This window comes from Mustelus asterias, chromosome 15 (assembly GCF_964213995.1).
Source record: "Mustelus asterias chromosome 15, sMusAst1.hap1.1, whole genome shotgun sequence".
Taxonomy (NCBI): domain Eukaryota; kingdom Metazoa; phylum Chordata; class Chondrichthyes; order Carcharhiniformes; family Triakidae; genus Mustelus; species Mustelus asterias.
The window spans coordinates 44,105,959-44,250,137 of record NC_135815.1 but is presented as its reverse complement, the minus strand read 5'-3'; the positions used below and the strand labels follow the sequence as shown (position 1 = coordinate 44,250,137).

The following is a 144,179-nucleotide window of genomic DNA, read 5'->3' as shown; positions in this document are numbered from 1 at the left end:
CTTGTATCCATGTTGCTACTGTTCGCTTCATTCCATGAACTTTGTCCAAAGTGTGTTGTGTGGCACTTTATCATATGCCGTTTAGGAAACCCATGTGACCATATGGGCGGCACAGTGGTTAGCACTGCTGCCTCACAGCGGCAGGGACCAGTGTTCAATTCCAGCCTTGGATCACTGTCTGTGTGGAGTCTGCACGCTCTCCCCATGTCTGCGTGGGTTTCCTCTAGGTGCTCTGGTTTCCTCCCACAGTCCAAAGATGTGCAGGTTAGGTTGATTGGCCATGCTAAAATTGACCCTAGCGTCAGGGGATTCGCAGGGTAAATATGTGGGGTTACGGGAATAGGGCCGAGTGGGATCGTGGTCGGTGCAGGCTCGATGGATCGAATGGCTTCCTTCTGCACTGGATGGATTCTATGATTCTATGACATCAACAGCATTATCCTCATCAACCTCCACTGTCACCTCATCAAAAAACACCAGCAAGACAGTTAAACATGATTTTCACTTAACAAATCCATGCTGGCTTTCTGTCATTGTATTTGTCTAAGTGACAATTAATTTTGTCCCAAATTATAGTTTCTCGAAGCTTTCCTAGATGGCACATTTTCCTGGGGCACTTACCCATTGCCTGGAGCAAAGGTATTATCATCCTGACTCCTGCCTCCCTGACCAAATATTGCATTGACACATTCATTCTGTCAAAAAAAGAATAGTTGAACCATGGAATGGGTTAAAAGGGTTCACCAGCACTTGGATTATTGAGTCTGCAGCAGCCACAAGAATGGAGAAGAGGCCTGAGAAGGCTGCTCTCTCGATCTCTCAATCTTGCCTTGAGACCCTGCTGTGCGATTTGAGGGGCTGCATTGACGTGAGCTCATCCAAGGATGGAAAGAACAGGACATTTTCTTCAACCAAGTGGGCATGGTTGGAAGTAGCCAAGGAAATCAGCAGCAGAAGTATGGAGACAGTGCACCAAGAGGACCCCAGGACAAGGAAGTGGCATAACGATTTCAGATACCAAATCTCCAAATTCTACATTTCCTCGTATTTTCCTGTACAAACATTCCTCACACCATTACACATTGCAGCTCCACTCATTCCTCTCTCTTCAGGGCCCTCACAACCCCATCTGAAAAGACAACACTCACACTCACCCTCAGTTCATTGTTCCCCACGGCCATGCCTCACAGTCACTCTCATCAAAAGGCCAGAAGAGGTACTGCAGCACTCTGCCTGGAACTAAGACCCGGGACTGTTCAATCTGAAGAGACCTTCATCTCTACGTTTCCCAACCTACTCGTACCCATTTCCGCCAGCCTAAAAATTGAGGCTGGGGGGGGGATGGCCCTTAAGTGGCCATTAAGTTGGTGGCACGGTGGTACAGTGCTTAGCACTGCTGCCACACAGCGCCAGAGACCCAAATTCAATTACAGCCTCAGGTGACTGTCTGTCTGTGTGGAGTTTGCATGTTCTCCCCATGTCTGTGTGGGTTTCATCTGGCTGCTCCAGTTTCCTCCCACAGTCCAAAGGTGTGCGGGTTAGGTTGATTGGCCATGCTCAATTGTCCCTTAGTGTCAGGGAGATTAGCAGTGTAAATAATTGGAGTTATGGGGATAGGCCCGGATGGGATTGTCAGGCTTGATAGGCCAAATGGCCTCTTTCTGCACTGTAGGGATTCTATGATTCTATGATTTACAGTTAGCAACAGCTATCTAGTAACTGATATTGATTTTGAGAAATACAAATAAACACATTGGTGCTAAAATAGCAAAACATGCATATCAATAAATACTTTTAACTGAAGGAACTTCGGCAAGAAAATATTTGAGTTGATAATTGGCTAAACTTATCACCACCCAAAGTGATAGCAAATAAAATTTAAAGATTCTCCAGGTATATTCAGAGAAAAGTCGAAGGAAATAAACTTTAAAGATTTGTTGCCACAACACCAGAATATCAGGTATATTTAACCAAAGGCATAAAGCCAATAAAAAAAATCTCAGGATTTGATAATGCATCTTAAATCAATGAACTGTAAGAGACAAAAGGAGAAATATCTTCTCATTGAGCAAGTGGGATATTGGAAGGTACATCATTCCAACTAGATTTGATGTATTGTGCCAAAACTTGTAGTGCAGATATACTACCACTTTCTCATCAATGTTGAGGACTTTTGGACATATATTGATGCAAATGTTGGCGGTGTAACTTGAGAGTCAAGTTTGTAATCAGAAGCCCAGGGGTGTTATATCACATTCTGGAGGTTGTCCACCTTGCACAGGAGGCAATAGAATTCAAACCTGGGGGACATGGCTATAAATTAAGAAAACCTGAAGATAGTTGTGACACAGTTATCTGGGTTGAGCAACCCCACCTCAAAGTTGCAAAGAGGGCACATTGACAATGACTGAAATGAGTAGTGCTGCTAGTCCATTACATTGTAGGAGACATCCTCATTCCCTTTGTGTTCAGTCACTATAAACTCCTCCATCCAGCCTTTCAAATTGAGCAATATACCAGACATCCCTTTCTGATTTTCCTGAGTTTGCCTTTGAACTCCAGCAACTGAGATGTGACCAAGTCCAGAGACTCATCATGTGACTAGGACTCAGCAGATTCCTAGCCTCCAGCAATCCTCCAAATGTCAACACCATGGGACGTTCCCTACCTCTGCCTGCTGTGGATCTGAAAGTATGATGTGCTTACCAGATTGTGACCCTGGGGGCTACTCAAGAACTAGGACCTGTCCCACCAAGGTGTGTGTCACTGTGCTGGTGCAGGGTGTGGGTCAGCGCCATAATGACTCTTCTACTTCTGGATCCGTGACTTCTTTCCTAACGGTACTTTGAGTGTACCTAGCACACATGGACTGCAGAGTTCGAGAAGGCGGCTCAACACCACCTTCTCAAGGGCAATTAGAGTTGGGCAATAAATACTGGCCTAGCCAGCGAATCTTACATCCTGTGAAATAATTTTAAAAGTGTTTGCTGTTTTACTGACAGAGGAACAGCATCAGTGGTCCCAAGAGACATGAACTAACTTTGCAAAGGGTATAACGGTCAGCTTAAAAGGGCTTCTCTGCTTGTGAAGGCAACATTTTTCAAGAATGGAAATATTTTGAACACAGCATTATCCACAAAAGGATTTTGAGGACTATATGAATGGCAGTTTCAGAAATCATTATAGAGATTGTTGGTGAAGGCCATGTTTGTTGGTAGACTGCAAAGCCATGGAGACAATTCTAGTCTTCAGAATTGTGGCAATATCATTTGACTTTGAGAATGTCTGTACATGATAATAAGGATTACATTCTATGTCAACCTCATAGATGCTGCACATTAAACTTCCACATTCGTTTGACATTGAATCTTCTACAGAGTGAGCTGATCTCTGCTGGCAGAGCAGTCGGAGTACTGGCCTAATACCTCCAGCGAGGGAGTGGGATATTGTCATTCTTTTAAATATGCAATTAGCTCTAAAGAATGATGTATTCATCGTGTTCTTCATTGGTTATTTCACAGTTTTACTTTTTGTACTATTTTCTATTGAAAAATGGGTCAAATGATGCTTCAATTAATTAGGATCAGTAACTGCACTGACAATTGTGAGTAAATTAGAAAATTAGTGCATTTAATATTGTTTCAATACCCTGTTGGAAATTAAAATTAGGAGGTACGTATAGCAGGCAGTGGAATGGATATCACCCATTTTACATTATCACTGAAACTGAATTAGGAAAAAAAAGCCTTCTTTTCCTCTTTATATAATTGTTTCTATTTCCAAGAAAATAAACCAGCTTTGTATGTGTAGCAAAAAGCAGCTGAAAGCCGTTTTAAAACATTGAGCTGTTGTTATCTTGTGTTCAGCGGAGGGTCAGTGTCGACAGCTGCTAACGCATGAGGTTGGATTTTAGGTGAGGTGGGGGTCCCACCCACCAACTGTAACACCTATTTCTGTCAGAGCAGGAGACCACGACTGGATTTTAAATGTTATTCTTTCTCTCAAAGTTACAAAGTCAATGTGCAGAGTGGACAGGGCAAGCCTTTCATCCATCTCCTTGCTTGCTCCAAAAATCAATTCAAATCCAAAACAATTCATGGTTTCCCGCAAAAGACTCATACTTGATCCAAGCTGACACGAACAGTCATTGCACATGATCACAAGCATGATCCTACACTTGATCTTAGCCAAAGGGCGAGAAGCCTTCCTGACCATTGTCTCAGGTAATTAGCTGTTGGAACTTTACACCCCCAGATCGGGGGGTTTCTCGCCTTCAAGCAATGCCAACCAATCAGAGGACCAACAGCAGCATTGTTCACTGTTGGGACTGCTATCAGTCTCTGATGTGAAATCATCCAGGAGGGCATCATGGAAGATAACACACAAACATATGAACTAGGAGCAGGAGCCCTTCGTGTCTGCTTTGCGGGTGAGGTGCGGTGAAGTAAGGTGACTGCACTGGAGCCCGTTACTCAGGCTTTAACTGGGGCAAGGGAGGGATAATTAAAAAGCTGGGTGCAGGGGGCTTCAATAAAGAGTGGCTCTTTCCACTGGGGGTGACCAAACAGAAGGAATCCCCTTCCTTGAGTCACAACCAGGTCACCAGGGCTAATCTGACGGCCTTGCCAAGTGGCATGGGCACTCCTGTAAAATAGCAGCGGCAGCAGGCAGGGGCTTCTAATTGGACCTTAATTGGCCCAAAGACACGTGAGTCAACTAACACCTACCCTGCCACTGGTAAAATGCTAGTGAAGATGGATAGGCATCAGGCAAAGTGCTCCCTCACCATCCTACTCAATTCTGCACCTTCTCAGCCAGCCAGCTTGCTCCTGGGGGCTTGTAAAATTCCAGCCATGGCTTCATTTTACTTGTGGTTGCTCCAAAGTAAAGTTTCTTGATTTGTTAAAACCATCCACCAGAAAGTCTAATACAACTTGCCTTCCTAGGACATCATTTTAGCAGATGTGAGGAGTTTGTTTTGGGGTTACCACAATCTCCTCAAGACCTACCATTCAGGAGGCATTGGTATTTGTCATTTTGTATGAGCCCTGCATTACAATGTTGTTCAGCAGCTCTTGTCAGTCTGGATATATACTTAAGGTAAATTTGAACTCTGAAACCCATCATACATTATTCTCAGTTTTGCACACCCCCAGGGGAAGGATCTGAGGACACAGTCTCAGAATAAAGGGATGACTCTTTAGAACCAAGATGAGGAGGAATTTCTTCAGCCAGAGGGTGGTGAATCTATGGAATTCATTGCCACAGAAGGCTGGTCATTGTGTGTATTTAAAACAGATAGATAGTTCTTGAATGGTAAGGGGATCAAAAGCTATGGGAAAAAGGCAGGAAAATGAGGTTGAGAAAATTATCAGACATGTTTGAATGGTGGAGCAGACTCGATGGGCCAATTGGCCTAATTCTGCTCCTCTATCTTGTGGTGATTTGGTTCCTTTTTCACCCTATTTTGTTCCTTTTGAAATCAAAATAATAGGAAATGCTTTCACTGTGCTCTACATGTAAATAAAACCATAAGGTCAACTTATTAATGGATATATGATATTTAATAAATTCAGTTGGAAAATATTTTCCCCTTAATCATCTGATTTCACCAACGATGACTCATCAATATGACACTTTGTCTTACACTTTGTTGCAGGTCATTTTCAAGTACAAAGAGATCTTCTCACTCGTATTGATGGGAAATTAGTGCAGTCACTGTGATCAAATTAGCACCAATCAAAGAGCATTGTGACATTGTGAAAAGCTACTAAGTTGCAAGTCATCAACATTTCTAGACAAACACTGGGTGATAATGATTATTCTCAACATCCTTACTGAGTGAAATATTAAGACTTCCAATTTTATTATGCTGTATTAGGCATGTACAAAATCTTTGCATTGAAATCTGTTTCAGTTTAGTTTGGACTAAAAAGACTTAGGGCGCGATCTTACCGGCCATTAACGCCACGATCCCACAGCAGCGAGGTCGGAGAATTTGGCAGCCAGCCAAATCTCCGTTCACTGCTCTGGGATGGAAAACCCCCTGCCAATGTGAATGGCCGTAGGATTCCAGCCTTATTCTCTGACTGTGAAATTTGCAGCAATGAATTGTGAAATAGGAACATTCATCAGCATCCTTTATCCCTTTTCAAAAAAGTAGAATTATAATCCTTTGTGTTTCTATACATGACAATTGTTAATTGCACAATGCAAATATAAATGTCCAGCTCTTCATTTTTATTCAGGATTTCAATAGCAGCTAACAATTTATCCATTACTGATCTCCAGGTCGATCATTTATAGAGATTTTTGAGCAATTAAGGTCGTGGAGTTGTTATCATTTTAATTTCAACTGATCACTCGCAATTGAACTGCACTTAATGGAGGTGACAAGCAAAAAACCTTGGAATGAAGAGGAGGTTATGAGTTAAATATTCAAACTCACCACATAGTGAAAATCTAGGGGAGCTGACTGCTTACTCCTGACTGTTTATTCATTCCAATTCACACAGATGACTCATTTCACCAGGTGAGTGTGTGTGGTGAGATTTACTTCTATGGCCTAAATTTTTCCCTCTCTCACCAATGGGTTTAGAGGTGGGGGCTGAGTGTGAAATGTCGCCAATGGGCTTCCCTTTGGGTTCCCACCCACCCTAACCTCTCAGCAATTTTATGCTGAGGCAGGTGAGGCCTCGGGTGAACTGACTGCCCATGCCCCAATCAAGGACCTTAAGTGACCAATTATTGTCCACTTAAGTGGTACTTCAGTCACAAACAATAAAAGAACTAACTTCAGAGAGTAAATGAAATAAAAAGGTATAATAAAGAAACTTAATTTCTTCAACACTTGGGGCCACACCCTGGGCCATACACATTCCCCACAATTCCCATCTGCTTCTTATTTATACTGGGTCAACTGACCACCGCATCATTTTGTCATTGGTTAGATTGTCTACCGGTCAGCTGACCCTCACAGCATTGATACCATTGGTTACATTATAACAGATTCCACTTTTTGCTTTTTTCAAATTAATTTAAGGTAACCATCCTCCAGTATTCTTAACAACTTTCCAGTAACTGCACCCCTTTTAGTAAAATGGTCGAATAACTGTAGATTTACACCAACCCAGTTGAGATTTGAAACCTCTTTGCTTTCCAGAATTTGTTTGATGCTGGCCAAATCAATTCTCAGTCACTTTTCTGTTACTCTTTTTGTCGAGTAAACATTGTCCCATAAAGACCAATTGTCTACATAACACTCAATGGGTACTTTCTTTCCTGACATTGCCATGAAAAATAACTGTTACTGTGTCAGACAAATATATCCCCATATCTACCGCATCCACTAACGCTGGCATTTCAGCCGCCAATGTACTTTTGACTACCCTTTTTATTTTCTTTGCTTCCCAGGCCAAGGGACAACATTTTCCTTCTTTACCTGCCAAGAATATGATGAATTCGGCACCGCTCGAATGTCCATCTGGTAGATTGGCATGTGAGGCATCACTAAACACAACTAACTTCATGTCTTCCAGTTCTCCCAGTGCTGGGAATTTAATTACACATTCCTCTAATTTTAGCATTTTTAGAGTTTTATTTGCCTGAAAGATCTCTCGGACTGAAGTGTGTCTCAACATATTACTAAGTTCTAGGACATTATAACTCCTATCCGGTCTTGTCTATGTGCATAGCCAATTTAACTGTTCTATCAGGAATAACTGTTCTATAATAGCAAATTGGATTATTATCTAAATGGAAAGAAATTACAACATGCTGCTGTGCAGAGGGACCTGGGGGTCCTTGTGCATGAGACGCAAAAACCCAGTCTGCAGGTGGAACAGGTGATCAAGAAGGCAAATGGGATGTTGACCTATATCGCAAGGGGGACAGAATATAAAAGCAGAGATGTCTTGCTGCATCTGTACAGGGCATTGGTGAGGCCGCAGCTGGAATACTGTGTGCAGTATTGGTCCCCTTATTTGCAGAAGGATATATTGGCCTTGGAGGGAGTGCAGAGAAGGTTCACCAGGTTGATACCAGAGATGAGGGGTGTTGATTATGAGGAGAGACTGAGCAGATTGGGTTTGTATTCGTTGGAATTTAGAAGGCTGAGGGGTGATCTTATAGAGACCTATAAGATAATGAAGGGACTGGATAGGGTAGAGAGGGAGAGATTCTTTCCACTTAGAAAGGAAACTAGAACTAGAGGGCACAGCCTCAAAATAAAGGGGGGTCGGTTTAGGATGGAGTTGAGGAGGACCTTCTTCTCTCAGAGGGTGGTGAATCTCTGGAATTCTTTGCCCACTGAAGTGGTGGAGGCTACCTCGTTGAATATGTTTAAATCACGGATAGATGGATTCCTGATCGGTAAGGGAATTAGGGGTTATAGGGATCAGGCGGGTAAGTGGAACTGATCCACTTCAGATCAGCCATGATCTTATTGAATGGCGGGGCAGGCTCGAGGGGCTAGATGGCCTACTCCTGCTCCTATTTCTTATGTTCTATCACACTCCTCAACAATTATGTTTCTTTTTCGCTGGCCAGTTCCTCTTTCTTCATCAACCTTTCTCTGATTATGAGAGGAGAATCAATGCTGTTTAGATATCCCTGTTGATTCATCGTTACCCCAGATTTGCTTTGTCAGATTCAAAAAACACCAGCTGCTTGACTCCTTACTTTAAATTCTGTCTTTAGCCTATTAATGGCCTCTTTCCAAACTCTACTGTGGTACCTCATAGGAATCATCAACAGCATCACGAAAATTCCAGCCAATTTTCCTTTAGACTTCCAAAGAACATTGCAGGATCTGCTTTTAACTGGACACAGCCAGTTTTCAGCAATACAGATTGTAGAGAAAAATACCGAACCCTTGATCCGTATGTGCACTTGCTCAATTTCCACAACTGTCCCTGTGTATTAACTGCTTCTTTGGGTGGCTTCAAAAAAACTTTTCCTTGAAATGTTTCGTCCTGCAGAAATGTTGCTTTGATATCTAGCAACTTACATTCCCAATTATTAGATGCTAGGACAGCGGAAAAAAAATTCAATGTCACTTTCCCTGCTATGGGTAAATCAACCCTAATGTCTCTCCCCTCCAAGTGTTCCTCATACCCACGGGCTACTAATCTGGCTTTTGCTTTGTAAGTCCCATATTGCAAAACCTTTTCTGTGCAAACCCACTGATGGGACAGAGCAGGCTGCTCTTTGTCTGGTACCTCGGTGTACACCCCAAACTCTTTCCAACTGTTCAGTTCTCTTTGTTTAGCTATTCTTATTTCCATGAGCCCTATTTTATTGGCAGCCACCAACACTTCCCTATCATGGGGACTTCTACTCCTATCACTGTCATTGGTTTGATTCCTAGCCTTCTTCATTGAACTCTACTGCCATGTCTTTGTCAGGGATGCTACTCTCAGACCGCAGTTCTCTGTTAACACAACTTTGGTCACAGATTCATAACTTTTCCCTGGGTTCACGAATGCTCACTGTCTCATCCTCAGATCTTAAATCTCGCTTTTTTGGCTTCCATCTTTCCACCCCATTTTCCCACTTCAGGCCTTATAAAACAAACATCAAGCTCTGATGGGTTTTTCTCTGCTACCAATGTTTATCCGGCAGAAGGGGGTACTCCAGCCGCAAGCAATAAAAGAACTAACTTCAGAGAGTAAATCGAAGAAAAATGTTTAATAAAGAAACCTCATTACTCCAACATTTGGGGTCATACAGGCTCCCCACAATTCCCATCTGCTTCTTATTTATACTGGGTCAGCTGGTCAGCTGACTACTACATCATTTTGTCATTGGTTACATTGTCTACTGAGTCAGCTGACCCTCACAGTATGTTACTATTGGTTACATTATAACAGATCCAATGTTATCATTGGTTAAATTATAACATTAAGGGCCATTTCCTGCCCATCCTCAATCTTTAGGCTTGTGGGAAGTGTTCCCGTTTATGGGGGAAGCCCAAAATTAATAGGGTTAAGGCCTTGGGTGGCTCCGTCAAGAGCCCCCTTTTAACCTCAGGCCCCCAACCTTCACTTAAGATTTAGTAACTGCAGGACCTCCCTCCCCCTCCAGCCTTTTCCCCAACACCCCAATCCCCAACTTCCATCCCCACTGACAAATGTCACAATTTTCACACAATGGGACATGCAGAATACTCTACCTCATAGCCAAAAGAAATATCTGGCAATGACCCGCAGTTACTGTTTACTGTTAAAACTCTATTTATCATTTATAATTGCTACCCAGCACGACATTTTGGGTATATTTTCAGCTGCACCACATGGGTGATAATTTGAAGGGTCAGATTAGCCATTTGTTTTCGAATTTGCTTGATTGTCGCTGTAATTATTTTAACCAGAATATTATCTATTCAGCAAAGTAAAAAATGAATGCTAGAAAAACTTTGTACCTCACAGCAAAGTTCGCCTTCCTTCAAGTAACCCCACTGGAAATTTAACACAAAAACAGGTTTCACAGAAAGTTTTGTGTCTTTGCAGAAAACTGCAATCTTCAACCGAATACTTCTGCAACATTTCACTCAACACTTGCCTCTCATGAATTAAACTATAAATATTTATTGCTCATTTAGCAGAGTGAATCACAACGTTGGAAAGTTTATAGCACACATTAGCTCAGTGAGACAATTGCAACATGATCAAAACCCTGCCTTTGCCTTTTTGAGAATTGTAATCATGTTCTCCCTGCATTTCTGCTTAAAAGTTTTGAACTCTGCTTTTTTTAAATTTATATCCAATCAAAAACCAAAATGGTCCAATCAAAGTCCCTGCAAAAGGGACATCACAGATCCAAGCTGTCAGGACTGGGCCCATTCCTCCTATCTTGGACTCGATCAACAAGATCCAAGCTGATAGGAGCAGGCATTACACCCCCTCCAGTGCTTAATCTGAGCTTCATCTTAGCCAAAAGGCCCAGATGGCATTTTAAAAAATTGCTTCAAATGAAGCCTCAGTGTAACCTCATTAACTTCTATCAAGTGTATTTCATCGAATCCCGACAGTGCAGAAGGAGGCCATTCGGCCCATCAGATCTGCACCAACAATGATCCCACTCAGGCCCTATCCCCGTAAGCCCACATATTTACCCCACTAATCTGTCTACCTACGCATCCCAGGACACTAAGGGGGAACTGAGCATGGCCAATCAACCTAACTCACACATCTTTGGACTGTGGGAGGAAACCCACACAAACACAGGGAGAATGTGCAAATTTCACACAGACAATGACCCAAACCGAGAATCGAACCCAGGCCCTGGAGCTCTGAGGCAGCAGTGCTAACCACTGTGCTACGTAGGACCAGGTACTACATTTGATCTTAGCCAGGTACAACTCTGTTACATGTTAACTCCATCTGAAATTCAGGCAGAGGGTAATGCATCAACTACAACTGGATCAAAAACAATTATTTAATTTGTTGTTTGGCTTTCACTTAAATGGATGTGGATTTAGTTCATTTTTGTAAAATATATCATCCAAAGAATGATGGAATGAATAGGTTGAACTAATCAGAGCAGCCGTTATTAAAATGTATCATTGTAAGGTACTTTAGTTACTTCCTTTTCTCCTCCCCATTATTGATTTGCATTGTTTTCTGTATTGCTCTCCAAAGTCTTTCTCCAAGCAACGAAGGAAGGGGAAGGACATGTTTCCAGCAGTCTGCTAATTCTGATATTGAGCTAATTACCTAAAGTGGGGGGGTGGGGTACAGTGGTGGGGAGGGGGGAGTGGAATGAGAAGAGCCAAGGCTGGAGTTAGCGGGTCCCCAAGAAGAGCCAAGACCAGAGGACGGGGGGTGGTCTTAAACAATACCATAGTGAGATGTGACCTCCAATTCGCTCCCTATCCTCATAACCTGATGGTACAGCTGTGTTCCAGATGCTGAACAGCTGGGGCCTAACCCAGATATCATGCATCGGCCTCGATATTTATGGGTGAGTCGGGGAGATATGGGTGAGGCTATAAAAAAACAATTAACCCAGTCTCCAAAACCCAATCCCTGAGCTTGCCCTGAAACGGAAAAAAAACTGAGAATCATGGCTTTTAAACTGAGCTCAGAGAAGGCGGAAGCCAGGATTTGACAAATTCATGACTTAAAGTAAAATGCTGAGAAAGAGAAGTCCATGGGCAATTGATCCAGGCAGCCAATGTTGATGTTTTTGAAGGTGAGCGCGATCATTATTGTAGCACAGCCCTCCAAAACCAGCAAGCGTGGAAAACCCCTTTGACTCAAAGTGAACAGAGATGCCATCTTGAAATTCAGAAAGCTCTTCAAGCACAAAGAGAACAAAGAAAATTACAGCACAGGAACAGGCCCTTCGGCCCTCCAAGCCTGCACCGACCATTAGAACTGCACTTTTAAAAATGTAACCACGGATCAGAATTCCATTCATCCGTAACAATTTGGTTTTATTCCAGGGCCAATCTTAATGGAAAATTTGGGGTCCTTGATAAGAGAATTTCTAAGCTACCTGAGTATATCACGTCAAAGTAGAAAGTCTGAAAAAAGCCAGATTAATACCTTTTCAAACTGGTTTGGTGAACCCACTGCATGGAGGCACAGTGGTTAGTACTGCTGCCTCACAGTACCAGGGACCCAGCTTCGATTCCAGCCTTGAGTGACTGTGTGCCTGGTGTTTGCACATTCTCCCCATGTCTGCATGGATTCCCTCCTGATGCTCCTGTTTCCTCCCACAGTCCAAAGATGTGCAGGTTAGGTCGATTGGCTATACTAAATTGCCCCTTAGTGCCCAAGATGGTTAGGGGGATTAGCGGGACAAATATGACCTGGGTAAGAGGTTCTGTTGGAGAGTCGGTGCAGACTCAATAGGCCGAATGGTCTCTTTCTTCACTGTAGGGATTCTATGAAGTAATCCTCATGCAATGTATTGATGAATTTTCAACCAGCTTCAATGAAATATTAAAAGCCTTTGATGAATATTTTAATCTTCAACTTGTGGAATTGCTTCAGCTCCCATTTTCCTGCCTTTGCCCCATAACCTTTGATCTCTTTACAAATCAAGAACCTAGACATTACACAAGCAAACTACACGATGGTGCTCAAGAGGCAAAACATTTTTTTGGGAGTCCCAAAAGTTGGGGATTTGGAAACCCCAAAACATTGCCAACACTGCAACAGCAAGCAGGTGACAGTTTGGTGTGAGCAGTTTATTATGAATGAAGCAAAGATATCCACTGAAGTCCAAAATACACAAACCCTGCAAAAGGAAAATGAAATAAGGTTGGAAAATATTTGCATAAAAGCTGTATTGAAAGATTTGAAACAGAAAATTCAAGCTGAGGATATACCTTTGAAAACATAAGATAAAGTCTTCAATGAACCAACGTGTTCGGGAACTGAACAAACACTTTTCTAAATCATCACAAAACGAGAAAGAATTGCTGACGCAGCAAAACAGTTGCTTGGAAGCAGAATTAACAACTAAAACTGATAAACTTAATGAACTCCGGTGAATCTGAACAACATGGAGGGCGGAATTTTCCGGTCGTGTACATCCCAAGGCTGGAAAATCCTGCCTGAGGTCAATGGACCTTTGTACGGTCCGTATCCCACATGCTACAATTCCCGTGGCAGGTGGGACGGGAGAATTCCACCCAAAGTTTGAGATACATAATATGGAATGGTCTAGGTTCTTGATTTGTGAAGGGATCAAAGGTTACGGGGAAAAGGCAGGAGAACGGGGTTGAGAAACTTATCAGCCATGATTGAATGGCGGAGCGGATTCGATGGGCTGAATGGCATGATTCTGCTACTATATCTTATGGTCTTGTTGAAGATTAAAATATTCATCAAAGGCTTTTGATATTTCATTAAAACTGGTTGAAAGCAGATAGGAGAAATTCAATAAAATAGATTGATCTAATGAGTGAATTGAAAGACTCCAAGGAGCAGTCAGTGACAAGGGAAAAAAGATTCTGAAAAGAACTGAATGCTCAGGTGAATTTGTCAAATGTCTCTAAGAGTTTTAAAGATAGCTCTGAAACATAGACACCCACTGTCATTAATCATAGACAATACAAGTTCCCAAGCGCTCAAACAAAAGAAGAATATCCTGGCTGAGGCTTCAGCTCTCAATTGTCTTCTATCTTTGTGGAACTGGTTTGTCCATTCTCATTGCAGGCGCTGGAAAACCTTCAATGGTTAGACAAGCCAACCACCAAAGAGGTAGCTGTGATGCCTCCACTGGAGGATGGAAAAGGAGTGACCAGCAGTCTGATGAGCCTCAACCTCTGGCTCCAACAATGGTAAACACAGTAAGAAATTTGACAACACCAGGTTAAAGTCCAACCTAACCTGGTGTTGTCAAACTTCTTACTGTGTTTACCCCAGTCCAACGCCGGCATCTCCACATCATGTCCAACAATGGTATAGCAGGTCAACACTTCAATCACTGAACATATGCTGCAAATCCCATCCAGTGTACCAAAGGCACACGAGATGCTGGAACCTGATCTTAGCCGTCCATTACCGACAGTGAAATGCAGAGGTGAATGTACCACTAAACCTCATTTTAGTCACAGGAATGCTCCTCCTCTGCCACAATATTGGCACGGCACATGCGATGACTGAAGAAGTGAAAGAAACCCATGAAAAATGAGTTAGGATAGCAACCACTGACCAGCTGAACTGACCAAGTGCAGTTCAACGTGAAAGAATGGAAGAAAAGGATGAAAACATACACAGATGCCAGAACAACTTCAAGATCTGGAAGAACCAACATGACAGAATCTATCACTCCTCTGCAAACAAGTTCTGGAAGGTCCTCCAGAATGCCTGAACCATTGAATTCAAGGATTTGAAGGGGGCAGATGAATAGTGATAATGCAGTAATGACAATGTAAATGTATGATGATAATCACAATGTAAGACATAAGGTAAACAATGATCATTTAAAATACATTGCATAAAGATTTGGGTGTAGCTGCAGTATAAAGGTCAGGCACATGTAGGGTTAATAACTAGAGTATCATCCACACAGTGATATAAGAGAGCACATGACCCACACTCAGAGTCAGTCTAGCATTGGACAATCATGGAGATAGCTCCTAGCTTGTACCCTTTAGTGTAAATGATTCCAAGAGCCAATGAAGGCTTACAGTTAACCTAAGTATGACTTCTTCACATCTACCAAACAGTAACTAGCACCCAATAACATATACAACCATCTGAATGATCAGTCCAGCATTGGTGGTAGGTCTTCCAGTATGACTCCTTTCTGGCTTGAGTGCAGGTTGTCCTTTTTCAATATCTTTTACGGCCTTCTCCAAGTGTGGGCCTAAAAAAATTGCATTTCTACAGCATCTTTCACAACTTTGGGACATCTCAAAGTGCTTTGCAAACAAACAAGGTACATTTCAGGTAAAGTCATTGTTGTAATGCTGAGGACAAGAAATCCCTGGGAGCTGCTTCTGTTCTGGTAACATCTCTTTGCTGGAAATGCATATTCTAAACGATCTTTCCAATGTGACTTAACACAAGGATACAGGGACATCTCGAAGTAATTTCCTGGCCTCAATGTACCTGCAATATTCGCTTTCTTATTGCTTCTTTGACCCCTCTAGAACTAGGATGGTCAAGAGGTTTACTTACCCTATTTGTTCTTGTATTGGATATTCTGGAATTTGCAACAATCAGTTTTAAAGGGTATCACTCAGTTGATACCTGTACCATAATCCCTTTTTGTGATTGAATGTTGCTGCAATCTCTTGCCAACTGCAGGCCCATAGATATCAGTGTGTTATAAATGCACCGGGATGTAGATTCAATCCTTTTTCCTCTACCAGCTGTGACAATGATGGAGTGATACTTGCCTAGTGCACGTTTCTCTGCGTGAGTCTCAGGAGCCATTCTTCAATTGTTTGGAGATCACGGATCTTGTGCCATGAAGTTAAGTCGATAAAGCACAGGCTATGCTCATGTTTGCCTCTTAAGATAGGCCCACAAATTAATTTGTACACCCTTTGGACATGTAAAATTAACTTCTATATAAATTGGTCAAAAATCCAAATCCTTTCTCCCCCACCCCCAATTTACTTCACTTTAATTTTACATTATTCATACCTTTAAATGTAAGTTTTATTCTACTGTATAGCTATATCCTTGACATCATTTAACAGAATAAGGTCACTAACTCAGAGATCCTGGAGCATGCTAATTCCATCAGCATGCACTCATTGCTCAGCCAACTATGTCTGCACTGACTTGGCCATTTTAACTAGATAGATGGCAGTCCTATACCCAAAGACCTCCCATATGGTGATCTGGCCACTGGGTTACAACATCCTGGGCGTTCATACCTCTGCAACAAGGACACCTGTAGGTGAATTAGGAAGATTGCGAACATCAGTACTGATAACAGGGAGACAGTCACTGATGACCATGACTTCTGAGGCTGACTATTTGGAAGAGCATTAGAAGGAATAGTCTTTCTTGGAGTGAAATTGGATACTTGGTGGGTGGGTAATTAAAATTGTTCAGCTTAATTATGGTCAGGAAAACCACTGAGATCTCAATATCTCAAATTTTAATCTACTTTACTGAGCTGGCACCAAGGATAAATACCTAAAGCTGACTTGTAAATGCATGCCAGAAGCTGACAACATCAACAGGCTCTGAATGGAATTTTGATTGGGGCTTGAGCGGGGAAGCCATCAGGGTGAAGGTCACCAAGGCCAGCCATAAGTTGGCACGGTGGCACAGTGGTTAGCACTGCTGCCTCACAGAGCCAGGGTCCCAGGTTCAACTCCAGCCTTGGGTCACTATCTGTGTGGAGTTTGCATGTTCTCCCTGTGTTTGCATGGATTTCCTCCGGGTGCTCCGATTTCCTCCTACAGTCCAAAGGTATGCAGGTTAGGTGGATTGGCCATGCTAAATTGCCCCTTAGTGACTCAAGATGTGTGGGTTAGAATAATTAGCCATGGTAAATGTGTGAGGTTACGGAGATACAGCCCGGGTATGATATTCTGTCAGAGAGTCTCTACAGAACCAATGGGCCAAATAGCCTCCTTCTGCAATGTAGGGATTCTATGATTCGATAAGAAGAGGCTAGAAAAGGAGTTGGTATGTTGCTCCAGGTCCCACAAGTAAAGTCTCTCTTGCACTGATAACCCACCCCACCTCAAACTTGGGAGCATGACCCAGAAAGTTTATCTCACCAACTATATTGCTTCAATGAGTAGCCATTGAGATTTGTAATTTTCTGTCACTTTTGAATAGGAAAGCAGTTGATGAATTTTAAGGAAAGCCTTGAAGCTAACATTTCTGGACAATGGGTAACAGCTGCTTCCGCGGAGTGACATTATTGCTGCAGATCAAGAGCAGTGCCAAGGTAATATCTCCAAGGTTGTGCAAGCACTTGAAGCTGGATATAGAGAAATTGTTGCTGCATCTATCTATGAAGTGACTGACTCCATAAATTTGGCTCCCCTTGAGTTTGCAATGCTCTGATTTTATTAACACATTCATTTATATATTTAATTATTCCTTCATTTTTATGTTCTATTCTTTGAAATCTTTATAATCTAAGTGTTTGCAAAAAAAAGGAGGGGAAATTAGATTTTCTAGAACACAATATTAACTTGGGTCACAAACTGAGAAATTTATATCCTCTTCCAAACAATCTGTGCTCTTTTATTGTTTCATCATCCCGGTGAATGGATTCATAGCTGGAAGCTCAGCTTAACCAAAAACCCTTTCATTTACTCATAATGAATGTTTGATACCTTTCTTTATTTTATTGACATTTGCGCTTTGTTATTTTACACCTCTGTGGTTTTAATATTGAGAACTCACACTCAGGTTAACTTTCAAGTGCATGTCAAGGTCAAGTCATAGGTCCCAGTTGCGAATTTAGTGATTGGTCTATGTTATATCCCCTGGTGCAGCCTGATAACATGGTCTAGGATGTATACTTTATAATATAATATTTTCCAGCAAATAGGAGAGTTATAAAATACAGCCGAGCACTGAAACCGCTGGTACAAGAAATGTGATATCAGGACAGTCTATCAAGCTTTAAAAGTATTCTGTGATTTTACAATTATATGCAACTGTGATTACCTGAAATTGTTTATGTGCAACCATTTGCTCAAAAGCAGATTCCAGATTTATTACGTACAGTACAAAAGCACGGATGGTGTCTAAGAGATTTATTTAAATATCATGTCTGCATATACGAGGTGTTTGGATGAGCTATGTTGCAGCTTTGTCTTTTAATACTGACTTCTGAGGTTTGTTAAGCAAGTCAGCCGCTCCTTATAGTTGTAAAGATTGGTATTAACAGACAACTAAACCACCATAAACTCCTGTGAACCAATGAATGTGTCATTCATTCTTGAAAATTCTATGAATGTTCTTCTACCACTGGTCTATTCCCATCTTGTGGCATGTGTGATGTAAAGACCGAGAAGGATTATACAGGATTAAAGGATGAGGAGGTAACTGAACCAAGCTGGGGCAAGAGCAAGAGGCAGATGAGTGGAGGAAGGAGAAAATAAAGCAGGAAGAGAAATGTGGATGAGAAGAAACAAGACAAGAGAGGAGAGACTGGAGAGAAGTGAATATGGGAGGCAGAATTATGCCATTGGCAAGCTGATCCTGATGGCAACACCAAAGGTGTGCGCCACTTCCGCTCTCTTGCTTATTCCTGTTTCCCACACCATTACATTTAGAACTTTAAGTGCTGGTGGCTTGCAGGAGAAACATGTGCTTTCACGGTGGTAGATGCTTTTCGGTGCTGAAACCTGCCATTAATTGATAATGTTGCAGCTCTATAAAAAGCCTCCTGGTCAAACAGGAAGGCTCTACATCATAGCCAAAACCTTCCTGCCCAACCCCATTAATATTAACATAAGACTTGCTGAGAGAGAGCACAAAGGTGGTATGGGTTTTTTTTATATTTCAATTCCACTTGTAAATATTTCACATGACATTTGTTTCACTGTATTCATATTGGCATCATCATTATTTGTTGAGACTAGCTCAGTCAGAGAGCTAAATGCACTGACACACCTTCTAGTTGGCACACATTGATGGTTACAGGAGAGTTGGGACATTTCTTTATTGTGGAAGAATCAATGTTATGTTTCATGGTTCACTCTATATTGAATATTCATGTTGGTATCCAGTGTTGTACTCACCATTCGGTGGGATATGGCTGAACTTGCAGGCTCAGCTGGTCCTCCCTTCTATACATTGTAAGGGACATTGTCTGAGATCACTCTAAGCAGGGATTATTGAAATGTTGTAGGTGAATTCAAATCCCTGCCAACATCCTGAGATAGACACACATTTGGAAAAGTACTGACACCAGGCCCTTCACTTTCTTATTTAAGTGACTGTCCCCACCACCCCCAGGACTCCAGGCCTTTCCCACTTCACTCCTCCATACCCCTGACTCCACCCTCTATATTCCCTCAGATCCATCTTCCACTCCACCATGCTCCTGACCCCACTGCACACTCCACGCCTTCACCACTGACTCATCCTTGCTGGTCCTGAGCCTTCATATGCAAGCTCCCATTCTCCATTGTGCTATAGAGTTCAAAAAGGAAAACTGACCTGAGACACAACTTCACAAAGCCAAATGGCTCATCCACAGTTCCCTTCCTGCTTTGTTTTCTCCTTCCTCCACTCACCTGCCTCTTCCTCTTGCCCCAGGACACGCCACCTTTGGACAAGCATGAAGTGGATACAATGAGATTCTCATGAGCTGCTTTCTTGATCTTAAAGCATGATTATTGCCAACATCAAGGATCTAAAAGACACAAGAATACAAAGCACCTCATGTGCCCTGGCTTCTGTAGCTAGCTGGCCAGGCTCATTCTCTACAACAGTGCATGCAGCTCACCCCATTACATCCTCTTTTGCCAGGACCTCTCCTCTCTGGAACACCAGGTTGTGTATGGTGCAGCAGACCATGACCATGAGTGATACAAGAGCAAGAAGATATTGCAAAATGCCATCTTCATGACCCAAGCATCATCTAACTCTCATTCTGAACACCCTAATAGTCTCTTGATGACCTGGTGGATGCATGGTTCTCGATGTATCGCATTTCAGCCTTTGTACACAGAAGTCGCATTGGGTCATGAGCCAACTCTTGAGTGAGTATCCCTTGTCTCCCAGAAGACAGCCTTCCAAAAGTTCAGGTGGGCACAATGTCCCTGGCACCTAGGAGTGCCTAAGCTTTTAGGAGTCATGACTTCTCCCAGGATAGCTGGCAAACACCTGAACAATCCTCTATTGATGGTCACCTAAAGCTCAACATTGATTGAATGGAACACTTTTCTCTTGACAAAGGCCACTGGCTGTTTGACAGTGTTTTAATGGCACCTGGATGTAATCTGTGTGACTCCTTGCACTTTGGAGAATACAGCAAGGCTTGCAAAGCCTCTGGCTCTCTTGGCTTGACGGGATCTGTCTGTGCTGAATGTGATGAATTGACCAGTGCTTTGGAAAATTGCACCTGTCACAAGCTTGAGAAATTGATGTGCTGCTAACTGTGAGATGCCACAATGTTCTCTGGCTAATGCCTGCAAGAACCCAGATACAAAAAAAATTCAAAGCCACTGTTACCTTCAAAGCAAGAAGCAAATCGTGCTAACCAATGTAATTTGAGGCAATCCCTCATGCCGACATGTTACACAGTCTTATGGTCTTCAAAGACATTGGCATTCTGACATCTGCATCTATGGCACCCTTGCCCTGGAATCTCTGTTGGCAGGACAGGGTCATCTCCTACCTCTGGGTGGCTGCTCCAGTCGCATCTCCTGTGCAGACAGTTGCGCAGTATCAAGTCCCTCGGTTCCTGCACAGCTGCACTCCTCTGTCTCCTCCTCCTTTCTGGAGGAAGACTCTCTTTGAGACTGCACAATGCCCATGAGGGACAGCGCGCTTTGGGTAATATACTGGCGTCCTCACAGATCACAGTAGCCCTGTCTTAAGGGCCTCTTCTTTCCTTATGAAAGGCTCAGAGAAATGAATCTATGAAGGAAAAACATTCCCATCTTCACTGGCAGACTCACTTACTAAACTCAACCATCTTCCCGCTTGCAGCCTTTTTATATCCACCCTCCTGCTGCCTCTTCTTACCTGCCGTGATTCACTCCCAATGGTTTCCCACTGTGCCTATCAAAAAATAGAATAGGTCACGTAAAATCCCAGTTGATTGCCTTGATCATAAAGTCAATTGCTTGATAATTCGTTTTCCAAAAATGGCAGGCGGGCTGTTGATTCCGGCACCTGTACACCTTGTGTAATACCTGAGGCTGGCATCAGGACGTCAGGCTGGCAACCTGACATTATCGTGCCAGGTTTTCCGTCAGAGCGGAGAAAGGGGCAGTGGAATATACAGGTCCATATCTGCATACTCAAAAATAGTAGATTCTATTCACATCACAGAAACTTATTTACTGATTAAAATTGATGCACACCAACTCATAGCTTGAGCTATGGGACATTCTGGAGCCTACTTTCATATTTGCTGCTTGGGTAGAAAGCTGGTGGAGTGGATCATGAATCGAACTTGCCCAATTTTTATCCACTAGATTGCAAAGGAATGGAAATCCGGCAGATTCTATGTGGGTAGGTAATCCGTCCACTTGATGATAGCCCACGCAGCAAAGCTGAAAACTGCCCCCTGGGTATCAAAGAAGGAGTAGCCAACATGTCAGAACAGAAGACACGTGCATGAAGAAAGTGATGGTAATTGTTAACCTGAGATGACTCCTTTATATATTCATAAGCATATGTTATGTGATATGTTTTGCTTCCCCCCATGGTTCAAAAGTAAATGCACAATGCAATGTGGAGCTGAGCCGCACAAACCAGAAAGAATGCGGATTTGATTGTCTGCAGATGTGATGAGAACTGACCTCAGTCAATGTCACAGTACACTGTGGGCAGCACGGTGGCACAGTGGTTAGCATTGCTGCCTCACAGCGCCAGGGACCCGGGTTCCATTTTGACCTCGGGTCACTGTCTGCGTGGAGTTTGCACATTCTCCCCATGTCTGTGTGGGTTTCCTCCGGGTGCTCCGGTTTCCTCCCACACTCCAAACATTTGCAGGTTAGGTTGACTGGCCATGCTAAATTAGCCCGAATGGCCTCCTTCTGCACTGTAGGGACTCTATGATTCTATGACAAGGACAGCCTGGGCTCAGATGTCCCCCCCTCCCCAGGCAGTTTGTGAAAACTCACTATTCATTAGAAACCTATATTAAAGCAAGGTAACTGCAGATGATGCAATCCCATTGAAAAACGCAGTCAAACAAAAATCAGCACTTCCACAAGGAGGGGAGAAAATTGGAGGGATCAAAACAAAAGAATTGTCTTTTATATTGTGTGTACCCTTTACGATTGGGTTTCCAATGAGTTTCAGTGGTTGGATTTAGATTGCTTGTATAAATGCAAAAAACAGATACAAGAAAAATGCACTAAACAACTCGAAGTGTTGGTAATTCTCCCATTTTCAGTGATGTGAAAGTGCACCAGGTTAGTGACAGGATAATATCAGCAGCAGATTTGGCTCTGCTACTGCTGCAGGAGCACCCAGATTAATGCACTTCATAGAAATCACAGGTTGCAGTTGATGGAAGTTGGTAGGAGGAGTGGACATGCAAGGAACAGGGCAGAGGAAGGGCGATAGTGGAAGAAGAAGAGGAATTCAGATCAGCAAGGGGAGGGCTAGCGAAGCAGTGAATAGCCAGTCATCAGGGATGGTAAAGGGGGTTGGTTAGTCCTGTGGATAGGAAATGCAGTCAGCACAGTGATTACTGTAAATGGGAAAGGTTGAAGGTAAGTTGGGAAATGCAATTGTTGGAGGGGGAAGAGAGACTTGCTGCCAGTGAGCAGGTTGGAGCAGGATCTCCAGCCAGCTGCGGGAGGAAGAGAGGGAAATTCTCCTCCCTGGGGAGGGAGGTGTTGCTGAAATCATGTTGGGTCATATCAATATTCTGTATCCTGATGATTGAATGTTAAAAGCTGTGCCATTACTCATTGAGATCGAGTACTAGGAATCATAATCTTGCTGAATAAGGCAATGAAACTTTTTTTGGGAGGAATGAGGATTGAAAACTTGTTGCATTTGTCAGTGACAGCACTGGAGGCCTTGATGCAGGAGCTTGGCAGGACGAAAGATATCATCTATCCCAAAGGGGCCAGGAAGCCCTTCAGACAAACACCAAATGGGGAATGATAGCAGATGGTTACGCAAGTCAATGCTAGTGCTATAACCATGACGACCTGGAGGCAGCACCGAAAGAAGTTCACTGACCCTACATGAGTGGTCAAGGTCGGTGAATTCATCTTCAAATGTCCCATTTCAACAGCTGCACTGCTAGCCTCAAGCACTTACTCCAACTTTCACCGACCAATAAACTCTACCAATCCTGACTCATATTCAGCATTCTATGTCTGATCTATGGTGCAGGAGGGTGAACCTTGAAGAGAATGATGATGAGACACCATCTCTTGCTCTCACATTCACATCCATCAGCTCAGGTAAGTACACAACATGTAATTTAGATGATTCCTGTGAGGTTAGGATCTATACATTGTGAATCACCAGGCATGAGCAGCCCACAACCGAGAAAGGGGGAAGCGCAGATGCCAGCTTGCCAGAGGCAAGGTCGCAGACATGTTCGGCTACAGCAGACTCAGATAAAAACCTTGATGGGCAGCATTCAGGAAAGCATGCTCACAGATATGCTTTGTGCATGGGCAGTTTTGCCAAAATGTCTGCAGTCGTTGCCAAGAACTATTGAGGAGTCTGGCACTAATTTGGACTTTAACCTGGTGTTGTTAAAACTCTTACTGTATTTACCCCAGTCCAACGCCGGCATCTCCACATCATGACTAATTTGGCACAGAGATTTGTGTGGAGCTAGGAACCCATCCTTTCCAGTGTGGAAGTGGTGGCAACTGTATGAGAACACTTGTGGACCCAACTATGATCCAGCTTCTAATTTCTGCGTAGTCAATGGCACTCTGTAACATGGGTAATCCTTCAGCTGGTGGAGCTACATGCATCCTCCCCCAGCTCCTCTCTAGAAAGAGAGAATAGAACACATTCCCCTTTGCTGCAATGCGTCAGTCACCTTCATGATAGAACAGTGGATGGCAAACTACAAGGTTAACGATGTCGCCTGCTCTAGCCTGGAACAATCCTGGTACAGTTACATAGCTCTGGTCACCTTTGCAGCCATGAGCATTGCCATCCTCACTTTGTTCGGAGGCTACAGATTTGTCTACAGGAGTTGCCAGATTTTAGTGAGAATCTGTTTCATAAAACAAGGACATTATGTGCACAGTTCATTGCTGAGGCTGAGATGAGAAAATTGCACCTTGATCACCCTGGGTATTTCTGGGTTCCTGCTGATAGCCTTTCTCGGCACCCCCCACCACCGCCCCCCCCCCCCCCCCCCGCCACACATCGCCCCCCCATTTTCTGACCATTGGACATCTCAAAGTCTTTTCTAGCCAATGCAGTGTAGTGTATGAAACAGGCGATTTGCACCCACGAAGAGTAATGTGATGATGAGCAGGTAATCTGTTTTATTTGTGGTGCTGATTGGGGGATAAATATTGTCTAGGACAGTGGGGGATAACAGCCATGTTCTTCATTGAAACAGCACCCTGGAATCTTTTACTGAGAGGACAGATGGGGCCTCAGTTTAATGTCTCACTTTAAAGACAATCTAGCAGTGCAGTACTCCCTCAGGTACTACACTGAAGTGTCAGCCTTGATTCTTTTACCTAAGACTTGAAGTGGAATTTGAACCTTGAAATTTCTGAATCAGAAGTAAAAGCACAATGCAGTGAGTCACAGCTTAACAATACTACACTTATAATTTGTGAAAAAGTGTTGTGAGCAGAATCTGAAAGTAGTTGATAATCTCTTTAAATAGCTTTGGTGAAGAGTCCTTCCTGCTACTGAATGCATGGTCAGATGTGTAATGTTCAGAAACATCACTGAGTTCCAGAATGGTGGTGCTGCAATCAAGTCAGCATTACATGGTTTCACAATTCTCCATATGTTGACACAAGCTCTGATGATGCCTGTGCAGAGGTTACAGAGTGCAGCAGACAGAAGATACAATGAGATTGGGCGGCACGGTGACACAGTGGTTAGCACTGTTGCCTCACAGTGCCAGGGGCCCGGGTTCGATTCCTGGCCTCGGGTCATTGTCTGTGCGGAGTTTGCACGTTCTCCCCGTGTCTGCATAGGTTTCCTCCGGGTGCTCCGGTTTCCTCCCACAGTCCAAAGATGTGCGGGTTAGGTGGATTGGCCATGCTAAATTGCCCCTTACTGTCCCGGGATGCATAGGTTAAAGGTATTAGTGGGGTAAATATGTGGAGTTACGGGGATAGGGCCTGGGTAGGGTTGTTGTCAGTGCAGACTCGATGGGCCTAATGGCCTCTTTCCGCACTGTAGGGATTCTATAGGTTCAAGCTGCAACTCACACTTTGGTGGAGCAGACCATAGGGATGCTGAAAATGGAGTTCTGGTACCAGGACCGGTCTGGTGGAGTCCTGCAGTACAATCCAGGAGGGTGTTGCACATCTTCATCATCTGCTGCACCCTTAGCAATCTGACACTACCACGGAGGGCGGAACTGCCTAAGGAGGAGATGAAGGAGTGGCATGTTTCCTCTGATGAGGAGGATGTCACCGAAGATGAGGGTGACAAGATCCTCGAAGGTTATGATGTAGGCAATGAGATCATGGCGGTGTCCAGATGAGGCAGATATGCTCGGGCCATACACATTGCTGCTAGATTCATGGAGGATGATGAAAACATGCAGTGAGAACACCTCATAATCATCATGTAGCTTCTTTGGGAATTGGATTCACGTCTCACTGATGACAGTGACATACCCTTTGTGATACGGCTGTTGTCAAGGAGATACAGCGGATATCTATATTCCAGGAGACGATGACTACTTGCAGCGAGGATATTCCATAGACCCTCACAGAGTTGATGTGGAGGTCTGGCTGATGGCAGCTCGCTTGTGTTCAATGAATAGGGTCATATCATGGGGATACAGTGGGGAAATTTTAACTTCTCCTCATACACCGGCAGCCTTCCTGAGCTGAACCCTTCAGGACCACTGTGTTACCGGAGGCACAAGCTGATGAGATGGGGGAGGGGTGGATTTGAATCTCAAAGATGCTGAGAGCACACCGGGAGATTAATGGAAATCTGTGATGCCAGCCCAGGATATTGGCAGATATTATAATTCCCACTGAGTTACAGGCATGACTGTTGTGTCCAGTGGCTGTGAAAGCGCGCCTTCAGTATGCTGGGAGGATTGCACGTAGCACAGGGAGGAGGCCCTGAATTGAGATATCTGCCTTTATCTTGTGCAGAAACCAACCTTTAACTTCAGACTAAAAGGAGCACTGCTCATCATAACAGGGAGCTGGAGACAGGATTAAATTAGGGGGAGATTATTTACACTAGTTAATATTGTGTAAAAGTGATTAACAAATGTGCAACTACATCTTCTTGACCTTTCTAATCCTGTCACTACATCTAGGTGCATCCCAACCTCCACAGTGGGGGTAGAAGCATTCTGCTGTCTGCCACGCCCTATTGTCTGTGATGACATTGGCCGTCATCCTTTGGAAAGCAGAGACCTGGATGGCCCCGGCCTGCTTTTGAGGTCCTGCTATGGCAGTGCCACCCTCCTTGGCCTGTGGTGTTGGAGCTGATGTGGTCACAGGAAGAGGAGATTTGATTGTGCCTGGCACACCCGGAGACACCTGGGTGGATGAGCCTGGTGTATGAAGAAAGAAAAACAAAGCTTGCATTTATACATAGCACCTTTCACAATTTCAGAATGCCCTAACACGCTTTACAACCAATGAAATATTCATTTGAAGTGAAGTCACTATCATGATTCAAGAAAATGCAACAGTCACCTTGCACAGTTAGGCCCCACAAACAACAATGAGATAAATGGACAGATAATATGTATCAATAATGTCTCTTGGGGAACATCAGGAGAACTTCACTGATGGTTTTTCAGAAAGTGCCATTGGACATTTTATGTCCACCTTAAAAGGCAGATGAAGGTCTTGATTTAACATTTCACTTCAATGCGGCCCTGTACTGAAGTGTCAGCCTCGATTCTGTGTTCAAATATGAAGAAGGTCGTTTGGGTCATGAAGGTCTGGCTGTTTTGATGACTTAGTCGGCAGTCACTCACACTGAAGGCATGTACTTCAATTTCACAATGTAATCTGCTTTTGGTAACACTCAAAGGAAGAAGTTCAGATTAGGCGGGTAAGAACGAGAGGAAAGTAGCTCAATCAAATTATTGATTGGAAAGAGGTAAGGGACTGTGGAGATAAGGGCCTTTCATTAGCTTGCAAGGTTGGTATGGCATGTCAATTTTGTTCACATCATACTGTGGGTTTCTGTTGGGCTCACTTCACTACTGATAAGAAGAGCTTCATGCTTTTCCTTATCAAAAAATGAAAAAAATAACACGTTTTCTTATTCCCATCTACAATTTCTATTTCTGTTCTAATCTATGGAAACAAGTAGATACCATTCAAAACATGTTTGATAAACAAGTACACAAAAATATTTCTACCAGATAGGCATGTTAAATTGTTCAACTGTGTAGCAATTCAACACATAATGAATAATACCCTTCAGTACTGACATTTCATAAAAATTATTTCAGTCAAGAAATCGATCACAGAAATTGAGCTCAGTTTCATTTATAATAAACCTTTCATAAGGGGAATGCAGCCCTGTTGGTGTATAATTACAATAAAGTGAGTTTATATGCTCCAATTTTAAAATTGTACATCTCAGTGTTCATGGAAATTCTTAAACGGAATAATTTTATTGGATACAGTCTAAAGCTAAAGGTTGTCAATTATCTGATTTAAATGCTGCAGGATTATTCAAGATATTAATTTGTGAAATTTAAAGTTAGGCAAATGAAGGAGTTGTTTCAAAAATTTTTAACTTCATGAATGTAACATTAAACAAACAATGGGAAGGCAGTGGAATTTCCATCTGCTGATGACTCATTTTTCAATTTAAAATTAAATGCCCCACTGACACCGAAAACTCACGTGATCCAATTTTATATGGGTCTTGTAATGTGTGAGCACGCAACTTTTTTTTCTCGATCTTCAAAGATGTGGGCATTTCTGACAAGGGCAACATTTATGCCAATCCCTAATTGCCCTTAGGATAGTGCTGAGGAGCCACCTTCTTGAACCATTGTGAGCCATGTGGTGTAGGTACGGCCACAGTATTGTTAAGGGAAGGGTTCTAGATTTCTGAGTCATTAATGGTGAAGGGATGATAGTATGGTTCCGAATCAGGATCATTTGTGGCTTGGAGGGGAACCTTGCAGATGCTGGTGTTCTCATGATTCGGCTGCCCTTGTTTTCCGAGGTGATAGAGATCACAAATTTGGAAAGTGGTGTCAAAGGAGACTCGGCAACTTGTTACAGTGCATCTTGTATATGGTACACACCACTGCGACTGTGCCCTAGTGGTGGCGGGAATGAATGTTTAAGGGGGTCGATGGAGTGCCGATCAAACGGGCTTTGTCCTGGATGGTGTCGATTTCTTTCTGTTGAAGCTGCAGCCAGCCAGGGAAGTGGACCGTATTCCATCACATGGTGAACAGGCTTTGGGGAGTTTGGAGGTGAGTTACTCCCCACAGAATTCCCAGTCTCCAACTTGATCTTGCAGTCACAGTACCTGTATCATTGGCCCAGTTCAGTTTCTGGTCAATTGTAACACATGGGGGATGGGGGCGATTTTCCCATTTTTATTCTAAGTGCTGGGTGGACTTGAAACTGGGAGAGTTTCAGATCCATCCTTTGTGCGTGTTTTCAGCCCCATCCCCCTCCACCCCCCCGCCATACGCACTCTGCCTGCTAAATTCTGACCGAGCCTGTTGCTTGCTGCAGAAGCCTGTGGGCGGGGCTTAACGTACTGCCCAAGGGGCACCCACCCCCTTGCCCTCAACCTCCCCTTGGGGGCCTCCGCTTCCACCAGCGAGGCTAAGTCGACTGCTCCCCATTCATGGGGACCATGTCCATTCCTCGCCCATAAGAACCTTTCCTGGCAAGGTCCCATAGAGGGGGCGAGCCCAGATGATTGCGTGCCAGGCTCGCTAAGCAGATGTTAAACAGCATTTAAATAAACTTAAATACGTTAACCTGCCTCTTGGCCATTTCCAGCGAGAGGCTGACCGCGGCGGAAATCGGCGCTTGTGAAATGGCACCGGTCATGAAAACCGGCGCTAATCGCTTTCCACACCATTTTACGACTGCATTGCGCCCGTTGGTAAAATCGCCTCCAGGATGTTGATGGGAGACTGAGTTAGGGTAATGCCAGTGAATGTCAAGAGGAGATGATTAGATTCTCTCTTGTTGGAGATGGCCATTGCGTGGCACTGTCGAGTTGTGAATGGTGCTGAACATTGTGTAGTCATCAGCCTACATCCCCACTTCTGACCTTATGATGAAAGGGTGATCATTGATGAAGTGGCTGAAGATGATTTGACACAGAACAGTACCCTGAAAAACTCCTGCAGCAATGTCCTAGGGCTGAGATGATTGGCCTCCAATCACCATAAGCATTTTTCCTTGTGCTGGATATGACTCGAACCAGTGGAGAGTTTTCCCCTCATTCCCATTGACTTCAATTTTGTTCGACCTCCTTGATGCTTCACTCTGTCAAATACTGAAACAACTACATGATGACATCAGCAAGTTCCATCCCACCATCAAACTTACCATGGACTACTCTCCAGAATCGGTTGCATTCTTGGACATATGCATCTCCAGCAAGGACTGTCACCTCAGCACTTCACTGTACCGCAAGTTCACGGATAACCTCACGGTGCTCCACTTCTCCAGCTTCCATCCTAAACACATTAAAGAAGCCATCCCCTATGGGACAAACCCTCCGTATACATAGGATCTGCTCAGATGAGGAGGATCGCAATAGCCACCTACAGTTGCTGAAAGATGCCCTCGTAAAAACAGGATATGGCGCTCGACTCGTCAATCGACAGTTCCGACGCGCCATAGCGAAAAACCGCACTGATCTCCTCAGAAGACAAACACAGGACATGGCAGACAGAGTACCCTTCGTCACGTCCAGTACTTCGGAGTGGAGAAGCTATCTTCTCCGGAGCCTTCAACATGTCGTCAATGAAGACAAACATCTCCAAACCCATACTTGCCTTCAAACAACCGCGCAACCTCAAATAGACCATTGCACGCAGCAAACTACTCAGCCTTCAGGAAAACAGTGACCACAACACCACACAACCCTGCCACAGCAACCTCTGTAAGACATGCCGGATCATCGACACAGATGCCATCATCTCACATGAGAACACCATCCACCAGGTACATGGTACATACTCTTGCGACTCGGCCAACATTGTCTACCTGATACACTACAGGAAAGGATGTCCCGAGGCATGGTACATTGGTGACAACGAATGAATGCACACCGCTCGACCATCACCAGGCAGGAGTGTTCCATTCCTGTAGGGCATTCAGCCTCTGATCTTTGGGTAAGCGTTCTCCAAGGCGGCCTTCAAGACACACAACAATGCAGAATCACTGAGCAGAAACTGATAGCCAAGTTCCGCACACATGAGGACGGCCTCAACCAGGATTTTGGGTTCATGTCACACTTTCTGTAACCCCACGGGACTTGCAAAATCTCACTAACTTTCCTGACTTGAGACAATTCACACCTCTTTAACCTGTACTTAGCCCTCTCTCCACTCGCATTGTCTGTATCTGTAAAGACTTGATTACCCGTTAAGATTCGAATTCCAATCATTATCTTGTAATTGAGTTTGTGTCTATATATGCCCTGTTTGTGAACCCAACTCCCACTCACCTGACAAACGAGCAGCGCTCTGAAAGCTCATGCTACCAAATAAACCTGTTGGACTTTAACCGGGTGTTGTGAGACTTCTTACTCTGTCAAATACTACCTTGATGTCACTGTCACCTCATCTCTGAAATTTAGCTCTTTCATCCATGTTTGGATAAAAACTGTAATGGAGTCTGGAGTCGGGTAACCCTGGCAAGACACAAACTAAACATCAATGGCAGGTTGTTGCTGTGTAAGTGTTGCTTGAAATCATTTGGAATGAACTGATGGGGCGTTAATTGCCAGATTGGATTTGTCCTGCTTCTTGTGTACAGGACATGCCTGGGCATTTTTCCACATTGGTGAGTAGGTGCCAGTAATGTAGCTGTTCTTGAACATCCTGGCTTGGGGCATGGCTAGTTCTGGAGCACAAATCATCAGTATTACAGCCGGCCTGTTTTCTGTATCAATGTCTTCAGCCGCTCCTTGGTATCATGTGGAGTGATTTAAATTGAATATGTAATTGGGGCCCTGCACTGGTTGTAAAACTGTTTCTAATTTCAAATATAGATGGGCAAAGCATTGTACAAACTCTGCCCAGTTAGTATTTTGATGAAGAGCAGTCTAACCAGCATATTTTAAACAAAACTGCTGGTGGCCGTTCAATCTAAGGTCAAGAATCTTTGGAGCAGGGGCGCTTCTGTTGGCTTTACTAGAATAGGCTGAACTGTTGCTGGCCTGTTCTGAGCCCAGTTTGGGATCATCTTGCTCCTCCTCACAGGCCCAATCAAATTCACCATGGAAACTGGATGATTTTCTCTTCTCTCACAACTGGCGCTGCAGCCTGACACCCATTTGACACTTGCCACTTACTACTAGCATTCAAATGAGGTTCAAACTCGTTTAGGCCTCCCAATGCCAGTGTGGCCGTTCTACTGACTTCTGCCTATTTAAAATGGATGTAAAATTTTGCCTCCACAATAGGTAATATTAAATTATTTCGAAGGGTGAAAGGAAACAAATAATTTTTATTTTTAGCAATATATCATTGGGTAAGATAACAATTTACTTTTCTCCTCTATTGTCCTGATTTCCACGGGTCCAGCAACCTCCACTATCTTGTGAGCAAACTTAATGCTCAAAATCATACAATGGAATGTAGAAAAGGTATTTGGCTGTGGGGAATAAAACACAGTAAGAAGTTTAACAACACCAGGTTAAAGTCCAACAGGTTTATTTGGTAGCAAAAGCCACACAAGCTTTCGGAGCTCTAAGCCCCTTCTTCAGGTGAGTGGGAATTCTGTTCACAAACAGAGCTTATAAAGACACAGACTCAATTTACATGAATAATGGTTGGAATGCGAATACTTACAACTAATCAAGTCTTTAAGAAACAAAACAATGTGAGTGGAGAGAGCATCAAGACAGGCTAAAAAGATGTGTATTATCTCCAGACAAGACAGCCAGTGAAACTCTGCAGGTCCACGCAACTGTGGGAGTTACAAATAGTGTGACATGAACCACCATCCCACCATCAGACTCACCATAGACTACTCTCCGGAATCGGTTGCATTCTTGGACACACGCATCTCCATTAAGGACGGTCACCTCAGCACCTCACTGTACCGCAAGCCCACGAATAACCTCACGATGCTCCACTTCTCCAGCTTCCACCCTAAACACGTTAAAGAAGCCATCCCCTACGGACAAGCCCTCCGTATACACAGGATCTGCTCGGATGAGGAGGATCGCAACAGACACCTCCAGACGCTGAAAGATGCCCTCATAAGAACAGGATATGGCGCTCGACTCATTGATCAACAGTTCCAACGCGCCACAGCGAAAAACCGCACCGACCTCCTCAGAAGACAAACACGGGACACAGTGGACAGAGTACCCTTCGTTGTCCAGTACTTCCCCGGAGCGGAGAAGCTACGGCATCTCCTCCGGAGCCTTCAACATGTCATTGATGAAGACGAACATCTCGCCAAGGCCATCCCCACACCCCCCACTTCTTGCCTTCAAACAACCGCACAACCTCAAACAGACCATTGTCCGCAGCAAACTACCCAGCCTTCAGGAGAACAGTGACCATGACACCACACAACTCTGCCACAGCAACCTCTGCAAGACATGCCGGATCATCGACACAGATGCCATCATCTCACGTGAGAACACCATCCACCAGGTACACGGTACATACTCTTGCAATTCGGCCAACGTTGTCTACCTGATACGCTGCAGGAAAGGATGTCCCGAGGCATGGTACATTGGGGAAACTATGCAGACGCTGCGACAACGGATGAATGAACACCACTCGACAATCACCAGGCAAGACTGTTCTCTTCCTGTTGGGGAGCACTTCAGCGGTCACGGGCATTCGGCCTCTGATATTCGGGTAAGCGTTCTCCAAGGCGGCCTTCGCGACACACGACAGCGCAGAGTCGCTGAGCAGAAACTGATAGCCAAGTTCCGCACACATGAGGACGGCCTCAACCGGGATATTGGGTTCATGTCACACTATTTGTAACTCCCACAGTTGCGTGGACCTGCAGAGTTTCACTGGCTGTCTTGTCTGGAGACAATACACATCTTTTTAGCCTGTCTTGATGCTCTCTCCACTCACATTGTTTTGTTTCTTAAAGACTTGATTAGTTGTAAATATTCGCATTCCAACCATTATTCATGTAAATTGAGTCTGTGTCTTTATAAGCTCTGTTTGTGAACAGAATTCCCACTCACCTGAAGAAGGGGCTTAGAGCTCCGAAAGCTTGTGTGGCTTTTGCTACCAAATAAACCTGTTGGACTTTAACCTGGTGTTGTTAAACTTCTTACTGTGTTTACCCCAGTCCAACGCCGGCATCTCCACATCGGGAATAAAACAATCAAACCTGATCCTGTCTTCACCCAGTGGTCACACACACTGCAGTGGGAGTCACTCCCTTCAATAAGCCAGGAATACTGATGTTAATTGTAATATCTCACTACAGCCTTGAGAGATTAACTAATTTAACAAACTTCAGGATTGAATCCCAGAACTACTGGTCCAAATAGTTCATGTCAGAAAGCAGTGTTAGTTGTTACGATCTATAATTGTATTGTTAACAATTAGAAATAAGGTATACATTTAGGTGGGCCTGGGTGAGATGCTGAGATGATGCAGACACAACGCGCAGAATGGCCTCCTGCACTGGAGGGATTCTATAATTACTTGCATGTTTATAGTGTAGTAAAGCCATTTTAAACACTGTTCAAATGTGGAAAAGTGATGAGCATTGCCAGAGATTGCAGAAATTTAACAGACTCAAAAAATGCACATTAGCTCAGTCTGTGCTTGTAAAGAGAGATGCCATGAAATTTCAAGTGTGTGCATCAGAAATGAAGCCTCGGGATGGAAGGAGGGTGGGGCGGTGGGGGTGGGTGGGGGGGGGGGGGGGGGGGTGGTGTTCTCCAGGGCCTGCTAGCTCATGGTGAGAATCACGATGGTCCAGAGATTTGGGCGTTGACTGGACACGCAGGTTTTTCACTTTTTGCAATCATCATTGAGGGGTCCACTGTGAAGGTCAATTAAATGCTGGAATACATCTCAACAGCATTTGATTACACATCAAAGCAGTCATTTTAATCCCATGTATTTCTACCAGGAAAAAATATATTTGAAATATTGAATGCAAATTCTGGCACATTGCCTTCAAAATGAAAATGATGTATTAAATGTGGCTGGGTGGTCAATAGCAACAGTGACAATGAGAGTCAAGCAATTGTGGTCAAGTTATAATTAAACACTGATGCAGGTCAGAAAGGCTGCAGCAAATCATGACCTGCCCTGTGAGGTGTGACTGACACTTCCTGTGTTGACCAAATAATGATGGTTGTTTGGGTTGTACTAGACTGCCCAGAGCCATACTTACCATATATGGTGAGGCTATGTAATTTATATGCAGCTTGGTATAAACATTTGGGAGTTGTTTAACACCATTGGCTATAATCAAACATTGGGCCCGATTTTACCATTTTGATTCTAAGTGCTGAATCTGGGCGCAATTCAGATCCGACTTGGAAAATTGTTCTCAGGCGCCTCCATACACACTCAGCCTAAAATAAAAAAGTCACGAGTCTGAATCGCGCTGTGGGCAGGGATTATTGCACCCGAAACGCTGCTGCTCCGATCGGAGCTTTGAACTGCGCATGCGCAGTGAAAAAAATTTGAAAAACGCTCCCCTGCCACATCGCTCCCAGGCCACAAAAAGCGGATAATGCGGCCCGGGAGCAAAAAGCGGGAGCGATGGCCCTCACAGACATTGCCCCACCCCCACAAAATAACTGTCCCCCTTATCCATCCATCCCCCTCCACTTCCCAGACCGATCGTGACCCTCTGCCCCCCTTCCCCCACACCGACCGCCCGTAGAGTGGCAGCGGTCCCCCCAGCCTTCCCCACCAGAGATCCATCTGGCCTCCCTCCCCCCACCAGAGAGCGCTTGGGCCTCCCTCCTGCCTCCCCCCCATCAGAGAGCAATCGGACCTCTCTCCTCCCTCCCCCCCCCCACCAGAGAGCAATCGGGCCTCCCTCCCCTCCACCAGATAGCAATTGGGCCTCCCTCCCCCCCAACCAGAGAGCGATCGGGCCTCTCTCCTCCCTCCCCCCCATCAGAGAGCGATCGGGCCTCCCTCCCCCCCACCAGAGAATGATCTGGCCTCCCTCCTCCCTCCCTCACCAAAAAACCATCTGGCCTCCCTCTCCCCGCCTCACCAGAGAATGATCGGGCCTACCTCCTCCCCTCCCCCCCCCCCCCCCCACCCACAGATACATCTGACCCACCTCCTCCTCCCCCTGCCCCACCCCCCCACCCACCCCCACCAGAGAACGATCTGGCCCACCTCCCTCCCCTGCCCCCCCACCACCGATCTGAGTTAGAGAGCCGCTGGAAGTTCTGAACCTACCTCCTCAGAAGCTGGAGCACCCAAAACAGACCTTTGCTGAGCATGTCTGTTTTGCACCGAATCTGGATGGGCCAACGCGATGGTAAAGGAGGAAATGCTGGTAAAGTTGGGTGGGCAGCCCATTAATTCAATTTAAATGCATGCACATTTCGGGCGCGGTTCGGATCGCGGCCATTTTCGGGCCTCGGTAAAATGGGCATCTACACGGACGCGGGCGCGGATCGCGCTAGTCACCTCATGCCTGACTTTACCAAGTTTTTGCGCCATAAAACGGATGCAACGCAATGGTAAAATCAGGCCCATTGTGTTCACTTTCCAGTGACATGATTGGTTGGGTGTCAGAGAACTTTCTGGAAGAATGTGAGAAGATATAAGATGTGCTTTGAGTCTTTGTTTTCAGCGAAAACCGGAAACTCGCATTCACAATGTTTGCCCTGAAGGTTTTCTTCAGAGAAAGGTAAAGAAACCACAAAGGAAGTTCCTCCTGGCCTGGCCTGGCCTGGCCAGTTCACTCCAGCGGGTAGTATTTGTTTCAGCCAAAAAGCTTAAATTAGAGTTAGAGTTAAAAGTTAAATAAGTCAAAGTGTCACAACTGATGTCGAATATTGGTGCCTGAAGTATTGAACAAAGACAAAGGTTTTGTTTAAGTTAAATTTGAGTCAACTCCCTGTCCTTTGATTTGTCACACACATGGGGAAAATATCTGGGGAAAAGGTTTAAGTTTACGATCGGATTACATAAATAAGGTGAGCAAAAATGATAATCCTGTACTTAAAATATTATATTATGACAAAATACAGTTGAACCAGCTATTTGTGGAGGATAGAATATAGATAGTGAATGAAAATCAGACCTTGCTGGGTAACAGACAGAGGCAATAGATAACATGAACACAATAATTACTTTACTTGAAACTGAGATCTCAAAACTGAAGAATAAAGGTTACAAACTGAATCCAGCTGCAATTGGTTTTATAGCAAAAAGCTCTAATTATCTGATGCTGGCTTCTGCACCCAAGGACATCAGAAATATTTCCTGCACTTTGGCAGCTGCGCAGAACAGAAATTAGTTAGCGTGGGGTAAGACACATGCTGGGCCGACCCTGCTCAGTTTATTCATGGTCACCTAACAAGCAGTGCTTAAAAAGATCACTTAGGATAGCCACCAAAAAAAGTAAACTTGCTCTTCAGCCAGTGGAGCAGTAGTGACACCCCTGGCTCCAAAGCACCACTGCAGGTCATTGCTGATCCGGTCCTCCTGATATCTTTTTCCCCACAGGACTTACCTAAGGCCTGCTGCCAGTGAAGCCAGTTGGCCAACATCAAATCAGTACCTGCTCATTTGAAATCCGGGTCTTCCTGAAAATATTCTGATGAGATCCAAAGTCCAATGAGGGGGCTGATAGTTTTCAAATATTTACCCTGAGTCCTCATCCATTTCAGGCCTGAAAATGTGTTTAAACCAAGATTTACCCCTAGAATTTTAAAATTGGTAGACCTTAAATGAGTCTTACCTCACAGGGCATGTGGGGTAGACTTCCATAAAAATCATCTAACTTACATTATATAACTTTTCAAGAATTTTCAGGAACATTGGGTTAAGATCATTGATTTTTTAAAAATTCATTTGTGGGACATGGGCATCGCTGGCTGGCCAGCATTTATTGCCCATCCGTAGTTGCCCTTGTTCACAGGGCAGCTGTGAAGCCACATTGCTATGGCTCTAGGGTCACATATAGGCCAGACCAGGTAAGGACAGCAGATTTCCTTCCCTAAAAGACAGTAGTGAACCAGATAAGTTTTTCTGACAATCAACAATGGTTTCAGGGCCATTGGTAGATTCTTAATTCCAGATATATTTTATTGAATTCAAATTCCACTATCTGCCGTGGTGGGATTTGAACCCGGGTCCTCAGAACATCAGCTGAGTTTCTGGATTCATTGTCATGAAGCCATTACCTCCTCATGTAGGAATAGGAAGTTCAAATAATTAAATAATGTACAGAAGATTTATTTTAATCCTGTTAGAATCACAGGAATGTTTCCTTTTGAATGTGATTGATTGGACATACACTGCAGTGTTAGTTTGAGGTTCTGGCCTATGGAGAAGTTTCAGCATTGAATCATGCTAGAACATTTGCCATGGCTACACACCCCTTGCAGAGAATCAGACACAAAAATATCCCATCACAAACTGTCCAAGGGCTGTCAAAATTAGCAAGCATGATGGACCTAGCTATCTTTCCCATCCTATACTTGTCTTTCAAACAGTATCCCTGCAATAATTGCTCGGGAACGAAATCTCAAGGGTACAATTAATGTCCTGAACTAAAATGATGAGAAATAAAGAATAGTTGTTCGATGTTTAAACATCTTAGCAAACTTTTTATTCCAAAGCAATTAATTTGAGCTTGGAAGGGCCAGTTTTTCAAGCAGCACGAGAATTCTTAAGGTTGCAACATGACATCTGAGGTGTGCGTCCACACTTATGTTGTGAAGTGCAACAAATAACATATTGGTAAAGAGACTAGCAAGCAAACACCTAATGCCCACTGGTGCCTTGGGGAGTGGGCAATTTTGATTTGATACCTGTGCTACCATTTTGAAGCTTCATACTCCAGGCAATGTCCTATATTAACCTCCCACAGCTGAACACAGATTCAACGACATGTCGGACCCCCACCAGTTACTCAAAGGGATCCTCAACTACTTACGGGTTAGCACAGTAAGAAGTCTCACAACACCAGGTTAAAGTCCAACAGGTTTATTTGGAATCACGAGTTTTCGGAGCATTGTTCTGAGTCCTCATCCATTTCAGGCTTGAAAATGTGTTTAAACCAATATTTACCCCTCGAAATATAAAATTGGTAAGCCTTAAATGAGACTACAGATTACATTTAACTTACCTCAGAGGGCAATAGGCATGTGGAGTAGACGTCCATCAAAATCATCTAACTTATATTATATAACTTTTCAAGAATTTTCGGGAACATCCAGTTAAGATCATTGAGTGAGTCACCTGATGAAGGAGCAGTGCTCCGAAAGCTTGTGATTCCAAATAAACCTGTTGGACTTTAACCTGGTGTTGTGAGACTTCTTACTATGCCCACTCTAATACAATGCCGGCATCTCCACATCATGACATTAGGGTTAGATGTTGGTTTATTTCTTCTGGATGTTGCTGTAATTTTATGTGATTTCTATAGTTGCTTCAAGTTTCAAAAATTTACATGGAGTGATTTGACAAGTACTGATGCATATTTCTGCTGATTTTAAGACTTCTACACAAAACAGTAACTCCCAGACCTGAGTGGACCAGTAGGCCCTCCTTTTAGCATTGAGCACGACTGTGAGAATTAACAGAGGTCTCACTGAGCAGGACAAGCTGTGGGTAGGAGGAGGGATTAAAGGGATCTCAGTAGGGGGTTCCATCTGCCCAGGGTCTTTAGGGAGCAATTTGTCCAATTGAACATCAGCAAAAACCAATGTTTGAAATGTCTATGCTTCACTGATGCGCGTTATCAAACACGAGGCTAGATGCTCGGGAAATAAAGGCTTTTATTTACTGTAATGAAGCAGCCAATAATTATATACACGATCCCAGACTGAGGGGTCCCAGCCAGAGCAGGGACTTTTATACCTCTCCCAGGAGGCGGAGCCCGACTGGGATGTACCACAACACTACAGTACAAAGGTGTAACAACCCCACCCTAACCCCAACAGCAACAAGTAGCACAACCCAACAGTAACATATGTACATCCTTGTAGTACTGGCCAGACCCTGGCTCAGTACTATCCAGTGGGAACCAACGATGGTTCACCACATTCACCCCTCCTTTGAGAACAAAGGCCGGCGGGGTACAAAAAACAGAATAAAGTGTCATCAGTCTATAAGTTCAGACGGTCAGGGGGACCGCACCATCGTTGTGACCTCCTCAATACCGGCGGTGACACCGGAGTAGGCACTTGCGGTGGCGTTCTCCCCAAGGCGGCGTCCAGCTGTTCTTCCACGGACTCACAGGCCGGTTGACCCTGAGGTGACGGTAGTCCATGGGGTCCTGACACGCCCTGCAGTGGCGACCATCCTCTGGACTCAGGCAAGCTGTACACGGGAGTAAAAGGGTTAAGCAATGGTCCCGATGCTGCCCGCGCCGTGTCCGGGGGAGAAACAAGAGTTAAGGGGTTTGTAACAAGGGTATGGGAGCGACAGGAGTTGCTACGTCCCCTGCTGGCGCCAGGTCTCGGATCGAGACCGTGTCCTCTCGCCCGTCAAGGTATGCCACATAGGCATACTGAGGGTTGGCGTGGAGGAGATGGACCTGTTCGACCAATGGGTCGGACTTGCGGGCCCTTACATGTCGCCGCAGGAGGACGGGTCCTGAGTTTGTCAACCAAGACGGTAATGAGGTCCCCGAGGAAGACTTCCGAGGGAATGAAAACATCCTCTCATGGGGAGTAACATTGGTTGTCGTACACAGGAGGGAACGAATGGAATGGAGCGCATCAGGGAGCACCTCTTGCCAACGGGAGACTGGAAGACTTTTTGACTTCAACGCCAGTAAGACGGCCTTCCAGACTGTAGCATTCTCACGTTCCACCTGTCCGTTACCCCTAGGGTTGTAGCTCGTGGTCCTACTAGAGGCAATCCCGTATGAGGGCAGGAATTGCCTCAAGTCATCGTTCATGAACGACGAGCCCCTGTCGCTATGGATGTAGCCGGGGTACCCGAACAGGGTAAAGAGATCACGGAATGCCTTGATAACCGTGGCAGCGGATGTATCAGAGCAGGGAACAACAAAATGGAACCTAGAGTACTCGTCAATGATATTGAGGAAGTACATATTCCAATCTGTTGAGGGAAGGGGGGCCCTTAAAATCGACACTCAGTCTCTCGAAGGGATGAGTGGCCTTGACTAAATGTGCCTGGTCAGGTCGGTAAAAGTGCGGTTTGCATTCCGCGCAAACCTGACAGCTTTTTGATATGGACCTGACGTCCTCCACCGAGTAGGGCAGGTTGCGGGCTTTTATAAAGTGGTAGAGCCGAGTGACCCCAGGATGGCATAGGTCATTATGGAGAGCCTGCAAACTGTCCTCCTGTATACTGGCACATGTTCCACGCGAGAGGGCATCCGAGGGCTCATTGAGTTTCCCTGGACGGTACATGATGTCATAGTTATAGGTGGAGAGTTCAATTCTCCACCGCAAGATCTTGTCATTCTTGATCTTGCCCCTCAGCGTGTTATTAAACATGAACGCCACGGACCGCTGGTCCGTGATCAGGGTGAACCGTTTTCCCGCCAAGTAATGGCGCCAGTGCCTGACGGCCTCCACAATGGCCTGGGCCTCCTTTTCCACCGCTGAATGCCGAATTTCGGGGCCTTGGAGGGTGCGGGAAAAAAATGCGACGGGCCTGCCCGCCTGGTTAAGTGTGGCGGCCAGGGCGAAATCAGATGTATCGCTCTCCACCTGAAAGGGGATGGACTCGTCAACAGCGTGCATCGTGGCTTTCGTGATGTCGGCTTTTAATTTATCGAAGGCAAACCGGGCCTCTGGCGTTAGGGGAAAAGTCGTGGACTTAATGAGCGGACGGGCTTTGTCCGCGTAATTGGGAACCCACTGCGCATAATAAGAGAAGAAGCCTAAGCATCTTCTCAGTGCTTTTGCACTAGCAGGCAGGGGAAGTTCAGAAAGGGGGCGCATACGGTCTGGATCAGGGCCAATGACCCCGTTTTCCACCACGTATCCTAGGATGGCTAAACGGCGCGTACGAAACACACACTTCTCCCTGTTGTAGGTCAAGTTCAGGCGAGATGCAGTGCGTAGGAAATTCAGGAGATTCGTGTCGTGGTCCTGCTGGTCATGGCCGCAGATGGTGACATTATCCAGGTACGGGAAGGTAGCCCGCAGCCCGTTCTGGTCCACCATTCGGTCCATAGCACGCTGGAAAACCGAGACCCCATTGGTGACACCAAAGGGAACCCTGAGAAAGTGATACAATCGACCATCCGCCTCAAAAGCCGTGTATTGTCGGTCCTCTGGGCGAATGGGGAGTTGGTGGTAGGCAGACTTGAGGTCTATGGTGGAGAACACCCGGTACTGCGCAATCTGATTGACCATATCAGATATGCGCGGGAGAGGATACGCATCCAGCTGCGTATATCGATTAATGGTCTGACTATAGTCAATGACCATCCGGGGTTTGTTCCCGCTCTTGACCACCACGACCTGCGCCCTCCACGGACTAGCGCTGGGTTGTATGATCCTTTCTTTGAGGAGCCGCTGAACCTCAGATCTAATGAAGATCTGATCCTCAGCGCTGTAACGCCTACTTTTAGTCGCGATGGGCTTGCAGCCTGGCACAAGATTCTGGAACAGGGAAGGTGTGGTGATCTTCAGCGTCGAGAGGCTACAGGCGGGGCGCGTTGGGCAATTTGGAGGCTGCTGCTGTTCTCCCACTGACAGTGAAGGGAGTGGCCCACTGTACTGTAGGGTTACACTCCTCAAGTGGACCATGAAGTTTAGTCCGAGAAGTATTGGCGCGCAAAGGTACGGCAACACTAGGAGCTTGAAACGCTTGTAAACTGTGCCTTGCACCGTCAAAGTTACCACGCAACTCCCTCGCACAGTGACAGACCGGGACTTCGATGCCATAGAGATTGTCTGTTTGGCAGGTTGAATCTGGAGTCCACACCGCTTCACAATGTCTGGGTGGATAAAGCTCTCTGTGCTCCCGCTGTCAAACAGACAATAAATCACGTGGTCATTTACCTGGATATTCATCATAGATTTGTCAAGTCTATGAGGCTTGGCCTGGTCCAGGATGATCGACGCCACCGTTGGTTCCTGAGCGCCACTGCAGGCAGCTGAAATCGACGAGGAGGACCCCTACTGGTCGTTCGCGGTTGGTGCCGACCAACATGGCCGCTCCCATAAGTCGCACGTGGGTGATGGCGCCAAACTCAGCGACCCCTGGTGGTCACACACCTCCGACTCCGTTGACCGTAATGGCGTCGCCCTGGCCTCGCACGTGGATGAACCCCTCGATGATTTCGACGACGAAGAGCCGAGCTCTGAAGAATCGCAGGCCGCACTGCCGTTCCTAGATTTAGATCGGCACACTTTCGAATAGTGCCCTTTCTTACCACAGGCGGAGCACAACACAGCTTTAGCGGGACACCGTTGCCGAGTATGCTTCGCTCCCCCACAGAAGTAACACCGCGGGCCGCCCGGAGCTGCTGCCGTCGTCTGGCCCGAGTGTGAGCACGCCATTACGCAGCATTTCGAACCCGAGGGACAAGGAGGGATTGGCAACTGCTCCTGCCACGTTGTCTCCACGTGGTCTTCCGGATACAATACTAAGCTTTTGGAGGCTGTCTCCAGCATCTTTGCTCACTCGATTGCCTGGGTAAGGTCAAGGTTACCTTTCTCCAATAGTTTAAGTCGAATGTACGACGATCCGACTCCCGCCACAAACGCATCTCGGGCGAGGTCGTTCATGCTCTGCTCAGCCGACACAGCTTGGCAGTTACAGCCCCTGGCTAGCTGTAGGAGCTCGTTCGCATATTCCTCCATCGTTTCGCCAGACTGCCGTCGTCGAGTGGCTAAGAGGTAACGAGCATGTATTTCATTGGGCGGTTTGATATAACACTTCTTCAGAAGCTCGAGGGCCTTTGTATAATCGGTGGCTGCACGGATCGCGAGGTAGACAGTGTCGCTTACCCTCGCATGGAGGACCCGGAGTCTGTCATCATCTGTGGTGACCGCTGCGGAGGCTGCCAGGTAGTCTTCGAAGCAATTCAGCCAGTGGTCGAAGGTGTTAGAGGCGCCCACCGCACGTGGATCTAATGTAAGGCGTTCCGGCTTCAGGATCTGCTCCATACTCTCTTTTTTTTTTCCGACGAGAGTTTAACAACAGTAAATAAAATTGATGCGCGTTATCAAACACGAGGCTAGATGCTCGGGAAATAAAGGCTTTTATTTACTGTAATGAAGCAGCCAATAATTATATACACGATCCCAGACTGAGGGGTCCCAGCCAGAGCAGGGACTTTTATACCTCTCCCAGGAGGCGGAGCCCGACTGGGATGTACCACAACACTACAGTACAAAGGTGTAACAACCCCACCCTAACCCCAACAGCAACAAGTAGCACAACCCAACAGTAACATATGTATATCCTTGTAGTACTGGCCAGACCCTGGCTCAGTACTATCCAGTGGGAACCAATGATGGTTCACCACATTCACTAAAGATGTCATCCCACTAAAATATGCCAACTGCTGCGGGATCAGAGCGGGATAAAGCGGCATTGCCAGTGACTGCGAAGGTGACCATGGCAATGAACTTTTATGCTTCCTTCCAGGTTATTGCTGCGAAAAGCAGCCAGTATATTCAAGGACCCCACGCACCCCGGACATTCTCTCTTCCACCTTCTTCCTTTGGGAAAAAGGTACAAAAGTCTGAGGACACGTACCAACCGACTCAAGAACAGCTTCTTCCCTGCTGCCATCAGACTTTTGAATGGACCTACCTCGCATTAAGTTGATCTTTCACTATACCTTAGTTATGACTGTAACACTACATTCTGTGCTCTCTCCTTTCCTTCCCTATGTATGGTATGCTTTGTCTGTTTAGCGTGCAAGAAACAATACTTTTTACTGTGTATTGATACATGTGACAATAATAAATCAAATCAAATCAAAAGGAATTACGAGCAGCATCTTGCAGTTGGCAATGTATTGCTGCCTTAGGGCAGTAACTGAGGCTCTTCATTCAAAGACAACTTCACCTCATTTCTTCTTGCAGACAATGTGGGAGCACCAGCTCTTTCAAAGATTGCAAGTTTCCCCATGTACCTGAACCAAATCCGATTCCAGTTCTTCAACATGCTGCTGGTGTGTGACCAGAGGCAGTGTATCAGGCAGGTCAATATCCAGTATTCTGGCAGCAGAGACAATGCATTCATCCTGCGGCAGGTTCAGCATCTGCAGTATTCCGACAATTGTTACAAACAAAAGGCCTCTGGGTCACAAAGGCTTTCTACTGGCAGCACAGATTATGGCTGGTTCACAACCCCATGCACCGATGCACAATGGGCTCTTGAGAGCCATTCTGCCACACGAAATCTGACAAGAGCACAAGGAGAAGGCCGAGATGGAGGAAGAAGAGGAAAGGGTAATGCAACCTAGATAGCTGTACATTGACAAACAATTCATGAATGGTAGCAACCTCAACCCCAATTACCTATTCACTAACAGTCCCATGGTCCTTTGCTTCCAACTGGCACTTACCATCATAGTGTCCTGTTGACTGCCATGCTAAAAATAAAAGCCAACATACAATGGGCATTCCAATCTCTATTTGTGGCTGGAATTTTACAGTTTTCCTCCAGTGGGTTTGAAGGTGGGGGGGGGGGGGGGGGGGTGGGGGGTTTGCTGGTAAAATGCAGCCCATGACCTGCCCATCACCTGCCTCCAACCTGTCGCCTATTTTACAGGGTATGGTGGAGGCATCAGGCAGCGGCCAACCCTTTGACCTATTGACCCCTTGGGTGGACAATTAGTGGCCATCATCCAGCCACCGTCACTGTTTTACCCACAGTAAGATGAGGCCTTCACCGAGCAGGAAGCCCAGCAGCTTTTACTGGGCAGGCTGGTATCAGGGAAGGCAGGAGGAGGTAACCTGTGCCTATCATGGGCATGCCCCCCCTAACGTCATACCCCCTTTTAAACATTCCAGCCAACCTCTCAAACCTGGCACCCTCATCCCTTTACCCCCACTTGTTGAGGCCTGCCAGACAGTTCTCGCTGAGAGCTCAGACTTACCTTCAGTCCAGCTTCCATGAGCTCTTCTTCTTCAGGGTCTGGCTGTAGTTCCAGCAGTGGCCACCACTCGAACATGGTGCTGCTAGGACAACTGAGCTGCTGGCAATCTGATTGGCTAGCAGCTCTCCAAAAGGGGACTTCCTCCCAGATGGAGATTGAAGTCTTGTTAAATGACTGCGGGACAGTGAGTATTAGCAGGGAGGTGTTTCTCGCTGAGCAGGAAACGCTGCAATGCAAAAACTCCTGTCCTATATATTAAGCAATGCCAAATGCAGAGCAAAGATGTGCAGGTTAGGTGGATTGGCCATGCTAAATTGCCCCTTAGTATCAGGGGAACTAGCTGGAGTAAATACATGGGGTTATGGGATGGGGCCTGGGTGGGATTGTGGTCGGTGCAGACCCGATGGGCCGAATGGACTCCTTCTGCACTGTAGGATTCCATGATTCTATAATTCTATGATATGCCAGACAAAAATAATCACCTTCTAGGTGCTCTTCCATCTGCCTTTGTCTTAGTGCTCCTATGCAGTGCTACCCTGGTAGTTGCCACATGCTCTTAATGTCTATGTTAAAAAGTGCATTTGTATAGTGCTTAATTACATTGATTCTTTGGGGACAGTTTGAGGTAGGCCGGTATTTGCATAGCGTCCAACATTGATATGCAAGATAAAGCTGCTTATGGCCAACACATGGAAGTGGTGTTGTCATCCGCTAATGCCACCAAAATTAGGCAACACAGGTGCTGGCACTACTTGCTTTATCCACTATTGAAAAAGGCTTCAAGTAACATGTTGGGCCTTAGCCGCCATGTTATTTAACAGGCCAGATACCCCGATTGCAGGAAAGTAAAATTTATGGAACTGAAGTGGCTGAAAGTACTTGGGAGTGTTTATGGAAGTGTTTTGCTATATTTTCCAGAGAGTGTTACCACATCTTCATAAAGCTGACGGATGAGTAAGTGACAAAGGCTGAAAAAGATATGGGACAAGGGAAGACATTGTCTCTGGGTTTTGCAACACAACAGGGAAACAGTGCGGAGGCCGCGGAGGTGGTAGGTTTGGTGTCTTTGGCAGAGGGGTAAGGCTTTCCAGTAGACAGGTCAGTGAGCCCAGCATCCTGTTGTGTGTGTGCAATCAATGCTCTCCTGTGTGCTGTCCTACTGGGAGCTTCATCAATCCTTAGTAGCAGAAGTCATCTGCAACTCCTCATCCTGCAAACAGCTGGAAAATGAATCATCCTTTCCCCCCTGGTTAGGATGTGGCCCACTCATACCCTGATGACTCATCACATGCTGATCGGAACTCCATACCAGACTGAGGGAATTCATCCTCTGGTCACCAGCTCCCACTCCCTTCTGACGGTGGTCTTTGAGGCTCCCTTGCTGTCCACCTGCATTAATGCCTCCAAACACTACATCCATCAGTTTGGATCTTGGAGTTCATTGCTCAAGAATTTCTACTGTGGCAATCCTTTTCTTCACCTTCCCATTCAGAGACAACCTTCCTTTAAGAAAAAGCCACACTGTTGAAAAGCAATGCAGCCAGTGCCACCTGCTGTCCATGTTGGCAGTGTTGAAGAAAAGAGAGCAATGCTGGAAGCCCAGATTCTTGTGCCGAAAACATGCAGGTGAGGTGGGTAGGACAATTTGTGTAATATCCAACTTGATCTGAACAAAAAGAAATACGCTGCAAATGATGGGCTCCAGGCCTCAAAATCAGGGACTTTGAATTTCATGTTGATGGAGTGGCAGAGATTTGAGAATTAATGCTTTCGTCTGAAAGAGGAGGAAGGCTTGTGCTGCATGGAGCCACTGCCACTCTCCTGGAGAGATGCCTCAGCAATCTAGTAATCTGTCAGAGAACAGACTACTCAACTTCTGTGACAGAGCCACGATGGGAGCAGTCGGGGTTTCTAGTCCAGCACTCAGACTTGGGTGGTTGCTGCTTGTGCGGCAACCAAATACAGACGGTTTGGGCCAATGGGTGCTGCATCATGGTGGATTCCACAACTGTGTTGATGCATTTGTTCTATTTTGGAGATGATGGCCTCCAAGTTCTGTTTGACAACCTGTGCCACGCTGGTGCTGGGTTCCTCCAAGCCGCTTGAGAGCGAACGCCAGGCTTTCTGGCAGGTTTTCCACTGCACAATGCATTTTGTCAAGCACTTTTGTAATGTCCTAACTATGTTAGGAGTTATGGATTTTAAACAAAAAAGAAAAGATATGGTTTGCAGATGTAGATCCCTATTTTGCCATTTTGATTCTAAGTGCTGGGCAGACTTGAAACTGGGGGTGTTTCAGATTCTACTTTTAGGCCCGTTCTGAGGTGCCCCCATACGCACACTGCCTGAAAAAATATCAGCGATTGCGAATCGCACTGCACAAGCCTGTGGGCGGGGCTTAACGTTCCCAAAACCCTGCAGCTCCGATCGGCGCCTCCAACTGTGCATGCTCAGAAACAAAATGATAGAATGCTGCTGGATAATGTGTCCCCCTGGCCCCCACACACATTGCCTCACCCCCACAACATTATTAACCCCCTTATCCCCCCATCACCCAGACCGATCGTGGACCCCTCCCCTGCCCCTTCACCGATCTCAGGTAGAGTGGCAGCAGACCCCCCTTCCCCCCATCGATCTCAGACAGAGCGGCAGCGGATCCCCTCCCCCCCCCCCGCCCCAACCGATCTCAAGCAGTGAGCCGTTGGACGCTTGACACATACCTCCTCACTAACTGGAGCGCCCAAATCGGATTTCTTTGGAGCATGTCTGTTTCGTCTGTTAGGCAAGCACGGTGGTAAAGGGGGAAGTGCTGGTAAATTGGGCGTGCAGCCCTTTAAATCAATTTAAATGCGTGCAAATGCATTTAAATGGCCTTCGTGCCCATTTTGGGTGCAGTCCCGATCGTGCCCATTTTTGGGCCTTTGTAAAGGGGGAACTGGTGCGGAGGCAGGTGCGGATCGCGCTACTCACCTCACGCACGGCTTTACCAAGGTTTCGTGCTGGAAAACAGGCGCAACACGATGGTAAAATTGGGCCCGTAGATTCAAAGTAACACACAAACAGATTTATTCTCGGAGCTATTGTCTGCACAGAGTAGAAACTGAAACTAAAATCAGGAGCCTATGAAACATCCCAAATGACATCGCCATCAAGTCATGTGATCAGCTCTTAAAGCAATCTTGCAACTACTTAAATATATAACAACTTTCATCAGCTTTTTTCTATTGCCTAGCCCATTAAACTCCTAACCTGAGTCTTCGGCAGCAGGACTATTGTGCAACTTTGCTCTCTGGTGAACTAGCACCTGGATTACTTCCAACAGCCTACTTGAGCTCAGCAGCTCACCACATGCAGATCCTGTCTCTATGTTATCCTCTGAACTACATTCATTGTCAGCATCTGAACTGGTAGTTGTGAGTGTAACATTACGTGATCATATGTCTTCCTGCTTCTTCTACCTTTATCTGGGCAGTTTGCAGTTTTTGGTTATTTAAAAGGAACGAAAAGGGGTAAAAGTTGGTCTGTGAAGAGGGGAAAGGGGGAAAAAAGTTAAGAAGTTTGTGATCTGCAGCTGTACAGTCGGGAGAGATTGTGGGATGAACACAAAATTAGGTGTATCCTTATCATCATTGGCTTCAGCCCTGCTGATGGCCACAACCTCAGCAATGATTCATACCATAATGACCAGCACTATCAACTCGATTGGGTTAGAGCATGTACGCATGTCAGTGGAGGGACTGAAACCATCAAAGATGATGGTAAATTCATATCTAATCCTACTTCACACATACCTCATGCTGCTCATGTACATCACACCAGTCAACAGCGAACAAAACAGTAACAATTCACTTAACTGCAATTGACTAATAAACGACAATAGTCACTTTCAAAGGGGAGCTATATGTAACTATTACAGTGAACAACTGAAAGGTGCAAATGCAAGGGACAGCTACATCAGTCTATCAATAGCAATTAATGTTATCCAAGATAGAGTGGGTATGTGTCCCAAAATCAATGTGTTTCTCAATCACGTTCTAATCACTTTGATTTGATTTGATTTATTATTGTCACATGTATTAGCAGACAGTGAAAAATATTGTTCCTTGCGCTTTATACAGACAGAGCATACCGTTCATAGAGAAAAAAACGACAGAGTGCAGAATATAGCGTTACAGTCATAGCTAGAGTGTAGAGAAAGATCAACTTAATGCAAGGTAGGTCCATTCAAAAGCAGGGAAGAAGCTGTTCTTGAGTCGATTGGTAGGTGACCTCAGACTTTTGTATCATTTTCCAGACGGAAGAAGGTGGAAGAGAAAATGTCCGGGGTGCGTGGGGTCCTTAATTATGCTGGCTGCTTTGCCGAGGCAGCGGGAAGTGTAGACAGAATCAATGAATGGGAGGCTGGATTAACAAATGGCAAGTTTATTGTGAAACAACTTATCATTTTTGCTGTTTGACCATGGTTAATTCAAGCACTGTACTCTATTAACTAAAGCTCATCAAGAAAAAACTCCTCATTTTCAAGAAGCGGTCACCAACTCTTTAAGTTAGGTGTTGTTTCTGCGTACCATTTCCACCATGTGGCAGTGCCAGCCTCTCTCTGAAGAAAGAGACCAGAGTTAATGTTTTCAGGTCGATGATCGTTGGTCAGAACTGACATTTTTATTTTGTGTTTGTGGGTCATGTGCTGCAAGTCTAATTGTCCACAACTCAATGTGTGGAATTACTTACTTGTCGTGGTCAGGTTTCAAGGTGGGGACCTGGAGGTTTGGGTGGGGGTCTTCGGGGGTAAGGGAGTAGGTGGGGATGTGGTGGGGCGGGGAAACTTTTAAAAAATCTTTACTCCATTCTTCAACTTATAAAACCAATGCACAGAATGAATTGGGTAAATTGGAATCCATTCCTTGCTTGCTCCAAAAAACCAAACTCAAATTCCAATTGAATCCAATTAATGGTCCCCACAATAGAGACAAACAAAATCCAAGCTGACGAAATAAGGCATTGCACCCAATCTTGGGCTTTATCTTAGCCAAAAGGCAGTGGGAGAACTTTTGGTCACTTTTTTTGTGTGTTTTTATTCCAATTCAATCAAATCAAGTCCAATTCAGAGTCTCAACAAGTTGAGACATTCCCGATCCAAGCTGACAAGACAGGGCTCTCACCTCCTGTCTTGGGCTTGATCTACATGATCCAAGCCGATTGGAGTAGGCATAGCTCCTCCTCCAAGGCTTGATCTCATTTGCATCTTAGCCAAAAGGCCGAGATGCCGCTTTTAAAAATTGCTTCAAATGAAGCTAAAATGTAACCTAATGACTTCAACCAAGTACAGCATGTCGATACGACACTTGATCTTAGCCAAAAGGGGAACTTTTAGTCACTTCTTAAATTGTGTGGCGTTATAAAGCAAGGTATTCCTATTGACCAGATAAAAATAATCTTAAACTAATGTTGTGGATGCACTTTAAAGTCAGTATGTATGCTAAGCCTTCCAATCCCTCCCATTGTCCTGATTAGTTGTGGTACAACAAATTTTTTTAAAGGTGTCGAGTAGTTTTGATGGCAGGGTATTCGACGCATAGAATCAAAGAATGGTTACAGTGCAGAAGAAAGCTAATCAGCACATTGGACAGGATTTTACATCCTCGCTTGGGCGAGACCAGAAATTCCCGTCCGAGGTCAACGGAAATTTCTGTTATAGGACCCTCACCCGCTCTGATTCTGTGGCGGGCGAGGTGGTGGACTTCTGGCCATTGTCTCTGTGTCCATTCTCTGCAACACCATCTCAGCTAGTTCCAATCCTCCGTCTTTACCATGTAGCCCAGTAAAATCTTTGCTCCTCACGTAATTATCCAATTTCCTTTTAAAAACCACAATTGAATCTGTCTCCCTCACGTGCTCCAGCAGTGCATTCCAGATTCAAACCACTGGTCACATAAAGAGGTGTGTCCTCATGTTGCTTCTGGTTCTTTTGTTAATCACCTTAACCTTCTGCTGATGGGGACAGTACGGATCCCTCATGATTTGGAACACCAATATCAAATCTCCTCTCAACCTTCTCTTCTCCAAGGAGAATAGTCCAAGCTGTGCCAATTTATCCACATAACTGGACTCTCATTCTTGGAACCATTCCCATAAATCTTTCCGACACCCTTTCTAAAATCTTCCCGTCCTTCCTGTTAAGGCTGAACCAGTGTTTTATGAAGGTTCATAACGTATTCTGTTCCCTTATTTATAAAACCCAGGATTCGGTATAATTTATTAATCACTTTCTCAACCTGCCCTGCCACCTTCAATTATTTATGCACATATGCACCCAGGTCCTTCTATCCTGCATTTCCTTTAGAGTTGTACCCTTTATTTTATGTCACTTCTCCTCATTCTTCTGATCAAAATATATCACTTCACACTTCTCCACATTACATTTCATCTGCCATGTGTCTGCCCATACATCCAGCCTGTCTATATCCTCTTCAAGTTTATCACCTACTGTTGCAGTAAAAGACTGAAATCACTCAACTATGTAAGTTCAGTAATAGAGACTTCTGTTCACAAGCATGCTTGGGAGATACAAGCTGCTTCTACAGAGTGTCTCCCTTATGTGTAACATATTTATATCTTTTGGTTACCATGTATCACCAAATGAGCAGGATTGTACAGGCTTTCGCTGTTCTCTTTATTTGATTGGGAGGATAGCTCAGGCCTGTGCTTCTGATCACACTATTGCTTAGCCATCCTGTGAAGATCATTAAGTTTTTGATTGCTGCTTTCCCACACCATCAAGCTGAGAAAGGGCTCTATTAACTATTCTTTTTAAGCTGTTAATGCTCATAACTACATTTGCCTGCCTCAAAGCAATTCAAGTTTAATGCTGAATTATTTCAATTTCCCCACTGAACTACTCTCATCAATTCACAATACTTCTGAGTCTTGCCTCATCTTCAAATTTTGAAATGGTGTTCTTTACACCCAGGCCTGGATCATTAATATAAATCAAGAAAAACACTTTCTCCTCTACGTACCATTCCCCAGTCAGAAGTAAGTAAAATTTTCTGTAATTCATGTTTTAATAAGCTTGAATTAAATAATTACATTATGATGCAATTCTAAGACTAATGATTCAAAATATCACATTGTTCGAAATGCAATGCCTACTTGCACTAATACTTTTCACTTAAAAAGCATAGTTTTACTAACTCAAATAAAAGCAAATTACTGTGGATGCTGGAATCTGAAACCAAAAGAGAAAATGCTGGAATTTCCACCATTTTCTCTTGTAGCTTTACAGACTTTTGGGGACTAAAGTGATTAATACGTAGGTAAGCAATGTAATCGTTGACTTAGAAATGATACAGCCAACACATTTTCTTAGAGCTCCTGCACCTCAAAATCTCCCACTACACTTCTGGCTATAATCACACAAAAGTAAATGTGCACCAGTCTCACATGTATCCTCATTGAATTGGTCGATATCGTGGTCTTAAAGAACAAAGACACCATTCTGCAAAAGAGACATAGGGCAGGATTTTCCAGGCTCGTTTGCCTGTAACTGGAAAATCCATCCCAAGGTCAACGGACCTTTCTGTAGTATCACCCCTTGCCTGCTCCAATTCCTGTGGCGGGTGGGACAGTAAAACTCCCCCCATAAAATGAAGAATCTGAGACAGCCCAATCTCTTACTTGATAAAACTCAAAAATATATGTAAATTATTGAGAATTTAAGGAACATAACCTTGCAACATATGATCTGTGGACTTTAACACAAATAACAGAATGCAGTAAATCCTTCATTTTTATTCTGTAAATTATGGAGACCGGCATTTTGTAATGTATTAGAATTATTGGTACACTAAAATGCACATGATAGTGCAATCCTTCTACTATTTTATACTTTTATTTTTTATTATAATTGTCTCTAGTTATGAATTATGATTACTTGTTTTCTTTGTATCGTCATCACAATTTGGTATCTGCCACTGTGATAAGTTTTCAATAAACCAATTATATATACATCTCTCTATCTATCTAAAGGTATTCAATTGAGAATGAACAGGAATAATTGATGTATGATCTTTATGTGGCTGGAACCTATCATATATTAGGATGTATAAAATACTAGGACGGGCAGAAAGCGCTAGTATAGACAATAGTGCGTTAATATGTGAAGTCAGAGTAAGGGAGAAAGAAATGACGTCTAAATCAAGGTTATTGTGCATGTATGTGAATGCATAAAGTATAGTAAATAATACTGGGGAGTTACAGGCACAGATTGCATTTTGGAAATATGATATTGTGGCTATAACAGAGACCTGGCTCAAAGGTGGGCAAGATTGGGTGTTAAATATTTCTGGGTCCAAAGTGCTCAGAAATGAAGGAAAGGGAAGGTATTAGCTAGGGAGAGTATTACAGTGCTAGAGAAAGAGGACGTGACAGAGGATTCAAGGACAGAATCAATTTGGCTACAGCTAAGGAGCAAAAAGGGTGCAATTATATTGCTTGATGTAATCTATAGATTGCCAACTAGTGGGAAGGATGTAGAACAAATCTACAGGCTAATTACAGAGATGCAAACATAATAGAGAAGTTTTAATGGAGAAATTTAATTACCCAAATGTAGACTGGGACAATGGTAGTGTAAAGAGTGGAGAGAGGCAAACGTTCCTAAATTGTATTGAGGAGAATTTTCTACAGCAGTATGTGCCCAGTCCAACAAGAAAGGATGGACCTGGTCCTTGGAAATGAGGTGGGCCAAGTAGATCAAGTGTCAGTTGGGGAACATTTAGGAGACAGTGATCATTGTATTGTAAGGTTTAGGATGGTGATAGAAACAGGAAATAGGCAATGGCCAGTAAAAATAATTAACTGGGAGAGCTAGCTCAACAGGGCAAGAACAGAACTGGGCCAGTCTGACGAGAATGAAAGGTTGGCGGGAAAACCTGTAGCTAAATAATTGGCTTCCTTCAAAACAGAAATGACCTAATCAGAGTCAAGATATATTCCCTTAAATGGGAAAGATAGGTCAAACAAATCCACAGCTCCCTGGATAAAAAGGAGATAGAAATTAAGATAAGGAAGAAAAAATGCTCTTTTGTCAGTTGTCATGTAGAAAATACAGGTGAAAAGCATATTAGAGAAGTGAAGAGCAATTATGAGAAAAGAGTGGCAGCCAATAGAAAGGGGAATCCCAAAATCTTCTATGGGCAAATAAGCAGTAAAAGTGTGATAAAAGGAGGAGTAGAACCGATTAGGGACCTAAAAGGGAATTTACACATGGAGGCTGGGGGCAAGGCTGAGGTTTTAAATAAATAATTTGGATCTGTCTTTACCAAGAAGGTAAATGCTTTCTAGGCCGGGCTGAGAGATAAGGAAAGTGTTGAATAGACTGACGGTACTGAAAGTTTACAAGGCACAGACTGGATGAGATGCATCCAAGGATATTGAAGGAATTGAGAATGGAAATTGCAGCGGCATTGGACATAATCTTCCAGTCTTTTCCAGGCTCAGGAGGTGCCAGAGGACTGGAGAATTGCAAATGTTACGTTCTTGTTCAAAAAAGGTTGTTAGGATAGCCCTAGTGATTACAGACCAGTCAGTTTAACATCAATAGTGAACAAATTTCTAGAAATAATAATTCAGGATAGAATTACCAATCACATGGAAAAATGTGGGTTGATTAGGAAGAGCCAATCTGGATTTCTAATTGGAAAATAATGTTTAACTAACTCGCTGGAGTTTATTGAGGAAGTAACTGTTATGTATGTTGGAGGCCCCTTTAAGAGAAGAGGTCAGGTGACCCACGACACAAGCTCCACCCTAGGTGGAGTCTTGTGCTGACTATGCTAGAGATACAATGTGTTCATAACAGTTCCAATTAGGTTACTCCCACTTACCTCGTGGTCTTTTGTTAGCCCCTATGAGACCTCATACATAATAGTAACAAAGAGGGTTGATGAGGGTAATGCTGTTGATGTGGTATACATGGATTTTCAGAAGGCATTTATTGCAGTGGCACACAACAGACTTGTGAGAAAAGTTATAGCTCATGGAATAAAAGGGACTAGAGCAGTGTATAGGAAGGTTTCTAGTGGAGTTCCCCAGGAGTCGGTATTGGGACCCTTGCTTTTCTTGATATATATTAATGATCTAGATCTTGGTGTGCAGGGGACAGTTTCAAAGTTTGCGAATGACACAAAACTTGCAAACTGTGAAGAGGACAATGTAGAACTTCAAAAGGAAATAGGCAAGTTGGCGGAGAGGGCAGATAAGTGTCAGATGAATTTCAATGCGGAGAACCGTGAGGGGATGCATTTTGGTACAAAGAACATGGGGAGACAAAATAAAATTAGGGAAAAAATTGTTAAATTGATGCAGGAGCAAAGGGACCTGGCTGGATATGTGCATAAATCATTTAAGATGGCAGGGCAGATGGGGAGAGCAGTTAATAAAGCATATAATATTCTGGGCTTCATTAATAGGGGTATAGAGTACAAGAGCAAGGAGGTTATGCTGAATTTATACAAAACACTAGTTAGATCTCAGCTGGAATATTGTGTACACTATAGGAAGGATGTGAACGCATTCGAGAGAGTGCAGAAGACGATTGTAAGAATGGTTCCAGGGATAAGAAACTTCAGTTATGAGGATAGATTGGAGAGATTGGGACTATTCTCCTTGGAGAGATAAAGGCTAAGAGGATATTTGATAGACATGTTCAAAATCATGAAGGGGCTGGAGAGAGTAGATAGGGATAGACTATCCCTGGTTGTAAAAGGATCAAGAATGGGAGGGCACAGATTTAAGGTGATTTGCAAAAGAAGCAAATGTGATGTGAGAAAAAACATTTTCACACAGCAAGTGGTTCAGGTCTGGAATGTGCTACCTGGAAGTGTGGTGACGGCAGGTTCAATCAAGACATTCAAGAGGGCATGAGATGATGACTTGAATAGAAACAATGTGCAGAGGTATGGGGAAAAGACAGGAGATTGGCACTAAGCCATGATGCTCGTTTGGAGTGCCAGTGCAGACACAATGGGACAAATGGCCTCCTTCTGCACTGTAACGATTCTGTGATTCTTTGGTACCAAAGCAATGCAATAGTGCCCTCATGAATTAAATATACATCAATGACACATTCTGCTTTGAGCTAATGCTTCCTCTTTAAGTACCATGTAAAGTCATTTGGAGCAATGCAAACATCCAACAGCTGAAAAATCCCACCTACCAGTATGTGTTGAATTTTGCAAATGTTGCAGATTGCTGTGACATTCACCAATATTGACGCACATTACAGTTTATTTGACTCACATCCCATAACTCCATGGTTTATTTCTATTTTAGGGAATTATAAAAGTAATATCCTATGAGTACCACACAACTTCTTTACAGTGACGTTAATAATTGTGAACATTTGCAACTGTTTTCAAATTAGTGATGAAATTACTTCATTTAAACATTGCAAAATTATTAATAACTGATAACTTCCACCTGTCATGTGCAAACTAGATATGATTGTAATTAATCATGCATTGACGCAGTGACATCTGGTATGTATCTATCCATTATCCAACACTTTCTTATTAACACGAATGATGTAACAGATGGAGATAAACATCCTACATTCTAGGATTTTTGCTTCTTATAACTCCCAAACTAATTCTAGCCCAGACTCCCACTGATCAGACTTATGAAGTTCAGGTCAATAGTACGGGCAAACTGACTCATTTCCACTCCACTCTGAACTCGAGGGTTGTAGGTGCTCCATCAGTGAATATATTCAAGGCTGGGACAGAGAGGTTTTTTGCTCTTTCAGGGAGTCAAGAGATAAGGGAGTGAGCAGGAGAGTGGGAATTGAGGCAGACGATCAGATGTGGTCATATTGAATGGCAGAGCATAAGCTGTATGGTCTACTCCTGTACCTATTTCTTGTGTTTTTCCCATTGCAGCCACTGCATATTTAGTCACTGAAATGAGGGATCTGCATTATAAAAACAAGTAAACAGCCGATAAACAAACTATTCTGAATCATTCAAACTCCAGCCATATTTTACTTTAAATCGCAGACATATTCTTTCTTCTCAGGATCCTCCGCAACTCCATTTTCAAGTTTGCTGACGACACCACTGTAGTGGGTTGGATCTCAAACAATGATGAGACGGAGTACAGGAAAGAAATAGAGAATCTGGTGAACTGGTACGACGACAATAGTCTCTCCCTCAATGTCAGTAAAACGAAGGAGATAGTCATCGACTTCGGGAAGCATAGTGGAGAACATGTCCCTGCCTACATCAATGGGGATGAAGTGGAAATGGTCATGAGGTTCAAGTTTCTAGGTGTCCAGATCACCAACAACCTGTCCTGGTCAGTGAATAAACCCACCTTATATCAAGTTGAGCTTTCTCTACACCCTATCTATGACTGTAACACTGCATTATGCATCCTCATCCTTCATTTTCTCCTATGTACTCTATGAATGATATGCTTTGCCTGTATAGTGCACAAGAAACAATATTTTTCATTGTATACCAATACATATGACAATAATAAATAAAATAAAATCAAAAACAACATTCTTGGAGTGGGGCGGCACAGTGGTTAGCACTGCTGCTTCATAGCGCCAGGGACCCGAGTTCGATTCCTGGCTTGGGTCACTGTCTGTGTGGAGTTTGCACATTCTCCCCGTGTCTGCGTGGGCTCCCTGTGGGTGCTCCGTTTTCCTCCCGCAGTCCAAAGGTGTAAGGGTTAGGTGGATTATCCATGCTAAATTGCCTCTTCGTGTCAGAGGGACTAGCTAGGATAAATGCATGGAGTAATGGGGATAGGGCCTGGGTGGGATTGTGGTTGGCACAGACTCGATGGGCCAAATGGCCTCCTTCTGCACTGTAGGGATTCTATGGTATAGTAGGTTACAGAAACAGGGAGGAACAGGACAATGAATAGAAGGATGAAAATTTTTAAAAGAGGCATTCCATAATGGGGGCTGATGAAGGTGAGTGGGACTTGGCGTGAATTAAAATATGATTGGCAGTTTTAAGAGAGGAGTTTAACACCATAAAGCATGTCAAATTGGAAGCTGACCAAAAGAACATTGAGATAGTTAAGTCTGGATGTAGTAAACACATATGGAATAATTTAGGTAGAAGATGAACTGAGAAATGGGCTGAGACAGATTATGTTATGGAGATGGAAATTGATCTGTGAGGGTCTGGGGGTCAGAAATTCCGCTCTGGTTCAGATACGATGTTGAGCTTGGGAACAGACTGTTTGAATCTAAAACATTTGCCAGAGAAGCTGAAAGAATCGATGGCGAGAGAATGGAATTTCAAGCAAGTGCTTAAGACTTCAGTTTTCCCAATGTTAATTTGATGTTAAATTGGACTCATCAGGCACTGGGTGTTAGACAGCAGTTTGACAACAGGGGGGCCAAAAGAGGTAAAGGTGAGTTAGAAGTTTGTGTCATCAGTATTCATGTGAAAGTTGATGTTTTTGTTTTTGGATGATGTAGCTGACTAATGAGAATTGGGAGTAAGACAGATCCTTGGGAGCCTCCCGAGGTACTGGTGCAAGTGTGGGAAGGCAAATTATTGTAGGGGATTCACAGGCTATTCACAAGCGTGGATCCAGACAAGAGCAGTTCTATGCAGTTGGACAACAGAGGGAAGATGTTGGAAAAGGATGGTATGGCCAACCATGTGAAAGTTGATCTTTCTCTACACCCTGGCTATGACTATAACACTATATCCTGCACCCTCTCCTTTCCTTTTCTATGTATGGTATGCGCGCAAGAAACAATATTTTCACTTTTCACTGTACATTAATACATGTGACAATAATAAATCAAAAAGGTTGCATACAGGTCAAGAAGGATGAAGATAATGCAACATGGAAGCGATATGGGATACTTCAAGAGAAAAGGTTGTTTTCTGAAAGGGAAAACATGTTTAGCCAATTTACTGAAGTTCTTTGAAGGAGTCACATAAGCTGTGGATAGAAATGTGACTTTGATTATGACAGTTTCAGTGCTTTGATTGGGGCACAAACCCATCAGAGAGGTTCTAAGATTGGCATTTTAATCATAAATAAGGACAATTATCAGGACATGAAATTAGAGTCCACGAAAGTGAACTCGAAAATGAAGTTAAGGATAGGTCAATAGGGTTGCAGTTGCAGACATTTAAAAAGATATTTCAGAATATGCAGAATAGATACATACCAACGAGGCAGAAAGACCAAGAGGAATATCCACTATCTGTGGTTCACCAAAAAAAGTGAAAGACAGTATCGATCTTAATGAAAAAGAATATAACTGGGCAAAGTTGGGTGACAGGTCAGAAGATTGGACAGAATATAAGGAACAGCAAAAGAAACTGGTAAACATATTAATAAGGAGGGAATAATTAGAATATGAGAAAAAGTTGGCTAGAAAGATAGATAATGAAAGTTTCTATAGATCTTTAAATCAGACAACAGTTAACAAAGTGAGTGTTGGTCTTACAGAAAGTGAGTCTGGGGAATTAATAATGGAAAACAAGGAGATGGCAGATGAATTGAACAGGTATTTTGCATCAATCTTCACTATGGAGGATACAAGTAACATGCCCAAAATAGCTGTAAGTCAGGAATTGAAAGGGAGGACTGAACTCATGAAAATTCCAATCACCAGAGAAGTGGAACTCAGCAAATTGTTGGAGATGTGGTCTGACAAATTTCTCAGTCCTGAGGGACGTCATCCTAAGGTCTTAAAAAAAGTGCTAGTGAGTTAGTTCATGGGTTGTTTTTAATTTTCCAAAATTCCATAGATTCTGGGAAGGTTTCATTAGATTGGAAAATAGCTAAAAGGGAGAGAGATAGTTTATCATCTGTCATAGAGAAAATGTTGGAAGTTATTATTAAAGATACAATGCAGGGCACTTAGAAAAAATTAAGGCAATCAGGCAGTCAACGTGGTTTTGTGAAAGGGAAATGTTGTTTCACCAACCTTTTGAAGTTCTTTGAAGGAGTCTCATATTCCATGGATAAAGGATAACCAGTGGATGTACTGTACTTCCAGAGGGAATTTGATAAAGTACCCCACCAATAATAAAAGCTCATGGTGTAGAGGGAGTCAAGGCTGCATTTTTCAATGAGAGCAGACTTCAAAGAGAAAATGTTAGAATATTTTATGATGATTAAATGGACAAAATATATCAACCAGCTCCCAGGAATTCACTTTGATTTCCTCAGTGTTCTTACTATTTTCCGAGGTCCAAGATTTTTTGGGGTCCTTCCATTAGCATTTGGCTAAGTGACTCTCCTTCAATACTTCATGATTGTGGACATCCCAGCTCAAGTGTGGGCCCCACTGACACCCTTGCATAGTACTTTTAAATCAGAAAACTCCTCTGATTTCAAATAGCCCTCTGCTATGTTTCCAGCTGCATTGCAGCTCTGGTAGATTCTCTCTTTGTCCAGTGGCTTCCAAGCACAAATTTTGTTGCTTCCAGAATTGCAACGAACCTTGTCTGTGTGAAATCACAGAGACAAAATCTGAAAGAATAAGACTAACTCCCTATCTCCCCTACTTCCATTTGACACAATATGACACATCTGGGAGGTTCCAGACAGAAATTAAAATGAATTCACTTTTGGTAGTACAGAACTTGAATATTGCTGAAAAGAGACATGTTGCCAAAATTTTTCACCTTGCACTCATCAGGATAAGCTCAAAAAAATACTAATTTTAAATGATCACAATAACTTATATTACGAGAGAAAGGGACACTGATTGATTGGTGATTTTACTCTGGTTGAGGCCAATGAAAAAAACAACAGGGAATTATAGATTTTCCAAGCTCCCAGGTAGTGCAAAAAAAGGTACAAGACTTGAACGTATTCCTTGGGCAGATTTGTTTATTCCCGTTTATGCCAGCGGGATTTCCTGGTTTTGCTGCTGTGAGTGCCAATTTCTTTGCCGACAAGATCATGCGCCTTTTCTTTGCAGAGAACACATCCCTGCACATGAATATATATTACCTCTAGCAAACATAAATGAGCCACGTTACAGGTTAGATTGATTGATAGGATATTTTCCACCAACAGTATATTGCCAGTCCAGAAAGATGCTCCACCTAATACACAATTGAGCAATGCCATGTATAAATTTTTAGTGCTGGCGCAATGCCAGATATATAGGCGGTAAGTCCCGGCGACTAACTGATCGAAACAAATAGCATGTTCCTTCAGTTGTTGTAATATGCAGACTACTGACCCGACTCAACCAGTCCATGCAAAACACAAAACATTTACTGTTAGGTGTGATTCTGCGGTTGGGCAGCACTTGCTGGCCCACCTTGAGTGACCTTATAGTTACTATAACAGCCAATTCAAGATAATCAGTTGAGCTCAAAATGCAGCTCATATACACTTGCTAGAAGCAACATACATTCAAACGCAGGAACCCATTCTCTGCAAGCAAAAGGGATATGTACAAGCTTTGCACCTTTTTTGAATTATGCAGGGGCTTGAGGATCCCACATTTCCTCTGCTTTCTCCATCACAACACCTTGGCCAGAGTCGATGTGTCAACCAATCAGCACACTTTTCTTTGTGGTATAAATTGTTATGATTGTTTAAAATTTAGCATTTGTCCTGATGAATGCAAGACAATAAGCTGCAGAGATGTTTTGAGGCAAAGTGTGTCTCCCAGCGAGATCCGGAGTGGCCCCTAGGGGTGGCACTGCTGCCTCACAGTACCAAGGACCCAGATTCGATTCCTGGGTTGGGTGAGTCTATGCGGAGCTTGCACGTTCTCTCTGTGTCTGCGTGGGTTTCCTCCGGGTGCTCCAGTTTCCTCCTACAATCCGAAAGACGTGCTAGTTAGGTGCACTGGCCATGCTAAATTCTCCCTCAGTGTACCCGAACAGGCACCGGAGTGTGGCGACTAGGGGATTTTCACTGTAACTTTATTGCTGTGTTAATGTAAGCCTACTTCTGACACTAATAAATAAACTTTAAATGATCTTAGGTGTGAATACCTCTCACCACTGTTATGTTCTTACATTTGTCATCAACATGCCAATCATGTGATAAAGATTGGCAAAACACCAAATAAGTTTTTTTATTAGATGTATCTGACATCTCTGACTGCTGCTGTATGCAGTCCAGAGTCATGAGACTAAGTTTAAGTTTATTTATTAATGTCACAAGTAGGCTTACATTAACATGGAATGAAGTTACTGTGAAAATCCTCCAGTTGCCACGGTCCGGCGCCTGTTCGGGTACACTGAGGGAAATTTAGCATTGCCAATGCATCTAACCAGCTCATCAATTTGGACTGTGGGAGGAAACCGGAGCACCCGGAGGAAATCCATGCAGACATGGGAAGAACGTGCACACCCTGCAGTGATCCAAACCAGGAATTGAACCTGGGTCCCTAGTGCTGAGGCACTGTGCCACCGTGCGGGGTGAGTAATGATTGAGATAAGCTTCTCCAAAGGTACATGCACATCATATCACAACACCCACCATCCCAGCAACACAACAGCACTTCTCATTTTATGAGTAATTACCGCAGGTCTGTTTGATTTGCATTTACATTAGGGTTGTTTATCAGCTTCTCAACTAGGTGTTCCCATTTATCTTGCATTTAACAATTTCAGTGCCCACACTAAAAGTTATATTTCAAAAGCACATGAATGATAAAACTAGATATTTCTAACTACAACGCAATAAGTCTGATACGTGGGCCAGAAAATGGGAATGACCAGTATTTAAAACCTATACATTTGTCAAGTCTTAATGCGAAACTGGTTCGTTTTGGCATCATTGGATTTTTTTTTCGCAAACGTGGCTTATTTCTAGGAGTTTAAATTGTTTGGCAGCGAGTTTCACTGTTTGAGAAATAGCTGGATCTCCCTCCCCTGATCGTTAGGTGAATGCGGATGGAATTGAGTGTAAACCCAGGAGGACGCGACAATGCAGCTGGCGGCTGCTCAGGGCTGAACAGAATCAGCGGAGGGTTTAATTGACAAAAAACGGAAAATGGTTTTACTGTTAAACTGACAGTGGTCACAGAATAAATATTTTCAATTATGCTCAGGTCAGGGGGGCGGGGGGGGTATGATCTGAATCCGGGTGGTGACTTATTAAGAGAAACCTGACCCGGAAGGAGTTTAAGTGAGTGCCTGCAATGGGAAGTAAATAGAACGTTGCTTGGGAATCGAACGTTGGTCCTGGAGTAGAACGTTGCCCGGGAATCGAACGTTGGTCCTGGAGTAGAACGTCACCCGGGAATAGAACGTTGCCCGGGGGCGGAATGTTGGCTCAGGAGCAGAAGTGGAAGCTGAGGATTTGCCAGGGTAAATGATGTGGAGGAGCCTCGCTCACTGCTGAGAACACTGTGTCACAGCCTGACCAAGGGAGAGGGGGTGGGGAGATGAAAAGGGTGAAGACCCTTATGGAGAGGAGTTATTTGCAGTGCCTGGTATTACATATGTTGTTGAGCCTTTGGAAAGTTTTTGAAGGAGCTCACCTTTTTTAAAAAAACAAGATAATGAAGATGTGACGATGAGTTCAGTATTGTAGGTCTTATTATATATAGAAAGTACCATATTGTGAGGGGTTAAATATCTTTGCTTGGTATTTACATCACAGAAACTGCCCATTTGGCACAATAGATCATTGCTGGTGTCTTTGTTTTGCTCCCGAGGTATCTCCCACATCTAACTCCATCTTTTTCTATAAATGCGTTTAGCACCTTTCTCAGCCTTTATCATCACCATTTACATTCCCTTTGTCCAATTACAGCACCCCCCCACATAGTGCAAATCTTGTCTGACTTTCTTTGCCTTCATCTCTGACGAACGGCCATCCAGACTCGAGAGGTTCGATGTATTCTCTCTCCGCAGATACTGTCTGTCTTGCTGCGTTTCTCCAGCATTTTCTGTTTTTGTTCCAGATTCCAGCATCTGCATTTATGTATTTTGTATCTGTATTTTGCCTTCATCCATTTTTTTCTTCCCTGTCTTTTCTCCCTTGTGTTTATCTACCTTCCCTTTAAATGCCTCACTGCTATTCATCTCAGGTCCTAAGGAGGTCTTGTGCCACAGTGGGTAGTGTTCCTACCTCCTGAGCTCGAAACTCTGGTTCAAATCTCCCTCCAGGATTTGTTAGACATGGACGGAGTGAATCATAGAATCCTGACAGTGCAGAAGGAGGCCATTCAGCCCATCGAACCTGCATTGACAACAATGCCAACCAGATTTTATCCCCTTAACTTCATGAATTACACTGCTAATCCCCCTGACACTAAGGGGCAATTTAGCATGGCCAATCAACCTGACCCGCACATCATTGGAGTGTGGGCGGAAACTGGAGCATCCGGAGGAAACCCACGCAGACACAGGGAGAATGTGCAAACTTGACACAGATAGTGACACAAGGCTGGAATTGAACCCGGGTCCCGGGAACCCGGGGTGGGGGGGGGTTAGCAGGGTAAATATGCAAGGTTATGGGAATGGGGTCTATGTGGGATTGTTGTCAGTGCAGACTCGATGGGCCGAATGGCCTTCTTCTGCACTGTAGGGATTCTATGATTAATGTGTCAAGCCCTGGTAAAATTCTGGCAAATCTGTGATGCTAACGCTTCGAGGGCAGTTTATCTTTAAATGCTATGCTCAGATGGCATCTGAACTGAGACATCACTTGGGAATTTCATTCCCCTTGAGATAAAGGATAAGATTTCCTTATCCTTTTGGATTATTTTTGTACCTTTACACTAGATTTTAGTTTATTGTGTACTTGGACACCTGTTATTACTTGGAAGATGCAAATGTGGGAAGGCTGGAGGAAATCTTGAGTATAAATACACCTATCACTAAATGTTCTGTCAGGTTAACAAAACCATTAGAAAAAACAAACCATGCACTCGACTTTATTTTTAAAGGAATAGAATTGTTGTAAATTTTGGTTAGACCACACTTAGTGCTTGTGTGCAGTTTTGGTCACCATTTGATAACAAGGAAAAGCTGTATTTGTATTGTTGTGAATCAGTCCTGATGAGTCCAAGCTGAAAAGTTTTGACAGCATGCATCTTTTTTCTGCACTATCAAGTTCATGGCAGCACAGTGGTTAGTACTGCTGCCTCACAGCGCCAGGGAACCTGGGTTTGATTCCCGGCTTGGGTGCAGTCTGTGCAGGGAAACTGATTCACAACAATACAAATTGTAAAGAGAACAACAATTTAAACTGCATGAGATTGGTTGGCAAGCAGACTCTGATTGGTCGAGGTAATGTCATGAGAAACGCACCAGGGAACAGTTAACTGTCAAGCTTTTCTTTAAATTTAAACCAGGTAGGTTGACTCTGATCGAACTATTGCTATGAACCAGGAATTGGCTGTCCCCCAGGCTTTTGTTTAGTTGAAGGAGGTGTAATGCGTGGACATGCTCCTTCTGTCTACAAAGAACAGGGCCCTGTGTGCAAATATACGCTTCTAGCGTATGTAAGTGAGCTACACTGTGAGCCTGACTGATAATCTTATGTCGGTTGCCAGTGTAATTCCTAGCACACTCAGGATTGTTTCGAAAGTGTTGTCCAATCGCAGAATCACATCTAATGTAAGACATTGTTTTGAGTTTTGTCAGTTTTGAATTACCCAGGAACTTGAGCCTATTGGTCACAGTTGCTTTCTCCATGGCAATACGTCAGCCAAACAAAGTCGACTTGTTAACCAATCACCACCATTTCTCTGTAGAATAAATTGTTATCATTTGAAATTTGGCATTCTTGTGTTAGTCCTGATGACCCCATACAAAAACTTTGGCAACATGTCTCTCTTTTCAGCAGCATTCCAGTTGTGTCCTCGCAAGTGTCTTCCTGATTTATTACGTTGAAGGCCCTTTATAACTGCAAGCGGTTGTTGTGGTGTCACAGACTGAATCAAAAATTCAGTCTTCTAGAGAACAAAAACTACTCACTTAACCTGTCCAAGCTCCTGTCTTTTTGCCTCTGTAGTGGTACTTTCTAAAGATATTGAGCTTTGATTGTCTTTCACCTTGACAGTTCTGCTCTGATTTACAGCCTAGAAGTAGGTTGTTCCATTTGTTATAAACCCTGCAGCATGAGTCTTGATCGACGAATTTGCCTCCACCTTGGTGCCCCCCCCACGCCCCCCAGGTGTGGCCACAAACGCGGCATCTGGCAGTTTGCACCGAGGTGAGGGTCCCTGTATGTATGAGTGAATCATGAGAGGGATAGAAAGCAAGTTGAAGAAAAGTCACAATTGCAGTTTTGGCAGTTTTTCATCCTTAGTTATTTAAGACAAATGTTTCAAAGCATTATTCACACAAACTGTAAATCACGACCTGAGATATTTAGTGCCACAATTTGAAGTGAGCATGTTTATATTTGCATTATTCTGAACAATCCAATATTAGCACTGAGCCATATAATTTACAATATTTATTCTTCACCACAAGAGGGAGCTTGACTACTTTTTTTTGAAACAGCCATTCCTTCAGGGAATTTAGTGATTCATAGAATCCTACAGTGCAGAAGGAGACCACTCAGGTCATCGAGCCTGCACCGACAACAATCCCACCCAGATCCTATTCCCATAACTCCACGTATTTACCCTGCTAATCCCCCTGACACTAAGGAGCAATTTAGCATGGCCAATCCACCTAACCTGCACATCTTTGGAGTGTGGGAGAAAACCGGAGCACCCAGAGGAAACCCATGCAAACACGGGGAGAACGTGTAAACTTCACACACAGTCACCCGAGGCAGAATTGAACCTGGGTCCACGGTACTGTGATGCAGCAGTGCTAACCACTGTGCTACCATGCCACCGTGATGATCTTAATATGTTCAATTTTGGCGATGTAACTGTATGGCTGCAAGATGTTATTCTGTTCTGAAGTTGTAAGCATTTTTAATATTCCTTCCAAAACTGTGAGATTTGAATCTGTACTTGGCCTATTATGAAAGCCTGTATTTGCTTTTAGCTGATTTCACTGATTTGACTTCAATCTGAATCTAAGATCAACTTTAAATTAAATTATCAGCCTATTGATCATTGCTTGTGCGGTTTTCTTTCACTGGAGTTGCTTCTTCAATGATGATCTCTATCTTTCAGCCCACCTTAGTTTCACTTGAATGGTGAGCCGAAGATGGATGAGACGGTAGCTCAGCTAATCGCAGCACAAGACTCTTCCGCTGATGAAGGGAGTGTTTGGACAACTGGCTCTCATCCAGAAATCCGTTTACCTCTGCCTGCGAGTGTACTTCAATTCCAAAGTAAGGCCAACTCAGTAAGCCATTTGTGTCGAGCTTAATCTTGTCTAATTTTGTGTGCTGAGCCTGCATTGCAGTGGCATCGGTCAATGCTGTTAAAAGGGGAAATGAAATCTGAAAGAAAACTGCCCAGTAGAGCCATACTGCTTGTATGTTACGGGCAGTGCCATCTTGTAGACATGGCAAATGGTTAGTGTCGTTTTTCCTGATGTAGGTGGCTGTCTGGGCAAAGTTCGAATGGTGTCAGTGGTGGGGAATTGTATCCACAAGTTTACAGAACTGCAGGTCTTGCCTTGACTTGAGAGGATAGTCTTTGAGACTTTGAAGGTTAATATAAAGGAGGCTTGTGTCTGATTATTGAAAGCAAACACATTCTGAAGGAGCAGGCCCTCTTTAACTAAATGAGTGAATTTCTTTCAAGATTTACAAATTTGGTGTAGGAAGGTGAGGTGTTTGATGTTACTGAACTGAACTTCGGGAAGCAATTTGTCAAGAGTAGATAAGTGTATTTGGCTGAGGTTAGATAGATGTTGATTCCATGTGGAATGAATTGTGAGATTCACCAGCTCTCTGTACATTGTTCAGAAAGTGGGTGCAAATCTTTAAGTCTACACTTGTGATGTCCAGATGTTAATTCAGCAAAGGCTGAATTCTGTACTCTTTGGAGATGACGAGGGGAATTATTGGAATGTCCTTCTGTCAGTTTTATGATTGGAGGATTAGGGATGCAATTTAAGGTATATAAAGAAATTTGGGGCTTTTTTTTAGTTAAAAGGGTGATTGGATTTGGAGCTGATGACCTGTAGGATACAAATCGAACAATTGGATTAAAGTCATCCTTGTTTATAGAACTGCTCCCAGTAAAATTGAAGCCAGTGGAGATCAAGAGGAAATTCCACCACGGTTTGGGGTTGTACCTAACCTCACCGCTTGAATTGCAACAATTCAAGGGCAGTTGGGAATGGATAGTGACACCCACACCCACAAGTGGAAAGAAATAGCACCACTGTGATACACAGGGAATTGTTTCCCGTTTGCATGACACTGTAGCACTTTCCTTTTGCAAAGTTGCACTTCTGCTCATGAGGCTTCATCACTGCTTGAAGATAACACAGACCAGTTAATGGAGAACAGCATTGTGTCTGATATGCTTGGTGCCAGCAGATTCACTCATGCTTATGTTTGCAGATTTCAGTGCTGTTGCCTCAGAAGGCAATTCTCCGAGGCAGAGCGATCACAAGTTGCAGTTGTTATCCACAGCTGCTCTAGAAGTGCCTGTGACCAAAGAGAGGCACCCATTGTATTTTCGAGTCACAGAACCTTGGCTGGACTCTCCTTACATTCAGATTACTGCATTGGTTGATAGAGGTGTAGCTGGCAGATCGTACTCGGAGGAAGTAGACATTCTTAACATTACAAATATGTTCAATTACAATCCAATTAGAAATCATTTAACACCGCTTGTATTAAAGACGATACATGTACTTGGTTTAAGGTAGCTTGGTAACCCCTTCACATACCTAGCATCTAGCTGAAGCTCCAGAAGCCATTTCAGCAACATAAATAACTGTAAAGGATGCTTTTTAGAGTTTTAAGTTTATTTATTATTGTCACAAGTAGGCTTACGTTAATACTGCGATGAAGTTACTGTGAAAATCCCCTCGTCGCCACACTCCGGCGCCTGTTCGGGTACACTGAGGGAGAATTTAGCATGGCCAATGCACCTAACCAGCACATCTTTCGGACTGTGGGAGGAAACCGGAGCACCCGGAGGAAACCCACGCAGACACGGGGAGAACGTGCACATTCCATACAGACAGTGACTCCAGCTGGGAATCGAACCCGGGTCCCTGGCGCGGAGGTTATAGTAATGCTCCCAACAAGATGGGGATTAAAAGTTCCGTAAACAAATAAGATCTGGGGTTATGACTTTCTAATGAGATTTAATTTTGTCACTTATAATCCAAATAATTGACTATAATGTATTTATTGTGCTGCTGTAGAGAGCTTGGGTGACGAATGCAGCAACAGAGGCTTTGGGCTCTGCTGTATTCCCTGAAATTTGTAGAAAGTAAACGGGAGTTGTGTTTGAACATAAGAACATAAGAAATAGGAGCAGGAGTAGGCCATCTAGCCCCTCGAGCCTGCCCCGCCATTCAATAAGATCATGGCTGATCTGAAGTGGATCAGTTCCACTTACCCGCCTGATCCCTATAACCCCTAATTCCCTTACCGATCAGGAATCCATCTATCCGTGATTTAAACATATTCAACGAGGTAGCCTCCACCACTTCAGTGGGCAGAGAATTCCAGAGATTCACCACCCTCTGAGAGAAGAAGTTCCTCCTCAACTCTGTCCTAAACTGACCCCCCTTTATTTTGAGGCTGTGCCCTCTAGTTCTAGCTTCCTTTCTAAGTGGAAAGAATCTCTCCACCTCTACCCTATCCAGCCCCTTCATTATCTTATAGGTCTCTATAAAATCCCCCCTCAGCCTTCTAAATTCCAACGAGTACAAACCCAATCTGCTCAGTCTCTCCTCATAATCAACACCCCTCATCTCTGGTATCAACCTGGTGAACCTTCTCTGCACTCCCTCCAAGGCCAATATATCCTTCCGCAAATAAGGGGACCAATACTGCACACAGTATTCCAGCTGCGGCCTCACCAATGCCCTGTACAGATGCAGCAAGACATCTCTGCTTTTATATTCTATCCCCCCTGCGATATAGGCCAACTTCCCATTTGCCTTCTTGATCACCTGTTGCACCTGCAGACTGGGTTTTTGCGTCTCATGCACAAGGACCCCCAGGTCCCTCTGCACAGTAGCATGTTGTAATTTTTTTCCATTTAGATAATCCAATTTGCTATTATTTCCTCCAAAGTGAATAACCTCGCATTTGTCAACGTTATACTCCATCTGCCAAATCCTCGCCCACTCACTCAGCATGTCCAAATCTCTCTGCAGACCTTCTACGCCCTCCACACGATTGACTTTTCCACTTATTTTTGTGTCGTCTGCAAACTTTGTTATCCTACACTCAGTCCCCTCCTCCAGATCGTCTATATAAATGGTAAACAGTTGAGGCCCCAGTACCGATCCCTGCGGCACGCCACTAGTTACCATCTGCCAACCAGAAAAGCACCCATTTATTCCGACTCTCTGCTTCCTGTCGGATAGCCAATCCCCAATCCACGCTAACACCCTACCCCCAACTCCGTGTGACCCAATCTTCTTCAGCAACCTTTTGTGAGGCACCTTATCAAACGCCTTTTGGAAATCCAAAAACACCGCATCCACCGGTTCCCCTCCGTCAACCGCACTGGTCACATCTTCATAAAAATCCAGGCAGAGAAATACCTGATGAAACCCTCAACTGTTATGGTGCAATAATTAACGACCTTTCCTGTAGTAAGCTCATTTATTTTTGGGGGGAATAGTTGTTGGTTTCAGCGGTAAGATTGTGCGGCTGTGCATCTGTTGACCAGTTCTGTGTATGTTTGTTTACAAACTGGGTGCAAATTTTTAAGTCTACACTTGTGATGTTCAGATGTCAAAAATAGTAAAGAAACTGGCTTCCGAAGAACGGTCCAAACCTGCCTGCGAAGCATTGAGAAAGCCATGTTTCATCACCAATGGCAGACTGCTGCGGAACTGATGACAAACTACTTCCAGATCTTGGAAGACAACACGACCAGAAAACAGGAATCTGCCAGTCAGGTAAAAGACATGCTGAAATCTCATAGTAATCACACAAACTTCACCATCTGAAAGGATGGGTGTCTCGGGCATGGGTCTGAATAAGACCATAAGATGTAAGAGCAGAATTTGGCCCATTGAGACTGCTCTCCCTTTCCATCCTGCCTGATACGTTTCTCAACCCCATTCTCCTGCTTTTGGTGCTAGGTGGTGGTGCTGGGCATTCTTGATTACCGAGTGTCTTGCCACAGTGGACAGTTAAGTTTCAGCCACATTAGTGTGGGTCTGGAGCCATTATAGGCCAGGGAAGGTGAGAACAGTCCTTACCAATGATGTGAGTGAACCATTTGGGCTGTTGATGACAAACTGACAACTTCATGGTCATTTTTACTGATCAGCTTTTTAGTTCCTGTATATTTTTAAGCAGAATTCACATTCTTGAATTGATATGATGGTATTTATGCATTCTCTGGATTTAGTGCTCCACTAACATAATCAGGACACTGCTATACCCCTCATGCCCACATTCGCTGTAAATTCTAAATGGAATGTTGGTCCATTCATGACTGTTGCTGGTCCAAATGAAAAGCACTGCTCCATGCTGATGCTGCTGCTGCTGGAGTAAAGCTAACACTCAAACAGACCTGCGATGTTATTGCTTTCTGTTTCTTCCCACTGTACGATCTGCTCTTTCTTTTCACAAGTTCTTTGGAGGAGAGTCCCCTTCATGTACTCAGTTTGCCTCTCTATGTGGCTCTGAGAGGGATTGGGCAGGGGAGAAGCTGAAGGCGGATGGGTTTGGTAGCTCTTGTTACAAGGCAGTGACTCTCAGACCCTATGTGAACAATACCGTGGGACACCTACTCCTGTGCACAACAACCAGATTTGAATGACCAAGATAGTCGATCATCTAGCGCCAGAACTTTGGTCTCGAGACTTAACTAGCCTTTCCTGTGTTGTGTACATTTTATATAATAACAATGATTTTGTTTTCAAAAATACATCTGCTCATAAAGTTAGTACTATTCACGTGAAAGTGTACTTGATTGAATATCGATAGCTGCTAAATAATAGCTGCATGTTACATGGTAACTAATACAGCACCAAAATGATTTAAGTTTATTTATTAGTGTCACAAATAGGCTTACATTAACACTGCAATGAAGTTACTGTGAAAATCCCCATGTCACCACACTTCGGCACCTGTTCGGGTACACTGAGGGAGAATTTGTCCTGACCAATGCACCTAACCAGCACGTCTTTCGAACTGTGGGAGGAAACTGGAGCACTTGGACGAAACCCAAGCAGATACAGGGAGAACGTGCAGACTTCGCACTGACAGTCACCCAAGCCGGGAATCAAACCTGGGTCCCTAGCGCTGTGAGGCAGCAGTGCTAACCACTGTGATTTAAATAACAAGTGAACAAGTGTTAATAATGTGCATTCCCAAAGTGAGTCCTTTATAATTTCAGATCCTTGCTCTATTATATCTGTATCCTTTCACTGATAAATATTTTAGAAAAGGACTTTTTTGTTTGATAAAACAATTTCTAATGAAGGTTTTTCAGTGAAGAAATGTCTAAAGCACCAACAAAACTGTTTTTTTTTGGCTGTGTTTTGTTTTTGTGAAGACACTTAACAGAGGAGTATTGAAATAGCTCTGGTGGTCTTTTTCCATCAGGTAGTCTGGAGAATGGGAACTGCAATACTCCAGTATCATCCCAACAGCTGCAATGAGGAGATCAGTTCATTTGCTGGGAAAATGAAGAGTATTGGAGTGAAACATTACCTGAAGGTAACTGAAAAAGAAGTCTTGGATTTGGGTAGCACCTTCATAGTCTCTGATACTCACAAAGCACCTTCCAGCCATTGAAGCACCTTCAAAAAGCACAGTTAACTTTTTAAATAGTGTCATAAGTAGGCTTACATTAACACTGCAATGAAGTTACTGTGAAAATCCCCTAGTCGCCACAGTCCGGCGCCTGTTCGGGTACACTGATGGAGAATTTAGCACGGTCAATGCACCTAACCAGCACGTCTTTCGGACTGTGGGAGGAAAACCCATGCCAACACCGTGGAGACAATGACCCAAGCCGGGAATTGAACCCAGGTCCCTGGCGCTGTGAGGCAGCAGTGCTAACCACTGTGCCACCCTGTCTGCTATTGTGATCCATTCACAGATTCTGAATGTTAAGATCCTGTTGTTCTCAAATGATGGGTATGGTTGTTTAGTTCACACACTTTCTTTCTCCATAGGATGATTTTTCTTTTCTTAAAAATGTAAATACAATGTAAAATTCACCCCTCGCGTAGTAAACTGAAGCCAATTTGCTGATAACAGCCCAACTAGATTATAGTGTCTTATGGTTTACCTGTTGTGTTTCCAGACTTGCAGGTGTTATGGACTAGTTCTGTGAGTTATCATTATTTGTAATATTGTTATTGTCATTGATAAAATGGATTCTTTACTGAACATAATTTCTGGTGTATCTTTATAGAATTTATGAACTCTTGCGTTCAGTTGCAGTGCTCCTATTTATTGCATGGTCAAGATTAGTTACTTTGTCAGAGTTTAAATCCGGAACCATCTTGTTTTTAATGGCTCTGCATCTTGTTGCGCAATATGTATTTAGCCAATGAGCTATCCAGTGTGCTTGTGCACATTTTGAAACCACTAAACTGCAACGGGGAAGATATAATCTCTCCTGTTCTCTCTGTTCCCAAGGTGTGCTTGGAGCATGCTATTCACCTGCTGTGCAATGGAAAGACGGATGAAGCTTACAGAGAACTGACTGTGGCTGAAACGTGGAGATATGGAGAAAAAACAGCAGCTCAGCATAAAGAACTTAAACTCATTCAAGGCTATAGGGCATTGCTTGACTATTACACGTGGGCTAAAAAGAATGGTGCCCTTCACGAGAAAGGTAAGTGATGGTTGTGGCGCCATGAACACACATTGCCACTCTGTGTCTTTCTTGTGTTTAATAAGATAAGAGGAAATCTTATCCAGTAAGTGTCTGCCTGTCAGTTGGCCGGCTAGCTCAGATGGGTGGAGTGTGGTGCTGATAACGGCAAGGTCATGGGTTCAATTCCCCGTACTGGTCTAATGCAATAACATGTGCCTGTCCACTGAAGTACACTTGGGCTGATATTTTTAAAATGTGGGGGTGGGAGGGAAGGTAGTTTTGCAGTCAGGATCCCTCAGGAACTTCTGAATTTAATGGCTGGTCCCACTGAGCATTTTATTGTCTCTGTCTCGGTTTCCCGGTCGCAGCTTGTTAGAATGAGAGATTAGCTCTCGGTTTTATTTGCTTGCCTTTGGCACAGGTTACAACCTGGTAAACCGGACTAACGGAGAGATCGGTAAGACCCGGAATTGACCCGAGGAGGAGGGAGCAGTCCTGCCTTGGGGAATCTTGCGAGGGTTGGAGATATGAGGCTAGCTGTGGGAGTGATTTCTCGAGGAATTAAGGGCTATGGGGAGAGAGCGGGTAAATGGAGTTGAAATCAACCATGATTGAATGGTGGAGTGGACTCGATGGGCCGAATGGCCTTACTTCCGCTCCTATGTCTTATGGTCTTATGGAGTGGTTTGCTGGTAGTTTGCTCGGGGGTGAGGGGGGGGGCGGTGTGAGGTGGGGTGGGGTGTGGGGGGGGTGTGGGGGGGGGCGGTGTGAGGTGGGGTGGGGTGTGGGGGGGGTGTGGGGGGGGTGGGGGGGGGTGAGGTGTGGGGGGGGGGGGGGGTGAGGTGGGGTGGGGGGGAGGTGGGGGGTGTTGGGTGGTGAAGGAGGACTGCTGCTACTTTTCACCCATTTCACCACACTACCAGAAGGATGTGGAGGCTTTGGAGAGAGTACAGAAAAGGTTTACCAGGATGTTGCCTGGTATGGAGGGTATTGGCTATGAGGAGAGATTGAATAAACTGGGATTGTTCTCCCTAGAAAGACAAAGGCTGAGGGGTGTCCTGATAGAAGTTTATAAAATGATGAGGGATATAGATAGGGTGAACAGTTGGAAACTTTTTCCCAGGGCAGAAATGACAATTACAAAGGGGCACAAGTTCAAGATAAGGGGGGAAAGGTTCAGTAGAGATGTGTGGTGGAAGTTTTTTTACACAGAGGGTAGTGGGGGTTGGACTGCACTGCCAAGTGAGGTGGTTGAGGCAGACGTGTTAGCGACATTTAAGACTTATCTTGATAGGCACATGATTTGATTTAATTTATTATTGTCTCATGTATTAACATACAGTGAAAAGTGTTGTTTCTTGCGCTATACAGACAAAGCATACTGTTCATAGAGAAGGAAAGGAGAGGGGGCAGAATGTAGTGTTACAATTATAACTAGGGTGTAGAGAAAGATCAACTTAATGCAAGGTAAGTCCATTCAAAAGTCTGACAGCAGCAGGGAAGAAGCTGTTCTTGAGTCGGTTGGTATGTGACCTCAGACTTTTGTATCGTTTTCCCGATGGAAGGAAGGTGGAAGAGAGAATGTCCGGGGTGCATGGGGTCCTTAATTATGCTGGCTGCTTTGCCGAGGCAGTGGGAAGTGTATACAGAGTCACTGGATGGGAGGCTGGTTTGCTTGATGGATTGGGCTATGTTTACGACCTTTTGTAGTTCCTTGTGGTCTTGGGCAGAGCAGGAGCCGTACCAAGCTGTGATACAACCAGAAAGAATGCTTTCTATGGTGCATCTGTAAAAGTTGGTGAGAGTCGTAGCTGACATGCCAAATTTCCTTAGTCTTCTGAGAAAGTAGAGGCGTTGGTGGACTTTCTTAACTATAGTGTCGGCATGGGGGGACCAGGACAGGTTTTTGGTGATCTGGACACCGAAAAACTTGAAGCTCTCGATCCTTTCTACTTCGTTCGCGTTGATTAGACAGGGGCATGTTCTCCTTTATGCTTCCTGAGGTCGATGACAATCTCCTTCGTTTTGTTTTGAGGGAGAGATTATTGTTGCCGCACCAGTTCACCAGATTCTTTATCTCATTCCTGTACTCTGTCTCGTCATTGTTTGAGATCCGACTCATTACGGTGGTGTCGTCAGCAAACTTGAAAATCGACTTGGAAGGGAATTTGGCCACACTGTCATAGGTGTATAAGGAGTATAGTAGGGGGCAGAGAACACAGCCTTGTGGGGCACCGGTGTTGAGGATGATTGTGGAGGAGGTGTTGTTGCCTATCCTTACTGATTGTGGTATGTGAGTTAGGAAGTTCAGGATCCAGTCGCAGAGGGAGGTGCTGAGGCCCGGGCCACGGAGTTTGGAGATGGGTTTCATGGGAATAATGGTGTTGAAGGCTGAGGTGTAATCAATACATAGGAGTCTGACATAGTGATGACATGAACAGAGGGATAGAGGGGGTTGGTCTCGATAGGACAATGTGATCGGCGTCGGCTTGGAGGGCCGAAGGGTCTGTTCCTGTGCTGTACTGTTCTTTGTTCTTTGAGGTACTGGATGGGCACTTGCCAGCCTCACCCAGCAGTCCCCACCATCCCTCTGGCTGAGTTTCCCGAGGTCTGTGAAACCCAGCTGAATGTACGGAGTCTGCACCTTCTCCCCATGTCTGCTTGGGTTTCCTCCCACAGTCCAAAGATGTGCAGGTTAGATGGATTAGCGATGGTAAATATGTGGGGTTACAGGGATAGGGTGGGTGGGGCCTGTGGAAAATGCTCTTTCGGAGAGTCAGTGCAGACACGATGGGCTGAATGGCCACCTTCTGCATTGTAGGGATTTTATGGTTCCATGGTTGGTGTAACATTGAGGTTTGAGATAGGTTAGGTTCAGTTTTGAGATTTTTAAACCGGCTTCCCAATCCATATCGTGGTTTAACCTCCCTCCCCTCCCACCCCCACTTATCCCAATGTGCCTGTCTTCTTTCCTACAGCTTCTTTAACCATTTGTGAAGTTAAGATTTTACTATTCTTGGGCACTTTTGCTAAAGATTAGTTTTCATTTTTAGAGAACGGTAAGATTTTAAATCTCACCAGTCAGATTTGTGTCCTTACCACAGCACTGAAACAACATTAATTCCAGTCATAAGTAACATTGACTGTGACCTTGATGCTCCATTCTTCCTTCATAGATTATAGAATCATAGAATCCTACAGTGCAGAAGGAGGCCATTCGGCCCATCGAGTCTGCACCGAGAACAATCCCTATAACCTACGCATCCCGGGACACTAAGGGGCAATTTAGCATGGCCAATGCACCTAACCTGCACATCTTTGGATTGTGGGAGGAAATCGGAGCACCCGGAGGAAACCCACGCAGACACGGAGAGATTGTGCAGACTCCAAACAGACAGTGATCCAAGCCGGGAATCGAAGCCAAGTCCCTGGAGTTGTGAGGCAGCAGTGCTAACCACTGTGCCACCGTGCCCTCCTTTAGCTGTCTGTTGTCTTTAATACCTCGGCCACGCTATCCTCCTCGACTCAACAAGACTCACCTTGCCAGTCCAATTGGAGCCAGAATATCGCTTAACAATGGCTTCTCCTATCCTCGCACCTTCTATCTCTGCAATTCTCCAAAGATTCCTCTTTGATCCTTTCCTCTTTCCTACTTATACCTATACCTTGGTGCATCTTTGGAAGGATCTCATTTCTTTGACCCAGCCCTGGTTTTGTCTGACAGTGCTCCTGGAGAACCCCTTCGGACACTCTGCTGCATTAAACATTACGCGCAAATGCAAGGTTCATCTTGTTTACACGAAGTAATGTTTTCTATCCTAGACCTAGCTGATGATGCAGTTGACTTGGGCACAACACAAGACATGCACAACTACTTCCGACAAGCCTCTATCGGTCTGCATGATGCTGTAGAAAATCCTGGTGTGTGGGACCCCTTTATACTCAGTTATGTCAATGTAAGTTGCAATACTTTTGGGTGCTTAATACAAAATGTTATCAAATTTCCACGTTTTCACTTGTTTTAGACACCTTTTACTGGGTGTTTGATGCCATCCCAGTGTTATTTTCTATCTCCACTAAGTACGACAGTTGAAATATTGTGGGTTTGATCACGAGCAATGGATCAGTGATAGGGCACTAACCTCTCAGGGGTTCAAGAAGTGAAGGGCCACTCCAAAGCACAGGATGTCACTTGGCGTAATACCAGATGACTGTTGTCAGAGGGTGGCTTCTTTTTGTATAAAACATTTTACAAAAGCCTGAATCTACTTTTGATGGACAAAAGCATTCCATGGCATAATTCCAAAAACCGCTGGGGAGTTTTTCTGGTGATCAATATTCACCCTTCAGTCAGGGCCACCAAATTACCTGACAACTTATCTCGTCATTGAATGTGAGACTTTGCTGTGTGAATTGGCCACGTTTGCCCGCATTACAGAAATCGCCATCCATCAAAAATAATACTTCCCTGGGAGTGAAATGCTTTGGGTTGCGCTGTGGTCCCAGAGGCGTTATGTAAATGCAAGCACTTTCTTGAGTTCGACGGCGAGACCGGAAACCCTCACCCAAAGTCAATGGATTTTTGGCAGCTCCCCAGATTTTCCGGTCCTGCCCGCGCCAGTTCCCGCCATGGGCCGGACTGGAAAATCCCAGCCCGAGCGAGTGGTTGGAAAACGTGTGCTGCCAGTGCCTGTCTGATATACACTGGGGGAGGTGTGAATCAGGAAACCAAGCAGAAAGTCTTGCAGATCATAGTCTCGGAGGTCTGATAAACTGCAAAGGGGAAATCATACTGAATACTGACTGAAGTGAGGGTATTAATTTAGCTAATTTTCTTTCCTCCCATTTTAATTTATCCGTGATCTTGACTGGTGGAGAACGTTGAGCTTTTTGAACATTGATTTTGCGCGTACTTGTCCACTAGATGGTGCTTTCAGACCTGCTTGCAAGTCCTTGTGAGTAATTTGAAAGTTTGGTGAATTTATACATCTTCATTCTGCGTTCTCTCTGCTCTGTTAGAGGTGACACAGCTCGATATTTCCTGAGGAAAACACAGGTTGTTGGGAATAAGTCTGCTTAACTGATCTGACTTCTCCTTGAGCAAAATGGGTAGTTACTTGACAGGCTCACATCCACAGTTCGAGAGACTGGAATCTTGCATCCAACAGAGAGCTTTCGACCCACTTCACAACAACTCTTTGAAGCGATGCTGCAGCAGGTTAAATGCCCCGGGATTCGAATCACGCTGACTGTTCCCAGTGTGTAGCTGATTAGTTTGGCACGGTTGTGGCACCTGCAGCAGTGGATATTGGAAATGCGATTTGGTTGGGAACTTGGTTTATAGGGTGAAGGGAGAGAAGCTGCTGGGATCTTTATTTTTTGAATAAAGCAAACATATGCAGCAATAAGGAGAAGCATTCAATATGAGATCTGGTTTAAAACCTCCCCTTTGATCAATTAAATAAATTACCATTATATACCCTTCTCGCTGTACTCCAGAGCGCCCTTGCTACTGAGCAATGCTCACTGCTGGAGATTTCTGTGAACCATGGTTTGAGGCCACTCGGGACTTGCACCAATTGATATTCTTCACTTTACCTGGGTCACAGCCTGGCTGCAGGACTCGTGGAAGGTCAAGACTTTGAGATTGCAAGCACAAGCGCTTGTGAATTCATTGGGCTGATCACATGTAGGACTTGATCAGCATCCTGAGCTGAAGTTGATGATTTGTTACCATCAGGCGTAATGCAAAGTGTTTCCACCGACCAGGGAAAGCATATTTTAGTTCCATCCGTTTTATAATCCCTTAGATGTAGGAATGTGCTCTTGTTTTGGAAATGTAGCTGCTATCTCTTGGATCGTACTCCCTGATCTCGATACTTTGGGCGGGAATTTCCAGTCACGCTTGCCTCAAGGCCAGAAAATCCCACCCGAGGTTAACAGACCTTTGCATGGCCCGCCCCCGTCCACTACAGTTACCGTGGCAGGTGGGATGGGAAAATTCCACCCTCTGTCTTTGAGAGTTTCCTTGTCTAAATTTCATTGCTGTCCGGGGTGTCCTGACAGCTGGCCGCTGCACAGGCTTCCCCCTCCCCTGGGGTTGTAATATTTTCAAGTCAATAGAGGACGCAGAGCGACTTCTTGGCTAGTTGCTTCAAAAAACTGTCACGGACGTGCATGAGCAAATAATCGTTGAAGATCTGCGGGTGCTGTATCCCTTTGTTGTAAATGTTGGTAACTTGTCTTGTCTTTGGATTTCAGCTGCTCGATTTCTATGATGGTTTTGAAGAAGCCCTGAAGGTTTTAAACAATTACGCTTACAATAGCAGATTTCCACCAAACCCAAACGCCCATGTGTATTTGTATGAATTTCTGAAGAAACACGATGCCTCGCCTGAAAAACTCAGGAAAGTGCTGAGGGTAAGAACATGATGAAAAGATTCTGATCTGCTTCAGCTACTGATTTATAGCCTGTATAAAAATACATTACTAGGGTTGCTGGAATCTGAAACCAAAAGAGAAAGTGCTGGAAAATCTCAGCAGGTCTGGCAGCATCTGTAAGGAGAGAAAAGAGCTGACGTTTCGAGTCCAGATGACCCTTTGTCAAACCAGCTTTGACAAAGGGTCAACTGGACTCAACGTCAGCTCTTTTCTCTCCTGACAGATGCTGCCAGACCTGCTGAGATTTTCCAGCACTTTCTCTTCTGGTTTATAGCCTGTGTTCCTTCACTTCTCTTTTGGCACAGAAACCACATTTGCCCACACAACACCGAGCTGGGCGTGTGGTAATTCTGTGTTATGTTCCTGCTCTTGGACTTGTCCACGCACGGTATCTAACGGCAGACTTGTTTTCACTCTGTTCTTTGGGCCAGTTCCCATGTTGTGGGGAAATCACTCTCTGGGATGGGGGAGGGGGGCAGTGAATGTCTGCTGCATTGAGAGCTGTTGCTGTAGCTGCATGGAATTGTCAGTCTTCCTCCAATTGCTCTCATCCGTATCCTGCGTGGGGAGGCAACTGAGCCTCCGGTCCACCAGGGGGCAGCTGGTTTTAGTCCTGAGAATATGGCATGTGCTTCATTACGTCTCTGCACTGACGATGTTGGGCTTTGAGGATGCCAGGGGTAACCAGGATAGGGTGGGGGCTGAGCCTGGATAAGATACTCTTTTGGAGAATCAGTGCAGACTCGATAGCCTCCTCCTGCTCTGTAGGGATGCTATGCATTCTATAACTGTCCAGCACTTTGAAATAGTGCCATGGGATCTATCTTTTATGGCCATATGAGAGAGCATCTCTGACAGTGCAGGATTCCCTCGGTATTGCGCTGGAGCATCAGCCCAGATTTTCTTTTTGCGCTCAAATCCTGGAATGGGACTTGAACTCATTAGGCTGAAATTTCATTGGGGTGGCAGCCCGTGCTGGTTCAACACTTCGTGCCCACTTACCTGTGCCAAATTCTTCTGTGCCTTTCTTGCCCTACCCTCTGACTCAGGTCGGGCTATATCCAGGCAGCTCAGCTGTCTCCAAAGCCCAGCGTCAAACTGTGAGCATCAGAGTGAAGGAAGCCACATCCCCTTTTTTTACTGTAGTAGCTGCCGTAAAGCAGGTTAAAAATCCGATTGAAAATGACCGGCCAGGGAGATGGTAAAGCATCTAAGCCAAGTGGATGGGATTTAGGGGAGTGGGGTGATTGATTGGAGGTAGTTTGGATGGGATCTGACCAGGTCAGGCCATGGAAGGCTGGGGTCCAAGCCACTCGGGGATTGTGTTGTTGGGGCGGGGTGTTATAATTCAGATCAGAAGCTCAAGTGTTTTATGAGGCCCACTTGGATCTTAAGTTTTGCACCTTGAATTTGGCTAGGATAAGTATGACTTCAGGTATGATTCAAATGACCCACTCGGGAGCTTTTATCAAACAAAGTTTATTTAAGAACATAGTTAACATATAGGGAAAGAAAATTAGCAATAACTTTTATCAATTACAAACAAAAACAAAACAACCAAGATAATGTATAACCCTTCACAAATGTATCTAAAATGTTTCAATCAAACAAAAACTTCCCACAGATAAAAACCCTTTTCACAGGTTTAATACAGCAAAGACTAATGCTCACGTGATACTCGAACTGGGTCCTTTGGTTGGAGAATTGAAACCCTGACTTCTCGGCCTTGTAACTGCTCGCAGCCCTCTGCATGCACCCAGAACAGTTTGGAGTCAGAAAGCTTTCCAGGGAGAGACTCTGGTCAAGTCACCAACAGCAGATGTTCTACACGAGGAAGGCAAGGAGCCTTACTTTCAGCTAACCAGCAGAATTTCCAAAAACCAAGGAGAGAGAGAAAAACGCTTCTGTTCAACTTGATGTCCCTTCTAAACTAAACTGCTGCCAGCCAAACGGAAAATGAAAACTTAAGTTCACTCAGAAGAAAAACAAAACTGTCCAAAACACATGACTTTCTTCCTAACAATACAGGGTCATAAAAGATCCCAGAGTAAAAATAAAGAAATCCCATTTAAGTAGCAATAAAATGACCTCTAGCAGCCAGTCTGGTAACACTGAAACCCAAAAGGCCTGCTTACAACTGCAGAGAGCATGATTTTAAAAAAAGTATATATCTTAAAGGTACACTGGCGTCACAGGGGATCACGGGGGTCCAGCTGGGTCTGGGATGAAAGTTGGGTTGGTGGGCGTCAGGGGGTGGGAGGAATCCCATGAGGGTCGGGGAAAACCGTGGGGGTGGTTAGTCAGGGGCAGGGGAGTCCCCGAGGAGTTTGGGAGTCTCCTTTCACTCTCGGAGACCTTCCCCACACTTGGGTTCAGGACACCAAATTCATGTGTGTATGGCTTGAACAGAACGACCCAACAAGACAAGTTTCTTCAGATCATTCACAATCGCTTTATTAATCAGCCACAACCCCACAGTAAAAGACACCAAAATTTAAAACTCTAATGCAGAAGTCACCATGGCTCAGTTTAAACTTGCACAGTTACAGGCAATACACCACACCACATCTTGTCCAGTAACCTTAGGGAAAAAACCTTCCGACCAATATCACCATGATTTGGCTAAAAACACTTGCACAATGGCAGGTCTGTCCACTGTTGAGTGTAGGTCCTGAGACGAGGTGATTAGCCCTGACCCTCCATCCGACTGCAACCTAGATCTGCTTTTATAATGATTTAAATCCGACAGTATCTTTTGATCTCCAAGGGTGAGAGATTGCTTCCTTCTGAACCTGTGGGGCTGTGTGGAAAGTTCAGCTTCAGTCCAGGGGTTCTAGTGGAAACCTGTGGACTGCTTGTGTAGCCAGAGATTAGCTTTGCCATTTATTTCCATGGATTAGCCAAGAATGGAGCTAATGACATGAGGAATATGGAGCCAATGATCCTGATTATATCTCCACTAATCATCATCCATAACGTTCTGGGCAGAAGTGCAAGATGCACCTATCGATACTGCAACTCTCAGTTATCCACAATCTTGAATTATTTTCCATGGGTTTGTGTTTCATGCAATTGAAAATCCTCAACTTTCTTTCATAACAATGGGAACATTTTCCTTTGTTTTATTTTCTATAACAATTCAAGATCTTCCCTGCGGGGGGGAATAGATTTTCTGCTGCAGTGACCAGAGATTTGGCCGAGCACCAAATTCTCCGTCCTCCCTTGCAGCAGGGCGTGAACAGCTGGTAAGATCGCATCTTTCATCTTTGAGTACAAGCGACCTGTTGTGCAAGCAACCACCAACTCATAATGCACCAATTAATAGGAAGTAACTGAATGTGTGCCACATTTAGGACATCGCACTGTTTGCTGAAATGTTTCTATCGAATCTCTAGGTATTGTATGAGCTGGTGCCTTCCCACGAACTGATGTTGGAATTTAATTCGCTCCTGCTGCAATCAGGTTAGTACTTTGGTGAAAATATTGTTTGTGCCGAAAATTGTTTCTAGATAGGAATTAGACTCTGACATGAGCGCTATCTACTGACTAAAGCGACACTTGTGAACAATGAACCCAGTTGGTTGAAAGTAAAGTTAAAGTTTATTTATTAGTCACAAGTAGGCTTACATTAACACTGCAATGAAGTTACTGTGAAAATCCCATAGTCGCCACACTCCGGCACCTGTTCGGGTACACGGAGAATTTAGTATGGCCAATGCACCTAACCAGCACGTCTTTCAGACTGTAGGAGGAAACCCGAGCACCCGGAGGAAACCCACGCAGACACGGGGAGAACTTGCAAGCTCTGCATAGACAGTGACCCAAGCCGGGAATTGAACCCGGATCCCTGGCGCTGTGAGGCAGCAGTGCTGACCACAGTGCCATCATGCTACCCACAGGGAGGAAGTCTATCAGTGTTAAAACCGGTTGCCTGATCCATGTAGTCTTGGTCCTTTTTTTTTGCAGGAAAAAAGAAGCATCAGAAGGAAGCTCTGTGTGTCCTCCTCTGTCTTCTGGATTTCCCTACCTGGAAAGAACATGACCACACGTGGAAACTGTTCGTGAAACAGATGAAGAAAGCTATATCTGAGTATGTACACTTGGTAAAGCACCAACTGTTTTACTTCTTTTGCAGGTTTCTACCCATACTTGACAGTTGTGTGTTCAGTCACATTACAGATCACAGTTTCTGATTGGCAAAATGCTGTACAAACAGGATCGCGATTAATCCCATAAAATGCTCGATCGCATCATTTGACTGTTGGTTAAAAATCCTTTCAGGGTAACAGCGCCAGGGACCCAGGTTCAATTCCGGCCTCGGATCACTGTCAGTCTGTGTCGAGTTTGCACATTCTCCCCATGTCTGCGTGGGTTTTCTCCCACACTCCAAAGATGTGCGGGTTAGGTTGATTGGCCATGCTAAATTAACCCTAGTGTTGGGGATTAGCAGGGTAAATGTGTGGGGTTACAGGAATAGGGCCTGGGTGGGGTTGGTGCAGACTCGATGGGCCGAATGGCCTCCTTCTGCACTGTAGGGATTCTATGATGATTCTAGTGGCAAAGGAGCAGCTTCACTTTGGACCCCCGACAATGCTTTCCAGAAGCTGCAGAGGGCCACAAAGCAAACATGGGGTTAAAGCAGAAATCGAATCAGAAGAATAATAACGTATGTATTGTATCCAAGAATTGAGGATAGCATATTGATTTGAAGGATTAACCCAGTTTGTGTTGCTGATTCTCAGTTTCTTTCTCAAATTACTCGTATTACTGAAGTATACATTTTTATGCTAAATAAAGTTCTGTTTTTGATGGTTTAATCTGAAGGCACTTTCCCTGATGCTATCCGATTTAAGCCCAGATATCTACTCCCAAGTCAGTGCACATAGATTGGAGATTCCTGGTTCTGTGAACCCAACGTTTAAAAATGGTTCGCCAGACATTGTATTTTCAGCCCGGGGGTTGTGGGTTAGAATAGCAGCTGGAATCGGTGACCAGAGAAAGCGTGAAGAGGCTGGTGGGTGCCGAGGTGGGATAGTCTGCCGTGGGATTCAGGCATGGTGTACAAAAATAAAGATTAAAACATCAAACCAGCTCTCACTCCTCCTGCCCTTTAGTTCCCCCCAATCCACACACAGACTTCTGGAGGTGTGGCCCACACTGTAAAGCTGGTGGGACAGGGCCAAAAAAGCCAACCCTCTCAGAGACTCCCCCTGGCACAGGGAGTCAACGATCGGGGGGGAAGGGGGAGAAAAGTGTCGCCTCCGATCGGGGGTGGGGAGGGGAGCCCCTGAGACCTCCATGGTGGGTTAGGGGGGAGATTTATTCCTGTTATCGGGGCGCCATCTTTATCTCAGTGCAGCGCGGTTTTGCTGGCATGGTGAACTCCCCTGCCACACACACACACAAACACACACACCAGAATAATGGCATGAATAATGACCCCTTTAGGCAGAGTATCATAAGCTCTCGAGAGAAAACTGGCGTGTTTCTCCGGAGAGAAGCAGACCGATTTTATTGCCAAAAACAACAGTCTGGCATTTTTTTAGTAAGATTTCCCCCCCCCCACAAAGTGTCTTCCACATCCTCATGCAATCCACAAGGATTTCAGTGTACCCATTGGCTTACATGTTTGTCTATGTGATAACAATCTGCTCATAGTAAGGTACCCTGAGTAGCAATGAGATCAATGACCAGGAAATCTGTTTTGGGTGGCACGGTGGGTACAGTGGTTGGCACTGCTGCCTCACAACACCAGGGACCAGGTTCAATTCCAGCCTCAGTCACTATCTATGTGGAGTTTGCACATTCTCCCTGTGTCTGCATGGGTTTCCTCCGGGTGCTCCACTTTCCTCCCACAGTCCGAAAGATGTGTGGGGTAGTTTGATTGGCCATGCTAAATTGTCGCTTGGTGTTAGGGGGATTAGCAGGGTAAATCAGGGTTACGGGAATAGGGCCTGGTTGGGATTGTGGTCGGTACAGACTTGATGGGCCGGATGACCTCCTTCTGTACTGAAGGGATTCTATGGTGGTGGTTGAGGCTTAAGTGTTGATCGGGTCATTGGGATAACTCCTCAGGTTCTGGCTTGGATAGTGTTCTGTGATTCACAAGGCAAAATGCGCCACCAGACCACATGAGATTCAAATTAGGCCAAAAGAGTTGTCAAAGAGAGAGGTTTTAAGAAGCATCTTAATGGCGGAAAGAGATTGGGAGAAGCAGAGAGATTCAGGGAGCAGATCCCACATTTTAGGGCTTTGGCATTTGAATGTACAGCCACCAATCATGGAGCGATTAGAATCATTGGTGTTCAAAAAACCAGAATTAGATAAGCAGAGCGATCTTGGAGAGTTGTGGAATGGGAAGAAATGACGGCAGTAGGGAAAGTTGAGGAGGGAAAGTTTAGCTTTGTATCAGGCACTTGAGACTGACGGGAGCATTTTCGGTACCGTAACAGGAGTAAAAATCCAATTGACTGGATTCAAACATGGAGTTCCAGAACAGCTGGGAAAAAGTTTGGGTAGGAAAAAGGAGGTTGGAGATTGGGTGGCACTTAGCAGTGTAAGATGGGGTCAAGGGCTAGTCTTTTGAAGAGAGAGGTGGTTACAATAGATCTGAAGGAGAGAAGGACAGTACAGGAGAAGAGAGAAGTCCCATACATCGAGGAGCTAACTTGTAGATGAGGGGTTAAATGAAGACCCCAGGTACTTTAATCAAGACAGAGTAAATTAATCCCATGACATTATCCAAGCCAGAACCTGAGGAGTTCTCCTAATGACCTGATCAATATTTAAGCCTCAACGCACAATCACCACGATTTTCTGGTCATTGATGTCATTGCTACATGAGGGACCTTACTCAGAGCAAATTGTTATCACAACCTCGTTCCGCCATTAAGATGCTTTTTAAAACCTATCGCTGCGAAAACTCTTTTGATCTAGTGGGAGAGACTAGAACTCGAGGGCACAACCTCAGAATGAAGGGACGATCCTTTAAAACTGAGATGAGGAGGAATTTCTTCAGCCAGAGGGTGGTGAATCTGTGGCACTCATTGCCGCAGGGGGCTGTGGAGGCCAGGTCATTGAGTGTCTTTAAGACAGAGATAGATAAGTTCTTGATCAATAAGGGGATAAAGGGTTACGGGGAGAAGGCAGGAGAATGGGGATGAGAATCATATCAACCATGATTGAAAGGCGGAACAGACTCAATGGGCTGAATGGCCTAATTCTGCTCCTATATCTTATGGTCTAATTTGAAATCTCCTTATGTGCCTGGTGGTGCATTTTGCCTTGGGTCTGTTTTGTTATTTTAAAACTGCTTCATAAATAACCAGTAGTCCAGTGAGGTTTGAAGCCACAACTTTCTGCCTAGTGTTAACACCACAAGCAACAGACAACTTTAATGGGTTTTTTTTGATCATATATTTTAATCAGTGTTATTTTCTGTCTCTTTAGAGGTCACCCTGACTGGATCAGAGAGCAGTGGGAGTTGAGACGAGATTGGTGGCCTGCATTTCATTTCAGCAAATTTCGAGCCCTCCGGGATTTTGAAGAAAATGAGAGGACGGCTTGTAGGAAAGCAGTGATTGCAGGAATCCTAATGGGGAAAGGTAAACTAAAAAATCTCCCTTTCAGACCAATATTATATATGAGGAATAAAAGCAAAATACTGCAGATGCTGGAAAGTGTGAAATAAAGGCAGAAAATAGTGGAAAGACTGGGAAGATCTGGCAGCATCTTCAACTCTGAAGAAGAGCCATGCGGACATGAAACATTAACTCTTTTTTTCTACCCATGGATGCTGCCAGACCTGCTGAGTCTTTCCAGCATTTTCTGTGATATATGTGGAATTGGACTTGTTTGCAAAATTAAAGCCCATGGTATTAAAAAGAGAGCGACAGGTCCCACGTTTTACACCGCATAAACTTAAGGTCATCCTAAAATCTGTTGCCTGTGTCCAAACAACCAAATCCCATTCCCCGCTGTGCTCGCTGACTTGCATTGACTCTAAGTTAAGCAAAGCCTTGACTTTAACATTCTCACCCCTGTTTGCAAATCTCTTCCTGGCCATGCCCCTCCCTGTGCCTGTAATCTTCTCTAGCCGCACAAAATAAAGTTTATTTATTATTCACAAGAGTAGGCTTACATTAACACTGCAATGAAGTTACTGTGAAATTCCCCGAGTCGCCACACTCCAGCGCCTGTTCGGGTCAATGCACCTAACCAGCATGTCTTTCAGACTGTGGGAGGAAACTGGAACACCCGGAGGAAACCCAGGCAGACATGGGGAGAACGTGCAAACTGCACACACACAGTGACCCAAGCCGGGAATCGAACCCGGGTCCTTGGCGCTGTGAGGCAGCAGTGCCAACCCTACGCAATATCTGCACTTCACTCATTCTGGCCTCTTGAGCATCCCAAATGTTGGCCACCCATTTGGTGGCCAGGCCTTGAGTTCTTTCCCTAAACTTCTGGCTCCCTTCCTCTCTTTCCTCCTTTAAGACACCACCTTTGACATGGCTTTTGGTCATTTGCCCTATTGGTGCCTTTTGCGGCTGAGTGTGATATTTCGTTTTGTAATGTCTTTGTGAAATGCCTCGATGTTTTAATATGGTAAAGGCACTAACTGTATAATTACAAGATGTGGTTGTGCAAACCTTTTTAATGATTAAATTTGAAAAGCGATGAAAAACAAAGTGTGCAGATCATGGAATCTCAAACTGACGTTGTATATTCCTTCTGAAAACCTTGTAAATAAATCCCTGGACTTCCCAATTGTACCTGGAACTAGTATTTAAACTTGTGTGGGACCATGGTTATTATACTTGCTTGAGTTACAGTAACATGTTATTTGAGTTGTTTTGGCCCTCATTTTGACCCAGCCTTTCATCTACTTACTTTGAAACAAAGTCACATCCAATTACTAACATTTGAAACATTTGGTAAGTTGGTGGCAAATTGTCTATAGCAGTTTATTTCACAAATACACTTTAGATGTCCTAGCACAACTTATTACTTGGGGAGTTCTTCGAAATTATACTCAAGTATTTCGAGTCACAAAACCTAAATATTCAAAAGCTGTAGGGTATTTAGATTAATCGACTTTAGGGCAGCACAGTGGTTAGCACTGCTGCCTCACAGCACCAGAGACCCGGGTTCGATTCCCGGCTTGGGTCACTGTCTGTGCGGAGTCTGCACATTCTCCCTGTGTCTGTGTGGGTTTCCCCTGGATGCTCCACTTTCCTCCCATAGTCCAAAAGACCTGTTGGTTAAGTGCATTGGCCATGCTAAATTCTCCCTCAGTGTACCCAAACAGGCGCTGGAGTGTGGCGACTGAGGGATTTTCACAGTAGCTTCATTGCAGTAATAATATAAGGCAACTTGTGACACTAGTAAATAAACTTTAAACTTTTCACTGCAGCCAGAAATGTGCCACTCACAGATGTTGCTGGCTGACCATGCGTTCTCTTCCCTTCTCTCTAATGCCAATTACAAAGCCAGCAATGACAATTTGATGTAGACTGGGAGTGAACCACAGAACCCTGTGGTCTCCACGACCTAACAAAACATGGGACCTTCCCGTATCAGGAGTGGCAATGTGAACTTCAGTGCATGTTGGGACTCTGAGGAAGTCCTGACACAATTGCCCAGATGTTTAAACTTATGATGAGCTTATTCGTCCTACCCTGGAGACTAAATCTGTTACCTTGGGTCGGAGATTTGAGTTGGAGTTTGCTACTTGCCCAGATACTTGCACGAGAAATATTACACTATTTAATTTCTGGTGTAACTCAACCCACCATAACAACCAACCCCCAGTCTTGTCTCCTGACCTGACTATGTGCTCCCATCACCCAAACCAATGAAAGGCTTGCGATCTTTTAAAAACTTGCCTGAATACATAGAAGCCATAAGAGGATTTTCACAGGAACTTCATTGCGGTGTTACATAAACCTACTTGTAACACTAATGAATAAACTTTAAAACTTAAGAAGCCGATATGTCCTCTGTGCTGCTCCTCCAGTTTTCTCCCTGAATCACTGTGTTGAGGCTGTTATTCCAGAGGTCCCAGCTCAAAAGGTAAGTGCACAATGACCTCTGGAGACAGCAGCAATACATCCTTCATCACCGGCAATCGGAAGATCTGGTCCATTGTATTCTACATCCAACTGAGTCATGGAGAAGTTTTTTTTAACACCGTTCCTTTTATAAATTTATTTCATGATTCTTTCCCCCCCATCTCACCCCCCAATCAGTCACTCTTTGCTTCCATTTTCACCCATTCACTCTCTGTCCCTCTCCAAACATGTCTCATGTAATATTCTCCTCGAGCTTGTTTTTTCCACCCTTTGGGCCCGATTTTACCATTTTCATTCTAAGTGCTGAATCTAGGCGTAATGCAGATCCGACTTAGAAATCTGCTTTCAGGCGCGTCCATACACTCTCAGCCATCTCCAGTCCCATTCGCGCTGTGGGCGGGGCTTAGCGCGGCCAGAACGATCGGAGCTCTGAACTGTGCATTCTCAGTTGGAACAAAATTTGAAAAAGTGCGCCCATGTCAGATCGCTCCCAGGCCACAGGAAGCGGAGAAAGCGGCCCGGGAGCGAAAAGCGGGAGCAATGGCCCCCACACACATTACTGTCCCCCTTATCCATCCACCCTGCAACCCACACACATCATTGTCCCCCTTATCCACCCCCCCACTACGCAGACCGATCGCCCGCAGAATGGCAGCAGACCCCCCTGCCCCCCACCAGAGATCCATCTGCCCCCCCCCAACCAGAGACCTATCTGCCCCCCACACCAGAGATCCATCTGCCCCCCCCTCCCCCAAACCAGAGATCCATCTGCCCCCCCCACCAGTGAGCGATCGGGCCTCTACCCCCCCATCCCCGAGATACATCTTAGCCGCCTCCCCCCACTCCCCCCTCAACAGCGATCTAGCCTCACTTTCCCCGCCCCCCCCCCGAGAATGGTCTGGCCTCATTCCCCCTCCCCTCCAGAGGAACATCTGACCCGACTCCTCCTCCCTCCCCACCAGACAATGACCAGCCCTCGCCCCCCCCTCCCCCCACCACCAGACAATGATCAGCCCTTCCCCACCCCCCCCCCCCCCCCCCCACCCCACCAGACAACAATCGACCCTCCCCCCACCGCCAGCGGTACATCTGACTCACCTCCTCCTCCTTCTCCCCCCCCCCCCCCCCCCCCAACCACCAACCAGACAACGATCTGGCCTCACTCCCCTCTTTCCCCCCCAACCAGAGAATGATCTGACCCACCTCCCTCCTCTCCCACCGCCCCCCACCCCCCACCACTGACCTGAGTCAGAGAGCCGTTGGAAGCTCTGATCGTGCTCTTGAGAAGCTGGAGCGCCCGATTCTGACTTTTATTTAGCAGGTCCATTACGGCGCGGTTCCGGATTGGCAAACACGGTGGTAAAGGGGGAAATGCTGATAAAGTTGGGCGGGCAGTTCATTCATTCAATTTAAATGCATGCAAATGGGCGCAAATCGAATCGCCACCATTCCCGGGTTTCGGTAAAGTGGCAATCTGCGCAGGCGCGGATCGCGTTAATGGCCTCACACCCGACTTTAACACGTCGGGCGCGACGCGATGGTAAAATCAGGCCCTTTGTCTATTTTTCTTTTGTCTTCGCTCAATTTTCATGTGCAAAGTGCCAAGGCAGGCCACCAGAGGACCATAAGCAATATCAACAGGCAATGATAGGTTCAGGCCAGGTCTCCCATCAGTGGAGCTTTGGAATTTTCTGCTATGAGTGGGTGGAACTCCCAGCATCGGTGAATCCACTGGTGTGTTATTCTATTGCAGCCACCATGACCTTCCACCTTTTCTTCTTCCTCTCCTCCATCACTGCGATCATCATCCAAACACAAGCTAATGGCTCATAAATCACCATCACTCCTCTGAGATATCCAGTTCTTATTGTCTATGTTTGCGAGGTCCTCTTGCTTTGTCCTGCCCCTCTGCATTACTCATGGCCTAACTTTAATCAAGATTCTTGATTCACCAAGGCAATCACCCTTGCTCTTTCCAACCATTTTGTTGTGGCTAGCGCCTCTCAAAATCTTCCCCACATTTTCTGAAATCCTATTTGCCTCTCAATATCCTGAAAAGTGCTTGCCTTTGGCATCGCCTCCACTACAGAGCAGCTTATCTCTGTTCTTTATTCAAATGTGTCATCATCTAATCGTCCTTTCCGAACATACTTACATTATTTAACCGTGCTCATGCCATCCCAGCTAACTTTACTCTTTCTTTCCATCTTTCCTACCTCCTGCCCTTCCCTCTCCACACAATATCTATCATCGTTCCAGTCAAATCAGTTAAATTAGATCAAATGTTTGCAAGGGATTCAAAAATTCATGACAAGAGAAAGATGGAAAAATAATAGGATGTCAGAGCATACATCTGAAATTGGTTAGGGGATAAAACTAACCTTGCATTGTTAGTAAACAATGGAGTAACTTTAAAAAGCAGCAGTGATTGCAACCAAACCCATCTCAATTGTGGTAAAATAATGTCGCACTGTTAATCACATGGACAAATAAAATTTAACAATTGTAAACATCCATTTTCACATTCTAAGGATCTGTTCATTTAACCAATTGTCAGCGCCAATGCAAATTGCTAAAGTATTTTCTTCTTAAGACTGCTGAAATTTGTAATTAAGAAACAGGAGTTAATCTCGAAGTGCTGGCCATAAGCAATTTTGGTAATTATATAGAATCATAGAATCCTACAGTGCAGAAGGAGGCCATTCAGCCATCGACTCTGTACTGACCACAATCCCACCCAGGCCCTATCCCCGCAACCCCACATATGTACCCTAGCCAGTCTCCCTGACACTATGGGGCAATTTAGCATGCCTAATCCACCCAACCCACACATCTCTGGGCTGTGGGAGGAAACCGGAGCACCCGAGGGAACCCACGCAGACATGGGGAGAATGTGCAAACTCCACACAGACAGTAGTTTATCTAATTTCCTAACGTGCATCAGTACCACTCAGCTGTCCGATCAGGAGTTTTTGGCTGTTGCTCAAATAATTGTGAAAAAAAAGGTGAAAATTTAAACACTTTACTGAGGCAATTTTAAATATTAAAACCTTTTATAACAGACTGCGGGGGAGAAGTACGGCAGTTTGATAATGTAAGCATATTTATTGTATGACTGCATTACTGAAGTGACACTGAAGAGTTCTCGCTTTGCATGAATGGCTTTCCCCATTCAGAGTGGGAGGATGGTTAGAAAGCAGACTTCATTCCTGTCCAATCCAGCTGATTTGTAGGTTTGGGTTAATAAATATGGGAAATTCTGAGTACTTACATTTGAAAACAAAATATAAAGGGGCGAATTTTACTGGAAATCGGAGCGGGAGAGGGGGAGACCATAGAAAGGTCCGCTGACCTTGGGTGGGACTTTCCGTTTTCGGGACGAGAGAGGCCGAAAAGTCCCACCCAACTTTTTTTTGGCAACTCCGAAATTCCGAGTTATTTTTTTTTAATTTCCTGAGCCTCGCCTTGGAATCCTATTTCTCAAATGGGAGTGATCGAGCTGTTGTGAGTTACGGAAGAGCAGCTTGGGATTGTTGGTCTCTTGTTTTCTGTGCTGATGAAGACTTGTGCGTACATCTTGCTGAACTTGGCTAATTTCTCCAACTTTTGAATCTGTTTCTCTCTCCTGTTCGTTTAGGTTGCAAATACTTTGTCACCATTTACCGACTGGGAAATAAAGATCAGAATGTGAAACTGAAGAAGATGAGGCAATATGTGAAAGATCACAGCCTGCTGCAGCTATGTTAAATTGGAGGTGTGTGTATGTAGTTTTTAAAATGTGAAAATGGAATTTACATTAATTTCTAACATTTGGAAGAAGGAAAGTTTATTTGCAAGCATTTTTTTTAACTCCCACTGGTAAGAAAACTACTGCTTTATGTTTTTTTTTAAACAAAACACAGTGAGGATGGTATCAGGAGGGTTGAGAGGTGAACTATTGCTCCCTTCAATAGGCCTAGTTTTTCTTCAGTGTGAGGCATTAGTTGAGATTGCTTTGAAGAACATTCCATAAGATAGCAATGGTACATAAAAATGCTATCTGGGAATCTATAAAAAATGTAATTTCTAACATTTTGTACTGTTTGCAAGCAAGCGTTGAATGATTTTTTTGTAACGGAGAATGAACAAATTAATGTATTTATTGTGACAAAAAATAAATATTCAATTAAGTGATTGTGCCTGTCTGGAAAAAAAATAGTTCTTATAGTCACAAGATTAATGTTTTTTATTATGAAGGAATTTACAGTGGTGGGGCTGGCAAAGGCAGGAAGCATGTGGTGGCATATGGTTAGAGTACCATAGAATCCAGCTGAAATTAATGTGTTGAATGCTAAATGCAATTAATTTTGACATAGCTCCTAATAATCCGAAAGGGTAATGGAACGTTTATCTAGAAGACTGGAATATGCAGCAGAGGAAGTGTTATTGCAGCTGAAGTGCTGTCGACAGTCTGGGCACTGCACCATTAAAAAGGATGTATTAGTCTTGAAAGGTCAGAGTCACCAGAATGTTATCAAGGTCCCAGTGGTTAAATTAAAGAGATTGCATAATCTAGGCTTGCATTTCTTGGAACTGTAGAAGGTTAAGGGGTGATTTTGATTAAGGCCTTTAAGATTTTGACTTTGAATTGAATGGTTTGATAGCAAGAAACTTTTTCTGCAGGTGAAGTCTCAGGGCGGCACAGTGGTTAGCACTGCTGCCTCACAGCGCCAGGGACCCGGGTTCAATTCTGGCCTTAGGTGACTGTGTCTGTCTGGAGTTTGCACATTCTCCCCGTGTCTGCGTGGGTTTCCTTCGGGTGCGCCAGTTTCCCCCCACATGTCCAAAGATGTGCAGGTTAGGTGGTTTGGCCGTAATAAATTGCCCCTTCGTCTCCCCAAGATATGTAGGTTAGAGGGGTTAGCCATGGGAACTATGTAGGGTTACGGAGATAGGGGAGAGGGCCTGGCTAAGATACTCTATTGGTGAGTCGGTGCCGGCTTGATGGGCCGAATGGCTTCCTTTTGTATTGATTCTATGATTCTGCAAGGCCTGTCCCGCCGCTAAAGAATTTGCAGTGAAAGATTGCGCTAGCGGGAAGGCCCTGAAAATGCCGCCCACAAAATCAGAACCAGGTCGTTCGGGAAAGAAATTAGGAAACACTAATTCACAGAGTAGTGGAAATGTGGAACACTCGCCCATAAAAAATGCACCAAATTATATCTCAGTTAATCGTATAAAAGCTAAGAGATGACTGGTTAAGGTATTGAGTGATATGAAGCCAAAGCAGGTAAATGAAGTTAGGAATCAGATCATGTTGAAGGGCAGAACATACTCGAGGAGCTGAATGACCTATCCCTGTTGCTATGTTCCTGTGAGTCCAAAGTGCTACATTTCTCCGACTTTAGAATTATTAATAAATTAATAGACCTCAGAATGTCTGCTGTGGGAAATGCAAAAAGAAAGCATGTTTTTGGTTATTGTCTATTGAGATGAGAGTGGAAGGACTCTTGCTCTGTATGGAAGTTGTGCTCTAATTGAGATGATGATGCTTGATTCTGACTTTCTACCCACAGTAATGACCTCCCTCAACAACATGCAATTTGCCTTCCTAATTGCGTGTTGTACTTGCGTGCCAACTTTGTTCCTTGAAGGAGTGCATCTCAATCTCTCTGAACATCAAGATTTATAAGTTTCACAACTCTAAAAAAAAATTCTGCTTTTGTATTCTTACAACCACATTCTTCCTCGCATTTCGCTCAATCTGCCATCTTATCGCCCACTCACTTGTCTATCTCTGCAGCTCTATCTCCTCACAGCTTGTATTTCCATCTAGTTTATATCATAAGCAAATCTAGACATATTATTCTGTCTTTTCGTCTGAGTCACTAATACAGATTATAAGTAGCTGAGGTCCCAACGCTGATCCTTGCAGTACTCCAATAGTCACCCTGCTCCCTGTCCATTAACCAATCCATTATCCATGTTAATATATTACCCCCAAATCCATGAGCCCTTCTCTTGCCTATTAATCTTTTGTGTGGCACCTTCATTGAATGTATTTTAAAAATCCAGATATACTACATCTATTGGTCTCCCGTTATCTACTCAACTAGTTATATCCTCAAAAATCTCTTTTGTAAAACAATGTTGCCTTTGATCAGACAATGACTCTGTGCATTGTTAAGACTTCCTTAATTCTGCCATTTCCTTGACAACTGATGTCAGGGTAACTGGCCTGTAGTTTCCTGCTTTCCTTTTCCTCTTCTTGAATAGTGGTGTTACATCAGCTTCCAATCTGCTGGGACTGTTCCAGAATCAAGGGAAAATCAGAGCCACTGTGTCCACTATCTCTTTTAGAACACTAGGATGTCTATCATCAGGCACCGTAGGTTTTGTCAGATTTTCATCCCTTAAGTTTCTCTAGTACTTCTTACCTGGTGATGTTCATTCTCTTAATTTTCTCACTCTGTTTAATGCTGAGGTTGTTTCTGTTATGTAATTTGATCTTGAATTCCATTAACCTGTTTTGGTGTAAAACTTCCCCTGATGAGGGAAAGTAATGGCTTGTAACAATATCTGTAAATACACTGGCAAATACTTAAGGAAATACGTTCGTCTGTACTCACAGGAGGGTTGCCTTCTCTGAGCATTACTGTGGGAGATAGAAGTACAAACTGTTATGGCCTACAATCAAAATAGAAAGCCCTCTTAATTATGTTTATAAGCTTTTGAGGCTTTGGCAAGGTTTTATTTTGTTGTAAAATGTTAAACAAATATTAGTTCACACCCTGCCTCCCTTTGTCTGCAAAGGTCAGTATTCGTATAGTTATAAAAAATAATGTTTCATTCAAGAAAGAAGCATTAGAACTGGAATCTAGCATGGAAATGCACTGCAGGAACTCACCAAGGCTTCTGAGACAGCACCTTCCAATCTCAAGACCACTATCATCTAGAAGGACAAGGCAGCAGACACATGGGAACACCACCACCTGAAAGTTCCACTCCAAGCCGCTCACTAACCTGACCTGGAACTATGTCGTCGTTTGTTCTCTGTCGCTGAGTCAAAATTCTGGAACTTCTCCCTAACAAGCACTGTGGGTGTATCTACACTACATGGGCTGCAGCGGTTCAAGAAGATAGCTCACCACCACCACCTTGAGGGCAGTTGGGGATGGGCAATGAATGCCTCGACAGCAATGTCTATATTTCATGAATTTTTCTTTTAAATCCCAATCGTGCAGCCCACCTAGGATCCTTTTCACAGCATATCCCGAATTTGGATAAAGTTAGCAAAAATTATAATGTGCGTTTGAAGGACCATTGTGAAGGCCGAGTGAGGAAGGGAATTCCAGGGAGGTTATGGCAGCGAAAGCAATGTGCAAGAGACCAGAAATGGAGGAATGCAAGGATCTCAAAAGATTGTGGGGATGGGAAATTTACAAAATAAAAATAGTGACGTGGACAAGGTGTGGCTGCTCAGCCAAGAAGGGATTTGGAAACAGGGATGCGGACTTTAAGGTGTTCTCAGAGCAGGAGTCAGTGGACAGGGGTGACGGGTATTAACTACACAAAGATAGCATTGCTTTCACTACAGAAAACAGATTTTCAACTAACTGCCAGGTGTAAGACGACTATTATTTCGGACCACCCTTATGAAAAATCACTCATTTTCACTTGCCAATCTTTATCACCGGTTTTATGCTTAGGCAGCAGGGGAGGGACAGTCCAATGAGATGCAGAGACACAACTACACTTTGCAGTCATTGAGGTTCCTACCATTAGCACATTTTTCCCTCAGTGTAAGTGTCCCGATTTGTAAGGTAAATAAATATGCCCAAAAAATATAAGATTCTAACTTTTTTTGTTCATTCGTTGGACATGGGCATCGCTGGCTGGACCAGCATTTATTGCCCATCCCAAGTTGCCCTTGAGAAGGTGGTGGTGAGCTGCCTTCTTGAATCGCTGCAGTCCACTTCCTTTTGAATTACCCACAATGCCGTTAGGGAGGGAATTCCAGGATTTTGACTCATTGACTGAGAAGGAACGGCGATATATTTCCAAGTCAGGACGGTGAGTAGCTTGGAGGGGAACTTGCAGATGGTGGCCTTCCCATGTATCTGCTGCCCTTGTCCTAGATGAAAGTGGTCGTGGGTTTGGAAGGTTCCGTCTTAAGGATCTTTGGTGAATTGCTGCAGTGCATCTTGTAGATAGTATACAGCTGCTACTGAGTATCGATGGTGGAGGGAGTGGATATTTGTGGATGTGGTGCCAACCAAGCGGGATTCCAATTGAAGGAAGAGTGAAATAAACACATTTGGCTTCTTGTTGATAAACATTATAAGGTGCAAGGCCTCAGTGTAACTGTTAGAGTGTCTGATCTGTTTAATTAAATTAAAAACTTTTACATTAACAGCTCTGTCATGAATTTTCCATCAGCCTGCTCATAATGGGAAAGTTGGAGCTAGAATTCAGAGCATAACTTTCCAAGATGGGCTCCAAGGGCCCTAGAAGGGAAGTGAGGGGTCCCTGGGAGTTTAAAACGTCATCAGATTTCTGTCTAGGGTTGAGATCGCTTTGCACTGAAAACACAGGTAGGTAAATTTTCGACTTGTTGCTGCCCAAGCATAAAACCGGTGATGAGGATTGGCAAGTGAAAATTAGCGATTTCCATAAGGGTGGTCCGAAATAATGGTCGTCTTACACTGGGCAGTTAGTTGAAAATCTGTTTTGTGTAGTGAAAGCAATGCTATCTTTGTGTAGCTGAGACCCCTGTCTACTGGCTCCTGTTCTGAGAATGCCTTAAAGTCCGCAAGTAAAAATGAGTGATTTCCATAAGGGTGGTCCGAAATAATGGTCGTCTTACACTCCGTTTTCTGCAGTGAAGGCGATGCTTAGTGTAGCTAATACCCATCACCAGTGGTAGTGGAACGTGACTCCAGATTTTCAATCTGCACTGGATTCTACAATGCCTATCAGGGTGATTTATTTAATTAAATTAAAATAACTTTTACATTAACAGCTCTGTCATGAATTCTCCGTCAGCCTGCTCATAATGGGGAAGTTGGAGCTAGAATTCAGAGCATAACTTTCCACCATCGCTGGTACATCACACTTCTAGATTGGTTTCTTAAAATCACTGAAGTTCTTTTAAGGTTTCTACATTACAGCAGTAATTCAAAAAAGAATGGGTGTGAAAGGCACAATAGCAACTTAAATTTATGTGACATCTTTAATGTAACAAAAAGTTTCTTCACAGTATCAATTAAATGTATCAATGCGTTTCTCTATTCCTGAAGGTTCTGTTGATAGTTTTTAAGTAGAACCTTTTAAACACTCCATCTGCATCAACTTTCTTGCTTAAAGCACCATTATTTTATTTACATAACGGAAAGGCAAAAAATGTATTTTTTAAAAATGGTTTACATTTATGTTTTTTGGGTTGTATTTTGAAGCTGAAACTTGTACATTCAAAACTACATTAAAATATACAAATCGTATTTATAAATTAGTTGTGCATTATTGTCCTAATATCTAAACACTCGATACATTATACTGGCGAGATATAACGTATACTCGAGTGCAGTAGTGATTAGCCCAAGGCAGATGCTCTGTCCATTTCTTCACGTCTCACAATCTTGCACTTTTCTCTTCACTTGATTGAGGGAGCCTTCCATTTTCAATGTCAAATTGTCCAACATCATTCTTTAGCAGTGTGGTTAGTACTGCTGCCTCACAGCGCCAGGGATCTGAGTTCGATTCCAGTCTTGGGTGACTGTCTATGTGGAGTTAGCATGCTCTCCCCGTGTCTGGGTGGGTTTCTTCTGGGTGCTCCGGTTTCCTCTCTGTCTCAAGATGTGTGGGTTAGAGGATTGGCCATGTTATATTGACTCTTAGTATCCAAAAATGTGTAGGTTAGGAGGATTAAATGGGTGGGGTTACGGAGATAAGGCAGGGGCGGGCCTGCATAAGATGCTCTGTTTGAGAGTCGGTGCAGACTTGATGGGCCATATGGCCGCCTTCTGCACTGTAGGGATTCCATGTTTCTATGATTCTTCTTCTGCAATCATCTTCCTCAGCAAGTTCTCATGCCTTCGAATATGGCCAATGCATTCTTGGTGCCTTTTCTTCATGATACTGACCATCTAACCATCCTACTCCACCATTCTAAGAACCTCTTTGTCACGCTTGTGAGATCAAGATATATAGACAACAGCTGGAACAGGTGTTTCATCTTAAGTGCCTAAGGAGTAACCTGTCAGATGATGATCTGCTGTAAAGAAATTAGAGCTAGATTACAAAGGATCAGTTGGATAGACCACAATGAAGATTCTCTAATGTGAAAACTAATTTAAGGAAATATAATTTTGTACTTGCAGCAATGATTTTGAAACTTTTCAGAGTGGGGAGTGAGACTCTCAGTAAATATTGACATTCCTGGGAATCTATTCCACAATTGTGAAATGTAATGTCAACTAGCCATAGGAAAGCAGTGCAGCAATCTTTTTTTTAAAATGAGCCTTTGGTTACATAAATATATTGAGTTGTCCAATCATATGAATTGAGCAATGTAAAGAACATTGCAAAATTCAAACTTAATACCAAAATAATCAAATAGTGATTTAAGTTTCAACAATAATTATGCTCTATTCTGTCAAATAAGCTGATAGACAAGGATGACAGATATTTGGTGATCTTGTGACCTCTATCACATCTATGCATTTCAGTCCGTTAATGCCCAAATTATGATTAAAGGACATAGAGTCATAAAGGTTTACAGCATGGAAACAGGCCCTTCGGCCCAACTTGTCCATGCCGCCCTTTTTGAAAAAAAAACCTTAAGCTAATCCCAATTGCCCGCATTTGGCCCATATCCCTCTATACCCATCGTACCCATCTAAATGCTTTTTAAAAGACAAAACTCTACCCGCCTCTACTACTACCTCTGGCAGCTTGTTCCAGACACTCACCACCCTCTGTGTGAAAGAATTGCCCCTCTGGACACTTTTGTATCTCTGCCCTCTCACCTTAAACCTATGCCCTCTCATTTTAGACTCCCCTACCTTTGGGAAGAGATATTGACTATCTCGCTGATCTGTGCCCCTCATTATTTTATAAACCTCTATAAGATCACCCCTCAGCCTCCTACGCTCCAGAGAAAAAAGTTCCAGTCTATCCAGCCTCTCCTTATAACTCAATCCATCAAGTCCCGGTAGCATCCTAGTAAATCTATTCTGCACTCTTTCTAGTTTAATACTATCCTTTCTATAATAGGGTGACCAGAATTGCACACAGCATTCCAAGTGTGGCCTTACCAATGTCTTGTACAACTTCAACAAGACATTCCAACTCCTGTATTTAATGTTCTGACCGATGAAACCAAGCATGCCAAATGCCTTCTTCACCACTCTGTCCACCTGTGACTCCACTTCCAAGGAGCTATGAACATGTACCCCGAGATCTCTTTGTTCTGTAACTCTCCCCAACGCCCTACCATTAACTGAGTCCTGCCCTGGTTCAATCTACCAAAATGCATCACCTCGCATTTGTCTAAATTAAACTCCATCTGCCATTCGTCAGCCCACTGGCCCAATTGATCAAGATCCCGTTGCAATTGGAGATACCTTTCTTCACTGTCTACTATGCCACCAATCTTGGTGTCATCTGCAAACTTACTATCTATGCTCCCTATATTCTCATCCAAGTCATTAATATAAATGACAAATAACAGTGGACCCAGCACTGATCCCTGAGGCACACCGCTGGTCACAGGCCTCCAGTTTGAAAAACAACTCTCTACAACCACCCTCTGGCTTCTGTCAAGAAGCTAATTTTGTATCCATTTAGATACCTCACCCTGGATCCCGTGAGATTTAACCTTATGCAACACATATCCAGCACTATTTCAGATACAGCAGTACAAAATTACACAGAGTAAACAAAATGCTATTATTGAACAGGTAACGAAACAGACTCCTTGGGAAGTATAACGCTGTGGGAAGATGATTGATGACTGTTAAGTCCTGTGTCGAGTAAGCATTTTCCTCTGTTCTACACCTGTCGATTGTCTCCAGTGGTAGAATCCAAGATCTGGGCTTTATTTAAAAATTTGGACCTCTGCTTTTTTAAAAAAAAAAGTCCCAAATTTTCAATACCTGTGAAGGAGGAAAAATATACAGATGGGTACACATAAGATGGTGGCCTGGCACACAAACAGTCACCTGGGAAAGAGACATTAAACAGACACTGACTTTCAGTACAAACAGCCACCTGCAATTAAAACATAAAGGACAGACAGCTATCCAAAGTTAAACATGCAAGAATCAAGTCTTACAGGAAGCCAGCCAGGGCTTAAAGATAAGGACAATAGGGATAGATAATGAGATTAACTATAGGTGGGATCGGGAATACATAACTGCAGGAAAACCAATTACTGTAAACTACTGTATGAATAGACCGAAACTAAAGTCATTGATAGTCACTGACGTAGGAAATGTATCCATTCAAAGAACAATGCGATGTTAACATGCTTATGTCTGTATCTGTCTGTATTTGTCTATAATGATGTGTTTAATGATCGATCACCTACTTGATTACAACGATGTGATAATGGCTAGATGTCCGGTCCATCTATTGTGTAAAGGGTATAAAGATGGACTGCTCCTATTGTCTCATTGAGAGAAGGTAGCTGTCTAGAAGCACTGCAGAGTGCCAGTGCCTTTTCTCCATGAAGCTTCGTTAAATAAAACTGTATTGTTGAAACCTTCAAGCCTGACTCACAACTGGCATTTTTTCCACAACACCTGCGACAGCAAATGTTTTTTAAAGATAGATGACATGCATGGAATAGCCTGCCTCAACTGCACAACTTGCATTGTTACTGACCTTGCCTCTCCTCCTCTTACGCAATTCCAATTCAGATGCTTCAAGCATTATGGTTATTGGACAGGCAATCATTAGATTCCACCACAGTCCCCGAAGACCTGTAATGTGAAATACCAGGGACAGGAGTGTCATTTTATCCATACACAAGATGTAGAAGTCTCACAACCTGGCTGTACAAACACATCTTTTACTGTCTCATCACCAATGATGCTGGGATCACTGGTGAATGAATATTCAGCCTGGTGATATTTGACAGTATTTTCCACCAAATCTCCTCATTTGATTTTGAAAAGTGAACTACCGATAGGCACTTCCTTCAGGTCTTTAGTCCTCATTTGCTTGTATGTACAAGCAGCCTATGTGTCAGCTCATCCCCAGTGTTTGGATTATAGACCTCCCTTTAAACCAGATTCTCCTCTGCAATTCTGCTCTCAGTATGGTACATTTGGCTGTTGTAATCAGGGGAAGGATAATGAAATCTCACAGAAATATAGGGCAGTCATGGAAAGGTTTGACTTCAATGGATCTAAATGGCGTGGAAAATTTATGAAAGAGATCTTGTGTCAGGTAAGCATTAATGTCCCCTTGTTAGGGATATTTATTCTTTGCACTTGATGGAATTCCATACTCCGTGTAAATGTTTGAGATATGTGCCTGAATTGCAATATGAAACCAATTCATAAAGAGAATAGTTTCATCTTCGATTGTTTGAATGGAAGAACTTGCATTTATATTGTGTCTTTCATGGTTTCAGGATGGTCTAACACCAGTCACAGTTAATAAGGTAGCATTTCTGGTACTTGCAATATAGCGAAATGCAACAGTCAATCTGTTCAAGAAATATCATAATCAGCAATGAGATAAGTGGCTAATGGCTAATGTTTTTTGAGGTGTAAATATTGGTGGGGACACCAGGATAACTCTAAGCTCTTCCTGAAATAATGCCAATGGGTTTTTTTTCATCTCCATCAGAGACAGAGATTGGGCTAAAACAGAAAGGCTGGAATTTTCCAGCCATTCATGCCCTGCTGCAAGCACAGATGGAGAATTTGGCACTCAGCCAAATCTCCATTCACTGCAATGGGACCAAAGAATCCCACCGGCATGAACAGCCGGAAAATGCTAGCCAAAATGTTGGAAAGAATCAGCAGATCTAGTTGAATCTGTGGAAGAGAGGGACAAAATTAATTTGGGTGGGGGATGGGGGAGGTATTTTTCTGGCCTCCTTGCCTGCCAAGCTCTTTTTGTTACAGCCACAAGGTTCCTTCTCCCCACTGAATGTAGGATATTGCTCCAGCCTTTAAACTCCTGCACCAGATCTCCAGGTCCTGAGTGCAGAACCTGTGACCTGCGCCTCCATGTGAATCACACTGCTCATCTGGAATATTCTGCAATCACACGTTGGAGCCTGAATCTCCAGTTGTGCATAGGCAGATGTTTTTGGTTGGGGTTGGGGCTGTGTAGTGGGGTGGAGGCTTCTTACTCTCAGATTGTGGATTCCAAGTTAACTAATTCAGCAGCAAGCTTTTGTGAATTCTAAAATAAAGCAGGTTATTTATTCTAGCACACTTTCTGTGAATTAACGGTGTTGTATTACACATATATTCTCATTCAAAACCTCATGCACACAAATATTAGAAACAATTGAAGGTAATATGCTGTTAAACTTATAATTATCTCAGGTTCTTTGGTGACAGGCCTGTAGTTTCTTCGATGAAGATGATGATTTAAAGTTGAAGTGAGGGTCTTGTAAGCCGAGGAATTTTCAGCAGGCTGTTAAGTTTCTTATAGTCAAAGTTTTAGGAATTTGGTTTTCAGGTAAACCCAAAACTGGAACATACGGGGGGAGTCCTTCATTCTGTTGGGTTCTCGTGCTTACAAAGTATTGCTGTTAATTATTTTAGCTGTTTGATAGTTCACAGCTAATTCAATGGCTTCTGGTAGAACGCTGTCTGCAAACAGTTTCTTGCTGATTTTAAAAGCAGGCTACAAAATGGCTCACTCATCATGTGACTTCACAAAGTCAAAGTTTTTTTTCAAATAAGGGATTGGTGATAAACAGAGGTTCACTCAGTCTAATCTGGATAAGGAAAACCATCATGATGAAACAAAAGAATAATAGGATCCATTCACATCCATCTTACACATGTTAAATTTTGATGCTCCTTTTTGTCTTGGACAAAACAGAGAGAGAGACAAGTCATCTAGGTCAGCTCTCATCCTTTTCTGTTGATCCATCCTTAGGCAAAGGGATGTGTGAATTTCCTGAATGCCAATATTTAAAGTAGGCATCTGCTCGGATTGTTTGGAGCTCAGATGCCGAAGATCACATGATTTGCAGCAGTCATTTTAATAATCTATTCCTGTTCAGTTTTTAAAAATAAAAGTATTGACTGAAAGTTCATAATATATTCAGATATGACACATTTAAAAGTTTTCACTATCCAGACTACTTTTCCAAAATGTCAAGCCTAGTTTAATTAATGCTACAATTTAATGTTGGCAAATATTAATCTATGATGCTGTGATGACTTCAACCAGGCTAATGAGGTTGGCTTGCTAGAGTATGAACGGTCTGATGAGCCTTAATTGATGAGTAAATCAGGGAGCCTCATGCTCCCTATTTAAAACAGGTGTGTCAGACTCCCAGCCTGCATTCAGCCAGGAGCAACTGGAGAGCTGGCTGTGTACAGATGTACGGTGTAAATAAAGTAACTTGGTGACGGGACTTTCGCCTCCGTGGAGTTATTACAGATGCAAACACAGTTAAAGCAGAAAATCTAAACTTTCCTATGGAAGGTCCATGGTGGGACATCTCCTGCAGCATGAGTAACCAGCTGGCCAACATTCACAACTTTTACTCACATGACAATGTTCGCGTCTCCTCCCACATAGCCTTGCAAACCTTACCCTTCCCTTTTCTCCAAGTGGCTGCCCTTCACAACTGCTCTTTATATAAAGCCCAAGTCATAAAAAGCCCGCCTCCACATTTGGACCACATCTGCCTCTGAACTGTTTCCAGGGTTGGCGGGCCCAACTCCAGTCTGCACCAGCCAGGGAATATGAAAAAGCCCCTCCAGAGCCATCTTTTCCTGAGGCTGACACGTAGAGCCAGGAATCTTTCCATTCCATTACCCAGTTCAAACATGAAAATCTAGTCTCTTCTGTGCCATCTTCAAAGATGAAGGAGCAGAAACCTGGTGTTGTGAGACTTCTTTTTGTGCCGAACTTCAAAGATGTGCAGGTTAGGTGGATTGGCCATGCTAAATTGCCCCATGCTAAATTACAGGGATAGTGTGGAGAGAGCCTGGGCAAGATGATCTGTCAGAGAGTTGGTGCAGACTCGATGGGCTAAGTGGCCTCTTCTGCACTGTAGGGATTCTATGATTCTTTGACTCCATGTTTCTGACGACCTTCCTAATGTAGATCATGCTTATTCTGACTGTAGTTTGATTAATGATTTGTATAACTGAACAGGCAGACAAAACTTCAATTTAATGTTTCATCAAAAGTTTGACAATTCTGACAACTTAGCACTTCCTCAGAGCAGAATGCGAGTGTTAGTACAGATTACATATTCAAATTCTGGAGCAAAGCTTGAAGTCACAGTCTGTTGGGAAGACCTACATATCCACTGAGCCGAATCCTTCACTTACTGCAGCCAAGGTTTCTAATTATCTTTTAAAAAAGAAAGGAAAGAAAGCATATTTTAAAATTACTTACTATGATGCAAATTAATTCCAACCGCAGTTCACCTTCCATCTGTTTTTTTGCTGTGGAGTTTCCACTGCAGGATGGGCGAGCATAATTTAGATTGACATTGTTTGAGATCCCCTCTTTCACATGGAACCTGAAACAGGGGTTACGTCTGTTCAGGTAGACAGGAAGATTCCTGTGACTGTAAGTGACGAGAATCTTGAAACTGGAGGAGTAGGTAGATGTACCATCCATGTACTGAAATCAATAAAAAATAGCAAGCGGTTAAATAAATAATTGAACAGGGTAATGGAAGTTCAGCCGTCATCTCGATGGAATACAAATCATTTGATGTTATATGATAGTTGTATAAAACTCTAGTTAGACTGCATGTGAAGTAAAAATTTTAGGAACCCTTGCCTTGGAAGAGCTGCAATACAAATTCACCAGGAAAATGAGTTTGGAATGCTATGAGGACAGGTTGTATGGATTAGGCTTGATGATTTAATTGTGGTGTTTAAAATTATTAACATATGTTCTTATGTTCTTTCTGGAGAGTATGGTGGCACAGTGGTTAGCACTGCTGTCTCACAGCGCCAGGGACCTAGGCTCAATTCCGGCCTCAGGTCATTGTCTGTCTGGAGTTTGCACATTCTCCCCGTGTCTGTGTGGGTTTCCTCCGGGTGCTCCAGTTTCTTCCCACAGTCCAAAAATGTGCAGGTTAGATGGATTGGCCGTGTTAAATTGCCCCTTAGTGTCAGGGGGATTAGCAGTGTAAATGCGTGGGGTTACGGGGATAGGCCCTGGGTGGGATTGTTGTTGGTGCAGGCTCGATGGGCCAAATGGCCTCTTTCTGCACTATTGGGATTGTATGATTCTATGACCAACAAAGCAAAAGAACCAAATTTACCAAATGAGCCCAACAAGCAAACCAATGGACAACATTTTATAACTTTTACCTTAGCAATCAAATCAAAATGAATTAACAGCCAAAATTATGATCCATATAAACTATGAATTACACATTAAATAGAAGATATAATAGAATTTATTGGCCAGTCCATTTAGTATAGGTGACTCTAATTTCAACCACAAAGACTTTCCTTTCAAAGCTCTGAACTTCCTTAAGTAGAATTCCAGTTCTTTTTCTTCAAGGATGTAGTCACCAATATCATCCGCCAGCAACTTGAGTTCCATTGGCATGATCTTCACCAAGGTGGCAGAACCTCTACAACTTCGCTCATGCACCAACACTGATTGTATGGACTCCCAGAATTATCTTTATCCGAAACTCAGCAACAGCCTGTCTTTCCAGTTATGGTCAATCAGTTCCTTTAGTTGAAGCAGCGCAATATCCAAATTTATTTTATCTCTGCTCCCAGGTCCAGCCTTCATGTTCACCTTTTTTAACTGTGTCAAAACCCCTTCTCCAGTACATCTAACCACGTGGATCCCTATTTTGTTGCACCCCCGGGTCATGTGGACCTGTTTCACACCCTTGCTCGATAACATGTAAGGCTGTCACTGATACCACACCCAGCAGCACAGCCACTTCTCCATACAAAGCTCCTGTTTGGCTCCCACTCCGCTGTCATTGTGCCCCCAGGATCGGTTCAGGCAGTGACTTCTGACCAAAGTTTGGCCACTCACCTCCCAAAGATCTGCCCCTGCTACCTCCTGCTCCCTCAGGCGACTCCATCACATTGACCCATAACTTCTGAGCTCCAGGGCATCGTAACTGGGGGAGGCACCCCAAAGATGCACTGGGAAATACCGCTGCCCAGAGGTCCCCAGGTAAGGAATGCATGGTAATCGGCTGGGAAATTCCAACTTCCACTGGGCAATTATCTTGCATGAGAAACATCTGAAATTGTGATTTAAATCACAAATTGCAAATGTTCCAACTGTCTTACAGTAAGAGGTACCCAGATAAAGTTAGAAAAATTAAATCCACTTTTACTCCTGGATGACTATTGTACTGAAGCCCCCTGCCTCCCACCCAACCACCCGCCCCCCCTCCCCCCCCCAAGACTTGACACTTGGGCACCCACTACACTGCATTGTTCTCACCAAACTTTTTGAGTGAGAAAGGAGCAGTTTCAGTTCCAGGTAAGTTATTAGGAGTGGACTGTCAATCTGACTCTGACTGCCACTCCATGGAAGTTACAGGCAAATATGATTGGATAACTAAAGAGTAACCTCCTGTCCTCCTGCCTCTGTCTCGCAGGATTGATACATTACAAAATTCTGAAGGTGTGAAGAAAGGTTTAAATATGTAATGCAGCTATTGTCTTCAACCAAGTGGCATAGTTTCAAATTATATGAAAACATATTATGGTACAAAGAGATGGCAGCACCACTTTATGACAGATTTCCAACTTGTGTTTGCTTCTGTACAGGAGTGTTCCCCTTTTGCTGCACACCAGTACGATGCAAAAGACCCTCTTACACCACTTAGAAACATTCCAGGATTCTGCTTCAACTACTGGTCAGAATTTCATCTAAACTGTCGCTCATCCATTCACCTATTGATGAAGGACAGGCAGATTCAAAAATCGTGCGAATGGTGTAGGAGCTAATTCTGTAACTTGTTCCAGCTTCTTGACCCAGACTACTGCTTTCCCAAGAAAGCAGACCTGAAGAACACAGACTTGAACCAGAACCTTGTCTCAGAGGTGGAGGATCGACAGGGCTGCCTGCGCCTTTGTCTCCAAGAGGTTGCCAATGGTTTAAGAAACCCTGTTTTTATGACTCATACTAATGATGGTACCCATCGTTTATTTGTAGCTGAGCAGCTTGGTTTTGCCTGGATCTACTTGCCGGATGGAACTCGACTGTCTGAACCATTCCTTGACCTTACAAGGAAAGTATTGACCTCTCCTTGGGTTGGTGATGAGCGAGGATTCCTGGGATTGACCTTTCATCCAAAATTCAAACTTTTACGTGTATTATTCCATCCTGACTAAGGGCAAGGTGGAAAAGGTTCGTGTAAGTGAATTGAAAATTTCATCTCATGGCATGAACCAGGCAGACCCTTATTCTGAAAGGCAAAACTATAAGCAGTTGAACTCTTTACAAATGTATTCAATATCACAGCATTTTGGGCTCCATATCTAAGGAAGGATGTGCTGGCCCGGGAGAGGGTTCAGAGGATGTTCACGAGAATGATCGCAGGAATGAAAAGCTTGATGTGTGAGGAACGTTTGAGGACTCTGGGTCTGTACTCGATGGAGTTTAGAAGGATGAGGGAGGATCTCATTGAAACTTACAGAATACTGAAAGGGCTGGATAGAGTGGTCGTGGGAAAGATGTTTCTATTCGTAGGCAAGATTAGGATCCGAGGGCACAGCCTTAGAATAAAGCGACCACCCTTTAGAACCAAGATGAGGAGGAATTTCTTCAGCCAGAGAGAGGTGAATCTATGGAATTCATTGCCACAGAAGTCTATGGAGGCCAGGTCATTGAGTATATTTAAGATAGTGATAGAAAGGTTCTTGATTGGTAAGGAGATCAAAGGTTATGGGGAAAAGGCAAGAGAATGGGTTTGAGAAACTTATTAGCCATGAATGAATGACTGAGCAGACCGTTAGGCTGAGTGGCCTAATTCTGCTCCTATATCTTATGATATTATCTTATTTACAGTTAGGGCAGAACATTATGAGCTTTCAAAGATTATTTTACAATATCAACAGGCAGGGTTAGTTCATTAATGGTCAATGCTTTGTGCAAATCCAACCCAACACACAATTGCGCATCACAATGATCTGAATGATCTGATGATGTAAGGGGGAGCTATACAATACAGTGTTATGATGTTACAATGGTGTGATGTTGCGGCTGTATAGAACGTTGGTTAGGCCACATTTGGAATACTGCATCCAGTTCTGGTCGCCACACTACCAGAAGGACATGGAGGCTTTGGAGAGAGTACAGAAAAGGTTTACCAGGATGTTGCCTGGTATGGAGGGTCTTAGCTATGAGGAGAGATTGGGTAAACTGGGGATGTTCTCCCTGGAAAGACGGAAGATGAGGGGCGACCTAATAGAGGTGTATAAAATTATGAAGGGCATAGATAGGGTGAACAGTGGGAAGCTTTTTCTCAGGTCGGAGGTGATGAACACAAGGGGTCACAGATTCAAGGTGAGGGGGACAAGGTTCAACACAGATGTCAGGGGGACGTATTTTACACAGAGGGTGGTGGGGGCCTGGAATGCACTGCCAAGCAAGGTGATTGAGGCAGACACGCTGGGATCGTTTAAGACTTATCTAAATAGCCACACGAACAGATGGGAATAGAGGGATACAAACGAATGGTCTAGTTGGGCACATGAGCGGTGCAGGCTTGGAGAGCCAAAGGGCCTGTTCCTGTGCTGTATTGTTCTTTGTTCTTTGTTTGTTTGAATGAGCTGTCATTTGGGGATCAGGAAGAGCATCATAAAAGTTGTGATTCAAGGTAATAAATGTATGCCTTTCGACAGCAGCAGATGGTCATGGCAGGCAAGAGCAAAAATGATGCATAAGTTGAAGAAATTGTTTTTTGCAATGTCATGTAGGTTGGAGAGGAAGTTCACACCATGATTGAGCAGTATGACAAGATTCTGTACCTTTAATGTGGAAATACAATGGAGTCAAGACCAGGGACACATAGAAACTGATGTGAATTTACCAACATTATGCAAATAGTTCAAGAAATCAATCTTTCAGAATTGTGTATCCAAATTGCAAAATGGTGATACAAAGAAACACACATATAATTGAAATTCAAAACTTAATCTTTACAATGTCATCACAGATGTATATTGGAAATTGAAGAACCAGCAGCCAACCACAATGGTGGGCAAATTCTGTTTGGCTTTGATGGTTTTGTGTACATCTTTACTGGAGATGGTGGAAAAGCTGGAGACCCATTTGGCAAATTCAAAAATGCTCAAAACAAGTAAGTCTGAATAAGAATGCCTGTTAAATGAAGTTCCTCAATTAAAACAATACAAATCTGTGAAAATTAAGCGCAACGGCCGGTATTTAATACCCTTCCCAGAGTTGTGATTTGAGTCAGGGAGGATATTTAATTGGATGCGATGGTGGTGGGTGAGGACCGTACTGCCAACCCACCTCCATCTCATCACATAACTCCTAGGCAGGAAGACCAGTGTACGACCGAACCCCAAACCTCCACCCTCACCTCCCCCTCACCATACACCATTTAAGTTTTTCAGGGGCAACTCATGCCCAATTGAGGGCCTCTTCCTGTCGCCATTTGTAGCAATCCAGCAGTGGGTTGGCTTGTCACCACACATACAGCCAGGGAGCATGACAAGCAAACCTAGTGGTCACCCAGGGTATGTGTGGTGGGGGTGGGTCATTCACAAACACTCAGTGCCCTGCTCGAGGGACCCGGCTTTGAGAAGAGGGGTGGTCTGTTGAGAGTCAACTGCCTGCTGTTGCAGCCAACCCGCCCTACAACCCACCCCTGGGATTCTGTTCCCGAGGGACTGCTCACTGCTGACCTCTCAGAGGAAGCAGCAGGGTTGTCTCACTGGCTCTACAGCTGGTAGCTGAGATCCCATTTCCTCCATAAAATTCCCCTTCAGCACTAATGTATACAGGAGCCAAGAACAGGAAATGAGATATAGAGTTGAAGGGCAGGATTTTACCATTTGTTGGATTTCTGGCCTCAACCCCCTGCGTGTAAATGGGTAGAGAGCCTATCCCCATTCCAGCAAGCTGCCCCGCAGCCAGTTAACACCCGGCGGTGCGATAATGGGACCAGAGCAAGACTTCCATCTCCATTCATTAAAGGATTCACAACGTAGGTGGTTAAAGATGTGAAAGGTGTTCAGTTTTAGATTCAGCGGTCGTGCACAAAAATCCAGACATGAAGTAGTTGGAATAAATTGATGGACATAGGGATATGTTTTGGGAGATCACTGTAGATTGGAAAGAAGCTGAAATCTCATGAAGATGAGATATCCTAAGAAGAGTTAATTTGTTGGCATTACACCAGTGTTCATTAAGAAACGAATGGACATGTCTGTGAAAGCGAGTTTTGGTTAACACCTTGTCGAACACCAGGAGAGCTCTGACGAAGGGTCATCTTGACTTGAAACGTTGGCTCTACTCTCTCTCCACAGATGCTGTCAGACCCTCTGAGATTTTCCAGCATTTTTCTGTTTTTGTTTTATTAAGAAATTTTGATTGCATTCACGCATTCTAGATTTATCAGGTGTCAAACTATTATTGCAGATTGTCCTCCTGTTATAGAAACTGCTCAGTATGTTGAAATGGAAAGCAAGTAGATTTAATAATAGTTGGCCACATCATCAGTTTTATAAGCTGACACTTATTCCAATATGTCTGTTCTATACAAGCATTCAAATGAAACATATTTTAAAATTGCAAAAGAAAATCCTTCTGCTGCAACAATTCACAGAACTTTTTTGTTCTGATTGTAGGAGCGTTTTATTGGGCAAAGTCTTACGATTCGATGTTGATGGAAGTTCCAGTAACAGGCCATATCAAATCCCACCGGACAACCCTTTCCTTTATGATCAAAACGCTCGGCCAGAGGTTTATGCATACGGCATGAGAAATGTGTGGCGTTGCTCAGTGGACAGGGGAGGCCCGATAGCAAAGGAAGACAGGGGAAGACTATTCTGTGGTGACGTGGGTCAGAACAAGTATGAAGAAGTTGACATCATTGTAAAAGGAGGCAATTATGGCTGGAGCTAAGGAAGGCTTTGAATGCTATGACACAAAGTTGTGCCAAAATTCATCCTTAGCTATTTTGATTTCCATTTATTGTGCAGCTTTTACAACATATGAATAACTGTTATTGAGTGGCGTTTGCTGTCAGAAACTATTACGAGGTTACTCTTTTGTCGGTAATTTATTTGGCAAACCGCTTTCGTGTTGAGAGTGAAGAAAGCTGCAATACTCTTTCTGTTCCTTAGCTTTATTACAGTGATATTTCTTGGAACTGAGGTGATAGTGCAATGTGATTACTTATCAGGTGGGATTTTATGGCCTCACTCGTCCCAAAACCGTAAAATCCTGCCCAAGGTCAACAGATTTTTCCATGGTCCTCCCCTCGCCCGCTCCGATTCCCGCGGCAGGCGGGATGGTAAAATTCTGGCCCACATGTTTGTACACAAACAAGAAAAGGCTTGCAGGCTCTTCTGTTATGAGCGCAGTATATCTTCTTGGTTGATCCTCCATCTTGCAACTTCTGCGGGAATTTGCTTTGTGTTTGGCGTTTCCATTCACACAAGCATGTGCAAAACCTAATCTGAGCTCGTGCGGATATATTTGGTTACGGTTATGATATTGTGACATGCCATACAGAAATTTAATTGAGTTACTTTTGCTGATGAGAATCTTTCAATCTTCACCTCAGGAGGAACGAACTGAATATGATTAACTAATGAAGTTTTCAGGTTTTCTTTGGTAAACTTTGCTCTTTGGGACCTGAATTATAGGAGACAGTAATTACACAGGTTTAAAACATGTGATTTGGATCTGAAACTATGGGGCCCTGGGATAGGCACCTGGGGCTGGCTTTAATGTACCCCTCCTGAGTATGCTTTCAGTGGGAGGGTACCTAAATTAGGATAGGTGCTCAGCCCACTATCCACCCCTGAACTCACCCCCATAACACGAAAATCGACAGCTCACCCAACATGTTCAAAAATAATTAAGGGTCAATTGAGCTATTAACAAACCAATTGACCCCAGTAATATACTGCTCATGCCATAATATTGTTAGCATGGGTCGGTGGGCAGGAGTGGGTAGGCCTTTTTAAGAAAAATATTTTTAAAAGGGCAGGAAGGAAGAGGGTGTACTACGCTCTGTACATTAAGGACACCACCCCCAAAGATAAATCCTACCTGCCTGCTCTCCAATACTCTGGATCTAACTCAACCTGGGATCCAATGAGCCTTCCTCTTGGGACTGGTTGCAGTCCTGGCACCAACCCATTCTGAGCTCTTGGTCCTGCTGGGACTGCTGGAGCAGCCAACCAGTCAAGCTGACCAACAGCTCCTGAGGGTGGGTCTTCCTCCCCAGTGAGGAGCAGAAGTCGCACTGTTAGTCAATTTAACCCACTCACAGTGTGTTAAAGCTTTTGGGTGGGCTTGCACTGGGCGAGCCGGCTTCCAGGCGACTTTCCTTTAGCCCCTGGATCTAGAGATCAATTTGATCAGACATCTTTAGCATTGTTATACACTAGAAACAATGAGAAACTATGCTAAGTATAACATGATGGTTAACCATAAGGATTTTTTTAAAAATCCAAATAATTCTACCCTAACTCACACCATTGGATGAATTTTATGGGATGGTGATGATGGGTAGCTGGTGTGTGGCACAGATTACCCATTCTCTCGGCACTATGTCGACCAGAAGTCTGGCTGCTCTGCAGTAATAATACTCTGGAGATGGCCTTAATTAGTTAAGAGTGGGACTAACGCCCCTGAGTCTCGCTGTAAAGTGCTGTTGATAAATCTGAGTGGCCTACAGATCTAAACTTCCAGCAGCATCAGGATCAAGTAGTGGCCACACTTGGCCTTTTGGTTAAGATCAAGTGTGGTATCCGTTATTATCCTCTGGCTACGATCAAGCTTCAGATCATGTCTGAGATCAGGTGCAATGTCTTTTCTTGTCAGCTTGGATCTTGTATGTTTCTCTTATGGGGACCATGAATTGGATTCAATTTGAATTTAAATTCTTTATTAGAGCTAGCAAGGAGATGGATTAAGGGCTTGCCCTGTCCACTCTGCGCATTAGCTTTGTATCTTTAAGAATGGAATAATTATTTTTAAGTTCTTGAAAATGAAATGCCATGGATCCTGGAGTTCAGGTAAGTCTGTGGATTTTGGAGGGACCTGCCAGGCAGACCTGTGAAATGGGTCAGGTTTTAGAGATCTGGAGGAAGGATAATGCAGGGGTACAATTTTGGCGCAGGCTCCTGATGAGCTCCAAAGGAGGTATATCTCCCTTTGCTGCCTGCCAGCAGGCTATGCAGTGAAAGCATGGCACGGTAGCACAGTGGTTAGCACTGCTGCTTCACAGCTCCAGGGACCTGGGTTCGATTCCTGGCTTGGGTCACTGTCTGTGTGGAGTTTGCACATTCTCCTCGTGTCTGCGTGGGTTTCCTCCGGGTGCTCTGGTTTCCTCCCACAGTCCAAAGATGTGCGGGTTAGGTTGATTGGCCAAACTAAAATTGCCCCTTAGTGTCCTGGGATGTGTAGATTAGAGGGATTAGCAGGTAAAATATGTAGGGATATGGGGGTAGGGCCTGGGTGGGATTGTGGTCGGTGCAGACTCGATGGGCCGAATAGCCTCTTTCTGTACTGTAGGGTTTCTATGATTTCTATGATCACCATTACCCACCATCCCTTGCAGAAAGATAATTGGCAATGGAAGTGAATTGAGGCCCTTCAGTGACAATTAATTGGTCACTCAAGGGCTTTGAAAGACCAAAGGCAGGGGCGGGGCCTGCCTGCCCTCAATTTGAGGGAATGGACAGGGAGGGGGTTGTTTGCTGGCCACCTACTTTATTTTACGTGGCTCCCTGACTTCCAATATGCTGGCAGAAGCAGTAAAATTTGTCACTTTAAGCCTACTTTATAGACCAAATTCTATGTGATCCTAATCCGGCACATCTGATCAGAGATCCACTTTCTTAATGGACTTTGAAGACTGTACAGTTTATCTTGGCAAACTTATCAAAGTTGGCAGTTTTCTGGTATGTAGTAACAACATACCAGCTGATGTAACTGACAAAACCTGACACAACCTGAAAAAGAACTGATAGCTCAAAACTGGTTCAGAATATGGACCTATGGCACGCAAAGGCAATGAATTAAACCAAGAGTATTGTGGGACCTGGGCTTGTTATCACCTAATCTGCAAGTGTGCCCAAAATTCCATTCTGTCTTTGCAGCACACAAATGGAAAATTAAAAGCAGCGATGATTTAGAAATTGCTGATATACATGAGCTCTGGGGGCTCATTATATTATATCCATTAGATAATCATATCCATTAAAATATTATATTAGGTAATTATATCCAGAGAACTATGGCTCGCCCACTCCTGTTAGGCTATTTTGATTTTGACACCTGGTTTGGTGCATTTATTGGCATGTAGTAGCTGATAAATCTCTGTAATTAAAAAAAAAATCATTTAAAAAAGTGGTTAAAAGGTGGACTATGATACAATAATGTAAGCTAAGGTAGGATGAAAGGAGGCTTGTGTGGAATATAATCACATACATAGACCTTTTGGGCCGAATGGCCTGTTTCTGTGCTATACGTTCTGCATAATTCTATGGAAAGCATCACTGCAGCCTTAGTCATTATTTTATTTCCAAATTCTGGCAGAAATCTAAAAACAAAGGACAGGAATTTAATACATCTACATAAGGGAACGTTCATCATGAGTTAAAAAAGCAGCAGTCACCCGTGTTGAAGAAAATAAACTTTCACAGAAGACAACAAACAGACTTGTTGAAGAAATATCAGTTTGTGTTTTATATAAATACAAACAAGGACATTCAGAGAAGTTACAACATGAAACACGTCAAATTGTCCCAAACAATCCATGTTGATATTTCTCCTCCATAAAGAACTCTTGAAAAATATGCAAAATAAGCACATCTGTAACTAGAAACCCACAGCTCATCTCTCCGTGTCAAGATTTTGCACAGCAAACAATAAGCAAAGGCTATTTTAGATTTGACAACTAAAGCTCTACCTTTCAAATGACCTGCTTGGTTTGAACTGCAGTGCCTGCTGTAAAGTAGGAAAGCACAGTAAGAAGTCTCACAACACCAGGTTAAAGTCCAACAGGTTTATTTGGTAGCAAATACCATAAGCTTTCAGAGCACTGCCCCTTCGTCCGATGGAGTGGGAAACACAGCAGACAGATCAACAATGTGACAATGGCCAGATAACCAGTTCTTGTGATGTTGGCTGAGGGATAAACATCATCCTGGAGGACCCTGGGGAGATCTCTCTACACTTCTTCATAGTGCCATGTGATCGTTTACGTCCCCCTGAGAGGACAGACTTGCTTTAACGTCCCATGCAGAAAACGACACCTCCAACAGTGCATTTCAACCCTTTTGCATTAGATGTGGGTCTGTGATAGCACTCTTAGCCTCTTCATTAAAGGGGTGTGGATTCATGTCCCACGGCCAGCAGCTTGAACATCAGTTCTCGGCTGCCACTCAAGGGCAGTATTGAGGATATGCTGCACTGTTGGAGATGTCGTTTTCTGAATGAGAGCTTTAGTTGTCAAATCCAAGGGTTGGAATGTTGACTTACAAAGCTGCCATTTGATATGTTGTGCGGTAGCTGTGAATTGAATTTATGCAAAATAATACATTTTTCCCTTACATAACAGATGATACCCTTCCTATTTATGGAAATGATCATAGTATTGGCAAGTCTGTCACGGGTGGTTATGTGTACAGGGGCTGTGAATCACTAAATCTGAATGGTTGGTACATTTTTGGAGATTTCATGAGTGGGTGAGTTGCATTTCAGTCATCTTTGTGCATATGTGAAAAAGCTGCCCTTTTCAGGGATTATTTAGCTATTTTATCAGAATCGTAGAATCCCACAGTGCAGAAGATGGCCATTTGGCCCATTGAGTCTGCACCGATTACAATCCCACCCAGGCCCTATCCCCATACCCCAGGCATTTACCCTAGCTAGTCTCCCTGACACTAAGAGGCAATTTATCATGGCCAATCCACCTAACCCGCGCATCTTTGGACTGTGGGAGGAAACCGGAGCACCCGGAGGAAACCCACGCAGGCACAGGGAGAATGTGCAAACTCCACACAGACAGTCATTCAAGGCCAGGAATCGAACCCTGGTCCCTGGCACTGTGAGGCAGCAGTGCTAACCACTGTGCCACTGTGCCGCTGTGCTGGGTTATTCAGAAGTTGGAAAAAATTATTATACCTGATGATACTGTTCATGGCTATTTTTAGGTGAAGCCTAAAAATAGTAAACTTTTGTCAATCTTCTACTACCTATTATTCATATGTGATGTCTTAGTCCCTCAGGAATATATTTGTGCATTGTCTTGGAGTTCGAGCATTTGGAAAGCTGGAAAGCATTCTGCACCTTATGTCTAAGAAGGAAGCCAAACACTAAAATATAGACAATAGCTACTTGTCCTAAACTTAAGTGTTGGAAATGGCATTATAAGCTCTCACGTTCCAAATATTTCAATTGGAATTCTAGAAATGAATCCATGGGGTGCGATTTTCCAGCCCTTCCCACCGGCGGGACCTTCTGATCCTACTGAAAATGACCCCCCCGCCCACCCCACCAACGACGGGTTCCCCGGCAGTGGGACAGGCAAGCCACGCAAAGCACTGTAGACATCAGCGGGACTGGAAAATCCCACCAGTGGCCAAGGGCCACCTCCACAACTGGAAAATATAATGGGTGGGGTGTTGGGTGGGAGAGGGGGGGCACAGAGCGTTGGTGGTGGGGTAGAAAATCTAGCCCCATGATTTCTCCAAACCAAAGCAGTGAATAAGATAAAAGATATTGGGTAACTAATAGTAATGATCTTTCAAATTAACAATGATCTAGCAATATCTTTCTTGTAGACACTGGGAATAGATGGAAGTAGCAAAGCATTTTTGTTAGATCACACCTCTTGTATCTTCACAATTTTATGTCACATAAATTTGAGAATTTGAACTGAAAGGGCAGAATCTTAACCATTCATGCCGGCGGGATTTTCTGGTCCCACTGCAATCAATGGAGATTTGGTTGGGTGCCAAATTCTCCATCCTCGCTGAAGTGGCAATGGGGCATGAACAGCTGGTAAGATTGCATCCAAAGTCTTGAGTACCCCTGTGTAACTAATGACATAGCTCAGTATCACTGCAATCAGTTTATGTTGATCTATTTATGTAATGGACCTCCCATTTCCTATACAACATCTCCTAAACCATGCTGCCATATTTAATTCTCCATGTTAGCCATTTTTTGTTACAATTTGATAAATCTGCAGTTTAACATGATTTAAAAAATAAAATTTTAACCATTAATGCATGATAACTGTAATCACAATATTTATATTGACATAAAGAAACACAATCAAAGGTTTTTACAAACTGATTGGATCATGCAAATGTAAGCCTTCATTTTATGAAAGTTGGAGTCTCAAACAGATTTTTTTTATTATCCAGTCAATTAATGGCATTACAGGAAGATCTGAAAACCAGAATGTGGAAGAAACAGGATATCTGCATGGGTGCTGACCAAACCTGTTTATTTCCAGGACTGATTAATCACCATCATAAATTTATCATCTCCTTTGCTGAAGATGAAGTAGGTAAGTATAAAGAAACAAATGTGGAGATTTCATTTGTGGAACAAAAAAGGGATTTATTAACTAGTAACTTTCAAGAACTACATGTTTGCAGCTAATTCCAAAATGCCATTGCCCTCGGAGAACTCCTCCCCCTTGGGGTGCTTCCCCACTCTGAGTCCCGATTGATCACCTAGGCCAGGTGACCCTTACCCTGCTGTGTTGCATTTAAAGAGACATTCACCACAGTAAGTAAAGGCAGTCACTTTTAAAATGTGAAGCTAAGTCAACAGGCTCAATGGCCTGTTCCCTAATTATCTAGTCATCTTCAGTACTGTCCAAGGCTTGAAGCAACAAATGAGTGGGATTTAATCAGGATGGTTTGTGATAGTGTTGAACATGGCTGTTTCAGATTTGATTATGTTGGTGCCCCTGTAAAAAGAGAATTTGAACAGTTGGACTGTGATGCTGAAAGGATGATGGTGTATTTACAAGTTAGCATGGTGTGTGACTTGGAGGAGAACTTGCAGTTGATAGAATTGCCATAGACCCCCTGCCCCTTGACCTTCAAGGTGGTGCAGGTAATGGTTCTGAGAGTAGCTGTTAAGGAAACTTCATTGAATTCTGTAGCAAATATATATGCCGCCATTGTGTGTCGATAGAGGGGTAAATGGATATTTGAAATAGTGGTTTGGCTGCTGGTCAAATGTATGTAACTTTCCAACTCAGAAATAAAATGTGTAACATTTGTGTCCATCAAGGTATAGCATTGGTGAATCGGATTAAGGGACTCAATGTCAGCACCAAGCATTGTCCAGACTGGGAGGAAATTGGAGATGTGTTAAACATGCTGTGAACAACATTGAAATTATCAACATCTGGGAGGGTTGAAAAGGTGAGCAAGCAAATTTCTCTATAGAGGTTGTTTCAATCTGGCCAAACATTTTTCAAGTAACTGCATGCTCTGGCTAGACTGAATTTGAACCCAGGACATAGAAATAATAAGATTTACTAAATATATCTTTTATTTCAATTCCATGTAAAATGCTACACAAAATAGTCAGAGACTGGAAACACTGTAGGTTAGATAATATCTACAGAGAATGGAAGGTAGGTTTAATGTTTTAGTTCTGATTTGTTTCAGATTTCCAGTATCTGCAGTATTTTTATACATTAAAATGACAATCTCTTTCTCTGGGTTTCAGGAAAGAGTTTCAATAAAATCGCAAACATTTATAGACATCAATGTTGTAGCAATTAAATATAATTCAAATGTGATTAAATCTAAAAATCAGTTTATTTTGTTCAAAAGCCATACATTTCTATTATAGCCTGAGTGTATGGCTTTATTTAAATATTTCATGTGGAAAATTAGGAATGTTGCTTTTCTGCATCTCTAAAATACAACACTGTTTACGGTAGATAGTGCTGTAAGATATTTGTGTAACCAACTCCTCAATGTGGAGGATGTTAGCCAGTACATCCTGTCCTGAAGTATAACCAGGGCATTAGGACTCCATTATTCATACTTAATCCCAAGATCATCTGGCGGGTTGATCCGCTTACTGCATCTTGAGGATCAAGTGTGAGAATCTGAATATTGTGCATAATACAATTAAAAATGAGCTTTTTTCCTGTTGTTTTTATGCTTTAGGATAGTGACATTATTTAGCAGCTTTCTTCACTTATTATTTAAAAATGTGGAAACTTTGCTCAGGAAATGTACAGTGTTACAGGTCTCTAATGTGATCTCACTACATCTTAGTATCAATGAGCAGATTGTTAAACTCTTAGCTGGGTCAGATTATAGATCCGTCATAACACACAGGAATTTTAGGTTTAAGAAAATCAGAACTATGAGTATTTGAGCATTTAATACCTTAAAATCTTTTATTTTAAGTATATAGGCTCAATCTAATCTAACTTTCATACAAGGAGCTTATGCCACAAATTGACAAATCTGCAATACATTCCAGGTGATGAGCAGGATTCAGTACCTGCACATTGCTTAAACCCAAGGAATAGATTTCAAAATCAATTCATTCAAACTATCAGAAATTTCCTCTTCCTCAAAATAATTAAAATAAAAAATAATTCATTGTTAGCTCAGTAAACAATTGATGAAAGGGAAATTCAACTTGAGTTCAGTTGTCTGATACCATTTGTTACGTAGCCATTTGTAGTTCTTAGTAAGCAGGGGGCTAGTTCCTACAGATTTTTGAACACAAATTAGGCATGCAGTAGAAAGGATTGTATGACTGTTGGAAAATTAGCAAAATAATACATGTGAATGGCAGAGCAGTTAGATAATACTGACTTATTGAATGTTCCAACACAGTGATGCAGACATTGGCACCTAATGATTTATGAATAGACGATACGAATTTATGAACACATCTGTATCATCAAGGTACAAAATTCCTATATTATAGATCAGTCAATAACTAATCTCACTTCCTGAACAATATTTCATAATCTCTTTAGAGGAGTTATACTTCTTGACTATTTCCTTTCCAAGTGCATATGACTCACAAGGAATGATTTACAAGCTCATTGATCCTTCCAGGTTAGTATTCATTTTATGCTCATGACCTTGTCTACAGTAGTTCAACTCAAGTTGTGAGCTATGACTAGTCTGTGCTCATTAGACTACCATGTAACACAGTTCTGTAAAATATAGCAGAAGGCCTCCACTGAAATCATTAGATATTTTAATGATTAATGACTTGAAAATTATTAGGCAATTAGTATCTAAATGTGGGTAATTTGAAAACACATTAGAACCGTTAAAACTCAAACAGTAGAATCTAAAGAAATAATCACTTATATAGGACTAAATCAACTAATTGATTCAGGTAGAATTAATTAGTGGAATTCAATGTCATAGATGATTCTGGTAATATTGCTGAAATATTCACAGAATCATAGAATCCCTACATGCAGAAGAGGCCATTTGGCCCATTGAGTCTGCACTGACTCTCTGACAGAATATCTTATCCAGGTCTTCTATACCCTGTAACCCTACACATTTAGCATGGCCAATCCACCCAACCTGCAAATCTTTGGACTGTGGGAGGAAACCAGAGCACCCAGGGGAAAACCGCGCAGACACGGGGAGACCGTGCAAACTACACACAGCCACCCAAGGCTGGAGTTGAACCCAGGTCCCTGGTGCTGTGAAGTAGCAGTGCTAACCTCTATGCCATCATGCCGCCATATTATGCCTTTAAATTAGCCACTGTCTCTATCACTGTACGTGCTTAATTAGGGTTCAAAATTCATCAATTTACTGAAATGGTAAAGGTTATTTTTTATGTATATCAATAGTTATAACCAAACATAGAGGCTTGTTTAATCCTGTTTGTGAGAACTGTAATCAAGATGAAGATTGAAAGACAGCTATTATTTGTATAGCACCTTTATTATTGCAATTGGTACAAGACGCCTTGCATTGAGAAATGTGGACATCAATGGATAGAAGGGACATTAGGGTAAATGACTTAAAAGATAGTTGAAGAAATGGATTTGGAAAGTTGAAGGGAAGGTGGTACTGTAAGGAGGGACGCGTTAAGCATGTAACTTTAGAGAAAAAGGTGGTGGTAGTTGAAGATTTCATACTTCTGATGTACTGAATAGAGGTCGGTTGCATAGGACACCAGAGATGGAAGACCAATTGACCTGTTCTGGATTATAAATCTGGGGGGGATGGGTTTATGGAATGAAGATGGGGATGATCCATGGCAGTGATTTGCTATTATTTTGGATTCATCACTTTGTTGAGGTGATGGGTGAATGGGCAACAATACTTTGGATCAGTTATCTAGGGTGGAGTTCAGGAAATCTGTAAGGATGATTCTGGAGAAGTCAAGCATGAGAGGCAGATCTTGTTTTCAGCAGTGCTGGTTAAATTTGGTGCTTTTGAGATTGAAGAAGGTAGTTGTCTGATGGGTAGAATTTGGGATGGAAATCCTGATTCAGCCTGAATTATCTCTGGAAAAGGGGATAGAGTCAGAGACAAGGATATGGAATTATGTTGGGGAAGGTTCCAGCTCAATGACTTAATGTCAGCCAATTAATCTAACCACATGAGGACTCACCTGGTCACGTTTACCCTGTGCATATTTGCAGAGTGATGGACATGGGTTTGTTTTTGTGACTCATCATGTTACAAATGATGAGTCACAAAGAGCACATCTGTGTCAGAGGAAGGTCATTGAAGAAAATAAAATTAATATAGAAATTTCAGTGTTCCTGGCAAGGCTAGCATTTATTACCCATCCTTCATTGCCCTTGAGAAGGTGGCTGGGACCATCTTCTTGAATTGCTGCATTCAATGTGGCGGATGCAATCCCATGATGTTGTTAGGTAGGAAATTCCAGAATATTCACCCAGTGATAATGAAAGAATAGAGGTATATATGTCCATGTGAGCATGGGTGTGACTTGAAGGGCAACTTGGAGGTGATGGTGTTCCCATTCACCTGCTGGCCATGTCATTCCAGGTCATGTGTTTTGAGATGCTGCTGAAGATGTCTCGGTGAGTTGCTTCTGTGCATCCTGTGCATTGTGCACACTGCAGCCACAGTAATCCGATTGTAGAGGAGGCAGATGTTTAGCAAGTGAATGGGTGCTGGTCAAGAGGACCATTTTTCTCATTCACCAATGGCAGCTTGCATGTGCCTTCCTAATGGTATAAGCAGCAGTCTGGAAATGGACTGACTTACTACACTGTTAGATAGGAAATGACACGTGAAGTGTAGAGAACTGAAAGCAGGTACGAAAATAAATGGGTCACTGTCTTTGTGGAGTTTTCATGTTCTCCTCGTGTCTGCGTCGGTTTCCTCCGGGTGCTCCGGTTTCCTCCCACAATCAGAAAAATGTGCTGATTAGGACGATTGGCCATGCTAAATTCTCCCCGAGTGTACCCGAACAGGCGTCAGAGTGTGGCGACTAGGGGATTTTCACAGTAATTTCGTTACAGTGTTAATGTAAGCCTACTTGTGACTAATAAATAATCTTTAACTTTAAATAAAACAAATGTTGCAATGCACCATTCCTCGACTGATGCTGAGCAAAAAAACAGAACAATGGGGCAGGATTCTCCAGTCTCATCCGTGGCAGAGGCCACCGCGAACAAGGACAGAAAATTTAGCATTCAGGCCAAAATTCAATTCATTTTCAGTGGCACCGGAAAATCCCAGCCGCGAACAAGGACAGAAGATTTTGGCCTATGTTTCATGGCATGCTATTATAAAAATTTATGGACCAGGATTATTTCATTTCTTTTTAACTATTTAGATATTTTAACTTGGTGATTCTGTTTAAACTTTAAGGATGGGTTGTAAATACTGTGCTTGGGATAACATATGAACCTACAACTACAGGCATATTATTGCAGTCTCTTTCTTATACTGCCTTTTCTTTATGTCTGCAGGGCAGCTGTTCCGGTGAAGTGTAAATACAAGTCAGTTCCAGTCAAAGTCAAGAGCAAACGTAATCGATTTGTGCCACAAGAAAGTATGTCTTGATTATAGCGGAGTTGTTTGTTTAACAAATGCTTTTCTATGTACATTTGTCCAGTATATTTTCAGATAATTTTGTGTAACTCTAATTTATTGGGGGTACAGGAATTTTGTAGAAGGAATAAGGGGCATTCAATCTGTTACATTTTGATAGTTAAACCTACCTAACTCTCTTTCAGCCCATGTGCCTAATTTAGTTTCTTCAACACATTTAATAGCCTCTTACATCCATTTTTGTTGTTATTCCCAAATAGAATTCAACATGGTTCTGTAAATAGATTTGCACTTTACGGAGGTAAAACTCTTATTGATTTCTTTCACTGTTGCGTATAATAATAGCAAAATACCGTGGATGCTGGAAATCTGAAAAATGCTGGATAGACTCAGCAAGTCTAGCAACATCTATGGAGAGAGAAACACAGTTAACACTTTGAGTCTTTATGACCTTTCTACAATTCCAAAGAAGGGTCATACAGACTCAAAAAGTTAACTGTGTTTCTCTCTCCACAGATGCTGCCAGACCTGCTGGATTTTTACAGCATTTTCTGACTGAGCTCAGCCTTCTTGATTAAAGCCTAGAAATCAAGCATGTAGCGCAGACTGCCTGCTCTAAGCAGAAGTCACCCAGGTTTCTGAGTGTTACTTATGTATGTAGGTGGGCATATGCCCCTTTAAGAGAGTGGGCAGGTGACCTGGGGCACCGCTCGGGCAGTCTTGTACTGACTGTGCTACTGTTACGACGTTGAATAAATCATTCCTGCTTGATTTACTTCTCCTTACCTCGTGGTCTATTTTGTAGCCAAAACGTAGCCCTCAAACATTATAGTTACTACCTGCGAGGGAGTAGTAATGCAGGATTGAAGACCCCCAGGAGGCCTGCAGATGAAGCAGGAACAGTGCTCTGCCAGATTGTAGTGACCTCAGAGTACCATCAGGAAATTTGAATAACTGCCCATGCCATCACAATGGCTGGACATGTGGCGCCCATAAAAGTTTGGCCTGCATCAGCAAGCACTTTCCCAGGTCTTGTTTGCGGCTTGATGTAGCTGAATATGGAAAACCCAGCCAGGATACAGGAAAATCCCAGGCTGCAATTAAACCAGTCCCCCCTTCAAGCCTCTCCCAGTATTTCATAAACCCTTTGACCAAATACTGATAGCCTATGTGGGGTCCCGATCCCAAGTCAAGACCAGTTACCAATACCTCATCACCCTAATGGATTTCACTACCAGGATCCCCAAAGCTATTTCCCTCAAGGCAAGGCTGTGAGCGAAGGACTAACCCAGTTCTTCACCTGGGAAGGCCTGCCAACACAGCTCCAACCAGATCAGGGGACCAACTTCAGGTCCCAAGTGTTTCGGGAGGTTATGCCCAGCTTGAGTGCAACCCAGCTGAAGTCCTCACCCCACAGTTCTAGCAGGTGCTAGAGTGTTGTCACCAATCCCTGAAAACCATGGTTCGGCCCTAAAGCTCCAAATATTCCCATAACTGGGCAAGAGCCCCTGTTCACCGCCAGGGGTTCCTGGAACAAATCCATTGGCTTCACTCGAAGTTAACTGATGGACATGAGGTGCAGAGCCCCTTGAAACTGCTAAAGGAGAAATTTCTACAACCAAGGAGGATACTTCCATTTTGGACTATATCTCCAGCTTCAAGGAATGGCTTTTCAACATCTGCCAACAGTCCAGCAGACAATTTAGCCTATTAAGCAGCCAATTGAATACAATTTTACACAACCCATCTGCTTTTTCAGTTGGCGGGTTGGTCAATTAGCCAGGCGGCCATTACCTTTAAGCTGCAACTTCGATCCAGGGCGGGATGAGCTGTCAGGGCGGAAATAAAGTTTGAAAAGGTATTTGGGGATTGTGGTTTGTGTAGGAATGTGCTACCTTTGCATTGTTTTTCCATTGCTAATTATTTTTTTGCAGGTCTGCAGCTCCCTGAGACAGTTCCGCTGTCCCCCTGAGGCAACACGTTAGAAACGCCAGGTCACATCCTCTATTTGCTCCACATCCACCCTTTTCCTGCTTTTCACAGCACGCGTTTCACGTTGGTTGCCTGGTCATTGGCCAGTCAGCATGCAATTGCGTTCCAGGGCCGAAGTTGTTTCGCACCAGCTTCTGGGCTTCCCAAGTTCACGTACTGGACAAGCAAAAAATTTCAGCCAAAGTTTTAAGTCATGGGCTGAATACGGGCAGGGTGCACATGCCTTGAGCAGGACAATAACAATTGTATGCTTAGTTTCATCAGTTCATAAGATATAGGAGCAGAATTAGGCCATTCGGCCCATCGAGTCTGCTCCGCCATTCGATCATGGCTGATATGCTCCTCATCCCCATTTTCCTGCCTTCTTCCCATAACTCTTCAACCCATTACCAATTAAAAATCTGTCTTACTCCTCCTTAAGTTTACTCACTGTTTCAGCATCCATCACACTTTGGGGCAGCAAATTCCACAGATTCACAACCTTTTGGGAGAAGTAGTTTGTCCTCAGCTCTGTTTAAATTTGCTACTCCTTATCCTAAGACTATGACCTCTCACCCTAGAATGCCCCACAAGAGGAAGCATCTGCTCCACGTCTACTTTATCCATACTTCTTATCATCTTATATATCTCAATTTGATCTCTCCTGATTTTTCTAAATTCCAGAGAGTATAGGCCTAAACTGTTTAATCTCTCTTCAGACAACAAACCCCTCATCTCTGGAATCAAGCTAGTAAACCTCCTCTGAACTGCCTCCAATGTCACTACATCTTTCCTCAAATAAGGGGACCAAAACTGTGCACAATATAATTGAGCTCTTCACAGATAATAAAGTTCCATGAGGGAAAAAATCGAGCAGCAATGAATTCCATGAGTAGAAAACTACCCAGGTTTTCACAGGTCACAATTAATCCCCTGAGTTGGGAGTTCAGTTCCTCACAGAGCACAATTAATCTCACAAATTGAGAGTTGAGTTCTCCACTGACTGTGATCACTCACATGAACTGAGAGACAATTTCTTTTACAGAGGACAGTTAACCCTGTGAAATGAAAACTCACCTTATCACAGGGACTGCTCATGATATTCTGTTCTGTTCTCTTCATTATCTATTTTCAAGGTAGACATGTATTAATTCTGTTCCACTTTAGAGGATAGAAATGCAGAGATGTCAGTTGATATGATTCATGATGAGAAGGGAAAAATAATGGTTACCAGCTGGGGTTCCCCAAATTTTAAGTGGAGCAGCAATAAGTGCCCCTTTAACTATGGAATCCAAACTGTTCAGCAAGGGAGAAAATATCCTCTCCCCGGTGAATTACATGACCTCTTGTCTCTGTCCACTGTTAAATCTTGCTGGTGTGTGGTTACTGTGTGGGCTAATGCAGCTGCAAGAAGATGCCCTGCTAACCTAGCATTGCACTATCCAAAACAGATGAACTTTTTACATTTCTCCAAATGCATTGCAGTTTGAATGTAGATCACCATCAGTATCAATGCCGATTCAGATGTTTCATTAAAACAGAATTTCCACATCTCAGATCAGGGTTATAAAATAAAGTTAATTGACTTAGTTGTTTCTCATCAGATATAAATCCACAGTGAAGCATTGCCATTTAATTACATTAGTTGATTTGATTTATTCATGTCACATGTATTGGTACACAGTGAAAAGTATTGTTTCTTGTGTACTATACAAAGCATAGAGAAGGAAAGGAGCGAGTGCAGGATGTAGTGTTACACTCATAGCTAGGGTGTAGAGAAAGATCAATTTAATGTGAGGTAAGTCCATTCAAAAGTCTGATGGTAGCAGGGATGAAGCGTTCTTAAGTCGGTTGGTATGTGTCCTCAGACTTGTGCATCTTTTTCCCGATGGAAGAAGGTGGAAAGCAGTATGTCCGGTGTGCATGGGGTCCTTGATTATGCTGCTGCTTTTCTGAGGCAGTGGGAAGTATAGACAGAGGTTAAGGAATTGTAGGTGCACAGCGTGGGCACGGGTGATGTTATGCTCAAGTAGCTTGGGGACACTGTCAATTGTGTAATTTTGAGATGTCACTGCATTAACTATTATTGCTGCTCCCCACTGTAACAGCTCAGAAGCTAATGCTTCTTCCTAATGCATGGAGCACCTTACCATCGGCTTGCACTGAGCTTCCGTGCCTTCCAGACAAAAAGGGCTTCTCATTGCGACCGTTTCATTTGCAATGACAAGACTCAGGCATGACACAGAGTACCCTAAACCCTCGCCCCTAATACACCTCTAAAGCATTAGGTCAGAAAAATGTAATGCTCAACCTCGGTCAGACATGAGCTGGGGAGTCAGCGTGCTGGCATTAGGCAGACAGGAGACAGACATTCGCAGGATCTCTGAGGAGAATCACAGATTTCTGTTGTACCTGTGTGAAACTGGAACTCCCTGCCTATATGAATCACCCTGTTAATGTCCAGGTCTATGTGTTAAATTCGTCCTGCCTTTTTCTATAACCCTTTGAACCCCACAAACCTCTGACAACTCTGTTTCTCCAATTCTGGGAACATGTGCACCCCCCCTTCCCCTATCCATTTATTTTACTCTGCTATTGGACAGCATGCTTTTTGCTGCTTAGGCACAAATCTTGGGATTCCCTCCCTAGTATGCATCTATATCTCCAGCCCTCTCTTCCTTTAAAATCAAACTATTTGAGCAAACATTTTTTTAGTTGCACTAATGTTTCCTATTTGGCTTGGTGCCAGTTTTGTTTTATTCTTTCATGGGACATGGATGTTGCTGGTTGGCCAGCATTTATTACCCATCCCTAGTTGATAGTCAACCACATTGCTATGGCTCTAGAGTCACATATAGGCCAGACCAGGTAAGTACAGCAGATTTCCTTTCCTAAACAACATTAGTGAACCGGATGGGTTTTTCCGACAATCGACAATGGTTTAATGGTCATCAGCAAATTCTTAAATCCACATTTTTTTTTATTGAATTCAACTTCCACCGGCTCCCGTGGTGGGATTTGAACCTGGATCCTGAGAACATTAGCTGAGTTTCTGGATTAATAGTCTAGTAATAATACCACTAGGCCAACAACTCCCCAGTTTTGTCTGTTGATGCCTCGGAAATAAACACAGTACTCTAGATGTGGTCTAACGAGAGCTTTAAATATCTGCAGCATAATTTTGACCCTTTTGTATTCCAGTCTCCTTAAAAAAAAAAAAAATTCCATGAGCCTTGAGAATTATTTTTTGTAACTAATCTTTAGTAATTTCTGTACATGGACCCCTAAATTTTCCTGCTCATCTGAGTTTCTTATTAATGATTTTGAATGATTAGAAGGAGGTTGTATTTATAACATTTGTTATTGTTTTGAGAGTAGTGAATATTATCTTGATCTTTCAGGGCCGCTAGTGGAAATGAATGACATAATTACTGTCCCGACCGTTCCTTCAAGACAGAGGCTCAAAACAAAGTGCCCTGGAATCACAAAGGCTCCAACTATTACCCGGCGTCCAAGGGCACATGTGATACGAGTAAGGCCTACAAAGAAGAACAATCAAAGGAAACCAGCAACATCCAAACCTTCCCATCAGAAAGTCAAACCACATGTTAAAAAACCCAGGAAAGCACCAGGAATCACACCATGGAGTGCAATAAAAGCAACCAAGTCATCTTATCTAAAGTGGAGTAACACAAGGCAGCAGCCACCATCGGCGAGCAAGCCAACTAAAAAATGGAAGAAGACTTCTCACAAAGTACAAAGAAAGAGAAAGACAAAGAAGAAATATAAAGCCAAGTCAACTAAAAACACAGCAAACTTTTCAGGATTAACTCTTAAAGCCCAGCCGCACAAAAAGAGAGTATCAGTTTCAATAAAGAAAAAGAAAAAAATTCGTACAAAACCCATTTCTGCAGCCAAATCCTTCACAAAGATATCATTAAAAAAGACAACCAAAATAACTAAACGGGCAGGATTTTGATATAGACCTGATAAAGCTGGAAAAAGTGAACAGAATAAGTGCCATTGAAAGACTTCATTGGAATAGCCTCTGTCAATATGAATCTATTTGCTGCAAAGATCCAACTGAGATGTCCCTAATGTGGACGAATAAATCTGTTTGAATTCTAGAACTAAGAGTTCTAGCATATTTGTTATACAGTGTCTGTAAGAGTATTTTTCAACAATAAAGTGATAAATCAATAAACTGTACAATACTCCAGTCTGGATTAATATTTATTTTGGTTATCTTGAAATGCTCCATTACTTTCTGGTAGGTTAGTTGTCAGTGTACGAATAAGTATTTGACGTTTCAAATCTATGGTGTGGAATTTTATGAGATTTTTATTCTAAGTGTCCAGCTAGTGTGAAAATGGGAGAGTTGCTGGTCTGTTTTTTTGGGTGAGTTTTCACACCCAATTTGCCTCTGAAATGATGGGCTGGTCAGTTTCTAGCCAGAAAGGCTGTGGGTAGGATTTAACTCACCAGGCAGCCTGTAGAGGGAGATAATATGCATGTGCAGACTTCTGATGCTGCACATGTGCATTTGCAGTAGCAGGGGTCTGACAGACAGAAAGAGAGCTGTCAGGCCCCTGCTACTGCAGGCAGCCTCAACGAGCTAGCTCCCACCCCGCAATCGTGGGGACCGACAGCCCAAGATGCAGCACTTGCCACTGCCTCCCCTTGTCCACCGCCCAGACCAATTGAGGCCACCGTTCCCTCCCCCATTGATCACAGGCATAGTGGCACTGGGCCTTCCCATCCCCTCTCCCTCCCCCATTGATCACAGGCACAGTGGCACTGGGCCTCCCTTCCCCGCTCCCTCCCCCACCGATTGCAGGCAAAGTGGCAGCAGGCCTCGCCACCCCCCATTGGCCCATTCCCCCATTGGTCTGCCCCCATTGGCCCACCCCCGGCACACACCTATTCCCCCTGGCCCATACCCCATTGGGTCCACTCCAGCACTGCCCAGTGGACGGCACCAAGATGCCCAGTGGACATTGCCCAAGTGCCAGGCTGGCAGTGCCAAGGTGCCAGGGTGGCATTGTCAGTCTGGCACTGCCCAAGGGGCACTCCCGCCTTGCACTTGGCCTCCCCAGGGAGCCTCAGTAGTCTCCAGTTCCACATGCAAGGCCAACATGACTGTCCCCCTGTTCATGGGGAGCAGGTGTTTTACTCATCGGAGAGAACCTCTCCCAGAGAGGCCATAAAGGCAAGCGAGCCTGGATGATTGAGCGCCAGGCTCACTAAACACATGTAAAACACCATTTTAATAAATTTAAATAAATTAATAGCCTCTGGCCCATTACCGGCGAGAGGCTGACCGTGCCAGAAATCCAGGTGTCATAAAATCCCGACAGGCACAAAACAGGCGCCATTCCCTCGAGCCGCTTTATGACCAATTTTATGACAAGTTCCTACCGCAAAACAGGTGAAAAGAGGTCGTAAAATTCCACCCATGGTGTCTATAGGAATCTTATTATTCAAAAAGAATGGATCAGGCAATCATAAGGGACTATTATTGAACAATCCAGCATTGGTAAAATATTGTTTTTTAAGTTGGAGTTTAGAAGGCTGAGGGGGGATCTTATAGAGACCTATAAGATAATGAAGGGGCTGGATAGGGTAGAGGTGGAGAGATTCTTTCCACTTAGAAAGGAAACTAGAACTAGAGAGCACAGCCTCAAAATAAAGGGGGGTCAGTTTAGGACAGAGTTGAGGAGGAACTTCTTCTCTCAGAGGGTGGTGAATCTCTGGAATTCTCTGCCCACTGAAGGGGTGGAGGCTACCTCGTTGAATATGTTTAAATCACGGATAGATGGATTCCTGATCGGTAAGGGAATTAGGGGTTATGGGGATCAGGCGGGTAAGTGGAACTGATCCACTTCAGATCAGCCATGATCTTATTGAATGGCGGGGCAGGCTCGAGGGGCTGGATGGCCTCCTCCTGCTCCTATTTCTTATGTTCTTATGTTCTTAAGTATTCTGCAGTGTCCTGTAAAATTTCTAATTGTAGAATATTACTTAATGTTGCTTGTGAAATTGTAGGATTTTGACATATATATCATAACCAGATTCATAATATTATATTTTAGGCTGTAACTTCTGATGGAGTGTCCCTACCTAGTAACTAGTTGCCGTAAACCATAAGCTGAAAGGTCCAGTCAGGTTTAAAGATCTTTGACAAAGTACCTACATAAGCTAAGTTGGTAGGATTGTGGAGTGAGGGATTTTGTGTCTGGTTGGGCCAGGCCTTCCTTGAGGGGGGGGGGGGGGGGCGGAGGGGGGGTCGGAATGAGGGTCAAGGTCTGCCCTCAAGGATGAGGGGAGTTGGGTCAGGTCTGCCTTGGAGTGGGGGAGGTTAGGTCGGGTTTGGCCTTGGAAGGAATAGGTTGGGCCTCAGTGGGGGCCATGTCAGGCTTCAGAGGGAGGGAGGGAGGGAGAGGATGGGTCGGACATTGGGGTAAGGGTTGTCTTGGGCCTTGGGGATATTAAGTCAAGCCTTGGCGGAGGTCAGTCAGGCCTCAAGGGAGGTTGGGTCAGGCCTTGGGCAGGGGGGTCAGTGGGTCAGGCCTCAGGGAAGGAGTGGACAGTCAGGTTGGGTCTTGGAAGGAGTTTCTGGCTCCAGAAGATCACCAAGTACAATTAGGATGGGTAGAAATTAGAAACAGCAAAAGTCACAAAACACTTGTGGGGGTAGTTTATAGGTACCCGAGCAGTAATTATGCCATCGGGCAGAACATTTAAACAAGAGATTATTGGAGCTTGCAACAAAGGCAAAAGTAATTACTGTGGAGGCTTCAATATTCATATAGACCAAGACAACGGGCAAGCATGGCCTAGAATCTGAATTTGTGGAATGTTTTAGCGACTGTTTCTTGGACAAATACATTTTGAAACCAATTCAGAATGAAACAGTTTTAGATCTGGTATTATGTATTGAAGTCGGGTCAATTAGTAATGTCACAGCAAAATACCAACTGGGAAATAGTGATCATAATATCATTATATTCCAACTTAATATGAAAGTGACATTCTCCAATCACAAACAGGAATATTAAACTTAAACAAAGCATAGGTGTGAAGGGAGAACTGACGAAGGTTAATTGGGTAAATAGATTAAAAGGTATGGCTGTAAAGGAACAATGAGAAACATTTAAAGAATCAATTCAAACACTGTGGGTGCAAATCCCGTAAAAGCCGCTAAATCTCATGAGAGGCCAAAAACGGGATTTGTGCCAGCGAGATCGCAGAATGAGATTTTCCCTGTCCCTTGCCAGTGATATAGTCAGGTTCATGCCCATTAGTATCACAGTAGCGGACTTATCACTGCTACTTCCGCCCTCATCCTAATTACCCACCAGCTTTCAAAAACAAAAACCAGCCGAGATGACCGGGGGTATACAGCCCCCACGGCTAGAGAGAGACATGCCAGGGGGCCCTCTGGATAGCTACGTTGCAGGGCTCCCCTTATTCATGAGGGGGGGGTGGAGAGGGGAGGGGGTTGCCCTTATCCATGGTGGGGTGGGGGAGTCTCGATGTCCAAGGTGGGGGGGGGGGGGGATTTCCAGTGTCTGTGGGAGGTTTCGGTGTCTATGGGGTGGGGTGGAGGTGCCTTTTATTTAAATTGGTTTTAAAAAAACTAACTCACAGACCACAATCAGTAAGGATAAGCAACAGCACCTCCTCCATGATCATCCTCAACACCAGTGTCCCACAAGGCTGTGTTCTCAGCCCCCTACTCCTTATACACCAATGATTGTGTGGCCAAATTCCCCTCCAATTCGATTTTCAGGTTTGCTGACAGCACCACCATAGTGGGTCGGATCTCAAACAATGACGGGACAGAGTACAGGAATGAGATAGAGAATCTGGTGAACTGGTGCGGCAACAATAATCTCTCGCTCAATGTCAACAAAACGAAGGAGATTGTCATCGACTTCAGGAAGCGTAAAGGAGAACATGCCCCTGTCTACATCAACGGGGACAAAGTAGATAGGGTCAAGAGCTTCAACTTTTTCGGTGTCCCGATCACCAACAACCTATCGTGGTCTCCCATGCCGATACTATAGTTAAGAAAGCCCACCAAAGCCTCTGCTTTCTCAGAAGACTAAAGAAATTTGGCATGTCAGCTATGACTCTCAGCAACTTTTACAGATGCACCATAGAAAGCATTCTTTCTGGTTGTATCACAGCTTGGTATGGCTCCTGCTCTGCCCAAGACCGCAAGGAACTACAAAAGGTCATGAATGTAACCCAATCCATCATGCAAACCAGCCTCCCATCCATTGGCTCTGTCTACACTTCCCGCTGCCTCAGCAAAGCAGCCAGCTTAAGGACCCCACGCACCCCAGACATTCTCTCTTCCACCTTCTTCCATTGGGAAAAAGATACAAAAGTCTGAGGTCACGTACCAACTGACTCAAGAACAGCTTCTTCCCTGCTGCTGTCAAGACTTTTGAATGGACTTACTTTGCGTTAAATTGGTCTTTCTCTACACCCTAGCTATGACTGTAACACTACATTCTGCACTCTCTCATTTCCTTCACTATGAATGGTATGCTTTGTTTGTATAGCGCGCAAGAAGCAATACTTTTCACTCTTTGTTAATACATGTGACAATAATAAATCAAATCAAATTCAAATCAAACAGCACCCGATATCGGGATTCATGGCATTGCCAGTTTTCTTAGGCCCCACCCCTGCAGCTGATCTCGCATCCCCTTTGAAATTGAACAGAGTGTTGCTCAGTATGGCGAGTAAAGCCAACTGTGCCGCCTACAAGCTTCATACCGGCCTTCTCACCTGAGCCAACACTCTGTGCAATTATTCACTTTGGTCAAAAGAACAGGAGAACTGAATACTTTTTCAGAAATGAGAAACTTGTAAGTGTGGATGTTCAAAGAGACTTCAGTGTGCATGCGCCAGGAATGCAGAAAGTTAACATAAAGTTTCAACAAATAATCAGCAAGGCAAATGTGATGTCAGCCTTTATTGCCAGGGGATTGGAATACAGGAATAATGAAGCCTTGCTAGAATTGCACAGGGTTTTGGTGAGGCCACGTCTGGAGTACCATTCACAACTTTGGTTTCTACATTTAAGAAAAGATACACTTGCATTGTAGGCAGGACAGTGAAGATTCACTAAATTGGTCCCTGAGATGAGGGGGTTGTGCTATGATGAGGGCTGTGCAAATTGGATCTATTTTCTCTGGCGTATAGATGAATGAGAATTGATCTCATTGAGACATACACAATTGTGATGGGGTTTGACAGGTTAGATGCTGAGAGATTGTTTTTGCTGGTCTGGATTTCTAAAATCTGGGGGCACAGTCTCAGGATAAGAGGGCGATCATTTAAGACTGAGATGAGGGGAAATTCCTTCACTCAAAGGGTGGGGAATCTTTGGAATTCTCTACCCCAGAGGGTTGTGGATGCTCCATCATTGAATACACTTAACATTGGCATAGACAGATTTTTGATCTTTCAGGGAATCATGGGATATGGGGAACAGGCAGTGAAGGTCAGCCATGATTGTATTGAATGGTGGAGCAGGGCCAAATGGTCTACTCCTGCTTCTATTTCTTGTGTTCTTGTGTTCAAAGGACTCTAGGCAGACAAAGTTATGCAACCTATGTGGTGGAGCAGGTGATTTCTATAAGACCTGCACAAAATGCTGCTTCAGTTGTGCACAAATGCCGAGAGCGATGCAAAAAGAATGATGAATGGGGCTATCACCAATGGGCCGATTAGGGCAATAGAAGACCTGCAAGAGGACCTGCAACCCTCCACTCACCAAACACTGCAGTGAGCAGAATGGGACATGGAAGGATGCAGAGAAAGATACAAGAAGGAGTGAGGCTGCAGACTGCCAAACACTGGCACTGTCCCCGAACCTCCCACTCCTCAGCAGACTCAATCAATGGAGGAGGAACCAGCAAGAGGCCACCTGGAGAAGTGGCAGCTGGTGAAGAAAGACAAAAATAAGAAGGGGCCAATAAAAGATCAAGTCACTTCCCAGACCAATAGCAAGAGGTGACTCTAATCCAACCCCAGTGACAGCGGCTGTTACTCTTCAGGTGAGGAAAGACAAGGGCAGCACCTACAGAAGAAGTGGCATAGATGGAGAGAGCTGGAGGAGGAGACTCTCGAGTTCCACAGCAATTGAGACTGTTATGAGGTCAGTGGACCTCACAATTAACGCGAGGAGATAGGTGCACCCCACTCCAGGGAGGCAGGAACAGCAATATCCTCTCAGGGAATGGATGGAAAAGACCTGTCCAACAGGGAACTGTCCAATCCTCACTCCTTAGATGAACCCCCCTAATGTCACCTGGGCAGAACAATTCTAATGGGTTGATCAGGGCAATAGAAGACCCAAAGACTGGAACTGTCAAAGACAATGGGTCGGGTAAGCAACAAAATGCTTTCAAATGGGTACAAATATTGCTTCTATCAATGTGTGTAGAGTTAAATCTGCTATGTGATGTGTTTCAACTTTGGATTTCTTTGCTCAGGTTAAAGCTATCTCTACTAGTTGCGCAGGAGTGTGCAATACCCCACCACAGCTCATACAGGACAACTCTGTCTGACTCCAGATTTGATTGATAACTTTCCAATTTCTACCCAATGATTGAAACTGCGCTGCTGATGTTTGTGCAGAGCTGGTGGGGACCCCATTGCAGATTCCCTTCCCAAACCCATTTTTTAGAGCACGTTCATCATGTCGATGTGTGACATTCTGTTAACGGTCTCCTGGTCCAGGCTGGCGAGGCAGGTGTCCATCTGCCTGTCCCTTACATAAGCAATCATATCCTTGAATGATGCTAGGCCATCAAAGAGCTTCCTGCAGGGTACAGTGTAAGCCTGGACCATATGGATCACCCAACTCCAGAGCAGATTTAAACCAACTAGCAATGACATTGGACAGAATTTTATAGTCCTCATTCAGCAGGGAGATGGGCCACCAATTTTTGATTTCCTCCCTTGCCCCTTCCACTTGTAGATAAGGGTGATGATGCCTTTCCTCATGACTTCTGACATGCTGCAAGCCAGAAGCATATTCCCGTGCACTCTTAGCAGGTCTGAGCTGTTCCAGTCGATTACAACTCAAGAGGTGAGCCATCGCTTCTTGGAGTTTTACTCTATTTGAGTGGAGGCGATGGCCTAGTGGTATTATCGCTAGACTATTAATCCAGACACTCAGCTGATGTTCTGGGGACCTGGGTTCAAATCCTGCCACAGTAGATGGTGGAATTTGAATTTAATTTTTAAAAAATCTGGAATTAAGGATCACAGTTGATTGTCGAAAAAACCCATCTTATTCACTCATGTCCTTTAGGGAAGGAAATTTGCTGTCCTTACCTGGTCTGGGCTACAGGTGACTCCAGAGCTACAGCAATGTGCTTGACTGTCAACTGCTGTCTGAATGTGGGCAACTAGGGATGGGCAATAAATGCTGGCCAGCCAGCGATGCCCAAGTCCCGTGAATGAATTTTAAAAAAACTCAAGAGCTTTATTCAGATCATCCCGAGTTAGCGATTTGTCCAGACTTTCCCATGCTCAGCTTCTGTGATAGAGGACGTGGGCTTCACATCATACAATCTGGTATGAAAGGATTTGCTGATCCTCAAAATGTCAGACTGTGGTGATGTTATCAAGCCATCTTCTTTCTTCAGTCTGCTGGTCACCGAGCTCTCTATGTAAGTGACAGTTGGCCAGTAGGAGACAGTGGCCAGAGAAGAACACCAATTTGACATCAATGGATTCGCTGTCGGCATGCAGACTGGTAGAATCTCTGTGATCAATTAGAATAGGTCTCAAGAGCCAAGGTATATCAGGGCCAAAGTGAGGTAATGTTCTTTGGGAATTGGTCTGACCAATTCTTTGTCCCCTTCACCACCAGACCAGACTATCAGAAAATGATGGGAATAAGGTTTGGAGGAGCTGGGGCATGAACTAAAAACTGGAAAGCATGCGTAACTACGGTAAAACAAAAACTGGAAGTGAGAGTGAAACTCCCGCTCCATTGTGGGTAAAAGCTGGGTTATCAGGTGTGAGGCACTCTCAGTGCTGCTGTACCTGGTGCAGGTGAGGCACATTCCTCACACTAGCATTGTGACAATCACCTGAGCCATCTGCCACTTCATCCGAAAGTCACAAATGGACTGTGTCCGCAGGGAAATCATGAACAAACTTCAAGATAAAGGGGAACATTAAATGCCCAACAGCACCCTCATTGTGATGGCCAGCTTTATATGTGGCTGCATCAAGTTGTGCATGGATCCTGTGTATGCAAACACCAAGGCCCTGATTTTACTGGCACGGCTGCCCAAGGCTCGTAAGATCACTCCCGAGGCTAACAGGGAATGCCGTTCTGCGAGTCTCGCCCGCCCCGATTTCGGGGTGGCTGTGCCGGTAAAATCAGAGCCCAGGTGTCATTACATGCTGATGTTCTACTTGTCCCAGATGTTGCGAAGGATGTGTCTGTCCATATTGCCATTTTGTGCTGTACCACCTATCCTTTGTGGAAAAGTTTATACAGGAAAATACATTTGGCAGTGGTCTGCAGGTAATGTCCTCAAGGACCTGCGGAAAAAGATGATAGATCTTGTCGGATGGTCACCTGAGCAGATTGTCAATGTCATTTGGCAGAATACATCCTCACCAGAACATTTAAATCAGGAACAAAATGTAGTTTGGCTGATGGTGAGAAAGACCCTACCATCAGATCCTTCCCACATGCCTAGAGTCTCACTCCTCCTCCACATGTTGCCCTTGAGATGGTTATGATGGTGAAACGACCATTGTCTGCTACCTTGTGTAATATGCCTTTGCTAAGACGGGTCTGGAGACAAATGCAGTGGTTTTTGTGAGGTTCACCCTAAGCAGCTCTGTCATGCAGGACGCTGTGCTATTCCCGGGAACACAGTCTGAGATAAGCATCAACTGTTGCTGGAGGACCAGCAACTCGCTGGTTAGTTTGCTCAAAACCCGATGGTCTTCCTGTGCAAAGAATCATCCTTAACCGAGAATTGCAGACTGCCACATTTCAATCTCTGAGACTACATGCTGAGAGACACACTGCTTGAGACAGTTGCAGCAGAGACACAAGGGGGAAAAGTTGCTGCCTGAGACCTTTCAGCCCTTGTACACCTAGGGGCTGAAAGTTATGTAAAACCCCTTGGACTATATGACTGACATGGAAAGTTCATTATGAATGTCAAGAGTATTGACATTTTTTGAGGCACCCTAGAGTGGAACACACTGCATAAAGGAAAGTTGAATCCTGTTGCACTTCCTGCAATTTTCAAGCAGTTCTTTCCTCAGGCTGTAATGTACATTTTAAATATTGAGAATAATACAATTGTATGAAGGCACTTTAGAGTGGAACATGTTGCATGGAGCCAAGTTGAATTTTATTGCACTTTCAGTAATTTAATGTTTTGTAATGTACTTCTACAAATTTTATGGAAAAAATATATTTTTGGAAAGGAAAGATACTTACCTCATGGGACTAACTTAATTTTCTTTCCTCTGGGAATTGGTAAGTGCATCATATTTTCCCAGTAATTTTCCATTTAATTTCAAAGCAACTATATTTGCATCTTGTGTTTTCCTCTTTCTTTTCCCCCAACATTTACAACTTTACTGAAGAATATCACCTGAAATGTCATAACCTGTCTTTTCTCTTTACAGATGTGCCTGATCTGTGGTCTGTTTTTATTCCAGATGTTTAGCATTTACAGTTTTATTTCTATTTGTCAACAAGATGCATAAACATCTGTTTCCTCCTTTATAATCAGAATTGTTGAAATACAAACTGTGAGGCTAAAGTTCCAGACTGTTGGACGACCTGTGGAATTTCACACAGGTATGAACAAAAAAAGAGTATATCTGCTCTGAAAGGGAAAGTTAATTAAAGTATAATGGTTAACCTTTTGTGTTAAATTGTGTGTGCTGTGATATTTGGGAATTATGTTAACAGACATTTAAGGCCTACTTCACAGCATTCTATGGGAATTCACAGCACTGTGGCCTCTGTTGTAATGGTTCAAGGACATCATTAGAATTGTGAGTGGTCTTAGCTAAAATTAAGTGGTGCTGACAGTTCCAAGGAAGGACCCATGTAAAATTCCTCCTAACCAAGTCATTTATAAAAAATTAGGATGGAAGTAATGAATAGTTTTACTGACACAATATGTATGACATGACAGAAATTCAATTTGTATTGCAATGATAATGAATAACATGAATGGTTCAACTATAGAATATACTGCACACACAAAGCATAAAAAACTACCGGCTTTGCAAATCAGTAAGCTAATGCAGCTGCGTTAAATCACGTATTCTTACAAATGGAACAAAAATCTTTGAAAGGTTGCAACCGGTGGTTCAAGGAAATACAGGCTTTGAAGTGATTTCGTTAAAGATTTCGTTAAAGGATACAAGTTAAATTCAGAAATCAGAAGAAAGTTAGTTATAGTTGAAAGATAAAATCCGATTTAGAAAGCGTACCTTTAGAGTGAGGCGTATTCGATTGCCCCATTGGATACAACTTCTCTGGACCCATCTGTTGGATGAAGAGGAACGGTTTAAAATGTTTGACAAAGAATATTCAGCTCAGAGGGAGACAAATAAACCTAATTTATTAGTAGCCTGTAGCCTGGACGTCTATCTTTATATTATAACGCCACTGGTTAAAAAAAAGATTCAAATGCATTGTTCTTCATTTGATAACAAAGAAGACAGCTGGGGCAAAATTGAATCACCTCAGGAATGCCCTCTTTGCTGATTGCCACCTCAATGTTTGTGCCTCAGGCTCTTTCCAAACTGCCAGCGGAGACGTCAGTGGTGTGAGTAAGTCTGATGTACGCTGCACATAAAACAGGTGATTCATTTCAGAGGAAACAATTCATGGCTTTCACAGGGGCACAGAGTTTTTTTTCCAAATGGCAGGTTCTTTCAAAATTCTGATGGCACAGAAATTGTTCTATATACTCAATAAAAGTATGACAAAAAATCGCATTTGCTTAGTACACACTTGCGTGTCACCATTGTCAATGAATATTGTAATGGTAGATTTCTTTTCTGAGAGCATTCATGATGTCCTACAAGTCAAGCACTGGTTCCCAACTTTAGCCTGTGATTGCTCTGTGGGATTCATTTACGATAATGGAATGAAGTTACAGAGAGTGAAGTGCATGATTGAGTAGCCCACACTTAGTTCTTGCCTGGATTGATCACATTTGTGTGTGTAACACTTTGACTGGAATTTGGGGCTGTAAATACAGTGAAGCTGTCAGTGCTCACTGCTATTGATGGATTCTACCACTGTTTCTGTGATATTTTCTATTATCGCTATGCTTGAAGGATACCACTTCAACACCACGAAGTTGTCTTGTCTGAGCTACAAGGACATTTGTACTAACAATATTGAACTAGAATAGACTCATAGAGTCCCTGCAGTACAGAAGGAGGCCATTCAGCACATCAAGCCTGCACCAACAGCAATCCAATCCAGACCCTATCCCCTCAATCCCATGAACATGCCCTGTTAGTCCCCCTGACACTTCGTCAACTTTGTATGACCAGTCAACCTAACCCTTGCATCTCTGAAGTGTGGGAGGAAACCGGAGCACCCAGAGGAAACCCACACAGACACGGGGAGAATGTACAAACTCCACACAGATAGTGACCTGAGACTGGAATTGAACCCATGT

General features: G+C 43.8%; 2 protein-coding genes across 4 annotated transcripts; both read left to right on the top strand.

The window, feature by feature from the left end:
• The first annotated feature begins 63,829 nt into the window (after window positions 1-63,829).
• On the top strand, window positions 63,830-103,821 carry taf1a (TATA box binding protein (TBP)-associated factor, RNA polymerase I, A). Of its 3 annotated transcripts, none has more exons than XR_013499647.1 (12): window positions 63,830-64,020; window positions 67,800-67,960; window positions 71,507-71,676; window positions 73,337-73,450; window positions 74,381-74,579; window positions 78,384-78,517; window positions 80,823-80,981; window positions 84,398-84,464; window positions 84,969-85,092; window positions 88,452-88,606; window positions 94,713-95,960; window positions 96,952-97,840. XR_013499647.1 is itself a non-coding variant. In XM_078229841.1 (12 exons), exons 2-11 carry the CDS (start codon window positions 67,834-67,836, stop codon window positions 94,820-94,822), a joined length of 1,359 nt encoding a protein of 452 aa, XP_078085967.1. In that variant the 5' UTR covers window positions 63,833-64,020; window positions 67,800-67,833; the 3' UTR covers window positions 94,823-94,829; window positions 103,015-103,821. The 3 variants fall into 3 exon arrangements, 2 of the variants coding, with proteins under 2 accessions (XP_078085967.1, XP_078085966.1); XM_078229841.1 differs by lacking the exon at window positions 96,952-97,840 and adding an exon at window positions 103,015-103,821 and having other exon boundaries at window positions 63,833-64,020; window positions 94,713-94,829; XM_078229840.1 differs by lacking the exon at window positions 96,952-97,840 and adding an exon at window positions 96,631-96,758 and having other exon boundaries at window positions 63,833-64,020; window positions 94,713-94,829.
• On the top strand, window positions 98,417-132,439 carry hhipl2 (HHIP-like 2). The gene is given in 12 exon segments (XM_078230466.1): window positions 98,417-98,613; window positions 104,260-104,506; window positions 110,035-110,570; window positions 110,572-110,682; window positions 112,428-112,571; window positions 114,088-114,357; window positions 114,359-114,435; window positions 119,040-119,166; window positions 120,853-120,998; window positions 123,459-123,540; window positions 126,408-126,490; window positions 131,862-132,439. Coding segments are annotated over 12 exon segments (2,598 nt in total).
• The last annotated feature ends 11,740 nt before the right edge of the window (window positions 132,440-144,179 follow it).

Bases quoted from the DNA above. Each gene is read 5' to 3' on its own strand.
- taf1a (XM_078229841.1), top strand. From the start codon at position 67,834: ATGGATGAGACGGTAGCTCAGCTAATCGCAGCACAAGACTCTTCCGCT. The intron at 67,961-71,506 runs GTAAGGCCAACT...TGTGATGTTCAG, and splicing joins GAGTGTACTTCAATTCCAAA to ATGTCAAAAATAGTAAAGAA. The intron at 71,677-73,336 runs GTAAAAGACATG...TTTTTCCATCAG, and splicing joins AACAGGAATCTGCCAGTCAG to GTAGTCTGGAGAATGGGAAC.